The 144,179-nt window shown below is 43.0% G+C and overlaps 6 protein-coding genes across 10 annotated transcripts in view; 1 reads left to right on the top strand and 5 right to left on the bottom strand.

Annotated features, from left to right (window-relative positions):
• Window positions 1-2,897: 2,897 nt before the first annotated feature.
• Window positions 2,898-41,338, bottom strand: st3gal5 (ST3 beta-galactoside alpha-2,3-sialyltransferase 5). The gene is made up of 8 exons (XM_063189453.1): window positions 41,103-41,338; window positions 38,786-38,909; window positions 29,265-29,382; window positions 28,129-28,311; window positions 21,403-21,557; window positions 10,284-10,470; window positions 9,625-9,801; window positions 2,898-4,505 (listed from the first exon to the last, which is right to left on the bottom strand). Exons 2-8 carry the CDS (start codon window positions 38,824-38,826, stop codon window positions 4,248-4,250), a joined length of 1,119 nt encoding a protein of 372 aa, XP_063045523.1. The 5' UTR covers window positions 38,827-38,909; window positions 41,103-41,338; the 3' UTR covers window positions 2,898-4,247.
• A 2,874-nt stretch (window positions 41,339-44,212) lies between these two features.
• LOC134440364 (cysteine-rich and transmembrane domain-containing protein 1-like) lies at window positions 44,213-51,231 on the bottom strand. The gene is made up of 2 exons (XM_063190417.1): window positions 50,928-51,231; window positions 44,213-46,777 (listed from the first exon to the last, which is right to left on the bottom strand). Exons 1-2 carry the CDS (start codon window positions 51,211-51,213, stop codon window positions 46,674-46,676), a joined length of 390 nt encoding a protein of 129 aa, XP_063046487.1. The 5' UTR covers window positions 51,214-51,231; the 3' UTR covers window positions 44,213-46,673.
• A 20,710-nt stretch (window positions 51,232-71,941) lies between these two features.
• On the bottom strand, window positions 71,942-77,538 carry eif4ebp3l (eukaryotic translation initiation factor 4E binding protein 3, like). The gene is made up of 3 exons (XM_063190602.1): window positions 77,056-77,538; window positions 73,117-73,281; window positions 71,942-72,833 (listed from the first exon to the last, which is right to left on the bottom strand). Exons 1-3 carry the CDS (start codon window positions 77,183-77,185, stop codon window positions 72,805-72,807), a joined length of 324 nt encoding a protein of 107 aa, XP_063046672.1. The 5' UTR covers window positions 77,186-77,538; the 3' UTR covers window positions 71,942-72,804.
• Window positions 77,539-79,041: 1,503 nt separating this feature from the next.
• Window positions 79,042-132,095, bottom strand: LOC134440499 (ankyrin repeat and KH domain-containing protein 1-like). Of its 5 annotated transcripts, none has more exons than XM_063190599.1 (36): window positions 131,657-132,095; window positions 121,629-121,782; window positions 116,734-116,857; window positions 115,820-115,967; window positions 114,716-114,863; window positions 113,256-113,489; window positions 112,388-112,482; window positions 111,515-111,752; window positions 108,894-109,085; window positions 107,873-107,982; window positions 107,405-107,492; window positions 106,952-107,079; window positions 106,385-106,528; window positions 105,892-105,994; window positions 105,073-105,392; window positions 102,041-103,118; window positions 101,411-101,547; window positions 100,830-100,941; window positions 100,349-100,494; window positions 99,513-99,655; window positions 98,569-98,782; window positions 97,855-98,030; window positions 97,420-97,582; window positions 93,193-93,288; window positions 92,796-92,912; window positions 92,024-92,183; window positions 91,645-91,781; window positions 90,917-91,380; window positions 90,192-90,350; window positions 89,427-89,603; window positions 86,922-89,095; window positions 85,026-85,205; window positions 84,441-84,698; window positions 83,745-83,932; window positions 79,946-80,110; window positions 79,042-79,363 (listed from the first exon to the last, which is right to left on the bottom strand). In XM_063190599.1, the coding sequence occupies exons 1-36, from the start codon at window positions 131,930-131,932 to the stop codon at window positions 79,304-79,306; spliced, it is 9,006 nt and encodes a 3,001-aa protein (XP_063046669.1). In that variant the 5' UTR covers window positions 131,933-132,095; the 3' UTR covers window positions 79,042-79,303. The 5 variants fall into 5 exon arrangements, with proteins under 5 accessions (XP_063046669.1, XP_063046671.1, XP_063046668.1 ...); XM_063190601.1 differs by having other exon boundaries at window positions 89,427-89,576; window positions 116,734-116,890; XM_063190598.1 differs by having other exon boundaries at window positions 116,734-116,890.
• A 985-nt stretch (window positions 132,096-133,080) lies between these two features.
• LOC134440497 (heterogeneous nuclear ribonucleoprotein H-like) lies at window positions 133,081-140,675 on the top strand. Its single transcript, XM_063190595.1, has 10 exons — window positions 133,081-133,172; window positions 134,306-134,402; window positions 134,658-134,813; window positions 135,363-135,506; window positions 136,302-136,440; window positions 137,569-137,756; window positions 138,147-138,259; window positions 138,991-139,126; window positions 139,384-139,467; window positions 139,813-140,675. The coding sequence occupies exons 2-10, from the start codon at window positions 134,321-134,323 to the stop codon at window positions 139,920-139,922; spliced, it is 1,152 nt and encodes a 383-aa protein (XP_063046665.1). The 5' UTR covers window positions 133,081-133,172; window positions 134,306-134,320; the 3' UTR covers window positions 139,923-140,675.
• Window positions 140,676-142,447: 1,772 nt separating this feature from the next.
• rufy1 (RUN and FYVE domain containing 1) overlaps window positions 142,448-144,179 on the bottom strand; it is an 11,591-nt gene continuing 9,859 nt past the window's right edge. The window contains exons 14-17 of the mRNA XM_063190419.1: window positions 143,695-143,789; window positions 143,225-143,273; window positions 142,865-142,942; window positions 142,448-142,611 (exon numbers count right to left, since the gene is read on the bottom strand). Of these exons, the coding sequence (XP_063046489.1) occupies window positions 142,471-142,611; window positions 142,865-142,942; window positions 143,225-143,273; window positions 143,695-143,789 (363 nt within the window). The 3' untranslated portion in view covers window positions 142,448-142,470. The remainder of the gene's footprint in view (window positions 142,612-142,864; window positions 142,943-143,224; window positions 143,274-143,694; window positions 143,790-144,179) is intronic.

Here is a 144,179-nt window from a genome sequence, read left to right on the forward strand (position 1 = left end):
ATTATACACTCACTGGCCACTATATTAGGAACACCCGTTACAACTGTTCATTGAGGCAAATTTCTGATCAGCCAATCACATGGGGGCAACTCAATGCATTTGTGCATGTCAACATGGTCGAGATGATCTTATGCAGTTAAAACCCAGCATCGTAATGGGGAAGAACATGGCATGGCTGTTGTTGGTGCCGAAAAGGCTTGATTTGAATATTTTAGAAAAGACTGATCTACTGGGATATTCACACGCAACCATCTCTAGGGTTTACAAAGAATGGTACGAAAAAGAAAAAAAAATGCAGTGAGCAGCGATTCTGTGGGCAAAAATGCCTTGTTGATGGCAGAGGTCAGAGGAGAATGGCCAGACTGGTTTGAGCTGATACAAAGGCAACATTAAGTCAAATAACCACTCATTACAACAGGTATGCATAAGAGAATCCCTGATTACACAGCACCTCAAATCTTGAGGCAAATGGGTTACAGCAGCAGAAAACCACATTTGGTGCCACTCCTGTCAGCTAAGAACAGGAAAATGAGGCAACAATTTGGACAGGCTCACCATAAACGACACTAGAAGATCGGAAAAATGTTGGCTGGTCTGATGAGTCTTGATATCTACTGCAACACTCAGGTGTAATAGTCCGAATTTGGTGTCAACAACATTAAAACATGGGTCAACCCTGCTTTACATCAACGTTTCAGGCTGGGGACATAATGGCATAAGGATATTTTCTTAGCACAATTTGGGCCAATTAGTACCAATTTATCTTTGTTGGAATGCCACATCCTACCCAAGTATTGTTGCAGGCTATTCAGGCAGTTCTGAGGGCAAAAGGGGGTCAAACCCAGCACTAGAGAGGTGTTCCTAATGAAGTGGCCGGTGAGTGTATATACCATTGGCTGTGTTGCTTGTCAATGACTGGTCTTAACCTTCACTGTTAAATAATAATACATAATAATAGTAATTGAATATTGAACACATACAGTAACAACAAAGTTCAAAATGTTCTTATAGAAATGTATTTATTTGCATAACAGTGATACAACAATGCATTTGCAACACCTGCACTTCCGTGCCGAAGGCCATATCCAAGGTACCACTATAAATCTTTTAGACATCTTTGTCTCCATGTTTTAACACTAGTGTTCTCTCTTTTTTAAAATAAAATACTAATATATAGTCATGTGTATTACTAGACATGTACAAGATGTACGCCATTGACGTTTTAGTAACAGACATCAGGGTGGCGCAACCACAGCCTAATGCCATTATTGTATGAATGGACACTTTTTTCTTGTTGTTTTTACGGCATTCTCTAAACACCATATTCTTTGCTTTTACATCAATTGCCAATTATTAATTAATTTAAGACAAGAGTGGCATTTGTTACTAAAACAAAAACAAACAAACAAAAAGATAAAACAAACAGGACCATTTTCAGGAAGACAAGGTTCAGTGACAATTCTTCAGCTCATTTCCCTGAATGCAAAAACCACAGAATAAAAAAAGTACAGATTTGTAACATGTCAGACGAACTAAAACGGAATAACAGACTGAAATGTACTTTGGAATGGTTGAACCAATAGTCAAAATCATGTCAAAACAACATTAAAAATATTGATCAAAACCTTTATGTGCTACAGTACCTATCAGAAATGTGTTGAAGTCACATACAAGAATCAATATGCAAAGAAAACGGTCGCTCTCTCTCACATGCATGAACGCACGCACGCACATCCACACTCTCGCTCGCTCGCTCTCTCTCTCTCGCTCTCTCTCTCTCTCGCTCTATCTCGCTCTCTCTCTCTCGCTCTCTCTCTCTCGCACTCACACTCACACTCACACTACAAAGAAGGAATAAAGAAAGAGGAAAAAAGAACAAAAGAGAATGAAACGAACAACAAGAATGAAAGACATGCCAGCCAGTGTTGAAACTAAGACGTTTTGTTGTGCGGATGCGTTTACTGCACATAGTCTGCACACCAATTGGCCTGAGTTGACTTTCTCAAGTACCATACATTTTTGGACAAAATACAAACAGATTACATTAATGTATCGAGAGAGTGAAAGTGCATGTGGTGTATTCCAGATGTAGATATTCATAAATTCATAAAACAGTTTGTTCACCTGACATGAGGAGACGAGCAGAACTTAAAAACAAAACCAGACTTTTTTTTTTTAACAATCGAAATGTTCTTCTCACACAGTTTTTTTTTCCAGTCTAGAGGCATCATGTACACAGACATGTATAAGATTTTATAGGCATGTATCATTTTATAGACATTAATGTGCGCTTGACAATGACCATATCATTATTTACAGATTGTCTCATCTGTTTTTCACCTTGTCCGATCAACACTGTAAGAACTACAGTTTGTGACTAACATACTGTACATGCACACACACGCTCGCACACACACACACACACACACATAAAATTGATAAAGGCTTGGTTGAGAAAGGTGTACACCAAATGGAATCTAAAAGCAGAGTTGCATGAAGTAGAAGTATTGTGGCGAATGTGATTACTACGCTAGTAGTATGATGTTACACAGTTGCAACTACCTGTAATATCACACTATGGGTGTTGCAATAACACCCGTAACAGTACTGCTACTTCTACGTTTTCAATCAACTCTTAAAATAGCAGCAAGAATCTAATGAGTGTGCACTGAACTGTACTTGTCGCACCAAATGAGTCATGGGTCTTCTCAACGTCAATATAGACGTACGCCAACTTTATACCCCCCCCCCAGCATGCACAATGTTACATGCACACTGCCCCAAAGCCTACAGTGCAGCCCCTTATTGTATTTGAAAGTATGGACAAACAAAACGCACCGTCATTGCAGCACCTTCGGCGACTTCAACATTACACAGGGATGTCCATGTATTGTGTTTTCTCTTCACCTCTTCTGCACCGCTGTGGCTCTACCCGTCGGCCATCTTGGCTGTATAGTTGTGTCACATAACAACCCAAATTGACCCGAAGGAATTATTGCATCCAGTGCAGTCAGTCCAGTGATTTTCCACCAACTCAGCTGAAACCGGTATTCAAGTCCTGTGGATTTCCAGACCTCCAGGGCTGCAGTAGGACCTCGTTCTACAATTTTCCACCCCACCAGGACATTATTAATCCATGACCAGGAATGCCGGATGCTGGATGCCCTTTGAGGTGATGGAAAGGTAGAGCGGGGTGCATCAGTATCAGATGGGGCAAAAGCTACAGTGACATGCCCCCCCCCCAACAGAGAGGGGTGGTTTGGAGAGGGGTTGAGGTCATGCCAGCTGGGGCAGAAATGGTAGCAAACGTCCCCCCTGAGGAAGGGGAAGGCCAGGGGGCATCTCAGCCGGGGCAGAGGCTACGGTGGATAGCCTCCAACAGTCTATCACTGAAGGGGAATCATCATACTACATGGGTCGGAGATCTGATGCCCTTTGAGGGGTAAAGGAATGTGTCTGGGGACATCAGCCTCAGATGGGTCAAAAACTGCAGTGCATATCCTCTGTGACAGCTTATGTGGCGGCGAGTGGGCACCATCACATCAGCTGGGCCAGAAACTTGCCCTTTGAGGGGTAGAAAGAGTGCATTTGGGGGCAATAACTACAGGGCATGTACGGTACCAGTCTGAGCCACTTACGTCCTCCCCAGCCATGCACATGCTAAACGACTTCCATGTGATATCCAAGGTCCGTGGAGAGGCGTCTGGACATAAAAACTGCGAGACTGTACGTGAAGAAGGCATACCGTCGTCGTCTTGTCAGCTAGGGTCAAAAACTGCAGTGCATGCCCTCTGTAAGTGTATGCCAAGGCGGTCATCATCATTGATACATTAGTTGGCCCTCGAAAAAAAAAAGCTGGAATGCCCTGCAGTTATTGACAAAATCTGCACTGTGTACATCCTGTGTGAGCACACGTGAAGAAGGCATACCACTGCCAACATATAAACAAGGGTCAAAAACTGCTGTTCACGCCTTCTGGAAAGTGTATACCACATCGTTGGTCATCATCATCGTCGTCATTACATCAGCTGGAGCAGGAAGTGGTCATCATCTTCATTGTCGGTACAATAGTTGGCCCTCGATCAAAGCTGGAATGCCCTGCAGTTATTGACAAAAGTTATTGAGAGTGTGTGTGACGAAGGCATGCCATCGCCGCCATATCAGTAGGGGTCAAAAACTGCAGTGCATGCCCTCTGGAAGTGTATGCCACCTCGGTGTGCATCGTCGTTGTCGTCGTCATAGATACATCAGCTGGAGCAGAAGGTGCAGTGGATACCGCCGGTCAGGTCGGCGACGGTGCCATCCTCCACCAGGGCCTGCAGCAGCGCCCTCTCCTGGTTGACGTTGTGCATGTCCTGGGACAGCATGGCCGCCATGGGCAGCGCGTCGTAGTAGTGGAGGGGCGCCTCCCGCTGGCTCAGGTTGTAGCCGAAGCCCGCCAGACTCACCTCGTCACACAGGTACGTGGCCAGGTTGAGCGCTGACACGCCCAGTGTCGGGACATTCTGTCGAGAGATACAGAGACAGGGAGACATCATCATGCACACACCCCTTGCAAAAAAATTAGAAAGACTGTGGACAAGTTTATTTATTTGTACAATTCCACTGAAAATGTAACATGGCTCTGGCAGATCTCTGCATTAAACCATGTTTAGTCACAAATTATTTGCAAAGCTGTTTTCATTGTTTTTTTGGAACTGGAGGTCCAAAACATGTAGAAATAAACAAATAAGTGTGGACAATAATCTATAATCTATGAACGTTTAACTTTTTAGGTAGAATTATGGAAATAAATACACTTTTCCATAATGTTCTCATTTCTTTGAAAACAGTTTATGTTGCAGGGCGGATGCCAACACCATTGGCATGTTTTGCAGTTAAAGGAAAATGTATATCAATATCAATATCATTAATATCTTTATTAATAAGCGATCATACAGTATACAGTAAGCTAAACACTGCAAAGTTTTCATTAGGTGTCATTCATCAGTATTGCAAAAGGCCGACAGGCCGAAATGTTGTCACATTTAAGACCTATTTGTGCAACTCAGGAGTGTGCGGCACTTCTCTCCTTTTGAAAGTGTTTAACTGGTTGCCAGCACCTCCTTTTCTGGTGTGCGTTTTGCTCCTGGGTCATTTCACGTGAAATCAGACACTTTGGGACCCGACCGACCCGGATTTCGATCATACTTGGTGTGCCTTTTCAGTAGCAAGGTAGCACCCCAGAACTGCATTGGTTTGAATCTGACACTAATATTAAGGGAGAAACAGACTAGGAAAGGTTCACATGTGAGGGTAGGACACTATACATTCAGCCTTGAATATATCAGTCAGTGTTAGTCACAAAAAGATGCCTGTGGTGTTGTTCGAAAGCTCTTTTCTGGCTCTACATAGTACACAATCACCTTGGAATACAACTACTCTCAGAATATGAATTATGATAAATTGAAAAATTAAAAATTGAATATCTAAAAAACTCATATTTTAAAATGGCCAGTTCCTTGTCCAAACGTAGCCGGCAATGTCATGAGCAGCACCTTAAATGCTGGTGTTCGGTTTGTTATTCATTTCAGAGAGAAGTTGACTCACAAATATGGCATCATACAGACCACTTACTAATAATATGGTAATACCATAGTAGCATCACATGACAAAACAAAAACAAAACAAAAATGGTCAGTGTCCATGGTCCCAGGTTTCAGAAACTAAGGCAGATGTCCATTTATACACACCAAATGATGATATGTGAATGTTTGAACATTTCTTCTCTGTGTACCTGTGCCATCTTCCCTTTACCGTACTTTAAAGAGGTAATCAATGGCTACACTCTCATTTTGTACTTTACCAGTGCATTTGAAGCAGCAGCTGTGTTTTTTTTTAGATAATGTATAAGTACGTCTCGTTGCAGTTACAGGTTCCACTACCAGAAGCACATCCTGATGATCCATGACAGTCTATCTGGTCTGAAGGGAAAAGTGAAGGATGGAGATGGCCCATGAGGATGCAGGAAGTTCAGTTTCACCTCTCCAGTGCTCGGCATACATTCCTCAGCACATGCTAGCCACCAGTTGCCATCATATACAGCTACAACATACCCTTTGATGCTTGAAAATGTAACACATTCCTTTACTGAGCTCACTCTTTCAACTCTGCCTTCTCTGAATGCTCAAAATGGCCTAACTTCCACTGTGTCCATTGACAAACTGTGTAGTTTTTGAGTACCTGGAATAGTTCTTGCAGATTCAAACCTTTTCAACAGGTTCTCAGCTTCATGATGGTACATCTCTGTTGTGGCAAACTGGCAATGGATGTTCTTGACATTATCCTTGACAAATTCCAAACAGTTGGTATGCCGTTCTAATTTAATTGTCAATAGGACGTTGCAGACTTGCTCGTGCAGCAAGCCATTTAACTGTCCCTCCAACGCCATCACATGGGACCTTTGCCATGTGATGTGGCAAAAAAGTGCCATTCTGCAGGTATGTGAAAATATGCTGCCTCGTGGTGGCACAAATTTGTTGTAATTTTAAGGTTCTTATATTGTGCAGGAAGTCTGCAACGTCCTATTGACAATTAAATTGTAACGCCATACCAACTGTTTGAATTTGTCAAGGATAATGTCAAGAACATCCATTGCCAGTTTGCCACAACAGATTATGTACCATCATGAAGCTGAGAACTTGTTGAAAAGGTTTTGAATCTGCAAGAACTATTCCAGGTACTCAAAAACTACACAGCTTTCTTGCCCATTGTCAATTGACACAGTGGAAGTTAGGCCATTTTGAGCATTCAGAGAAGGCAGAGTTGAAAGAGTGAGCTCAGTAAAGGAATGTGTTACATTTTCAAGCATCAAAGGGTATGTTGTAGCTGTATATGATGGCAACTGGTGGCTAGCATGTGCTGAGGAATGTATGCCGAGCACTGGAGAGGTGAAACTGAACTTCCTGCATCCTCATGGGCCATCTCCATCCTTCACTTTTCCCTTCAGACCAGATAGACTTGTCATGGATCATCAGGATGTGCTTTTGGTAGTGGAACCTGTAACTGCAACGGGACGTACTTATACATTATCTACAAAAGACACAGCTGTTGCTTCAAATGCACTGGTAGAGTACAAATGATTATCTCTTTAAAGTACGGTAAAGGGAAGATGGCACAGGTACACAGAGAAGGAATGTTCAAACATTCACATATCATCATTTGGTATGTATAAATGGACATCTGCCTTAGTTTCTGAAACCTGGGACCATGGACACTGACCATTTTTGTTTTGTTTTTGTTTTGTCATGTGATGCTACTATGGTATTACCATATTATTAGTAAGTGGTCTGTATGATGCCATATTTGTGAGTCAAATTCTCTCTGAAATGAATAACAAACCGAACACCAGCATTTAAGGTGCTGCTCATGACATTGCCGGCTACGTTTGGACAAGGAACTGGCCATTTTAAAATATGAGTTTTTTAGATGTTCAATTTTTAATTTTTCAATGTATCATAATTCATATTCTGAGAGTAGTTGTATTCCAAGGCTATTGTGTACTATGTAGAGCCAGAAAAGAGCTTTCGAACAACACCACAGGCATCTTTTTGTGACTAACACTGACTGATATATTCAAGGCTGAATGTATAGTGTCCTACCCTCACATGTGAACCTTTCCTAGTCTGTTTCTCCCTTAATATTAGTGTCAGATTCAAACCAATGCAGTTCTGGGGTGCTACCTTGCTACTGAAAAGGCACACCAAGTATGATCGAAATCCGGGTCGGTCGGGTCCCAAAGTGTCTGATTTCACGTGAAATGACCCTCCTCCATTATTCGTCACTATTGCTCCATGTAGATATACAATACAATACAATACAACTTGTATTTATATAGCGCAATATAACTTAAAGGGGTATGCCACTATTTTGGGGCTTAATACAGTTAAAATTGTTGGCCAGGGTTTATAAAGGTGGTAAAGTGTCTTATTTTTCATGTTAAGCGTTGTCTTGCTTTAAGACAAGTTAAAAGAGGGAGTATGTAGCTAAGCTAGTGAAAGATGCATTGACTTTCACTAGCTTAGCGACATGCTCCCTCTTTTAACTTGTCTTAAAGCAAGACAAAGCTTAACATGAAAAATAAGACACTTGCCAACGATTTTTACTGTATTAAGCCCCAAAATAGTGGCATACCCCTTTAATACTCTGCAGAAATGTGAGGGGAGCACTGACCTTTTTATATGCTGTAATGTGTTCTTTCATTTTTGTAAATAGAGGCCCCATTGGGTACTACAGTAAAGCGTCATATCAAACAGGTAGATGGACAGGTTCAGAGCGGACATGCCCAGCGTTAGCATATTCTGGACAGATGTCAAACCACATGGATGTGCTCAGGACTTGACACAGACACCTGCTCATCAGCCAAATGTGGATAAAACTTGGGTGTGGCTGGCTTGTAATAAATTCAGTCTCACCATTGCATGGTAGGCATCTAGACTTGGAAAATAAAGCCAAAATTGAAAAACACAAACCACTTAATTATTTATTGGCCTTGTTATACTGTGCATATAAAGCTTTTTAGATGCCAGCTGGTCTGTGATTTTATTTTCTTCCTCCTTTATTTCTTTTTATGATGACATTTACTTCTTCATTTACTTCTTTTTTTATGGAGACTGCTGTGTCTGTGTAATACATGAAATAAAATGACGAATTATAAAAACGATGCCCAGTGCTTAATTACAGTACCTGATCCCAGCCAAAGAGGCAGAACTTGGGTTTGGGGTGCTGCAACAGACCCGGGCTTGTCTGATGTATTCATATATTCCTTTAATTATTTATTATTATTTTACGATAACATGGGCTTTACTGTGAATCTGTGACATAAAAAGATGCCCAGTAGCATGGAGGCGCTATGATGCACTGCCCCCTGACCTGACACACCCATACCATATGGGTGTGGCTCTGGGGGCCCAGGTTCGAGAACAGCCAACTATGATCTAAACTAGGGATGTACCGAATCCAAGATTCGGTTTCGGATTCGGACAGATTCTGCCTTGTTGGCGCTGTTCGGCTTCGGTTTCGGTGATCAGAGCAGGATTCAGAACTCTGTTTCAGATTCGGATAAATCTCAAGTAGTGGATTCAGTATTCCACGAACCATTAATTATTTATCGATTATTAATTATTATCAAATCAAAGATTCGGATTCGGTTTGGTCTCGGTTTCGGTGATCAGAGTAGGATTCGGTATTCGTTTTCAGAGCAATCTTAAGTAATCTTATTCCTCTCATATGTTTATTTCTACATTTGACACAGCATGTGATTTTTAATTGTCCAAGGCAATTTCCCCTTTGGAGGCATTGGTGTTTATTGAAAAGATGTCTGGTGGTCGCCTGGTCCAAGCCCCAGAGACAGAACTTGGGCTTGGGGTACTAGAGGAGGTCCAATGTCGTCTGATTTATCTATAATCCTTTATTTGTTTCTATTTCTATTATATTTGAAAATGACATGGGCTGTTAGCTAAATAAAATATTTAATAGCGAATAATAACAACACGATGCACGTTGGTGACCTGGTCCTGGACTTTGACTGTTGTGTGACAATAAAGCCATGGTTGTGAATGAGTAAAGTTAATGAGTAATAAAAACATGTCTGGCGGTGGTTACCTGGTCCCAGCCCCACAGGTGGAACTTGGGTTTGGGGTACTGCAGCAGGTCCAGGGCCGTCTCGCGGATGATCTCGGGGTTCAGCACGTAGAACTGAGACAGCTTCAGAGGGATGTCATCAGGCACCTTCTGCCAGAAGAACAGCCAGTCCCATAAGGACTGGAGAGAGAGCGAGACAGAGAGAGAGAGAGAGAGAGAGAGAGAGAGAGAGAGAGAGAGAGAGAGAGAGAGAGAGAGAGAGAGAGAGAGAGAAAAACAGAGAGAGAAAGAGAGTCAGTGACTGGGCAATGCATGTCCAGGCATGATCTGAATCTGCCGTCTCACTATAAAACATGCTTCGCTATTTTGCATCTCCCTGAAGCTGACTAGAGTTACCAAGCTGCTGCAACGCAATAGTGTCCCATACCATTATGTATTCCAAATATGTATGAATTGTATTGGCCATCATGCCTGTTATTACTGATGCAACAGCATTGTTTATACTCATTCTGTTTCAAAATGAAGAAGAAAGTCTCTAGTTGCACATGCAATGAGGTTTTGTCATATCTCAACAGGACCTTCTTGAAATAAATAAAGGTAAAAAAAGAAACCCATTTCCCCATTTAAAAGCTGTGAGAGTGTTGTATTGTGTCCCTGCTCACCACTGTCTGCTTGGTGATCATGGCGTTGAGCCAGTGGAAGTCCACGGACTTGTAGATGACGGCCACAAACTTGAGCTTGGGGTCCTGGTCCTCCCACACCTTGGGGCTGCCCTCTGGGTAGCTCATGCGGATACTGGTGCGGTTGCCCACGTCCTTGTTGAAGTCTTTCACTGGACCACTGTTCAGCCTGCAAACAAACAAACAAACAACAATAAATAAAAATATGTGGATTTATGCAGAGAATTTTAGAAAACCAAGACAGTTACTCCCCTGCCATCCATTTAATTCGAAATGTACAGGGAGACGTTAAAGTATGTAACATTTTTAGTAGTTTATTTCCAGGATTCATGCTGCTCATTCACAAGTGCTACCTTTTTCACAAACAATTAACCACCACCATGAAACTCAAAGAATTCTCTTTCCACCATCCAAGATACTGTACCATTAAGACATTAGAACGACCAGAGGTGGCCATACCAAGTTTGGGAAGGGTTCTCACTCCTACCCACAATTGGAGTGAGAAGTGGTATAGACTGTTGTCAGCTACTATAGGTAGTTTTACTCAGCTGTCGGGGACCCCAGCGATGGGTGAGGCAAGAAGAGTATGCAGGGCAAGGCACTGAAAATATGCTGAAACGTGTTAGGGACACCTGAGTGTGTAATGCCACAATCACACTGGACTCGGATTTCTGCTTAAAATCAGCGTTGCACATCCAGCTGATTTATCAGTAGAGATCAGACCGAGTGCGAATCCACTGCGCCGGTTTGAATGAGGTCAGTATAATCTTAAGCAGTGACCTGACTAGGCACCATTGTAATGGCCGAGCTGTCACTCGCAACATCATCCATGGTGGTGTGCTATTTGAGTGTTGTGAAAACATGTTGTGAAAACATGCAATCCGCCCTGGGGGGACAGGCAGAAAATCCACAATCCGAGAATATGCTTTCATTAACAAACAATAGAACAAATTCACCTCCTACTGTAAAATCCACGTCCAGCGTGATTACGGCTAAGTGTGTAAGTGTGTGTCCCTGGGCGCAGTGTGATGGGAGTTAAAATAAAAAAGCACATCCAGTGAGGAGAATAAAGTCTAAGCAAAGTCCCGGTAGGGAAAAGAGAGAAGTTCTGTAATCAGAGCACTTGAAATCCTTACGTTTAATTTCATCCATGGCACAAAACAATGCTTCCACTGTGTATGGTCTTAAGCGATGGAAACTGCAATTTAATCTGTGGATGTGGTGCGCAGGTGCTACACCTACAATGAATCTGCCTCTTTATCATGGCAGTCAAGAGTGTATTTTTGGCATCATAGAGACATGGGTGAGGTGATTACTCTCTCCAACATCCTCAATTCTACATGTACTGTAGATCAGCAATAAAAAAGCACATTACACTAGGTAAAATTCAAAGTAAATGTTATGTTCAGCAGAAGTCTGCACACCTTTGTCACTGCACTAAGAAGGTCAATAAACAAGGATTAATGATTTAGAAACTAAATCCAAAGCACTTGCCTCCAGGTCAAGGTTTTTTTTTAAACTTTATTTTCACATGAGGTAGACAAACACTGTGTCTCATTCAGCGCACTTGTGTCAGTCCAATGGCGCTTAGTAAATAGTGCAAACAGTGCACTAAGGTCTTTAGTGTGCAGTGTCGTGGGAAAGTTTGTTTGGAACTGGAAGTGACAGATTAGCATAGCATTAACCTGCCAAAATATCGCTTGGTTGCTGTTTATATTACATAGCTTATCGTGCTTGTATTTAGATTTAGATTTAGATTGGTAACTATGTCGCATACAATCCTTGGCTTGACATGAAGAGGTTGGTCATCTCATCAACGTTACGTAGCCTCTTAGTGCATATGGGGTCGCCGTCAGGCATATTCACTAGTTGCTGAAAATACTCCCTTATATCAAAACAACAATGCTATGACATTACCAGATTAAGACATATAATAGCCATTACAATTTTGGTGACAGTAAGGTTCTAACATAGACTCTGCGCTAAGGGGTTAAATAAATAAGAGATTGTTGACAAAACTCTTCTACTGAACCGAATGACGCGAGTAGATGATTTCTTCTGTTACATAAACAACGTACTGGCCATTTATTGCGCCATCATGGTCAGAGTGTACATCACAAGAGCGCCATTTGAGACATCCTGAATCATAAAAACACTAGATTCATCTGTATGGCCTTCATGGGAGCGCAGTTACAATAATACCTTGATTCGGAGACGAGAGCTTCGGAATTAGTTTGTCATTCTGAACAGCGTTTTTTTTTTTTTTTAAAGACTTTAGAGCCCTCTCTATTTTATATAGTAGCTTCAAAGACATGATAAAATGATAAATGGAGATAGAAGGAGAATGGATTTTATTTATTACAAACAGGTCAAATGTTTTACATAAAATGAAAATATTTATCATAGATACATTTCTAAGCCCTGTGTAAGTACTTTATTACTTACACCTAGTTAGTTACAGTTAGGTAAAAACAAAATGCACAAGGTGTAAAATCAATTCAATGTGTGTCCCCAGCTTTTCAAAGAAAAAAATAAACAAAGAATGAAAAAGGAAAAGAACAGTTTAAAGGGGCTCCAGGTAGGATTAAAAGTTTAACTAGATTGCATTCTCACAGAAAATGCTGGAAGCGGGCTCGCCTTTTGGGGCAGAGATGAGCAGTTTTATTTTTGATATCTCTATCCCTAAATTAAAAACAAAGTACTATTGAGAAAACAAAGCTAAAAGAAATGTTGGAAAAAATCCATCCACCCAGTCAGAAGTTATGGGCCAAACAATTCAGCCATCTTGAAAGTGTTGTAGCCCTGCATTTTGGGGATATACTAAATGACATACATGGTATTTTAAGTTGGCTAAGGAACACTGCATATGATATAATTTTGAAAATCAACATGGGTCCGAGTGGGATTCGAACTCACAACCTCCATATCTCTAATCCAGCACCTTTACCATTGATACTAAATGACATACATGGTATTTTAAGTTGGCTAAGGAACACTGCATATGATATAATTTTGAAAATCAACATGGGTCCGGGTGGGATTCGAACTCACAACCTCCATATCTCTAATCCAGCACCTTTGCCATTGATACTAAATGACATACATGGTATTTTAAGTTGGCTAAGGAACACTGCATATGATATAATTTTGAAAATCAACATGGGTCCGAGTGGGATTCGAACTCCCAACCTCCATATCTCTAATCCAGCACCTTCACCATTGAGCCAAGCAGCTGGCTGTCATAAATATTCCAGCAAGACAATATCACATTGCATTGAAGAGCTGAACAATAGACTTCTAGAACTGTAGTTGCAGATGCTCGTTAAGAATAGAATGTTGAGAGAAAGTGACAGTTGAGATGGAACCCTATATTGTAGGGGTACTCAATTAAAAGTCCCCGAGGGCCAGTTTTTCAAAATTCCTCCCAATAAAGGGCCGGGCCGGGCCGACACGCCCCCCCCCCCCAAAAAAAATAAAATAAAAAATAATAATAATAATAATAAATTAAAACATGATAAGTCCTTTGTAAGCACAATACACACGCACTCACACCCACAGCAGATATTTAGTTTCTAGTGACAGGATGGGAGAACATTTCTCTCATAAAGGGCCTGCATTGTGGGGTGAGGTGCCTGCCTTGCTGTCATTGCCACCCACCCTTCAGTATTTTTTTAAATGACATAAGATTATCTGTTAGCCTATATTTGCAGACTACGTTCATAAAGATTTATTTCTTAGTGAGAAAACCAATAAGCCTGAAGATAACACTTTTCAAACACATGTTGCTTATTATGACTTTGTTTATGCAGCTCTCACATGCATAATGAGAATCAGAGGCAATAATGGACCCAACAAAGAGGACACATAGATAGGAGAACACCAGGTTTTGTCAACAAGAAAATGGCACATTTGATGCCATGTTGATTAAACGCAAAAGCCAATAATAAATTGTCAAGTTGCTCATAACTTTGTTTGCAGTCTTATGAGGGTCTTTGCATTCCAAACGAACTATTTGGGGACTGTTTAAAAGTGTGAAAAGTTTATTAAGCAATTCGTTTTTAATAGGCTACCAATAGTTAGCTGCCAGCAGAGCTCAAACACAGTTTGCCTTCATTTGTGTTAGCAACTAGCTACAGCTACTGCTAAACCAATTCGAAGTCCTAACACACTGTTTTCAATCAAATGTGGACCATTACTTTCAAAAACGATGCATAGAGAACTTTGTGAATAATTTATTTACAGGCTCTGATACAGTCCTTCCCTTGTAGTCTACCTCACAACCTCTAATGCCAGCGTCGTAGGTGCTTCTGTCCGGAGCCTGCAGTGACTGACACAAAGAGGGAGAAACTGCCTGAGGGGGCGGGGCACGGCACGCTTCTTCATTGCGTCTGTGGCGCGATTTCAAAATAAGAGCCGACAGCGCGATCGGAAATCGAAAATTTTTTTTTTTTTAATTTTTTAAAAATTATTCGAGAGCCAAAAATAGATGCCCCGCGAGCCACAAATGGCCCGCGGGCCGCTATTTGAGTATGGGGGCTATATTGGCAGCACCTGTTCTGATTGACTGTATGGCAGTTAGTATGGTGCTCTAAATGTCTGTATGAGCACTGTCTATGTCCATACTGTCTTAAGTCCATGTATAAGTACTGTCTATGTCTATACTGTCTATGTCCTTACCTAGATTAGTCTATGTCTGTATGGGAAAGCAAGAAATGTAATTTCAAATTCTTTGTATGACCAGTGCATGTAAAGAAATTGACAATAAAACCTACTTGACTTGACTTGACCTAAGGCAGAGGGCCAAATCAAAACTGTTTCTAGGTCTTTAGATAGCTGTTGTTAAAAAAGTAAAAAGAATTGGCACATGTCCTGGTCACCGATTGGAGTCATACATGTGGTCTTTCTAACAGTCTTTGAATGAAGTTTATAGGTTAAACGGTTCAGTCACAAACGGACCTCTTGTGGAACATGTGCTGACCTCTTCAGAAAGGCACTTCAAGAGTCAATGGGAAAAGCCATTGGGCCAGCCCTGCCGTTTTTACACACCTGCCATTTAAAAACTAATGGGAGTTGGGACCTGATATTTTCACCGTGTGGAGTCATCTTCTAGCGCTCACTAACAAACGTCAACTAAACTTCTAGGTGAAAGTGTTGATGTTCTATGAACGAAACAGCCTCCTACACTCTGATCTGTAGAGTGGCGGAACACTGTCTCCTGAAGGTTCTACCATTGTTTTCAATGGGGACCCAAACTTTCACAAAATCGCCAAAAACGGAAAAACGACAAGGACACAGACACGCTATATCAGTACAAATGATCTAGCCTAGCGAGCCAGACCCGTACAGCAAAAAGCTGTACCAGGGTCTAGGAGGGCTGGGCAGCAGTGTGGGCGGGATAAACGGTTGCTTCAGGACTCAACGCCACGCAATTGGATGGCAAACAACCAATCCCCACACACTTCTGTGTAACGTCACAGCTGTCTTGTGAAGCGCCAACTCCGAGCCGTCGTAGCAGTGAATGCGTGTGATCACCACAGCCACAAACAAGTTTCCTAATAAATCGTGTTTTCACTTACATAGTTCAAAAATGCCTCGTTTTCAACCACACGGCCCTTCTTGATCATCCAGCGAAATGTTGAGCAATTTGGGGCTTGTTAAATGGTTATATTTATGATTGTTGTCAACATGGCATGTTCGGTGTTAGCTAGCTAGCTGTATACCCATAACTAATACACGGCTGGATATTAGCTCTGTGTAATTGACGACAGATTGGCTAGCCGCTAGCTCGGCAGACTCTAGGTGTCATTCCCATCTATTTAGTAAGCGACTTACAGACTTTCAAAGCTCCCAAATGTCTCGTTTTTAATGACATGGATCTTATTAGTATTTGGGGCAGGCATATAATACAAGGCTGGATACCTAGCTCTGTGTTATTGGCGACAGGTTAGCTAGCCAGCGAGGGCCCCTTTGTAGGTGGAGCGGCAAATTCGAGCCGTCGTAGCAGTGAATGCATGTGATGACCACAGCCACAAACAACGAAACAAGTGTCCTAATAAATCGTGTTTTCACTTATACAGTTCAAAAATGCCTCGTTTTCAACCACATGGCCCCCCTTGATCAACCAGCGAAATGTTGAGCCATTTGGGGCTTGTTAAATGGTTATATTAAGACTGGATACCTAGCTCTGTGTTATTGACGACAGGTTAGCTAGCCACTAGCTTGGTAGACTCTATTTAGTAAGCTACTCAAAGACTTTCAAAGCTCCCAAATGTCTCGTTTTTAATGGCATGTGTCTTATTAGAAATTGGGGCAGCAATTTCATTCTACACCTACAGTAGTGGTCTGATAATAGCGTGTGACTATCTGGTCATTGACAGTAAATTCTATTTACTCTCAATGTATCTGGTCCTGTAAAATGCTCAACTTAGCTTACCGAGCTAGTTTAAAACATCGAATGATCAAATGGTATTGTGTTGTGATCTATTTGTGTCCGATAAGTTCATGGTGTATTATTACATCAATCCATGTCAGACACGAAATGTTTTATCATCCAGGCTTTTTAAATTAAGTGCACTTTCGTGCTGTACGTAGCACGGAGGGACACCATGCTTCTTCTTAGAAAGTTTCCTGTTTACTAAGTAGCCCGGCCCCCCTCGCGATTTGATTGGCCCTGTCATCGGATAACTTTCAGCCTCGCAAAACGACCGGGGTCCGCTAGACTGCCCCCGGGAGCAAATTCAATTTGCGGTCGCTAGGGGCGTCTAGATTTCTAGGCTACAAATGATCTCCAAGCCGAGCCGGTCGTTTTAGTGTTTGAACGGTGTCTCTATCTCGAAAGGCCTAGGAGGAGATCCATTTTCTATTTTTACTGCCCTGCACAAGAGAAGCAACAAAGCAAGCATAATAATAAACGTACTTAGAGATTACTAGAATCAGGCCTTGCTCTGCAAGCCCGCTTAATAAACTGTACTTAGGGATTTCTAGAATCGGGCCTTGCTCTGCAAGCCCGCTTAATAAACGTACTTAGAGATTACTAGAATCGGGCTTGCTCTGCAAGCCCGCTTAATTAATCACGGTCCCGAGTCAACCTATGCTCATGCGAGTCATTAGTAAGTGAACGATGGCTGTCACGACCACTTCCACGGTCCGTTGTCAGAAAATCCCACATGCAACATTTGACAGCGTCGGACTGAACAAGTGTTGAGAGAAATACTTTTCATTTGAAAGATCGCTTTACATACCGTATTCAGATTTGTATCAACTGCTGGCATTCCGTGATGAAAAACAGTCTCACAGCGATTTAATTTGAACAGCATTTTTTCATTACGGGGTAGATTTTGAGATGGGCATGCCACGGGCACCGCACAAATGACGTCATCCTACCTTATGCCCCTTTAACATACATGAGTAGCAGGTGTAGAGAAGGTACACGTACCTTCCTAATCACCACATCAACTGATCGATGAGTGTCCCTAGCTGTTTTTTTTAATTAAAAAAGAAAGATAAGCATTAATGAAGGAAATGGGGATAGTGGATGTCTGGAGAGAGCTTTTCCCCACCAGGCGTGACTACTCATACTACTCCACACCACATGCAGTCTACACCAGAATTGATTATTTTCTTACTTTTAGTAGGGACTTGCACATGGTAGAACAATGTAGCATTGGCTCTATGACTCTGTCTGACCATAGCCCTATATATTTGACTTTAAACCTCAACGGAGAACGAAGAGAAACACTGTGGAGACTAAATTCATCCATTTTGAACAATGTGGGCATAAAAGAAAGTCTAAAGACGGAGATTAACACCTATTTAGAAATCAATGATAATGGGGAAGTTACGCCAAATATTCTCTGGGATACGCTGAAGGCAGTCATGAGAGGCAAAATTATCTCTATTACATCACATATGAAAAAACTCAGAACACAAAAGTTACAAGACTTGGAAAGTGAACTAAAACAGCTATTAAGAGTCCATAGTCATTCTTCAGACGCTCAGACTAAACAAGAAATTGATAAACTAAGAAAACAGATACAAGATATAAGTACATTAGACATACAAAACAAGTTGACATTTCTTAAACAGCGATACTATGAGGTAGGGGGGAAGGCCGCAAAACTTTTAGCATATAAACTAAGGAAGCAGCAGGCAGATAATTCTATACACAAGATAAGACATCCAGAGTTAGGAACAATAGATCACGGATTGAAGAACATTCAAAAACATTTTGAAAATTATTATAGGACTCTCTACTCTCAACCGCAAATTGATAATGCTTCAGAAACGGACTCATTTCTTGCTTCATTGCACCTACCCTCAGTATCAGAGGAAGAAAACAAAACTTTAATATCAGAAATAACAATTGAAGAACTGAATTCTGCTATTTCCAGATTGAAGGCTGGTAAAACACCAGGCACAGATGGATTCACTGCTGAATGGTATAAAGCGCTACGCGAGCAACTAGCCCCAATATTATTGAGAACTTATAATTGGATCCTACAAGAAAAGAAAATACCACCCTCCTGGAGAGAAGCGATAATTTCCCTGATTCCTAAGGAGGGAAAAGATAAACTTGAATGTGGCAGTTATCGCCCCATTAGTATCCTTAATGTAGATTATAAATTGTTCACTTCAATATTGACACATAGGATAGACAAGATTTTACCCAGACTTATCCATACAGACCAGACAGGTTTTATCAAACAGAGACAGACACACGACAACTTGAGACGCACATTACATATTGTTAGCCATATTACTCAACAGAATACAGAAGCACTACTCGTAAGTTTGGACGCAGAGAAAGCGTTCGATTCTGTGCATTTATCCTTCCTATATAGGGTGCTAGCAAGATTTGGTTTTCACAAATCCATCATAGCAATATTCCAAGCCCTTAATGATTGTCCCACTGCAAGAATTAAAGTAAATGGCGCTCTATCTAGATCTATTACTCTGGAACGAGGGACAAGACAAGGATGCCCTGCCTCCCCCCTCCTCTTTGCCCTGTTTATTGAACCACTGAGCCAGTGGATTAGGCAAAATGGTAATATTAAAGGGATAAGAATGAATGCTGACGAACATAAGCTTGCGCTATTCGCAGACGACGTCTTAATTTATCTAACGCAACCCACATTAACATTCCCCAAATTGATGGATACATTACACAGATATGGGACATTTTCAGGATATAAACTGAATGTGCAGAAAACTCAAGTCCTCTCATGCAACTACACCCCACCCGACCATATATCAAGGAAGTATAACCTGAGATGGGACGCGGATTACATAAAATATTTGGGAGTTAATATCCCTAAGGACATTAGAAAATTGGTTGATTTAAATTACACTCCTTTAAACATCAATATTAGAGCGGACTTGCAAAGATGGACACTTATCCCTTTCCTAAGTTTACATTCTAAAGTTGAATCTATCAGAATGAACATACTCCCGAGATTATTGTACCTTTTTCAAGCACTTCCAGTAGAGGTGCCTACCCATCAGTTTATTGAATGGGATAAACTTATCTCAAGGTTCCTGTGGCAAGGCAAAAAACCTAGGACTAGATATAAAACATTGCAGTTAAATAAGGGAAAAGGAGGCCTAAACCTTCCCTGCTTGCGTGACTACTACTACGCAGCCCAGTTGAGACCCTTGGTGTGCTGGTCCAGCTCCAATTATGTTGCTAGGTGGAAGGATATTGAAAATGATATATCTGGTGAAATTCCCCTTGCGGCTATTATTGCAGATAGTGAATTACAAAAGAATGTGCTAAATCTAAACAACCCCTGGATAAATGCAGGCCTGAAGGTTTGGCAGAGGATAATAAAATCCTGTGATATTGAAAAGCCACTCAGAAAGCTGAAATGGTGCGCATTTGACACAGACTTTCCTCCAGCAAAATTGGACGCCAGATTCCAAATGTGGAATGAAAAGGGGTTAACAACATATACCACCTTTGCAGTGAGAGGGAATTTTAAAAGCTTTGAGGCAATGCAGAATGACCATGGTCTGCAACGGCAAGACTTTTATAGATACCTCCAAGTCAGACACCACTACAATCAAAATATAGCAATAACTCAAGAGGCGGTAGGAAAGGAGCTGTTAGAAGTGTTTGAGAAAGCGTCTATCTTACAAATTTGTTTCAAAGTTGTTTCTAGGGTGTATAGTGCCCTCCGCAGAGCCAAGTTAGATGATTCACTTTATATTAAAGAAAAATGGGAAAAGGAAAGTGGGATTCAACTTACAGCTGAGAACTGGGAAAGTCTTTGTTTCCTGCAATGGCAGACCACATGTTCTAATTCTTGGCGAGAATTTAGTTGGAAAAATCTGTCAAGATTCTTTATTACTCCCTTGCAACAGCGTAAACAAAGGCCTGGTATTAGATGCTGGAGAGCTTGTGGCCTCATAGAGGCCAACCATTACCATGTCTTTTGGGAATGTCCTGTCTTGGCAACATACTGGCAAGAAATACACACACACCTGGAAGCTGTTTTTCAGGTCAATATCCCGTTCCGGTTCGACACAATATTTTTAGGAAGTATGGATCTGGAGGACTGGAATCACAATGATAAAAGACTACTACTAATGCTTTTAACTGCAAGTAAAAAGGCTATTACTAGGAGATGGTTGAAACCAGATCCTCCTCAATTAAATGATTGGCTAGACGTTATCCACGACATATATGTGATGGAAAAAATGACATACTCATTAAGAATCCAAATTGAAAAATTCTCTGGAATTTGGATCAAGTGGACGGGATATATTTCACACATAAGAGAGGACTTTTGTTAGCTAAATTATTTTACCCTCTGTCTTTTCTTTTTGATTTTTTATTTCAATATACTAAAATTGTATATACAAAGTAACGATTGAAATGCTATGTAAAATGTAAGCTCCCCATGTTCATGTTCTTTTAATTTTCTCTTTTTTATTTTACATTATGTGTGTAAAAACTGTATAAAACTTTAGGCCTTCAGTGGAAGACTGATATGTGTAATGCAACTAACATATTCTTGTGCCTAAATAAAAAAACAATGACAAAAAAAAAAAAAAAAAAGATAAATACCCAACATACTCAGTCCCTGAGGTATACTGTACCTACCGGATCACCACGTCAAACTGGTCGATGAGCGTCCCCAGCTCGAGGCCACGCAGGATTCCCCCGTTGCCGATCACCACGCAGCGCTGACAATCCTTCCCATGATGCTCCTGGGTGGGCGACGGCGGCAGGTGTCTCAGCACGTCCATCAGCTTCTCCTGCACGTTCAGGAAGCAACAGAAGCGCTTTAAAAAGTGTGTTGACTAGTTTGTTTATATTGCCAATAAAGCAAGTGTGGCTATTTCATGGTCAAGACAGGTAGGCCTACAATTTCAACATTATATGTTGAAAAACAATCAAAATAAATAACAAATCCATTAAATGTTATTTTACGATAACTCATTACATCAATCAGTCATCGTTCACTCCCTCCCTTGTCCCTCATACATTCGCTGATTGCTCACGTCTTCAGGCAACATGACTAATCTCATCTCAGGCAACCCAACCCAGATGTAAAGTGGAGGTAAACATGAATTGTGCAGAAAGGTTTGAATGACAATACCAAACTACCGTATACATGGGTTTCCCAATTGTAAACAATACTACTTCAACCACTGAAAAATGCGCTCACGTGGTTGGCTGCTTAGCATCTTACCTCGTCACATCGCAAATATTTGTAAACGGGAAACCTGTCTATATCGTGAAGGCTGGATAGTGCCAAGGGTAGAAGTAGAAACACTCTTAATGATGTAATTACAACACTGGCACATGATGATCTTATATAGTTCATACACCAGTTATTCCATCGTACCTAATGAGGTAGATGGGTCATTTCACGTGAAATCAGACACTTTGGGACCCAACCGACACAGATTTCAATCATACTTGCTGTGCCTGTTTAGTAGCAAGGTAGCACCCCAGAACTGCATTTGTGTGAATCTGACACCAATATTAAGGGAGAAACAGACTAGCAAAGGTTTACATATGAGGGTAGGACACTATGCATTCAGCCTTGATTACATCAGTCAGTGTAAGTCACAGAAAGATGTCTATGGTGTTATTTGAAAGCTCTTTTCTGGCTCTACACATTACACAAACAGCATGGAACCCTCAGAATATGAATTATCATAAATTGAAAAATTTAAAATTGAATATCAAAAAAACGTATGTTTTAAAATGGCCAGTTCCTTGTCTAAACATAGCCTGCAATGTCATGACCAACACCTGAAATGCTGGTGTTCGGTTCTTTAGTCATTTCAGAGATAATGGGACTCAAAAATATGGCATCCTACAAATTACCTAGTAATAATATGGTAATATCACATGACAGCATGTCTATCGGAATATGTGTAGGATGGAGATGGTCCATGAGGATGCAGGAAGTTCAGTTTCACCTTTCCAGTGCTCGGTATACATTCCTCAACACATGCTAGCCACTAGTAGCCACCTACAACATAGCCTTTGATGCTTGAACATTTAGAAAATGCCTTTACTGAAGTTATTCTTTCAACCCTGCCTTCTCTGAATGCTGAAAATGGTCTGGCTTCCACTGTGTCCATTGACAATGGGCAGAAGCTGTGTAGTATTTGAGTACCTGGAATAGGGACCGACGAGGGTGCAGGGCCCACCGGGAAAGTGCCCGTCATGCCAGATGGTCAGTCCAGTCCTGTCCCTGACACTACTCTATTACTACTTCATTACCACTAATTTCAACCTTTATGTCCCATTATCTCTGAAATGAATAAAGAATCAAACATCCCATTTTCAGGTATTGTTAATGACCTTACAGGCTATGTTTAGACAAGAAACCGGTCAAGTTTTTTTGATTCTCAATTTTAAATTTTTGAATGTATCATAATTCATATTCTGAAGGTTGTTGTATTCCATGCTGTGTGTGTAATTTGTAGAGCCAGAAAAGAGCTTTCAAACAGCACCTCAGACATCTTTTTGTGACTTACACTGACTGATATTATCAAGGCTGAATGTATAGTGTCCTACCCTCATATGTAAACCATTGCTAGTATGTTTCTCCCTTAAAGAGGCACTAGGTAGGATGACGTAATTTGCGCGGTGTCCAAGGCATGCCTGTCTCAAAATCTACACCGTAATGAAAAAATGCTGTTCAAATAAACTCCCGGTGAAACTGTTTTTGATCACGGAATGCCAGTAGTTGATACAAATCTGAGCACGGTATGTAAAGCGATGTTTCAATTGAAAAGTGTTTCTCAAGACACTCGTTCGGTCCGACGCTGTCAAAAGTAGCATGTGGGGTTTTCTGACAGCGGACCGTGTAAGTGGTCACGATAAGTCGTCGCTCAATTACTAATGACTCACATAAGCATAGACGGACTCGGGACCGTGATTAATTAAACTTTTAATCCTACCTGGAGCCCCTTTAATATTGGTGTCAGATTCACACAAATGCAGTTCTGGGGAGCTACCTTGCTACTAAACAGGCACAGCAAGTATGATTGAAATCAGTGTTGGTCAGGTCCCAAAGTGTCTGCTTTCACGTGAAATGACGCAGATACACTGCAGGACTACTTCTGGATCCTGCACAATTAAAAGAAATTAAACAAAAAATGGGATTCAATCGTGATAACGAAATCGTGATTTCAATCTGGATTTAATCGTGGTAAAAGTGACCTGACTTTAGGCGTCCTTGAAGCCAGAATATGCTGACAGGCTGGTATTTATGGCCAAAAATCTGGAGGTCTGCCTACATTTCATGTTACTGCCTTCTACAGTATGTCACAGAAGTGAGTACACCCCTCACATGGAAAGACGGGAGTCACCGGAGCATCTTCAGATGAGGAAATTTAATTGCTTTATTGTGCAAGTGCCAAGACTGATGTTTCGACGTTGTCACGTCTTCTTCACAGTCAATATGGCAAACCTGGGCAAGTGGTGTTCTCATCTACCCTGTCTTCACAAAAAAAAAATCATAAAAGGCTTATTGATCCTCCATTACGTCCCATTGATCTCCTCACTGAACCCACTGAACCCTGACTTTTTCTTAAGGAAATCTGTGCATAGCTTATCTTATCTTATCTTGGGGACACTGAAATACTGATATTGTGAAGGTTGTCAATAATTGCCATTCTGAACAGGACAACCTTTTAGTCTCCTTTGATGTGCAAAGCTTGTATACATGTATCCCCCACCATGTCAGCTTAGAGGCCATGACCCACTATCTTAACAACGACCTGCTGAAATTCCTCCTCCCACTGAGTTCTTCATTGATCTGGTTGAGATCATTTCATCTAACAACTTTTTTAAGTATTCAGGTTAATATTTTTACAACCTCAGGGCACGACGATGAGCAGCGCATTTGCACCATCATATGCCTGCCTTGTTATAGGTCTATGGGAAGAAAAAAAATATCAACACTAATCTTAACCCTTTTTATTCAAAGATAGCACTGTGGAAAAGATACATTGATGATGCTGTGATGATATGGAAAGGTGATGTTAATGAAAGTCCTCATTTTCTTAAAGGGGCATTCCACCGGTGGAGACATGAATATGTTACTGAAAGTGGGTCATATGTATAGTAGAATAGTAACATACATTTCTAATTTGGTGCCTTCTTGGCCAAGAAAAGGCAGAAAATGACTTTTTAGTGCTTGTGGATTTGTGACAACAATCCCCATAATGCACTGCAATGCTCAAGTTCCACAGGCCACACCCAGTTATTTGGGACTCTATGCATCATCCCTCCCTCATCTTGCAGGCAGTGTTGCCAGATTGGGCTGCTTCCCGCCCAATTGGGCTGCTTAGGATTTTCGTGTGCGGGTAAAAATGGGATTTAGCAGAAAAACCCATAGAAATCAATAGCATTGTGCGGGATTTTGAGCTTCTAGGCTGGTTTTGAGCATTTTTTGGGCTGGAAATCATCAGCCTCATCTGGCAACCCTGCATCACAGTGGGACAGACATCACTGGAAAGGAGAAGCTGGAGCACACTGCAGCTTAGTTTTCAAGACTTTATTTTGTGCACACACGCGACCAACGTTTCTGTGTTGCTACACCTTCTTCAGAGTCAAATGATAGCAAGAGAGAGACACACATTTCAAGACTTGACATTCACAGGTGATCCTACTTGGTTTGGCTAAATTGGTCTGATCTCATTGCAGGTAATTGACCCCACCCCCAACACCAGGACAAGATTGTAGACAATTAGACAGCTTGCCAACTTCCCAAAACAAAATAAAAAAGTGAAAAAAACAATACACAAAGAACATTGTCAATAAAACCACAGCTACAATTATTAGAAGACCACAGCCGCGATGCTGGAACAATTTGTTACAGAGAGCAAGACATATTGTGTTCCTCATTTATGCTGTGAGGCTCCACTGAATTTAGAGTATGAATCCAAAATGCCTTTCCACAAAGCCTCTCTGTCTAATTGTCTGCAATCTTGTCCTGGTGTTGGGGGGTGGGGTCAATTACCTGCAATGAGATGAGACCAATTTAGCCAAACCAAGTGGGATCACCTGTGCATGTCAAGTCCTGAAATGTGTGTCTCTCTCTTGCTATCATTTGACTCTGAAGAAGGTGTAGCAACACCGAAACGTTGGTCGGGTGTGTGCACAAAATAAAGTTTTGAATACTAAGCTGCAGTGTGCTCCAGCTTCTCCTTTCCAGCTATGCCAGTGACTTACTGGCAGTGTTGCCAGATGAGGCTGATGATTTCCAGCCCAAGAAAAGCTCAAAACCCACCTGGAAGCGCTAAATCCCGCCCAATTCTATTGATGTCGATGGGAAAGATTGGGCGAGTTTTCCTGTAAAATGCCATTTTTACCCGCAGACGGCCATCCCAAGCAGCCCAATTGGGTGGGAAACAGCCCAATCTGGCAACACTGCTTACTGGAGCCTCAATGCCAGTGATTTCAAAAGCACTGGGACACTGATCTGTGATAGGTCTGTTAGAGCATTAGGTCCAACCCCCTATGGGCGGGGTTGAAAAGGTGGGAAAAAGGCTTGTAGTCTCAACAGAAATCCACCTCTCTTACACTTCCTATGTCGATGATGCAAAATGACCATTTTTACATCATTGACATAGGAAGTGTTAAGAGATGAATGTGGATTTCTCCAATCTCAGGGGGAATTGAGAGATTTTTGAAAGACCATTCAAAAGTATGACTGGGTGTCTATCAATGGAAAGCCTAATGCAAAATGGGTGGAGTGTCCCTTTAAATATGTAATTACAGGCACGAATTACCTTTCTTTCGCTATGGAGCATGACGCACAGTCCTTGAACTAAAAGATGTGAACAATATGCTACAGACAACTGTCTACCATAAACCATTGAGTAGAAATACCCTCCTTCAAGCAGCAGTATCCATCCACATCATTTGATTCAAAATATCCCTACTGGCCCATTTCTTAGAGTGAGGAGGAACTGTAGCTCTACTCAGGATTTTATGTCAAAGGCATCCCCATTATCACTGTTCAGAATTCTGGCGTCAGTGTGTCTGTGTCTGTACCAGTGACGTTTTGTGGACATGCACATGAGTGCTGCGCACGCTGTTATTGTCTCCTATGATTGGTGCAGACCTTCGTGCACGAGCTGGACACGAGCTCATTTACATAGACTTCGCGCCAAAAAACACTCTTTATTAGGGGGTCGGACCTATGCCCAGCATTGCCCACCAGCGCAGAAGTGACCAACGGGGACTCCATGCAGGACTGTGGTAGCATTGTTAATGTGGATCCGACTCTCTCGCTCTCTTCTCCCTATTCTCATTTCTCTCTTTGTGTCTCGGGCAATTCAGGATCCTATCGTCCTCATTTCTTTGCCTGTGTGCCGACCGTGCGTCTTTGAGAATGTAAGTTGCTGTTATTGTGTTGTTACTGTGTTGTGTGTGTACTCGCGGTTGTTTGTTACATTGCAACATTGCGTCGGCAGCGAGAGTATGTGTTTACCGTTTCTGTGTTCCATTGTGTCTTCCTTTGTTATGTTTGTATGATAGCACTTACTGTTTCTTAATGTCCGCGGGTCAGTGTGCAGATTTGTGCAGTAATCTGTTACTTTGGCAGAGTAGTGGCTACATAGGTCCGTGCTCAGTTAAAGGGCTGCGTCACCAATTATTCTCTGTGCATGTAGAAACGCAAGAGCGCAAGACCAGCTCTCTTAAAGGAGCCGCGCTCCTTTCCTGCTGCTAAACACACTCGCTGTGTTTTTCATTGGGTTTGATGTGTACTTTGCTGTAGGCATTACACTTTTCTGTGTGGGTAAGGAGATCAGCTTCAGGCAGCTTCCCCTAATTTTTTCCTTTCCTTCACTTGTATATGTTTTGTGTATATTGTTTTTCCATTTATTAATGAATGTTGTGCATTTGTGTTTATTGTGTTTATTATGATTATTATGTATATTCATGTTCATTATGTATATGCTATTTACTTATGTCTTTTTGTATTTCCTATTTTCTTCTGTTTTAGTAAACCACGGTTCACGGTTTCATCAAGGCCTTTAAACTTGTGCGTGTGTGTCCTTTTATTGTGGATTATCCATTTTTGTTCTTACCGGACAACCTGTGCAGTTTGCTTTTCTTCCCTGGACCAGCCCATTATACAGTCCTTTTGTGTGTCATACTTTGCACCATTTTTCACCACAGCGGGATAATTCTTGGTTATGTTTCATTTCGTGATTTAAAATAAAATTCTGCAAAAAAAAAATCAGTCACCATGATTAATAATCGTGACTTCGATTTTGATCCGAATTAATCGTGATTATCATTTCTTCCATCATCGTGCAGGACTACTTCTGCCTCTATGATTAACCCTACCTCCAAGTTGAGGAAGCCAAAGGGTGGAGGGTACTGGAAGACCGTGTCCGTGATGCGGCTCTCCCTCCAGAGAAACGGCTCCATCACTGGGGTGGTGGTGGGGATGCGGGCCTCCATGCCTTTCCGGGCGAACGCGGGCCGGCACTCTCTCTTCAAGACACTCTGCACGTAGCCCTGCACCAGCTGCAGAAACAAGGGGCATCAGGTAGTCCAAATTACTTTTTTTTTTAAATCACAAAAGCATACCGGAGAGATCCTTATCAAGTTACCTCAAAAAACCCAAGGCCTAGATGCCTTTCAGGGGGAAAGCAGGTTGGCACTCTCTTTAGTGCATAAACGTCAGAAACAGTGGAGCATGCACAGATCCCCTTTCAGGGCGAAATTCCAACTTTCTTCCACAAAAGCAATATAAAAATCTGCTTACTGTAGAGATCCAAAGCTAGTTATTAATGTAATTAATAATGTGTAGATCTTTTAAAAGGTAGTGCAAAGGCATTCCCTTAATAAAAAAAAACCCTATAAATGACTTTTGTTGAGTAAAATACCTTTCAGGGCATCAATGTCATGTCATTCTGATCTCTACTGTACATAAACATTGCTATATCTACAACTGGCGTGAGCCGGACAGACAGTCATCAGTGAGACACAAGTCCACTCTGAATTCTGAATTGTCACTACTACTTTGAATAACAAAGCGATCAGTCACCGGTTTCATTGTGATTCCCGAGGTGATGTGAAACATGCGGATGCAGCCGAGGTCAATGTTTTCCATCATCCGTATAGAAACGTTGCATGTCTTTTTAACCACGTTTTGCATAGTAAAATGAGGGATGGCTTACCTGTCAGTACTTGGCATCCATGTGCCCACTTGTTTTAGTAGCCAGGGTGACGCCAGGCCAGTGCCAATGCCCTCTCCCTGTCCCTCATCTTCTGTCTCTTTCATTCTCTCATCTCCGATCTCCACATTTTTCTCTTTCTATGTCTGTCTGGTACTGTTTCACTTCTCATTTCCGCCTTCTGTACTCAACTCCATTCTTCTTCCCTCCCCACTCTTTCAATCACTGCCTGCCTGCCTGCCTGTCTGTCTGTCTGTCTGTCTCTCTCTCATAAGTGAAAAATATAAATGCTGTGTTTACCTTCCTGTGTTCGGGCTCCACGTGCCACTCGTAGGTCTTTGGGGTGGTGTTGAAGGCCACCCCTTTCAGAAGCCATGGCGACGCCAGCGCTAATACTGACAGGGGCACCAGGAATCGCCTGAGTGGGTGAGAAAAACGTAAAAAACAGGGTCACTAGGATTTAAAACATCTTGTTTTGTTTTTTGTAACTCTTTTTGAATATTTTTTTGAATATAGTAGAAAGGTAAACAGAATCAAATAACAAAACATTACATTCCCCACCCAACGCTGGCCGATACATTTTAGTTTAGCAGAGAAAGTAGATGTCTTATAAGAAAAATGCATTGGCCACTGTGTACTACGGGGGCATCACCTCAGGACACCGTGCGCATGGGCAGTGGGTGCGACACTATGATGGACAAAAAAAATGTGACTCCCATGTCACTCCAGACGTCCGGAATTTCAATTGTATTATGGGTGCAAGTGGCTGCTACCACTTCCGACCCCTGTCGAAAGAGGATGTCCTGTTTTCAATGTTCAGTTTGCAGCCAAATTAACAACAGCTGTCGGTCACTGTTTATTTCGGGGGATAGTTAATAATAGCTGTCAAAAATTCACGGTGTCTGTGATCTGTTCCACACTTCAGAACTGACGGTAGGGGGCACTGCACTTTTCCATGCCGCCAGTACTGACAGTAGAAGAAGAAAGGAAGTCCCATGTTGCACTACACTCTTACAACGTCAGTGAGCCGTCTTCTTTCTATCCTCTTTGTTAATTAGGCTATGGAATGTTGAGATTTGTATCAGGTGTATGTCGTGCGCTGCTGATTTCATGGCTAAGCTCTAGGCCCAGAATTCCAAGGCTATGGCCAGCGTGGCAAAGCGATAACAAGCAATGAAAGTTAGTTTAACTAATATCTTCTGTATTTTATGGTCAAACGGCGTGAAACGTTGTGCTGCACACCACCATGTCATTGGAAAGTCACCCTCCAAATTTGAGACCCTTCGGTGAAATGGTGCGGGGTTGTACGTGGTACAGATAGACAGAGATACAGACAGAGGTTTCTTGAATTATTAGATAGATATTTTGGTTTTGAAAAGAATCATTTACAATATAAGAGGAAGTGGAGATACAAGGTTTCTGCCCCTCAGTGATGATATTCGAAACTAATAGGAGAAAGACAACTAAAATTACACACTTACTTCCCTAAGTTAGTGGATGGTTCCTCACCTAATCACTCAAGCCTGGTTCATAGTCACACACTTACATCCCTACATTTGTCGATGGTTCCTCACCTAAACACTCATTCGTGCATGCTTTCATTCCTATCTTTCCGTTCACTGCCCTTATCATAACAACTAAGAGACGCAGCTGTACAACGGTGCAGAGAAGCCAACCTTAGGACATAGGACCCCTGTAATGACCCTCTCCATCACTCGTTCCAACTGCTTCCATGAGGTTGGTGCTACAATGTGCCATTGACGCAAAAAAAAAGATTCTGTATTGATGAAATGTAAAAATGTATTTGGTATTGGTCCAGTCGTGACTTAGTTGGCTGGGCACTGGACTGCTATGCGGGCAACCCGGGTTCGATTCCGGACCCGGGTCATTTCTCAATCCTCCACCGTCTCTCTCTCCCACTCGTTTCCTGTCCCACTCTTCACTGTCCTGTCTAAATAAAAAGTTGAAACCCCCCCAAAATATATATTTAAAAAAAATGTTACCATATTACCATGTTACCATATTACCATATGTATGTAAATATAGCGATCTATGCTAGCAGTTGCCTAGGGAGCTTGTGCAAATTCCTATCTATCCTTTCCGCGCAAATGCACCGGCCGCGACATGAGCGAGGCGAGCGACGGAAGTAATTGACTCTGTATTGAGTCGCGCAACAAAAGCGATTCTGGAGACTAGAGGCAATTCGCGCGAAGAGAGCGACAGTTTGTAGTTAAACTCCTGGGAATGTCATGCAAATGAACTATGACGCGGTTCGGCGACAAGCTGCTACAGCCAATGACAGTATAGTGGTCAGTGACCACAGCCAATGGGAATGTTGTAATGCTTGCACTCTGCTTTTAACGGACATACTCTAGACCAGGGGTGTCAAACTCAAATTGACTGAGAGCCAAAATCAAAATCTGGAACGAAGTCGCGGGCCGAACTCCACAATACATTTTAAAAATGCACTAAAATTGTGCATGTATACACTTCATACTCATAGTTAAATTTCACATACACTGTTTCCCATCATATTTGTTAGTTCAAATGTGTCTACACATCCTGTGACACAGCACATTTCATTTTCAAGTCATATTATGCTATACATTGATGGTGTATGTGGGCCAACTGTAATAGACATTTGAAATTATCTCGCGGGCCGAATAAAATTGCTCCGCGGGCCAAATTTGGCGCCAGGGCCTGAGTTTGACATCCCGGCCCTAATGACTCCTCCACTGGCACTGAGGTGGAACAAGCCTCTTCCAATATTGCAGCATACAGCCTTCATTGCATGTAATACCCTCGTAATAAATAAATCCCACTCACGTTCACATCTACACTGATGGTATTAAGGCTGTAGCATTGCATGATCAGAGTCCTATTATTAAAACACTATTTTGTGTTTTTTTTGTGCTTCTTCCTCAGACGGACCATGGAACTTTGCGTTCAATGTGAAGTTCTACCCTCCAGACCCATCCCAACTGACCGAGGACATTACCAGGTATGCTACACACACACACACACATAGACACACACACAGACACACACACAGACACACACACAGACACACACACACACACACACACACACACACACACACACACACTCTCAGCTGATTGAGGACATCATCAGGTGAGCTTAGCTTCCTGACTCACCTGCTTTGCATTGCAGCTTCGCATTATAGGTTCACTTATGAACACTGGAGACACACACACACACACACACACACACACACACACACACACACACACACACACACACACACACACACACACACACACACACACACACACACACACACACACACAAATACTATTTACTGTAACACAGAGAAGCATATGCGCTGAAGTGCAATTTACACAGATACACAGCGCGCGCGCACACACACACACACACACACACACACGCACATACCAATGCTTACGCACATTATTGTGATTTCCATGAAAATTTGAATGTCTGCGGGGAAGAGCAAGGCCATAAACTAATTGAATGAGTCCAGTTAAGCTGACAAAGACCTCGCTGTCTACAGGCCACACAGGTGCCATTTTAATGGGTATACCATGCAGCCTATTAGTTTGTGATGAGGTCGTTTACACACACATATACATACACGCACACACACATATACATACACGCACACACACACACACACAATCATAGGATTTTGATTATAGTTCTTTAACTAAGAGGAATGGACTTTTGACTTAAAGGGACACTGCAGGAAATGGTCAAAAAAGGTACTGCAACTATGCTGCTAATTGAAACTGGGTTGCCTAAAGCCAAATTTGATCTTTTCATTAACGTTTACTAAGTAATAAAGTAATACTTCTTAGTATTGCCCAAGTACAGTCATTTTTTGCAGCTAAAAATGGCTATTTCTGGAAATTAAAAATGGCAGACCATGGAGAAGATCCCCCTTTTCATGTATGAAAAGTGCAATTACCCAAGTCATAATGAATACTTAGAATTGTATGGTGGTGGTAAGTCTTCATGAAAAAGGTAACATCAGTGAATGGGTAGCATGAATTCTAAAAATAAACAACTAAAAATCTTGTACAGTGTCCCTTTAAGGTCGAAAACGCCATAGTCATTTGCTCATTCTGTGCTCATTTAAAAAAAAATTTTTGCATTTTATTTTACATATAGAATGCTTCCTCACTTTGAAATGCACCAGAAACTGTTTTCGATATCCTGGTACGGTACAAACACTCCTGTGTGCCTTTGAATCACAACTTATAACAGTCAGCTATTGCTGTGGGGCAGGAACGGCTCAATGAATAGAGCGCGGGCCTTTTAGATCAGAGGGTTGCAGGTTCAAATCCTTCCCAGCACCTCCATCCATGGCGGATGTGCCCTCGAGCAAGGCACCTAACCCTACATCGCTCCCCATGACCTGTAACCAATCCCCTATACCTAAATAACTGCAATTTGCTTTGGATAAAAAGCGTTAGCTAAGTGTAATGTAATGTAATGCTATTGGGTCAAAGACGAGACGTGCATTTTTTTTGTTCCGCACTCATTTAACTATCAAAAAAGTAAATTAAAGAATTTTGAATGTTATGCTGATAAACAGCATAGTCTGGCTTCTCATTCCAGTAACATTTAAAGAAAAATAATTGTCAATGTATGTGAGAAATAATCTCATAAAGTGCAAAAATGTCATTCAGTGTAATGGTCCGAACTTAAAAATCATGAATACATCCTTGAATAATTGTGCGGAATGACGAACAAAATTATTTTTTCACTCTCTGGGCATAATTCTAGAAGTGTTCTTGTTATTGTATTAAAAGCACGTTTCATTACCATTTTGTTTTGATATTCAAATCATCTGGGGACTTTTGTCCGGATTTTCAATTCCTTAGATATCATTCAGTGTAATAAGATCAACATGGTGCTTTTAAATCAAAATAAAAAGTGATAGTCACACAACAATTTGTGACATCATCAAAAGGACCCCTAGGGACCCCTTAAGTGATGATGAAAAGGGAGAGTCTTGTTCTTCAATAGTCGAAACTTCTGTATTTTTATCTTGTGGTAGCAGCGTCCACAAAAACAGATGTCATTCAGTGAAATGTCAAAAATACTTTTATACTCAGATATTCATCCAAACAAGCATATTTTCTAAATAGACATAGTAAACATTGTGGGTCAAAGTCATTGTTTCATGTAGGTGACTAACTGTGTGCTTGTAAAAAGGTAAAAATAAGGTGAAAAGTATTTGGTCGTCCTTCAGTGTAAGAGATGTCATTCAGTGACATGCAGTGTAAGGGCCATTTCATTCAGTGTAATCAGTTCATAGTTGTATATTAAGAATCAAAACGGCAATATAAGTTGCAATATTACTATAAGATACAATAATATGATGATACTACTTGAAATTATGACTTTTATTGTTATTTCCATTAAAACCTTGTTATTACCATATAGCAACCATATTACTGGGTAGATTCTGGGATTTTGGAAGCTGTACATGAATTATCAGAACACCCTAATCGAGATCCGCGAAATATGCAGGTTAACAGACAACATTTTCTTTTTTATTGTTTTAGGCCTAAGTTGTAGCCTACCTCTAAGCTTGTGATCTTTGAAGTTCTTCAAAACACGTTTTAATGCCCCAATATTAAGTAAAATACCAATTATTTGACAACATCTATTTCTGTTGTCACTCATTCATGACGTTGAGTACTGTAGTATGATGGTAACAATATGATAGCAATGAAAAGTAGCTGTTTATATAGGCTTTTTTTGCCAAGGCATCATTCAGTGTAATAGTTGTGGTCATTCAGTGAAATGCACATTTTTATGTGAAAATAAAGTCAAATTCTTACGAAACTTTTTTTGTTTAGCACAACACATGCGGGGGCATACAAAAAATGAATAATTGTGTATTTTAAACAGATTTTCTCTTCCGTAGAAAAACTTCTTAAAGCCAAATGGGTGAAATGCACTCGGTGAAAGACTACAAACACTGCAAAAACTATTTGCAAATGCCTTTTACTAGAATTTTTTTGGTTTGATGAAGACCTTAAATATAGCCCTTTACTATGTTATGTAGCTTATTTCAGTTTTTTAACGTCATCTATATGTTTTTTGCATCATCAACTGTTTAACACCGTATTACACTGAATGACATTTTATAGGTAAAAATGGGGTAAAAATGCATGTTCCTTACTATTTTCTGAACAGAAAATAATAAACTTAATCACTCTACACTCCAATGTACCCAAAAAAGTTGAAGAACGGTGTCAGGGAACAGTTTTATTTTTTGGAGTCCTGAAAACCCTGCTTCGTCTTTGACCCTATTGCTATTCTCTCTTAGCCTGGGAACTCCCATTCTGCCTTTAGTTCTACAACAGGGGTGGGGAACCTTTCTCATTCAAAGGGTCACTTCAAATTCATCCGAGGGCCGTAAAAGTCCTCCGAGGGCCGTACTATGAACACAAACCAGGATTTTCCCCTTCACTTTAGGCCTATATTGAAGGCAGCCACATTTAAACAAACACCTTCTTTAAGTTCCCTGAATATAACTTAATTGTATTGCAAATGTATTTTCTAAGATTCCTTTACAAAATGTGTCATATTTCATATGAAGCTGAATAACATTAATATTATATCGGGGGCCGGATAAAAGGTTCCCCACCCCTGTTCTACACAATCATTTCGATCTGAAATCTCACTTGTGATTACGTCCGGTGTTAACCAGGCAAATTCTCTATTGGTCCAGTGGCAAGAAGACCACAAGACCCAGGAGGCGGGGCACAGAGAGTGTCAACATCGCCTGTTCAGCTACATTATTCTAGTCGCTTCAATCGCTCTTGCTGCACAGAAGCGATTCTCTAACGCTTGAATCACGTCGCAGCCGGTGTATTCGGACCGTTAGAACTAACGTGGGTGGGAGTTCCTTAGGGAGTGTCTGCAAATATTGCGTGCTAAATAACATCTAGGTGACGTTAAAACTTACCCCTAGGCAAAAGATTGAAAGGCATTCAACAAACTAACAAAGGATCAGTGTGTGAATGTAATGCACAAAGAATCAGTGGGTAAATGTGGTACAAGGATTCATAGGGGTGAAATTGCCAACAGACAGACAGAGAAGCAAATGGTCCTTTCCCATAAACTGGTCTTACCATACCCTCATACAAGTTTTGTGTAGAGTGAGCTGCCAAATTGAGCACCAATTAACCACTCAGAGAGAGAGAGAGAGAGAGAGAGAGAGAGAGAGAGAGAGAGAGAGAGAGAGAGAGAGAGAGACTTACATTTCCAAAATGTCAGACCGAGCTACAATCACCACCAAATTTTGCAAGGGTTGGGATTAGAGGGATATGGATGTTGTGAAGTGTGGGATTAGTTGCACAATAGTGTCTACCGAAGGACTTTGCGAAACCTCTCAATTAGAAAGAGCATAATCACAAACAAAGGTGCAAACATTCCTAGCATTGACAAGGACCGAAACCATTCTTCTATGTAAATTTAGGGGGGGGCAACATATCTGACAGTAAATTAACTGGACCCTATAACATGATACTGGTGCATGACCACATGATTCCTTACTGCAGTGACGCCCAATCAATGATTGTGTCACAGTGCTTTGACACCAAAATAGTCGAAGGGCTACTGACCCCAAGGGCTCTTCAATTCTAGTCTATGCAAAACAATGTAATCAAATTAATTAATTTTATTAAATTAAATTAAATTAAGAAATAAGCAAGTACACTTCTTTATGGAGTTAGCATCAACTTTGGTCTTTTCTGATATTAGTCATGCAAAGAGTTTTGATGTGAGCACATTCATTGTAATAAGCAACTACACCTCTTTGTGCAGTTCGCTTCAAGCTGGAACGCAAGTCTATGTATAACCGGACCTGGATAAATAGCAATAAGAATCTTCCCTTGCAATACTAGTCATGCATGCCAAATACACACGCAATGGAAGGGGACTGATGCGTGCACACACACACGTACACACGTACACACGTACACACGTACACACACAAACAGAGCTTATTAAAGCCCTACCCTTGTCGTACACCACTCAGGTCTAGTAGGCCCATTACCTTGTTGACATACCATAATAACAGTCTCTGGTTCAACATGAATGGCAATATTTGCACAAACTAATCAGGATGCTCATTGAAAGATGATCTGCCTACTTACTACAATGACCCATAAACATCCATGCAGGTTACCTGAAACTACTTAACAATAACATATATTTTTTTAAACCCTTAATAGTTTTTTTCAACAACAAGAATTACCAATTCACATGATTGAAAGTTACAGGAGTCACATTGCATTTGGTCTTTATAATCTAATAATGCACACTAATACACCTTGACTAATCTACCGCTAAATCTAATAAATCTGCCTTTTTTCACCAACAACATCAACAGAGTTAAAATTGCATGCAAGCGAGCGCTGTAAAAAACAAACCAGCCAGTAACTGACAAGCCAGCTGACATGTGCAAACTACTCTACAGTACTTTTCTTCTCCAAACAAACCCTGCCAATATGGACATGGCTGGGAGCAGTAGGAGTCTGTTCCACTGCATTTGGGTCATTGACCTGGGTTACATGGGGACATTTAATTCCGAATTAATGCCATTATTTCAGGGGAAGACTTAGGCTACTTTCTCTCACTGCGCCATAGTTCGCTAAAGAGGAAAACAATGCGCGCTGTGTGATGTGTTGTAGTTGTGAAACTTTCATGCAGATGTTTGTGAGTTTGCAAAATTGCCCTTCCACGTCGTCCTGCTTGCAGTCTCACAAACAAACCAATCAGAGTCCGCCAAAGAAGCCGACTCCCGACGGGCTTCTCAACCCAACTGAACATGATGAGAGTCTCCCGATGCACACCAATGGGTTCCCCCGACCCCCGGCCAACCTCGACAAACGAACCGAGACACATCAAGCTGATTTGAAACCAACTGTCCTCGATGCAAACTGTCACGTTGGTGTGGAGCCGCTCTACTTTCCCTTTTTAACCCAATACACAAATATAGTCACTGTTTTAGCCCTACAGTAAATCTTAAAGAAGAAAAATCCGCAGTCGCAAGCTACGTCTCATTATTTATTTATAAATTACCACCATCTCCACAAGCAAACGCGTTTCCGCTCTTAAGCCATCATCAGTGTGACATGGTGGCAATTTATAAATAAATAATGAGACGTAGCTTGTGAGTGCTGATTTTTCTTCTTTAAGTTGCTACCTTTTATCGCACACCCAAAGTCATTCATTTTTTCCAAGAAGTTGAGCGTGCCCTCTGACAAATTTGATGACCCCTAAATCTGCCTTTGTTCACCAACAACAGACCCATGTCACCTGCAGACATTGCAAAAAGTAAGCTGCTTTGAGAAAGACGATCCAACATAGTAGCACATACACAAGACTAAAAAGAATAAATAAATCAATACACTCATACAGAGAGGACCCCTCTCACCCCCTCCATCACTCCTTCCAACAAAAGATGAACAATGACCAACTTCAACATGTATGTATTGTCTTGTCTTGTTATGTCCTGTTTTGTCAAGTCTTGTCAAAAGTCTGTGAGAATGACTGGAGCCACGCCAAAGACATTTTTCTGTTTCATGTGTTACAGACAATAAAGCTTTATCTTATCTTATCTTACCACTTTAGAAAAACAACAACCTCACCTGCAGAAGTTCTGAACGACTGAAACGTTCTCGCACTAAAAAGGCAAGTGTAATAGGCGGTGTGCGGCAGTGTATTTTTCTACTACTTTGAACCATAAGCTTGGTTACATCCAACGCACCTGTTCGAACTGAGGTGTGCAAAAGTGCTCTATCTGACAAAGTTCTTACCTCTGACAGCAAAGGCGAAGAGTTCTTGAGATAAACATCATGGCCGGTGGGAGTGGAGGTGCTTCAGCCCGGTTCCTACTCAGACCATTGCAGACGTTCACCAGAGGCAGGCAGGGAGCTCCACCTGATGAAAAGAGAACGCACATCCAATCATCTGTTCGACCTTAAAACTTGTCACAGAGTCAAAGTACTGACACGCACGTCGCAGTCTTAAAAAAAAAAAAAACGTCTAGAAACAGCCCAAAAAAGGAAATAGGTGAAAGCCAGACATATTTGGTGAACAACCACATCCGCATCTTTGAAAAGCGTACAAGAAACAGGGCAGTGTTTCGATCCCTTTGAATCTTTCACGCAGCATTGAGAGACACATTGCTACATATATCTGGTAAGAGAGACTGGGGACAGTATAGCAACACAGGGGATGGGTTGGAACATGTAGGCTTTCTCCCAACCAGAGACAAGCCAGACAAAGTGATGAAACACTGCACACAAAGTGAGGAGACACTGTACACCTTGCTGACAAAAAGCACGCCACACGTGCTGCAACATTTGATACGTTTTTTTTTTAAAAGTCAGAAGTGTTGCTTCGTTACTTCAAACAAATGAGATATACATCAGTGATAGTTTAAACATTGTTATCATAGCCTTGTGTGAGCTTGAATGGCAGTTATATGAGGTTTTATCTTGGCTTAGGAAAATACACAGTTGTAACAATTGTTTGAACGGCACATGGTTGCTTGTAACTAACCCAACCAACTCAATCACACGTTCACTGGATTTGCACCAACCCAACCAACACTGCAATTGTCCCTGGTACCAGGGTCGGTTGTGAAACTTGTGTTTTTACATTCAAGTACAATTTGTGATGAATGTGTTTCTGTAGCCATCATTAAATGGGATTTGGAAATTAGCAGAGTGTTGCAAAGTCTGCCCTAACAGTGTTTCAGGGCTTTTTCTGAACGGGGAAATAGGGGCGCTCCACCCTCATACCTCCACTGGTGCACCCACATATATTTTTTTTTTTAAATATATAAATTACTTTTTTGAGCACCCCTAGTAAATTCCTTTCCCTTCACCACCCGCTACCTGCCATGATGCTCCCTCATGCCAAAAATTCCTAGAAAAAGCCCTGAGTGTTAGTAGTATTTTATTTTATGTTTCTTTTGAATGAACACCTTCCTTTTCAAATAGCCATTAGCTTTGAACAGATCTTATTATAATCATGGAAATCATTTTGCAGTTGTTTTATCTTTTGTGATGATTTCTAAAGAGCACCCATGTGTCTGCTATACCTTGCTTGCACAGATATTTTGCAAAGACACACCACAGCATTGCATAGAAATAACCATTTCAAAGCTGAAGACTTCATTTTATGCATGCTAATATACTACCTAATTAGTTAATTAGGCTACTAACTAGTAATTGCTAACTAACAATTGTAGGCGCTAACAGATAGTAAGAAAAGGGAAAGTGTGTTTTGTTGGCTGCTTACATGGCAAAAACAAACAAATAAACAGACAAATAAAAACTCGTGCATACTTTCCAAAATCCCTTTTTGACCCACCTTCCAGATACTCCTCAGCATGGAGTTTTATTTTACATCACACAGAGACATGCATGTAAAAACTGTATGAAATAGGCTATTAGGCCTATTCTTCTTTAGAATCGTGGTTCCTTTCATTCAAATGAGCTACCACTTAACTACAAGCGCCCATGTTATCTTATAGCTCTAGTAGAGCAATGGTAGGGTATTGATTGAAGTGTGTTTTGTTGGCTGCTTACATGGCAAAAACAAACAAATAAACAGACAAACAAAAACTTGAGCATACTTTCCAAAATCCCTTTTTTAAGTAACTATAAAAAGGGGTTTGCAATGCATTTGACAGGTTGGAAATCTGCCTTTCCGCATCGTTTTTAGGACATGGTCGAGAACATTTTGGCAAATAGGACATTGGAACACATGCGTCCTTTTCACAAAACTACTCTATCTGTGGAATAGCACACCCTGATGAGGTCCTACGTAGTTCCATAACGTCAGTTCATAACTGATAGGGGAGCTTTTTCTCCCCGGGAGAAACACCCCTGTAGAGAACGTTAACGTTAAACAAACCTTATGCAAACAAGCTGTGTTAAATGTCCATTATTTAGGGAATTAATAATGTTGACAATACAATCAAAATGCATCTCGTTTCAAACCGCTTGGTTGCCATCGTTAACATCGCTCGGTCGACTTCGGTTGCCAAAATTCAACGATGATTGACAACCGTAGCATAACTGATTCCCAAAACCATACTAAATGAGAAGGTAGCATACGTACCGTTAAATCCACAAATGCGACCATAATCACTAATAAGGAATTCTACTGTCTCGACGTTGGTTCAGTACACCCATCATCACACTTCTTTCATACGGCTGCATCGTCTGCAAGTCTCATCCATCCAAAACCGAGACGCAGTAAACATCTGTTTTCCACTTCCGGATTAAAAGCTCTTCTTCTAAATAAGAGTCCCATTGTAGTGCAAGTGACAGCGACACACATTGAATTTAGATGAAGGACTGCCACCAGACAGGAGCACAATTGTCAAAGGCATCAACTGACTTGCCCTAGGCTAGCTTCCCTGCTTTTCTGGAAATGCCAGTTGACAACTTGGTGGAAAACATGCACTGAACATTTTTTCTGCTTTGGTGGTGAAAATGAGCCTACAGGGCCTTTGGGTAACACCCAGATCTCCATTCCAGTCAGTGAAAAGTAGCCTGTACACAAAGGCAATTTGCCTACTAATCCATACTAAAACCCTTAGACCTACGGCATGTTCTGCTTTTAAAACAGCACCTACGGCATGTGCAGGTTTTTTTTTTTTTTTACCATTCAAAACATCTTGTGTCAGGCCTGAATATTTCTCTTAGATATGGGGAGAAATGCAGTGTATATATACTGGGAAACATGTTTTCAAACCCGCACGGCACTTATTTTATGCATGTCCAAAATAACCTGTTGTATAATGCCCTAATAGGCCTACTGTACTCTTGTAGTACCCTGTAAAATGCACATTTTATACTGCAGTACAACACAAGTCATCATGAAATGTGTGTTGGTGTAGGCTACTCTAGGGGTTAAATAGGGCCAGGGCTGCCCAGTCTGATCCCCAATACATAAACTCATGATGCTGCATTATGACAAATTAGGGAACCTTTCCCCACACCTCAGCCATCAAAAAAGGGAATTTGCCCCAACCCCAAACCAGAACCAAAAGTAAAAGAAGAAGTAGGCCTAAATTTGCGGCGTTAACACTAGATAGCCTATTACATAAATGTTACACCAGTTATTACACTGTACCTAAAGAGTGTGTTGTTACTGAAAAACACTGAAACCCTAAAAGAACCCACCACAAACTTGATCCAACCAGAGCAGAATCAGATGACCGCAAGACAGGCACACGGGGCTGCTGGCTTCTTGTTGAAATTCACTGTGTTGGAAGGAAACTGTGTACTCCTACTTTTACCTTTAACATCTCTGCCCCAGACCTAGCCCTCTACATAGAAAATCCCAATTTAACCCCTGAGTTTAGGCCCACTGATGTTAAAGTAAAACAGTCAAGGGCTATGATTAAGTAATTAGGCTTACAGAGTTACACGAGGCCACAAGCTCAATTCCCAAGGAATCGTTGTGTATTTTATGACCCAAATGCTAATTAATGATTAGGCCTATCAGCTGGGCTAATTGTCCCAAATAACCCAAAACATTAATGAGACATAATAATGGGCTAATTGTTCACAATGGATATCCGCTATCTGAGTTGTGTATATATTTATATTTATGAACTAATTAATTAATTAGTTCCAAGTACATATATACACGTATATTATTAGGCCTATTATCATTAACTAGTTAACGGCCATACAATCCATCCACTCAAACAGCCATAGGCTACAATCTTTGTGCAGATAAGTAGGCTACAGAATCAGTGGACAGAAGAGAAGCCACGGGGAAGGTGTCCATTGCCAAAATGTAATTAAAAATGTATTTGTCATTGCAAGGAGAGAGTTTACTAAGATATTAGAATAACACTGATGGCATAGGGCCTTCAAATCTCATGTAGTCTATAAGATGCATAGCATGGCGGCAGCACCAGGGCTATACAGCCCAAATGGCAGCAAAATCCCTCTTCTCCCCAGCTGGGCAAACAGTTTTATACCCCAAAGTATGACATAATTTCATCACATTGCATCCCCAAATAGTCAGTAAAAGCTAAGCTACAAACTTGTCAGATCAGGCTCTTACTGGCTCTGAGCCAAACATAGAAATGTTTTCATCGCCGAGGCCTAGTGTCTGTGGCTCAGCTGAAGAAGCACACCGAAACTCAGATACCTCACCAACACGAATAGCTATGTCAGCTAAATTCAGCCTGCAGATACAGACTTTGTCACTACAACTATAATAGTGTGAGAAATAACACCTTGGTTGACTTGATAGAGCAGCTGAAGTGACCACTCCTCACAGAAGGCCCTTATTGCTGGCAGAAAGACACACTAAACAGTATAAAAACACTGATTAATCTATTTGACCTACTTAAGATATTATGTTAATTTAAGATTAATAATTGCAAGAATATTTTAAGAAAATATTCTACAGTGTTACCCTCCGTCCTCCAGAGGCTTTGTTGCCCTGGGAATGGCACTGCTCTCAAGCACTGTTGCCATAGTTGCATATTGTTGTTATGTCACATTTGCCCTCTGTAGGGGCCACATGGTAAATAAGGGATATAACGGCTGACGAGGTGGAAGCTGTAGAAGACTGGCGTCCGCACAGACAGTCAGCCCGGCATGGTTAATACCAGCAAATTTGTTTAAAAAAATTTTTTTTTTTAAATTCAAGACTGCCCATATTTTGCCCAGGGAAGACCGACTTCCACTTTTTTTCCACATAGTTTTGTTTATTTGTGTGTGGTTGGTTGGGTATAACTTATGATGATAATGTTACTTGTTTGGTAACATAATAGTGCCGTTTTGTCCTGCTCATAAGTGTTTGGCCCTGTGTCTGTCTACTGAGAGACAGTGAGAAATGTAATGTCCTTTTGTATAGTACATTTGAAGTGGACTGGCTCTTGCCCAACCTGCATAGTTCCACACAGCTGCATGAGCTCCACTACTAGTGTGTTGTAGCTATGCCGTGTGTGTTGTAGCTCCACCAGGGGGCTCCAGAGCTACACACCACACAGAGGTCTGGTGAAAACCAGGCTACATTTGAAGAAGTTGTCCATGAAGCTGACTTTGATTTTCTCAAGGAGAAAGACATTTCACTCATTGAGCACCGTGTATTGTACATGTCTATGACAAACTAAAGGAAGTGAAAAACATTTGATTAAAAAAAGAGTCTTTTCAGACTACATACTATAATGCAGAATGATGGACTCAGCGGACAAGGTATTCTGTTGAATAATTTATTTTCTCGTAAGCCAAGGCAATATTGAGTGTGTCATCCTTTGCTTTAAAAACATAACAATGCAGCTGGTCATTAAAGAACAAGACAAAAATAAACCATGTACTCTAATTATCAAAATGCAAATAATCTTAAATAGAAATTCAAGATGAAATCAGTCATTTATAACCGTATACAGCATCTCCTAAAGATTGTAAGCGAAAACATTTTTAAGAAACAATGTGTATGTATATGTAACCCCTGAATCATGTGTATTAGGCTATTCCTTACTAATTCTCTCCTCACGAGTGCTGCCTTCATCCAGTATGCATAACGCCTCTCAATATCTAACAGATTGTTATGGCAATCATACAGGTTTTCTACAAGGTTATGAGCTTTGGCCAGGAACATTAAAAAAATAATGTACACAGTGCTCTTCAAAGGACTTTTTCATGCCTGCTTGCCAGATGTGTGAGTCCAGTCAGCAGCACCTATAGGTAATGCACAGGAGAGATCGTAGCATCTAATGGTCATGAAAGAACATATGGTTCCTAATGGGCTTGGCTAATGAAGCGAAAGGTTGTCAAGGCAGGAGAGGAATGCTCTACAGTGGTCTTGCCCTAGTGCGCTATAGGCCTCCATATGCATGTGGTGGGACATAACATAGATGCTTCGAGAAGAGAGGATTGTGCAGGGTCATAGCAGTTTGGGGTGTTAGGGTGATTTTAATAGTCCAGCATTCACAGAAACGTCTATAAGGACACCGTTACTCATAGACACATAATATACGTACATTACAGGTCATTTAGTAGACACTTTTATCCAAAAGTGACTGACAAAGAGGACATTATAATACAATTATCAGATCATTTGACATCATACAATATTATGTATGCCTATGTTACCCATCACTATCAACAGGGGAAGGGGTGGAAGGAGTGTCAATTGGGCGTCCTTCTAGAAAGTTTAAAAATGTTTTCTACAGACAATAGCTGGCGGAGATTGTGCAAGCAGGAATGGAAAGGTGCGAGAACTTTCAACGCCTTCAAATATTACGGCTGACGACAAAAAAATAAGGCAGAGGTTGAGAGCAAACAGAAAGGCAGGGGGCTTGTTTGATAACCGAGTGTGTAGAAAGTGGCTGGATTAAACCAATACATTCTAGACTTGAAAACGGCTACATTTTTGGACAATCCCGTCCCAATACCAACATCGCAAATAAACATGTATTGAGTGGTGTGGCAACATTTGGTGTATAAATGTTACTGCTTTTATTTGTAAAGATTCTCATTCCTGCAAGTCCTCTTCGATAGAAACATGTTTAGTTGTGCACCCACACACTAACGTGTGACTGTCATGTGAAAGGGTTGGCCTACACATCCAGTCTGCAGACATAAATACAGCCTGATTCTCACATGAGAACCAGAACTGATAAAGTCTGGCAGCGGACGACACAAAACTTACTTACGTTTTCCAGTCCAGGATGTATTTTATCTTGAACGCAGCCACTTTCTAGCCAGAGGATTTCATACAAGCCCAAGAAGACACTATGCTGACATAATTGGACAACTACACCATATGGCTTCATGTACTTCACTCACAGGTCAAGCACCAGTCCCAAGTCCCAATGCTTTACCTACTGTCGTCCGGTAATCACCACATCCTATAAGGCTCAGTCAGAGCACATGGAGAAATCGAAAGGTTTAAATCCATGTTTTTCAACATGATTTGCCTGAGATGAAAAAATAGATCTCTTTAAACGACAGAGACACTACATATTGTCTTAAAACGCTACTTTAAATAATAACTTCATTCATATAATACGCACAACATTATTTTTCCTCAGGAATTTCGGTTAACAGACAACATCAGCAAAACAAAAAACAATCCTAGGCAAATGTGTATTTTTTGGACAGAATGCAGGTAGGTAGGTTGATTGTTACTACAACCCACAAGGCGTCAGACACCCGAGGAACGAGAAGCTACCACAGGAGCACAGGAGTAGTGGGCTTGGGGGGTCAAGTGGATAAGGGAATTATGGGTAAAGCCATAGACATGTATGCAAAAATGCCACACAGGGGGGTTGGTCCATCGCTGTGAGCGCGCAGTGCGTCCGCCATATTGAATAAGGACTAATGATTCCTCCAGAAATCAATGCAAGTGAATGAATATGACTCTTATAAGCCACTTTTCTATGTATCTGTGTTATATATACAGGGCTGCTGACAGCTTTGACCGGACATCACCACGTGAAAAGGCACCAATCTCATCATTGCATACAATGTAATGTGGGGTCCAAATTCTAGGCTTCCCCTCTCCCCTGGCCTGGAAAACTGACCCATTTGTCGCCCCCTGTTGGCAGATCTGTGTGTATACATGTCTATGTCTATGGTGTGGGGTGGAGTGGGGTGGGGTGCAGTGCAAGATAAGGTGTGGTACAGTCAAGGGGGGTATCTTGTTTCTGGAGGTCTATGTCAGCATATCCCATAGGCAACAGCAGCACAGAGCCGTCCAGCATGCAGTCAGACACGTGTCGTCTGAGTCATTGCGTCTTCTGTCGTCCACCACATACACTGCAAGAAAACAACCACAATGTTGTTAAAGTCAATGTTTGTAAAACGAAACCAAGCCTAAATTATACACTTTCATGCCTTTGAAATTAGGAATTTGACACTTCATTTTAGGAAAAACTACTTTCTTTAGATTCACTTGGCACCGATTTTGTTATTGCTGAGGATTTCAAGATGTGTCACTTTTGCATGGATGCTTTCAGAGAGATAACATTCATAAAAGATGTGAAGGTGTTCCTGCAGATTGCAGAAACCTTTCTAGAAGGCCCAGGACATTGAAGTACATTGTTCTTCCAGTGGAACAGCAATCCAATCGTAGGCTACCATAGTGCTACACTGCGACTTTTCACAGAATCTTTGGAAATACAGTACCACTTGGCCATTACCATTCTGGTTAACAGAGGCATTATAAGACTTATATTTGTGTCTTAACACAATAAACAACAACCACAGTGTAATAGGTAAATAATAGAACCCATCCATTGAATTACGTCATGTTGGGCAGTCATGGGTGAGCGGTTAGGGCGTCAGACTTGCATCCCAGAGGTTGCCGGTTCGACTCCCAACCCACCAGGTTGGTGGGGGGAGTAATCAACCAGTGCTCTCCCCCATCCATCCTCCTCCATGACTGAGGTACCCTGAGCATGATACCGTCCCACCGCACTGCTCCCCATGGGGCGCCACTGAGGGCTGCCCCCTTGCACGGGTGAGGCATAAATGCAATTTCGTTGTGTGCAGTGTGCAGTGTTCACTTGTGTGCTGTGGAGTGCTGTGTCACAATGACAATGGGAGTTGGAGTTTCCCAATGGGCTTTCACTTTCGCTTTCATGTTACATTGCATTTAGCAACACTTTCATCTAACTAAAGCAACATACAACATGTGGGGAGCCATACAGAGCATGCTGTAGCCCAGGGGTGTCAAACATACGGCCCGCGGGCCGCATCCGGCCCGCCAGAGGGTTCCATCCGGCCCGGATGTAGAAAAAAAAAAAAAAAAATTATTACTATTTTTTTTTTTACTTTTTTTTTTTTAAACTTTTTTTTTTTTTTTTTTTAATGAAATAACCGAAATGCGCAATTACGCCCCTCGGGGCAAAATCGAGACCTGCATGACATTAACCCAATGGTCCCTCTGTTACACTGTATATATGTAGTAAAGTGCACATCACACTTCTATTATAACCTAACAGGCATTTGATAAAGCTCATATATTATAGACCTCATATATAGAGATAAAATGTTAATACTTCTTATTCGTATTGTATTGGTATTGGTTGTAATTAAATAATAAATATAATTGGATTTGTATTGGTTCCTATTAAGGTCAAACTGGAAACGGGATGTTAGAATGCGTGAAAATGCAGGAAATTACATATAAGAAATACAACATTTTCTGTGGGAAAACCCCCAGACCCCCTGCCAAAATGAACTGTACCATATTTAATTAATTGACGGTTGGCAATGAATGAATGAAGTCAAGGAAATTTTGCATAGGATTATCAGTATTGCATTGCTTTCTACATATTCAACACACTTAAAACGTGATAGTACTGAACACTAATCCTCTGCTTTATGTTTTTGTTTTTTTTTGCGATGATGTTACTAATGCGGCCCGCTTGAGGTCCACATGGATTGTATGCGGCCCCCGGACCAAAATGAGTTTGACACCCCTGCTGTAGCCTCATTGTGCAGATGGACCCAACACCTACACCATAACAACAATGCTATGACATTACAGAGAGAGAGCCTTAAGTAACAGATTAAGATTTGCTCATTACAATTGAGGTGGCAATTAGGTTAAAACAGAGGCTCTGCGCAAAGGGGTTTAAGAGACTATGCAACATCTTGCACAAACCTTTTTTTGTGCTAGTTAATCTGTGCTATTTATTTGTTAATGCCAGTTCATGAAATAACAAATTCAGTTCACAAAAGAGTGCGAGCAAAGCAACACAGTTACAAGACCCGTGCGGCTGGATTCATTCCGCTGGGGCTGCTTCACATTTTTACAGTGTGTGACTAATAGCCTAAAAACAGAACTAATTGATTTAACAGAATGACGTTGATTACAAAAACGGCAGCCATAACTTTCCTCGGGTCCTTTAAAAAGGAAAGAATAAAAGATGATGGAAAAAAAGTATTGTGCTGAGGTTTTTCCTGGATTTGTCCAAATGGTTTACTGTCATGGTCGCCCTCTGGCATTGTTGGAATAAGCTCCAAGCTGCTACAAGAGAAGGGTCATACCTCTGATTCTCAACCTTTTCTTGGATTAACTCTCCCAGGACCTCATCATAAGCCTCCCAGTGTCCCCTTGACCTCATCATTAGCTTGCCAATGTCCCCCTTAGTATTAAAAAAGAAAATAGACTACTGCCCCCCAATGGCAACTACGCACTGCCCCCTCTCAGCTGTCTCCAATGACCCCACGGGTTTCCTAACATCCCATTGAGAAACGCTACTCTGGTGAAGACTCATAACAAAACTATCTCTGCATAACAAAACTATCTGTACTTCTCCGTAGCTAGTCATGCCTGGTGACTCTACAGGTTCCCCACAATTTGTATATCTCGGCACTTTGTTCTGCTTTTTCACTATCTGTGTACCACTGTACTCTGTATTTCCACACACTCTGTATTTAGCTAAGTATGTCCTCTTTCCCTCTGTTACCTAATAAATGGAATTGAATTGAATTGAATTGTAAGTCACTTTGAATTGTATTGTAGCCTAATATAATATAGGTGCAAAACATGAAAATAACTGCTCAGCCGTGGCCTAACGGTAGGGCACTGGGACACTACGCTTGTGACCCATGTTTGATTCTGGCCCGGGTCAGTTGCCAAAACCTTTCTCCACTCTCTCCTCCCACTCATTTCCTGTCAGTCTCTCACTGTCCTGTCCTTCAGTAGCCCCTTAATGCACGCCGTACCTCCTGTGGCACGCTGTAACAGACATGGAAAGTTAACTACTATAGTGCTACACTACTATGACAGTGCACAGGGGCTTTAGTAATACATTACAACTTGGTCATTTAGTAATACATTACAACTTGCCATTCTGGTAACAGCTCATTTATAATGCCGTGTCTTAAGGGGTTAAGGGGTTAAGGCAAAAAGCCATAAAAAAGCAATAAAACATGAAAATATAAACAATGCACTGACCTATACAAAGATTATGTTCCCTTTAAAACATGCTTGTGTCAAGTTGGAGGCCTGTCAATGACTTAACTTAGAGTCAACATCCAAAATAGAATGAATGCTTGGAATGAAAAGGGCTGGTTAAAATTTAATCGGAAACCACCGGTTGACTTAAGCCAAAAGATAAGAATGGTCTCAATGGAAACGTACATTGTACCAGGAACGCTGCACATCCTATGCCAAGCTGTCGGCTAAATATCCAAGAACAGACTTCTTGAGGGAGACCAGACAAGGTCAAAACATCACGCTGTCTGGTTGCCAAGCAGAAAGGGAAGTATGCAAACCCTTTTACTTGGCCATGGAATGTACATCTGGGAACACTACGAAACTCAGTTACCTGTAGCCCTATTCATTAAGTTGCACTTCTTGCAGTCTATTACTGCAGGTACTGGAGTATTGGCTAGAGTCTCTGGAGCAATGTGTGGTTAGGTAGGCCGGTGCCTTGTTCAAGGGCACTTCAGCCATGGATTAGAGAGCAGGAGACCACACATCACTCCTTCTAGTAGAGGACCCTTCCTGCTGGTATCTTGAACCCACTGACCCTAAAACCAACTCCATAACCCCTACCGTACAATGTTCCCTTACAAATAATAAAGCCAAGTACAATATTAGAAATTTAGGGTGTATAACACTTTCACCCAAAGCAAATAAAAAAGAGAACATAGACAGCCGTAAACTAAGAGAAGGGAAATAGAGTACACTGGAGTAGAAGAATATATGCTGCAAGCAGAGGCGGAGGTTTGCACTCTCTGAGTGCTTCTAGTTACCAATTATTACAGCACACAGTTGTCTGTGCTATGATTAATGACATCCTTGTTTGAACAATAAATTGAATTGGACAGGTAAAAGCAAGTCATTTGGAATATGTGGTACTGGATTGTAACTAATGAATCCATTTTGCCCATCACTGGCAATGATTAATGATGACATTGTTTGAACAATAAATTGCGGCTATGTATTCACCTGTGTTTTTGGGACCTTCCCCATACATCGGCCCGCCCGGCGGTGCGTTTTGCCACCCCCCAGGGTAGGGCTGCTGTGGATAGCCCTGGAACCCCGGCTGGTTGGGGTCCGGGTAGGGCCCGGGGCCCGGGTAGTTGGGGTACGCCGGGTTGGGAGGCGGGTAGCCACCAGGCGGCATGGGGTACCCTTGGGGAGGAGGGAAGCCCTGGGCCGGGTAGCCCTGGGGAGGGTAGCCCCCGGGCGCCATCGGGCCTGGCCCGGAGTATGGGGGCGGCTGCTCTGTCATCGGAAATCACTGACGCTGCTTCGCCCTGGGAAGATAAAAAGGATTTTGTTTTAGTTATCAAGACAGGGTGACAAAATAAATGCTGTCCATAGCCAAAAAGTAGCTGCACCTTTGGTTTGGTGCCGGTAGTCCAACTCTGATTCTTAATATTTACTGAAAGGTCAGCTACATCATAACAACTTTGCAATGACATTAAGAGTTTTTAATTTTAAGTAGCATATTAAGACTTTGTCATAAACAGTTAATAACAACACAAGTAAAATATAAATAGGTGCTCTGCATTTTATAACTGCAGTATATAATGGAATGTGTAAGATTGTGTAGTAGAATGTACGATGGATAGCTATCAGTCATGCATTTAAGCATCACTCAATGCAGGAGGAAAAAGAGTGACGAAAAGAACTAGTCATCCACAGTAAATATTACCCCACACATCTGCTATATGTGGTGCAGCTACATAAAGGCTGCAATAGGCTGACAGGAGATAAGACTCATGAGATAGAGTCCATCATACACAGCAAGATAATGATCCCCTTACTCATGGCTATGACTGATTAGGCTACATGACATCAGGCTCTTACAAGATTTCAGTGATACATATTTGTGTGTGTGTGTGTGTGTGTCAAAATCTAACTTCCTGGCCCTGCCGTGGCTCAAACAGTAGGGCACTGCACAGTCAATGAGTGCGTATTAATATGCAACCTTGCCTCCTCCACTTGCCTCCTCCATTTGCTTCTCGTCATGATGACATCACTGACAACAGCATTATATTTCAATATCTTGCAAAAGCTCAATTGTAGAGTCTTTTTCTCATTTGCAAATGGGATGGTGAATGAAAAACAGTCCCTCAAAAGTTGTTGTGGCTAGGCTGACAGCTGGGAAACTTTATCGTTTTCTCCACGGAGGAGGGGCCAGGAGGCGGGACGAGGAGACAAGCGCAAGTGGAGGAGGCAAGGTCGCATATTAAGACGCACTCAATGGTTTCCGACCCGAGGTCATTTCCCGATCCTCCTCACCCATCTCCCTCCCACTCATTTCCTGTCCAACTCCTCCCTGCACTATCGTCACACTTCTGACACTAGACTTTATCAATGAGTGCTTGACAGTGCATCTGAATGATTTGTTTGTGAGTGAAAATTGTGTTTATGTATGTTTGCTGTTACACAAACCTAGGTCTCTCATAGAAGACCTTAACAACAACAAAGTATTAATGGACAATGTAATGTATTAATGATGCCTACCAATCACCACTTCATCAAACGTCCACAGTTTAAGAAGACAATAAAAGCAAACCATTTTACTGACTCCCTGACAAATGGGTCAAAACTGGGGTTTCTTTATTGTAGTTCAACCCAGCCGATCTACACTCATTGGCCACTTTATTAGGTACACCTCTCTGCTGGTTTGGACCCCTTTTGCCTTCCGAATTGCCTTAACCAAAGATTCTCTATTCTAATAAAGTGGATTTAAAACGTCTCTGCCTTAACTGCCTGCAACAATACTTGAGTAGGCTGTGACATGCCAACCATGATCAATTGGTACTAAGAGGCCTAAATTGTGGCAAGAAAATCGCTTTTACGCTTTTACGCTACGCTTTTATATCACCACCGGTCTGAACCGTTGATCTAAGGTAGGGTGGATCCATGTTTTCATGTTGTTGACAGCAAATTCTGACCATTCCACCTAAGTGTTGCAACAGAAGTCAAGACTCAGCAGACCAGTCAACATTTTTCCAATCTTCTAGGAAAGTGTTGCCTCATTTTCCTGTTCTTAGCTGATAGGGAGTGGCGCCCAATGTGGTCTGATTCTGCAGCCCATCTGACTCAAGATTTGATGTCCTGTGTGTTCAGAGATTTTCTTATGCATACCTCGGTTGTACCGAGTGGTTATCAGCTCGAACCAGTTTGGCCATTCTCCTCTGACCTCTGGTAACAAGCCATTTTTCCCACAGAACTGCTGTTCACTGTACATTCTTTCTTTTTCAAACCACTCTCTGTAAACCCTAGAGATGGCTGTGAATAATAAAGTGGCAGGTATATAGAGTATATACGTCACAGTCACTTATCCTATACTGTTTGACTTCACATTACATTAGGCCTACATTATTTTTAGTTGACTCATTTATCCTAATCAATTAACAGTTATGACAAGTCATTTGCTACAGTCCCTGGAGCAATGTGTGGTTTATATGTGCCTCACTCAAGAGCCATAGACAAAGGCACACATTTCCCTACTCAAACCTGATTCTACTCTGATGTAAATACCACCTAACCATTTGGCTACACCTGGGCAGGGCCGCTGACAGCTTTGACCAGTCCCAGGGCAAAGCCATCCAAATGGGCCCCCCTCTCAATATATTCATTGCAATGAAGAACTATTTCTGGACCCCATCTCTCCCTGGGCCTGGGACAATTTTCAATTCCCTGGGCCTTGGATCATTTTCATGAATATTTACGTACTTAGTAATAAATTATGACTAAAGTAGAGTATGTTTTGCATCCAAAGATGTCCATTTCTGGTAATTAAAAATGGCGGACATGGAGAAGATCCATCAATTCATGTATGAAAGGTAAACATTGGCAAGTCACAATGAATACTTATAAATTAATGGTAGTGTTAAATACATGAAAAAGCTAACAGTTGTGAATGAGCAGCATGAGTTCTGGAAAAGAACTATAGAAAAATCTACGTAGATAGTGGATGTGTGCTTTTGTGGTTTTAAAAATGACTAATTTGATCCAGAATATTTACTCGAAGGCATCAGCTAATATTCTGTGTAAAACACTACCGGTAATGTGAAAAGCATGCATTAACACTTGAAAGACAGCCACTATTTGGACTCTGGTCTTCATGCCTGATGTGTTTTTACAGCTTAACTGTTCGGCAGAACCTTTCAGACGGGGCGAGATAAGATAAGAAGCTTTTCACCGTGACCTCTTAGTCCATGTGTGTACAACGCCTAGATCAAACAATGGAAATGAACAGTCATGACCAGCCAGCTGAATGTACTTAAACACACTCAATGGACACACACAGAGGGAAGCCGACAGGGGAGGACAAACAGGTAAGATGTCATGGGCCAAGGGAGAACGGCGATTGGGTGCTCATTGCATTTCATGTATTGGGTGAGGGGGGCCTTTCAAGTTACTTTGTCCTGGGTCCGGCCAAAGGTGTCACTGTCCCAACACACACACACGCACGCACACACGCACACACACAGCAGCAGCGGTGGAGGAAAGCCACTTCACATGCCCCAGTCACAGCACTCACACAATCGTATTTCACCAGGACAGTGTTGTGTGTCTCCTCTCCTGTTGCCTGGGACACGATTAACCAGATTAGAATGGCTACAAAACAAGACTATCTTTCTTTTTAACTGTTTGTGGTGGCGGTGACACTATGATTCACCTTTATACTACTGAACCACAACAGTCAGGATGAAGGGAAGGGTTTGAGCATAATGTATATGACAGCACCCTATTGTCAGACTAAACAACCGGCACTGCATTAAGAGGTATCAATTATTTACTCTGTTAAATGAATTCCCAGAAGACAAACACTTCCCCGCATTATGTGGGCGGAACAGCTGCTCACTGAAAGAGCAATGTCAATTAAAAAAAAACTGTGTCCAGGCCAACACATTGTAGGCCAACACATATTTTGTGGAAGCACAAACATTGTCTTGTTTTTCTTGGTTTCCTATCGCATGATATGCAGGTGCAGGTACAGGTGCACTTTACCTGCAGTATTAAATTATAGACCTACTTACACAAGAAATAGGCCAGAAATGAATCAAGAAAGTGTCTACTGTAAATATGACCAAGTATCCAACTCTGAGAAGCCAATAGCAAAGAGGGAACGGATCCGTTCTCCCAGGCCCAGGGAGAGAGGGGGGCCAGAATTTACATTGTAAATGTATTGAGAGGGAGTGCCTTTTACATGACTTTGTCCTGGCTAAGGCCAAACTTGTCAGCGGCTATGATACAACCTACAATACAACCTACAATCAGCGCTACACCTTTGCAACAATAGGCTAATTCAATAGGCACGGCCTATCAGTAAGATGGAAAAAAATGTCCTACGGAATAGTGGACTCATGCCTCCTGTACATAGTGAATCAGACTGTTGCAAGACTTTGTGACATAGAATGTCCTTTAAGGAATTGATTAGGTATATGACACTGCTCCTTTATCACTTCAATAGAAAGATGAGAACATGTAATAGAAACGGGAAGTTGAGGCCCTGCCGTGGCCAACTGGTAGGGCACTCCCCTGCCATGCAGCTGACCCGGGTTCAATTCCCGGCCCAGGTCCTTTNCCGACCCTTCCNCATCTCACAAAACACAAGATAAATCTGAAAAAAAAAGAAACTGGAAGTTGTGCTGCTAACATTGCTGGTTGTGCTGGGTAGTATATACTGTAGCTGTGAAGCGTACCTCAAGGGTAGGTGGGTTTTGACATGAGGTAGAAAAGTATCTATCTGGTATCAAAACTAGGTCCTCATCTTACACATTATTTTCCCCTGAATGCAATGTAGTAAAAGGGGACTGGGCTGAGGATGTTGACCATGCCAGCTGAAACATACATCATACAAACTGGACCTCCGTGTCCCAAAACCACACAAAGACACCTGCCCCTCCCTATTCATGTTTTATTTGTGTTAAGGACATTGATGGAGCTGCTTATATATGAAATACAAATAAACCCGGCTTAGCCTTGCCTTACAACTCACACCAAATATCCTTCATCCTTTCCATCCATCAGCATTAATGATGTTGTTACCATATAACACAATATTGTATATCACAGACATGATATCATATATACAAGTTAGTTTACAGTAGAAGGCTACACTGAATACTTTTACAGCACACCTGTCCCTGTCAGGGCTGGGCTGGCCATTTGGCATGGCGGGCATTTCACGGTGGGCCCAACCTCGTGGGTAGTTGTTCTTTTTACATAGGGCCCCACGAGGGCACGGGCCCCACCAGTGAGTCAGTCCTGCGCCCCCAATTACGAGGGGCCCCTTTAAGCCAAAAGTGCCCGGGTCCTATTTCTCCCCCCCAGTCCAGTCCTGATCCCTGTTATTATGTCTCCTTATAACCCTCCTGTATGTGAAAGTGAAGTAGCCTGTACTACCCTGCTTAGCCTATTTGTACAGATATATTGCACTACTTCACTAATGCATATCTCATGCTTTCCACATGTGATGAGGAGCTAAAACACATTTTGTAACACTCCATTTCCATATGCAAAGGCGGACTTTCCATTAGGCAAACCTAGGCAATTGCCAAGGGCAACAACCAAATCTGTCCACCACCAGTCGCGGTAGACACAGGTAGGATTAAAAGTTTAAAAAAATCACGGTCCCGAGTCAGGCAATGCGTATGCGAGTCTTTAATAATAATAATAATAATAATAATAATAATACATTTATTTTATATAGCGCTTTTCAAGGCACCCAAAGACGCTTTACAGATAGGCCCAGGCCATAAACAAATAACATACAAACACTCAGACATACAGAACTCAATAAATACAAAACAGGGACACAAAAATAGATTGCAGTGGAAAGTGTAAGTCCATGATGAAATGAACAGTTTGGTGGAGATGATAAGCAAACCCACGACAGGAGCAGCGATGAAAGGCCGTGGGGATACGAAAATCCGGAGCCTCTCGTCGTGGGGGGCGAGCTCGGCCAAGGGGAGGCAGGCGAACAAGCAGATAAGTTCTTTAAAATAACCGGCGAAATGCGGTGGACGGGGCCGCCGAGACTTTGGTTAGGGAGGGAGGCATCCGAGCACGCTGTCGGTCAACAGAATCCAGACACGAGGCATGGACGCCGCGAGACAGCAAGGTGTAGTGGTTGTTGCAGCCAGCAACCAGGGATGGCACAAGTTGGTGAAACCAGCAGCCACGCTGGCTCAACAGCAGTCCAAACTCCCTGGGACAGCATTGGAAGTGGCGTCGGACGCAGCGATGGAAACAGCAGGTGTTATTGTGCAGGTCTAGAGCAGCCACAGCAGCGGGCCAACGCTGTGTAGCAGGTAGGCCGTCACGATTCGCCCAGCCAAGCCTCGGTGACCAGTTGTTCGTATGTCCAAAAAATGTGTAAGATAGTCCAAACGTTTTGGTGGGTTTGAGTGGGTAATGGAGCCTAAATGAGTGGAAGAGTCTTTAGAAAGTGAACGATGGATCTCGCGGCCGCTTCCACAGTCCGCTGTCAGAAAACCCCACAAGCAACTTTTGACAGCGTTGGACCAAATGAGTGTCGTGGGAAACACTTTTTATTTTAAACATCGCTTTACATACCGTATTCAGATTTGTATCAACTGCCGGCATTCCGTGATGAAAAACAGTCTCACAGCGAGTTTGTTTGAATAGCATTTTTTCATTACGGTGTAGATTTTGAGACAGGCATGTCACGGGCGCCGCGCAAATGACGTCATCCTATCTAGTGCCCCTTTAATGTGTCACTTATGTAAAGTCAAATATCTATTTGAGAAAAAACACTTGAATAGCACCAAAACACAGAACTTTATGTATATATAATGACTTTTGAAGGCCCCATGTTTATATTTCGCCTAGGGCCCCAAAATGGCTAGATCCGCCCCTGTCCATATGTGTAATTGAGAATAAAATTCATCATTCATTATTCATTATTGTTTGAATCTCTAATCCAATCTAATCTAAATCACATCGAATGTTCCACGTGACTGTCTTTTATTCCTTTATTGTAGGCTTCAAATAGCCTATCGTGGACGTCCTGGTGTCTGTCCTCGTTTTGCCTGGAAAACATTAGCCTGGTTTGTGGACAGGGTACTTATGCGTGCTGTTGACTGTTTCATCACGGACCCATGACGCATAGCTGTTTCCACAACAAACCGCCATCCCTCAACACCAAGCCGCGACCCCTTGGGAATCCATTAGCTAGTTGGAGGCAGGTAGGACACCGAACACTAGAAAATACCCAGTTGAACAATGACGAGGCTGTCCCCTCTCTAAAACGTTTTCCTCGCTCTTCTACTCTCACGCTAGGTTCACGTGTCACACAAGACACCGATATCAGCCTCCTTGTTGTTACGCCTTCTTTGTGGGTAACAGCAAGTGCAGCTACCACCTTTGCTGGACAATATTTTCCACACGAAAGTGTTTATGTTGAAAATGTCTAAAGGACTTGCATGAAAGTGAAAATGATCTTGTTTTCCTGTGGCGCAAAATTGATTCTTATGGAAACAAACATACGTACTTCTGTAGTATGACATTTACGCAGGAAAAATAACCCTATCAGTTAGCTATAGGTTTCATTCAAGCAAAATGGCCCACGTTTAGCCTTGTTTGCCTTTTGACAGATGAAAGGCGTGTCACCTCCTATGCAAAAGGCACCTTCACCTCTGGTAAAGGATGGAGGCGCCAAAGGAACACATTTGGTGACATTACACCTGCTGTCTATAGTTACACCTCGCGTTGTACGTTACCACCCCCAAGCCTTCATGTCTCCTGGGGCATCGCGACCATTTCACATATCTAAAGAGGCCTGTTGGGACTTTAGCCAAGAAACACACTAGCGGTTGACACTTTTAAATGTTGCGTCATCTTAACATACGCTAGTAGGTCACCCATGCACTATACCAGAAAGGAATACTTTATCTAATGTATTTGTTTTACTTTTCATAACGGAAATACACATTCTATGGCGGATTTCTTAGAGCCATCTGAGAGTTGAGCAGCATTAACTAACGTTCAGAAACAACAAAACAGACCAGGTACTGGGCCTATGAGCTTTTGCGCACTTGATGTTGGAGAAGAAAAAACTGGGAACGCGCCGATAAGACACGTGACGCACTGGATCAACTACCATGCCCTCGGGAATAAATAAAATAACACAATTTCATTTCACTTTCCTCCCAAACACTAAACCACAAATTCATAGTCTCTTGCCCTGACTGAGGCAGAGGCTGTATCACCTAGAACAGCAATTTAGATTGTGCGCATCCACCCCCGCACTCCGGCAGATGATAATTAAAACAAAACAATACGCCTGCTAGGCATAAACATCACTTACTTGAAAAATGAATGAAATCCTTGCAACACAAACTCCGTTCACAAACGGCGAGAAGCTCAAGCGGTTAGCTGTTGTTGTGGGTAGCCCCTACGTCGACTGGGAGCAAGAGCTCTCTCAACTGATGTTGCGGCGAAGTGATGTCACGGCAGACGTAGCCTAACTGGCTGTGTGGCTAGGGGAAGCAAGTAGACTGCCCCTTTATATTATATGATGGGCATAGTTCATGAGTCATGATGTGGAGACGGGAGAGTGAGTGTCGGAGTGGCGGATTGAGAGAAATTCATTCTAATGTTGGCTAAACCAGCGTCAACTTTGACCTGATATAGGTCTATTAAGTAGGCTAACAATTCATTCGCGAGAAAAATCTGACGAGGGAATGAGGAATGCAACGACTCAACGTGTTTGACAACACAAAACAAAATGAGTATTACCACAATGTGTTTTTGCATAGATTTTCCCCCAGAGAGCTTTAATAGACCTATAATTACAGCGTAGGCTAGTACTACATAGGCCTACAATTGTGCTGTTGCATCATTGAAACAAACATTGAGAGCAACAATCCATTCTAATGTAAATCAATGTCAATTTTGATAGTTTAAGTAACTACTACTATTCATTAGCAGGAGAAAAAATACAGGAGGATTGATTTATAAACGCCCACAAATGAGAAATGTCTATAAGTGCTGAACAAAGGGGAAACACGTTTTTACATAGATTAGATAGGCCTAGTACCCATAAGGGAATCATCTGATCACTATGACTGTACCACTCCATCTCCATATTGAAACAGATAGCACCTTTAAAAATGTAGATATTTTAAGAATCTTTACAAGAACGAAAGAAAGAAAGAAAGAAAGGAGGGAAGTCCAGGGGTTGTTTTCCCCAAGGATATGAACAAAACATTGTCAAAACCTTTGTATGTGTTCAAATATGAAAAGCTGCTGCAGCATCAATGATGATGCAGTTTTTATTTAATTGGCATTTCAATAATGAGACAGTACTAGTAGTCAGCTATTAAGCTCATTTACATCTATGGTCCCTGCAGGGAGATATGAAACAAACACATTAAAAACATGGGCAATATGTACCTACTGTTGCCACTACAGGGTACATAATAGAAGCAGAAGGCCTAACACATAATGCATACTATAATGTATAATAAGACATACATCATCACAGTCATGCGTATTAAATAGTTAGGGCGTCAGACTTGTAGCCCAAAGGTTGCCGGTTCGACTCCCGACTCGCCAAGTTGATGGGTGGGAGTAATTAACCAGTGCTCTCCCTCCTCCATGACTGAGCAGTGGTGTAGTCTACGTAGAACGCGGGTATACGGAGTATACCCACTTCTGAATTTCAGGGATTTCAGTATACCCACTTAAAATTGATTGGTCCATTGTTTTAATAGCACAAATATACACAGTATACCCACTTCAAAAAATGCTCAAATATACAGTATACCCACCATAAAATAGTAGACTACACCACTGTGAGTGAGGTACTGAGCATGGTACCACCCCGCTGCACTGCTCCCTTTTGGGTGCCTTTGGGGGCTGCCCCCTTACATGGGGTAGGCATACATGCAGTTGCAGTGTGTGCAGTGTGCACTTGTGTGCTGGAGAGTGCTGTGTCACAATGCCAATGGGAGTTGGAGTTTCCCAGTTGGGCTTTCACATAAAATGCAATCGACATACAATGACATATACCACAAGGCACTGTTGATTAGTGATCACATCTTTGATTAGCCTTTGTCTTTAATGATAATTGAAATTGGTTAAAGTTTGTACTGTTTCTGATGTGAACTGGAACTGCATTCCATTTTTCACCTGCACAAGAAAAAGCTGATTGTATTGACCGAAAGAAGTCTTCCTGAAATCCACATAACAATCGCCTCTCACAGAGGATCTTGCACCGTTGAATCTCATCAATATTATCTTCTGTCGTATATTGCAGTCCACCCCAAACTAACCCCCATTGACTCCCATGTAGTAGACCTATTCCTGTATTTCAGAGATTTCATAGGATTTTCTTGTATTCATAATGTCATAGGGACCCAAGGTCAATATGGAACGTTTGGTTCTATGTATTCTGATCATATTCCAAATAACACATGGTGTCGTCGTGTCAACCTCCTTGTGCATGCTGTGTGTGCACATAAAGAAAACTAGGTGAATGATGATGGGTGGTAAGTTGAATTTAGGTTATGGCTGATGGTTGCTGGGGCTGCTTCTCTGATCCACTTAGCAACATTTGAAGAGAGAAAGCTTTGTGGTGAGTGGTGAGTGGTAAATTAAATTTAGGACACATCATGCTACTATTACTATGTCAGAACGCTATAAAGGACTCTTTAGGAAAAGCACAAAAGCACAACAATTACCTCTTAATGTATGTTCTCTACAAGTCTTCTGTTGTCCAGTCTTGCACTTTAAATGTCTGTATGAGCACTGTCTATGTCCATACTGTCTTAAGTCCATGTATAAGTACTGTCTATGTCTATACTGTCTATGTCCTTACCTAGATTAGTCTATGTCTGTATGGGAAAGCAATACATGTAATTTCAAATTCTTTGTATGACCAGTGCATGTAAAGAAATTGACAATAAAACCCACTTGACTTGACTTGACTTGACATCATCATTGAGTTCTTCTGGCTCATGGGGGTGTTTCGGGCCTTTAAACACTACGCACCCCACATCAAAAGAGGCCAGCTATACGGGCTGACCAAACATGCTTGCATCCCATGTCCAATTAGTGAGTTGCGCTGTCTTGTTAGCTTGGGGCCCCTATAGCCTACTGTTCCTCTTCCATCAATGCCCCTGGCTGCTTCCGTCAGCTTCTGATGTGGTGTTGATGGTTGGACCAGCCTGTAGACTGTGGTCAGGGGTTGACTGATTAAAATGGAGCATGTTTAAGAAGCACTTCTGCCAATTTCAGTATGCCGTTGTATTGCTCACGCTACCCTTAACTTGTCCGTATCCGGTGATGCCATATTTTTCAGCTCAGCCCTTTCCGAGATCTGAGCTATTCTTATAGGGGCAGATTTTGTTTACATTTTTTTTTTAAAAAATCATTGGCCTACTCCAAATATTATGCCAAAAGGTATCGCTGTTTGCTAGTTTTCTGCTGATGTTGTATAACCTTTTGGATGTTATTGGGAATAAATCAAGATGGGTTTTTTAAATGTCAACAATACTCTGCCTCCGTTACAATGGGCAGGATATAGGAAAAGAAGGAAAAAAAATCTCAGGTACTGACAATACCACAGTAGTGTGAGCATTACAACTGCATGTCGAAATTGGTAGAAGTTATCCTTTAACTGGGGATGATGTGACAAAACGTGTTCACATCAGCTAGTTGAAACATTTGGTGCATCTTGTTCAATTATACGCTTTGAAATTTAGACATTGCACTACAATTTGAAGAAATGAGCATTCCGTCACACTAAATGAGCCAGGCTCTTTTTGTGGTATGTTATGGGACTAAATTGCCCTATGGGCAGAGTGATCTACACTAGTCTATAGAAATAGAAATAGAAGAAATAGAAATAGAAATAGAAAGCCTTTATTGTCATTATACAAAGTATACTGAGATTTTAGCTTCCCTACAAAGTGCACAGTCCTTTATAGATGAACATTGTCCAGTAAGTGTGAGTTCATTGTTGTAACAGCTTTGGGGAAGAAGCTGTTCTTCATCCTATTGGTTCTGGCTGGTAATGCCTTGTAGTGCCTGCCAGAGGGCAACAGTGTGAAGAGATGGAAGTCTACAGGAGTAGTAGCGCACTAATGCACTATCCTCTGTAATGTGTCAGGCAGTAGTAGCCTACCTCACATAAACCAACGTAAACATCTCTGAGACTCATCATTGTTTGTGACTTTATTCTCACTTCACTTCAGCTTCACTTCACTTGACCTCACTTCAGCACCTCTCACCTGTGCAAGGGGGCAGCCCCCAATAGCGCCCCAAGGGAGCAGTGGAAGGAACCATGCTCAGGGTACCTTAGTCATTGAGGAGGATGGGGGAGAGCACTGTCTCTCTGTGTGTCTTTGTTATGGGTTTCCAAAGGACATCTGGCTAGAACGCTGTGTGCCAGGGCCTCTTGACCTTCCAGACATCAAACTGCATATACTGCCTATCCATAAATGATATGTGTGTCTTTACTGTAGGATACATGCTGGTTGTTAGCGAGACGCTGCCCTTACGCAGATTTTCGTTTCTTCCAACACTGTCATTTTTTGGACACTGTGAGACATAGCCGCACTTTGTCTACTGGTACTGGTTAAGGGCAAATCATTTCATTTTCTTTTCTTCATGTAATATTTTCATCTACAAATGCATAAAATTGAATATACTATCTAGACTTGACATGCCATTGCAAGTTAAAACGGTCAAATCCAAGTCAAGTCTTGAGTCAGTAGCGTACAAGTCCAAGTCACAAGTTCACATCATCTCTGCAACCCACATATTCCAAATGACCTGGTTTTACCTGTCCTATTCAACCAGGTGATCATTCAAGCAAGCAAGCCTGTTTGAATTGATCAGGTAAAACCAGGTCATTTGGAATATATTGCACTGGTTAAAGTACTAGCCTAAATTCAGGTTGCCCAACACTGTTTTTGTTGCCACAAACCATCATATAGGCCAAACCACCCTGTGGAGTGTTGGTCAGTCTGTATATTTTATCTTCTGCTGTTTAGTGTGTTCAAACGGTGGAATACCATCAGCATAATGTGCAACATAGTTTATAATGTGATAATATAATGTGTTTGATTATGTTATGCTCTCAACCAGTGACGTGCACAGACATTTTGGGAGGCAGGTGCTCGAGGTGGGGGCAGAGGACATATGGAACTTCCGCTGCCTTACTAGGTTATAGAGGTTATATAGCATTTGTACCATAGGTCGTTGTAAAAAGAAAATCCAAAAAATGAACTTTCAAAAAGGGCCTTTTTTGTCCAGTAGGGCAAAGGGGCAGGTGCTTTAGCACCATCGCGTCCCTATCTGTGCACGCCCATGCTCTCAACTGATTCTTGCCCTTTTCCTTCACACTTTTGTTCCTTTCCTCGACGGTAGCATCTCTGTGGCCTTGCTGGATAGCTTTAGTGTAGAGACAGCTGAACAAGAGTCTGATGCATTAACACCAGAGAGAGTAGAGAGAGAGAGGTTCCATTGGCCCATTGTTTCCTGGTTCTATTATGGCCCCCCTTAGGCAGACCTAGGCAGACCTAAGGACTGTTCTATTCATTGTAGGAGCATTATGACACGGCCCTTTAGGCAGACCGGAACCTGGTCGCGTTAGGTGCCCATAGAAACCTATTATGTTGGCATATCTCTATACTTAAAGAATCTCTGTTAACACCATAATGCATGCAGCACCAGTGCAATGCTGTAATAGTCATTGAAAACTACCATAGTACTACACTACTATGACATAACTCAGGACTACGACTTACTCATCGCCATTCTGGTAACAGCAAATTTATAACGCTGTATCTTAACGGGTTAACTGGTTTCATTTCAGGTCATGCTGGACTGAACTTGAGCAGATGCACTAGGTGGCAACAGCCTGGCAGACTGAACCATATATCATTGGGCTGAACAATGTCAACATGGAGACATCCATTTCACGTTCAAACTACAACGTGATGTATATGGAAAAGAAATGAAGCCTTGCAACACATGAAAGAATTTGTCAGCGTATCAAAGTTGGTTTGACAACAATTGGCAGATAGATTACACTTGCATTTTAAATGTTAGATGACTCTAAACAAATCAACAACAAGGACAGAGGGATACCGTCCCTTGAAATATGAAATCCTGCCGGATTTAGAAATAAAAGTACACTCCCCCGTGAGAATGAAGTGTCCCGGCCCTGCAGTGGCCAACCGGTGGGGCACTCGCCTGCCATGCGGCTGACCCGTGCTCGATTTCCGACCCGGGGTCCTTTGCCGACCCCTCCCCATCTTTCTCCCAATTTGCATCCTTTCCGCCTCTCACACTGTCCTATCAAATGAAAGTCGAAAAAGACAAAAAAAATTAAAAATTAAAAGAGAAAGAAGTGTGAAGACTTGTGACCCGATTTTTTTTCACAGACAGTTGGCAGCCCGAGGGACACCATAACTGGTAGCAGTTCACAATATACACCAGCAGATGGCAGTGCCAACCCAAAAATCTGAATTTCTTCATACTCTCTTCTCAGCAGGGGGCATGAGCCTGGACCCGCCCATGGCATGATACTGTGAGCCACTGGAATATAAGCCTAGCCTGCTTTTACCATCCCCTCGTGTGGATGTGGAGGGAGATGTGAATTGAGTGGAAGATTATGGATGGCAAGGCTAGGCTATTTAAAGCAATCATATGCGAGATAGTGAAGAAATCATAGAGACTTTATTAAGATACAGTTGTTAAAGAAAGGGAAGTGTGTCTGTTCCTGTGTTTAAATTAATGCTTTATTAATAACAATAGTAACAATAACAATTAACACATTTATTATTATTACAATATTTTTTTCTGTATTTTATGTGTACTTACTGATAAGGGCCTATGATATCACCCCATGTTATGGCGCGGTATGGCATGGCATGACATGGGCCACTGTATGACCTTACATCTGTTGTTGAACAATGGCCCTGTTACCACGTGATCTGAATGCCACACATGACACCACTATACACAGTAAACACCACCATGGACTGAACTGATTGGCCATGATAGGACAATTCAGCACCTGCTGAAGTCCTTTATTGGATATCAATTCCTTGCCCAGTTTGCGTTCTGTATGGTCATTGCAGTATATTTTCACCTATGTTATCACTTCAACTGTTTTCAACTTATTGTTTGTAATATGATTGTAATACAATGTTCCCATAGTCTCCATGGGTAAAATACAACACAACTCACTTAGTACCTTTATGACACTATGTGTACAAAAGTTCCTAATTCTGAAGGGAAAATATCCTGGGCAAATGTTGAGCTCTAAGTAGCCTAATTGTTTAAGGTTTATTATACATATCTTCCGAACCTACATATCTATACAAACATCCTGGTTTCTTACATGACAGACATGTCTGTAGGCATACAACAGGACTTTCTTTCAGCTGTAACGTCTGGTCATCTATCTACTGTATATGTAGTAACAACAACAACATTAACACTTAATTAATAATTATCATTATTATGTACCATTATGTAAGCTATGTGTATGTATGATGTTCCTATGCACTGGGCACATGGGACAAATAAAGTATCTGCTTCCATACTACTACTTACTGTACACAGTGTGCACATTACTGTTCTTTTTAAAGCATATGGTAGTGGGTGGCACGGTGGGGTTGTTCTTGTCTTTTCAAGTCATCAGGCCATCTTGATATGATCATAGAGCTACAGTATGTGTGAGCTCTGCAGCTTCTACCCAGTGGAAATTCCCCCACTGCCACAAAGGAGAGGAGACTGCAGTTATTTTTACACACACACCACATGGCACATGCTCAGAGTTTTACAGTGTTGCAGCTCAACCTCACACCAACCCCCACACCAACCCTGACGCGCGCACGCACACGCACACACGCGCGCGCAGGCACGCACACACACGCGCCCACACACGCATTTGCGCACACACACACACACACACACACACACACACACACACACACACACACACACACACACACACACACACACACACACACACACACACACACACACACACACACTCTCACACACACACAAACACACAAACACACACACACACACACACACACACACACACACACAAACACACACACACACACATACATGTCCATAATACATTTAATACATACATTATGTCCATCCGCCGTACGGTACAGCTGCCAAAGCGAGCTAGAGGACATGTCAGAACTCATCTGTATGAATGAGTAATATGAAGCACTGTTATTGCAGCCAGTCGCCATGCCAACCTGAGCCTGTTCTGTGTGGTACACAGCCGGCCACTAAAATAGTCTTCCATGGGGGGTTCACGGAGGACAGACGTTTGGGAATGTTCTGTTATGGCTGCCTGGGCCAAAAGTCGGAATTCATAAATGCCAGAGGCGTTCCTCTACAAAGCTGTGTGCTTGTAAGCTTGTAAGCACAGCTAGCAAGGTTAGAGTAGAGTGTGTGTGTGTGTGTGTGTGTGTGTGTGTGAGTGTGTGTGTGTGTGTGTGTGTGTGTGTGTGTGAGTGTGTGTGTATTGGAAAGCACTTTGAGTCAGCTGTGTAGTTGTGACATGGTGCTATGGAAATACATTTTGATTGATTGATTTTGATACAGCACAGTTATTTTATTCATCGGAAATGAAGGTGTCTAGTCTAGCAGCTTACACATATTTCAAGATACAGATAATCGTTCATAAAGGTTGGAGCAGGCTTCAACCAAACAGATCTTTCTTCTTTTTAGGGCGCTGACCAAAATATAGCTTAGTAAAATTGAAAAGTAAGAAAAGGTTGCACCATGCATGGATTTTCTTTTTATTACACACATCGTACACACATTATATGCACACATTGTGTAATAAAAAAGAAATGGTGCAACCTTTTCTTACTTTTCAAAGACACACATAATGTAAATGGCAAGAGACATCTACACTGCTGATGAAATGATCATTCACGTCCGCATTATATTGTACTTGTAGGTGCTGTCTGTGACTTCTTTTTAATAAGTCACTTTGGATAAACGTATCTGCTAAATGTAATGTAACATAATTCAATGTAATGTAATAATGTAGCCAATTGTACAGAAAAAAAAGCATTGACCTGCAACCCTCTCCACAAAATCAGGGGTCTTTTTTTTCTGGCTCGATTGTCTTCTTGTGTATCTCTGTTACAATTATGAGGGCTTTTCATTGATGAATCAAGAGGCGCAAACAGATCTTGGTGAGAAAATATGTGAAGAGTTTATTTGCAAAACGGTGTATCCACCATTTTTTACTTTTGCATTTTATTACTGAAAATTACTGCCCTATCACCTATGTGTGAATTCTTGCCATTCAAATATTTTGAATTGCATTTTGCAATGTAATGCAATGACAAAAATGTAAATTTCCCAATATTGTACAAAATAGAGATTTTGCAAAACACCGTTTTGCAAATAAACTCTTCATTTCTTTTACTTCTAAAATGTCTCTGCACAACTCTCTTCACAGATTCATTTCTGTGCGTGGGCCTGGTAAATCCAGCCTTGCAAGATGTCATCTAGTGTTCTTGTTGTGGAGGAACTGTAGCCTATTTTGAAGCTATAAAGAACACTGGAAGATGTTGGGGAAACTGAAAATATCAAGGGTCACGACTCACCACTATTGGTGGAATGTAGGCCGACTGTGCTGTCACAGAGCTAGAACTGAGAGACTGAGATAGAGCTTTTTTCCTCATGCCATTTGTTTACTGAATTCCTCCTAATTACTTTGATTGAACACACACACACACACACACACACACACACACACACACACACACACCTTTTTACTTTTTATTTTTATTTTATTTCTTCTTCACCCTTCTTCTGCACACTTGTTTTGCAACGGCCACGCATTTCATTACAAGTGACACGAAAGTGTCTCTATGTATATGACAAATAAATATCCTTGTATCCTTGTATTGTATCCTTATATAAGTGAAGCAGGTCACACAGGTTTTATATTAGGAAATTCTAGCGCGCTTGTGAATTTACACATGGATGCAAACTCACAGCATGCACGCATAGGCTACTGCTCTAGTGTGTAAACATCAGAGGCGTGCACCCAAACATCCCCCACATACAGAACGTTCTACACTAGTGATTCTCAACAGGGGCAGTACAGCCCCCCAAGGGCTGTTGGGTAGCCCTAGGGGGGCGTTAAGAAGGATACAGTTGAGAGGGGGCAGTGCTTAATTGTCATTGGGGGCATTAGTCCATTTACATGTTTTTAATTGAAAGGGGGGCTTTGGCAGGCTTATGATGAGGTCAAGGGGGCGTTTTGAAGCTTAGGAAGAGGCCCAGGCGACATTTGTTCAAATAAGGTTGAGAACCACACTGTTCTACACAGTATAGTATATCCAGTGAGCATCACAATCCCATTCTCAACAGAGGCAGAATGCGCTCTGAGAGAAGCCCGTTTTTCTTTGGACTCACTCCAAAGCGGTGGTCGGACAGACACACTGTTTTATTTACAGAAACAAAACAGTGTTTGTTTGAGAAGCGGTCACAGATTGTTCTTTTCCGTTCAGTTCCCCCCTTGGAGAAGCAAGCGCTCTCCAAGCAAATCCGAGAGACAGCTGCCTTGACTGACCCACTTTACATGCTATGGTTATGGCTATCGCCCCACCATCACATTATCAGGGCCGCCACGGGAGTGAGCCCATGGCCCGAGTGGCCTTTGACCTTTGACAAAGTTAGTGGCTGATTTCAGCACCCTCTGAAGACAAGCTTCTTCCATACTTATATTGGGACATTCGTTATGAGACACAGGAATAAGTGGGGGCTCGTTTAGTGTTACACGTGTGCTGTAATGGGCCATAATAGTGTCACTAAGTGCTACTACATTACATGTTGTACTTGTACTGATTTACGTGGAATATTGTGTTATCTAAACAACGAATGAAAACAAATCATTTTTTAATTGTGCAAGAAACAAAAATTGTTTAGGTGTGCAAGAAACAAAAATGGGTGAAGTCTGTTAGTGCTTTGTTATGCATGAAGGTTGCCTTGCATTGCATTTAGTACATTGGTACATTTAGTACAGCATCAGATGTTTTTTTTCCAGACGTTTCAAACCTCAGATTGAAAGTCATCTGACTTCCTTCTTTTTTGACCTTGCAGAATAAAAATACAGTTGCTTTCAACCTGAATGTCACATAACATGCATCAATAGCAGACAGACAAACTTTCTGCCTCTGGTTTCATCACTGTGTCCACTTTCATCACATGAAATCCTGTAGTTGTTCAAGTCTGAGTAGTGAGGTAGGCTAATGTCTGCCTGGTGATTTCACATGCTTGTTTAAAAGCCCATAGTACATGACCTCATGTTGTAAGTTTATTGCAACCAGAATGGAAATTACCTATTGTAATGTAAAGAACGCCTGTTATGTCATAGCAATGTTGCAGACAGAGAGGTCTTGCACAGGTGCAAAAAGCATGCAATTAAAATGGGAACACAGCTGCATTTCAGCCTTTAAAAACGCCAGCCAAGCGTAAGGTAATGCAATGTAATATCTGGATAACATACTTGGATTTAGAAACTAAGATCATGTATTTATTTCAGATTTCAATAGTTGACATCCGTGCCTGATTCAAGAGCTATGGCTTATTGAAAATAGCATGCGTCTGTTTAAGTGCATTGCTGCATTGCTGCAATAAGTGCAATTACTGCAAATGACGAGCTGGCCTCTGATTACATACGGCAAATGAACAAGGTGATAACACTCCAAAAAGCATGCATTGTATTTGTATTTATTAGTGTATACTCATTAGTATTCATTTTAGTTTATATGGCGAACGAATGACTGCTTTATCATATCACTACATGTAGAATGTGTCTGACAAATACACCACTAAAAGTGTAGATCTCAGGTTAATTTCTATTCAAAATAATGGAATTCCTGTGATAGTTCTACCACTTCAACAATTATCCATCGTTTTGTTTTTTTCATGAAACAGGGCATCAGAAAATGAAATATATAATGAGGAAAAGTGTGTATTTTCAGTATTTGCAATTGACTGTTGTCGCATGCATACAGCTATTCAACTTCATCCGCGTCCTACATCATGTATGCATACATAGGCCTACACGCACATGCAGTATGGTTTAACTTTTACACTCCCATAGTTCAACAGAGCAGGCCATATGTTGATTGCATCATTCAACTGTAAACTTTTGCCCATATCGTCTTTACATTAGCGATAAGATAAGGAGGTGATAAAGCAGAGATATGGGTATACAACAACAGAGCATATGGCTGTGGCACACTGTATACCAGGTCATCCACAAGCATTATGTGGGTCAGGTCAGTTGTTATGTTGTGGTCCATCATGGAAAGATACATTGTTGTTATTGGCAACACATCATTAGAAAATCGATTCATGAGGGGGATTGGTAACACTTTATTTTAGAGTTGCTTTTTCAGTGCATTGACGTGTATCAGCATCATTAATATTATGTGCTTACACAGTACATACCTAATTCTTCGGTACAATTCAAGCACATAATGTTATATAGTAGTTTAACTCTGTGAGTGTGTGCCCACATAGTGTGTAATACTATTTGACCTTGCCGTTTTTCTCTGGACCATATGCAGGGGACTTTTTGACCAATTTGGTTGCTCTTCACTCTGCACTACTCAGCTAAGTTTACAGTGATGACCCACTCTTAAACTTCTGCATTCAATCACAGCTGTGGGGTGTGTGTGTGTGTGTGTGTGTGGACAAATATTTGTGTAAGGGTGTGTGATATCTGCCTATGGCTTAATGTATGTGACCCAAGTGCATGTTATTTAATATTATGTGCAATAATGTCTGTGATGTCCTGTGCATTGTGTTCCATGTTTTGTGTACCATGTATTCTGCTTGACACCTTAATTTCCTAGGTGGGTTTATACACCTGCATGCATCCTTCAACAAAACAAAAACTCCTGTTTTCAACAGCCAAAAGATGAAAAAAGACTAACAAGCTGAGCAAATACAGTTCATTATTTTATTGAAAGTATTTTTTGTAAGTCTTTTCCTAGATCAACACGATCCAAAAGTCGCAGTGTTACTCCCCTGGAGCGTCCACCATATACCATGCACCACATTACCCCCCTCCCCCACCCCTTGGAGATCGACAACATTGCATAGATACAAAGAGCAATGTGTTCAAGGCACACAAATCCCTGATTCAGCCTTTAATGTCACTCTCACCCACGCCCCCTCCAAAAAACCCTCAACTCTACATTGTATTCCTTAACATTGTTCCTTTGAAAAAAAAATGAAAAAATATACAAAGTACCGTATGTACATTAAAAAAAGAAAAGAAAAGAAAAAAAAGCCCACCCTGCCCGCCACATCCACCCTACCCAGCCCAAACAATTAGTCACTACTGCAGCATGTTAGATCAGCTGCATAGAAACAGAACACTAGGCCTTGCCACAACCTTTATCTATTGGAACAAACTGGTCAATCCTAATGGCAACCATCTTTGTACAGCAGTAATGCTGCTTGAATGAACATCACCAGCCTAACCAAGATGGCGGTGCCCTGTATTAACGCATACCAAGAGGCTGAATGTGGCATGTCGTGTTCTTAATCTATGAATTAGCTGTAGCACTGCCGTCCTGATGCTTCTTGTAAACCCACCCACCCCTGGACCCCCACCTCAACTACCCACTAGAATTGACAATAACAAGAGATGCAGTCACACACACAGGGGTTAACACAACCCTTTTTGGTTTACACAAAAAGAAAGTGATAATAAAAAAGGTAAATCGCCCAACAGATCCACATGGATCCCAAAGAGGCAGCACACAGATATAAGATGCCCACCATAGGAGGCCCAAAGCACAGCTCACATATCCATCTCGAACTGGTCGTCATCTGCTCCACGGAAAACAAAACAAAAAAACAGACAGACAAAGAAAGGAACACAAAGATCAAAAATTGAACTGCAAAAATGTAAAAATTGAACTGCAAAATGAATTGAAATATGACATGTTTCACATGTCCACAGGCATACATTATATGAATTCTCATGCATCCCATTTTTTTTTTTAACATTTCATGTCTTCCGCTGAGATATTCACTCTTTTTCTTTGCATCATCAGCAGGCAGATGAAATACATGAATTATGTAAGTGGTGATTTGGGGTTTGGGTATTTACCTGCCAGTTCCTTCTCCTCTTCTTCCACCTCCTGCAGTTTGGTGAGAGGGTGCAGGGCAGGCACCGTCACGCCCGGGATCTGGGGCAGGCAGCATGGCGGAGTGCGGGCGATGGGGGAGTTCCTGCAGTCCAACAGGAACTTCCTGTCGTAGATGATGCGTGTTCCTGTGAGGGCAAAACAGAGGGGCATGTTTAAGTTTTGCATGTTGTGTATTATTACTTTTTAAATGTTGTGCTTTTGTTATGCAATCAGTAGAGAACAGGCCAGTTCCTGTCGAAGAGAACAAGAATGAGCAAGTTTAGTTCAAACCCATTTTTTAAATTAAGATTAACCGGTTTGTGTTCATTTCTTTATGATGTGCAATGCTGTGGCTCTGTTATGCCATTGGTGGAGAGGTCAGGGGTGCATTTCTCGAAAGCATAGTTGTTAGCCAGTTAGCCACTTGAATAGTTGTCAATGGGAAATGCAACTGCATTGCAAACAACAAAGTAGCAAACGTAGTTAGCAACTATGGCTTCAAGAAATGCACCGCAGCTCAATCCAGAACTCACGTTGAATGATACATGTGTTTGTAGCAGGGAAACACAATGGCCATGCTCAGTTCAAACGAAAGAAATTAAAACAGATTCAGGTTACCCAGTTTGTTTGTTAACTTGTTTGTTCATGTTGGTGAGCTGAACCAGAACGAGCTGTTCAATTCCAACCTGCTGCACTCCATTTTAAAAGCGTATCACTGATTCAGGTTGACTGGTCTTTATTTAAAGGGACACTGTGTGAGATTTTTAGTTGTTTATTTCCAGAATTCATGCTGCCCATTCACTAATGTTACATTTTTCATGAATAATTAACACCAGCATCAAATTCTAAGTATTCATTATGACTGGAAAAATTGCACTTTTCATACATGAAAAGGGGGATCTTCTCCATGGTTCGCCATTTTGAATTTCCAAAAATAGCCATTTTTAGCTGCAAAAATGACTGTACTTGGACCATACTAGAAATTATTTGTTTAATACTTAGTAAACTTTCATGTAAAGATCAAATTTGGCAATAGGCAGCCCAATTTCAATAAGCAGCATAGTTGCAGTACCTTTTTTGACCATTTCCTGCACAGTGTCCCTTTAAGCTACTGCATGTCTTGTGATATTGTTGTTATGCAATGGGCTGCTGAAAACAGCTCAGTGCAGACTAATCAATCATAAAAGGACTTTCCAAAACAACACCTGGAGAGGAATTGACCCAAATAGAATCTTTCCTTGAGAGGCACAACATGTGTGACAAACATGCCAGAAATAAATCATCTTCGACATGTACAAACAGGACCGGAAAACCTACCCAAGAATCTCTGTGTGCGTGCGCGAGTGACAGAGAACGCGTGCGTGTGTATACGTACACATCTGTTGAAAGGGGTTACTGATTTCAAAGTGTATGTGAGAGTGTGTACACATGTGTTGGAAGGGGTTATTGGATACAGCGTGTGTGTCCGCGTGGAAAAGGTGTGTGTGTGTGTGTGTGTGTGTGTACGTCCATGTGTGAGACGTGTACGTGTATTTGCACATGTGTGTGTGACGTGTGCATATCTGTGTATATTAATTCGTCAGCGTACGAAACGTGTGTCTGTATATACTATACATGTGCTGGAGGGGGTTACTGGTTACAAAATAACCATATTTCAATGTCAGGGAGGGTCATGCCAGCTCGGCCCGAACGCCACTCAACTTTCACAGGGCAGATAGATAGTGTAACAGGAGGACCTGTACAGAGCCTTAGCGTGAAGTTTGATCTAAACATGGGAGTGGTTTGAACTTTGAAAGGCATTCGTGCACCATACAGTGAGTGCAGCACGTAAGTTCTGACTGTGACTGTGAGCTGAAAAACATGTTATGCAACTCAGCCCATTTTGTGCACTGTGTCCTGAACAAAGGGGAGTGGAGAGAGAGAGAGAGAGAGAGAGAGAGAGAGAGAGAGAGAGAGAGAGAGAGAGAGAGAGAGAGAAGCATGGAACACACAGGCTGAATAGTGGCAAGGGCCTCTTCGGTGACGCGTCATTTGGGTGGTGTGAGTGGACTCTCACCAAATGGACAATGCCCAATGTTTACTTTGTGTCAACTCTTAACTGGCCACAAAGTGTCACCAAACAAACATGAACTCAGTGTTCTTTTCTGTGTAGAAGTGAAAACCTATCATGGCGTTTTCGTAACACGCTTGAATACTTACTAAAACTTCCTCTTTTTGGATTTTCTTGCATAACTTAACTCTGTACTTTCCTCCACTACTGGTTGTCTTGTGATTTTTTTGTTCCCTCATTTTATTTTAACACAACTTTGAAACATATAAGTGCGTGTGAACATCTGTGTTATTTTTGCTCAATTCTCTTCTCATGAAACAACTGGAAATGTTTCCAAAGGGGAGACACAAGTCCATGTCATGACACAGGTAAACAACACGTGCGATCATCTCAGGCTCAGACATGCTTGACATTTCTTTTCAGCTTTAGCAGTTAAAACGCTCACAAAATGTGAATCTTGGGGCACGTTTCTCATTGCTCTCTTACAGGTTCCTCTGTAATACACTGTAAACTCTATTCCTCCCCTCCTCCTCCTCCACCTATCCCTTTTTCTCTGAAGAACTTTCTGGAGTTCTTGGAAGGGAGGAGTTCGGACATCTTCCTCAAGCGCACAGCCATTGGTTGGGACAGAACGTTCCGATTCCTAAACTGCAGGGCAATGGCAACAGCAACTGCAGCAGCAGCTGGCTGGGTTGGCTAGAGGGGGCGGGTCTTCCCTCAGTCACCCAAGACACCCTCCCTTCCCTTTCCCAGAGCCTCAACTCAACTTCCAGTAAGTTTCTGGAGTGGGGGTGCACTGTGCAGCTCAGAGTTGGTGAGTTAGACCTATATTATAGGGCATGACAACATAATAATAATAATAATAATAACAACACATGCATAAATAAATTAAAAAAACATTAATTTGACGCAAGTGACAGTGTTAACCTACGTGTAATCAAAAGCAATTACAGATATTATACACCCCCATCATATATGCTGCATTAACGTGTAGCAGGAAAGAACATGGTGTCACAGCTGTGGCCCCTTTGACAAGATCATTCTTTGTAGTCTGTCAACAGAGCGTGGCGTCCTCACAGACCTGACTGCACAGTACTGAACTCCCACAATTCCTTTCTCTGCATGTGCAGATTAAAGAGAGATATGATAGCTAAGTAGGACTAGGTACACCTGCTTGTGCCCGACCTTATCTATGGCAATAACATGTCATATAGCACATCATGTCACCTACAAGACAAACATACTTAGGTGATGCAAAAAGTCTGCTTCCTTTCACCATGTGATAGGACTGTTCCTGGCACTGTAAATAAACTGCAGTTCCACAACTATCCACAGGGGATTTAAACCTCAGGCAGTGCAGTGAACAACTTCTTTGTGCAAACACGCGGCCTGTGTCACGTCCACCAATTGCATCATGTTTTTACGGTTTCAAAACAAAGGAGTTGACAACAAACCTGATTTTGGCACTAGAATGGCCGATACTGACTTTTCAGTTTGACCAAGGCATCAACAGGAGAAGAGGGAAAAGCGGGTCTGACTAGAGTGACTATATATTAGGCCTCTCTTGTAATATTTAGCCGCCTCCAATTATTGAGTTTGAGTGGGGGTGTTGAAACATTAAACACACCTCTTTTTGACCGAACATAAACAAAGGGATAGCAAGGGTCTTATGCAAGAGATCATGGAACCTGTAGAATTAACTCTTTCAAAGGATTCAGTTGTAGCCTGCTCGTGGTGTAGTAGACTACGTGTGTGCACAAAGTTTTGACATGATGGTATTCCTTTGTCTCTGGGCAACATTTTTACAGACACAATGTGGACACAGTTGCGGCCGATTTTTTCTAATGTCCCCAAGGATCTCAAATCTTACCTCCAGGGGTGGTAGAAAAGAGCGTTCCTCCAGGCGTCTGGCTGTAACAGTCTGGCAGCTGCGACCAGTCCTTCAGTTGCATAATTCGGGTAGGAATGGGACAGCTTTTGCTCTGTGTGGTCGACGACATCGTGCAGACTAGGCTATTTTGTTTTTAGTCGGTACAGCAGTGTAGCCCACACAGAGTTGGACAAATGATCCACCGAGGTAGTTGTTACACTGAAACAACTGAACGCGCAAAAGTTACAGACTTGCAGTCAGCGCGCAAAAAGTTACAAAGTTGCACAAAGAATCAGGAACCTCACAAAGCGCGTGCTTGTTTGCGAGCGACCCCGCAGTTGTTGATGACTTCACGTCAACACGGGGCAGGTCTTCTCTCAGACTTTCTCTTCTCTTTGTCTTCTGAACTTCTTCTCTCGGGTTGAAAACTCTGCAGCCATGTGCTAAACGCAGGCTATTTAAAATCTCCAGGCATCACTACGTGACGCGAAACATCATGTGATAATTTGTGCTGTTGCAATCTCCTCGCCACCCCTCTGGCCACGTGAGCAAAAGTATGTGCCTGTCAGTCACAAATCAGCGCGAATGGACATTTAAATAACCGGACGGACACTGGCTGTCATTTGTTATTGTAGATTAGGTAGTGGTAACTAATTAACCCAAAAGTCACTTTTCAGTTCAGCCGTGCGTGTCGTCAATAGTGGAAGCCAGCCAGACCAAAATATTTACATTCGAGACCCGGGAGTTATGATAGGCAATGGTATGGTATGTACAGTACGTGCACTGAGCGTTATGTACCTTTGGGTTGGCTGACCACAGACAGACACATAGGCCTAATATTTTGATGTAGACACACTTTTGTTAGGATATGAACATTGTTCGATGGTTAGCAAAAGTTATGGAACACCATTTCAGGATCGCTGTGCAATTGTTTTCAGATGCAGTTACTACTTTGCGCCTCCACAAGACGCTGTTCTTCCCCACCTAAAATATTCAGCATGAACTGCAGGACACCATAGTGCACATTTCATAACAGATGCAGGCAGGTCTTGTCAACAGGATTCTTGAAGAGGTCATAAATGCATACTTTCCTCCCAGATCAAAACACATTATTTGTAATCATCCATACGAATTTATATTGGCTTACCATGCCTTGTTTAGACAATTATGCACCTAAACGAGATGTAATAAAATAAATCTTGAATTACCACTCACAAAAAGTGAAATATCAGGATGATGAGAATCAAATCCAGAATTCCTCAGCCTCATCTTCAAGCATAGAGGGCCACAGCACAGTAGTTGATTCTTTGCATAAAATCACCTTCTCATATATCTTACTGAAGGCCACATATTCCTGACTTTCCATGAACTCCATTTCCCTGCTCTGAATAGAAAGCACTATTCCAATCCAAATACAACTTTGACTGTCTGGAAAGGTCCAATCAATCCAGGGCCTCCCTTTCCATCTCTGGATATTTGTACTACAGCCATTGTACTGGCTGAAGTTTTAGGTCCTCTATTTAATTTATACTGCTATGTGGATGAATAATTAAGGTACAGGGGCCCTTTCTGTGGGGTTATACAACTTTTTACACTTGCTGAAATTCAACAGCATTAAACTACTTCATGAGGCTAAAGTCTACGAATAGGACAAACCAATGAACAGTTTCATATTTTTATTGAATATTAAGGTAAATATTTCACATTAATACAGGCTACATAAAGTTGAGCCACTATACGACATGAAATTTTCTGTCATTTTTAACCCTTTTTTTTAGTATGTAAACAATTGTACATGTATTTACCACTCTAAAAGGTTTGATTTCTTCTGATATCTTTAGGTAATCATCTAGTTAGTGACTGCATGTTGAAGTAACCTTACAGTCCGATATCGGCTTTTCGTGGGTTTAGGTCAAAACGGCTAAAGCTACGCAGAGAGAGAAAAGGATCCTGTTGAGATTTGTTCAGAGACAAGTGGTAAACCAGTAACGTCCCACACTGGATTCCTTTTTATTTTATTTTTTGAGTTAGGCACGTCAAAAATAAAACAAAAAAACAAAACAAAAACAAAAAAAACAGAGTATGTTTTTCTTCTCTTCTTTTCTTTAACAATTCTTAACTCTGTTACTTGCCCACATTACTAAGGTTTTGTCTTGTGATTTTTATTTTCCTCTTGTTCGCTTTAAAGTGAGTATTTTTCTGTTAATTTTGGACATATGCTTTTGAAGGTGGTTGCCAGTATTGTGGTCTAGTTGACGTGGTTCAAATGCACATTCCCAATGTGGGGGGCCCAAGTACCTGGCCAGACCTATAGAGAGAGAGAGGGAGAGGGAGAGAGAGAGGGAAGACGTGAGACACGGAAATTCCATTTTCACAGTAAAAGATTCATAACTGGATGACAGATGACTATTGCAGCTCGTTTCTGCCACTGAAATGATAAACTGGTTCAATTTCGGCAGCAAAAGGAAAGTAACCAGGTCCTAGTGCTGAGGAAACTTACAGTTCTAACTCGGAGAAAACTCCATCTAGTGGTATGATGGAAATGACAATCTGCCTAAATATTAATACACACACACATACCGACAGACGCACATGCATACGGACATCATACGCACACAAACTGACCTACTGAGACCTGTATAGGTTCTCTTCTCTGGACCAGAGGTATAACATCAACAATAGTTCTGCACGTGTGCATCAGACTAGTAAGGAAATGTATGTGAGTGGGGCTATTTAGTCCTCATTCCATTGCAAAGAAAATTCTAAAAAGACAAGTCTTTAATTCTTGTAAGAGAGGGCAGAGAAAAGACAAGAGAGAAAAAGTAGATGGAAAAAGAATTCGGGATGGCCGGAAAGAGATAACGACAGAGAGAGAGCGTGCGAGCGTTACCTGCTGAGGATCGGAGCTCTCTGCGGAGTTGGGGACCAGCTTGATGACGGGGCTCCAGGCGGGGTCTGAGGTGTGCAGGCCGTTATAGATGGGACCCCCGGGGCCCTCCACCATGGGGCCATGAGGGCCCATCATGGTCCCACCGTACATCGACATGGGCATTCCCTGCAGACACAGGGAGGAGAGAGAGGGAAATATTAATATGTGCATTGACAATACAACTTCATATCTTAATTCACTGAGTTATACGCACTCCCCGGCTACCAAACAAGGGAGGACAGAAACACCTCAACGTGTGCATTGACTCAACACACACTTTTCCATTTTGTATTATTTACACAAAATGGAAAACATGTGCATTAACAATATGACGTGACAACATTTTTTCCTGAGTTACACATGGACTCCTCGACTGCAGGACAAGGGAGGGCGAAGCGCCTCAGCAAACACAATGACCATTTAATTTGACACAAAATCTATTATTATTATTATTGTTATTACACCAGCATTTTGTTAGATCACCAAGATCTGCCATTTCCATGGCATTATCCCATTGACCAAAACCTTTGGGTTGTTGAGAGGGGCTGGTGTTTAGTCAGACTACAAGAAACTTAGCCTGATTATCATAGACGTTCAAATCTCTTCCGAGACTTGGTCTGACCAAGAGCTTAACAATTAACGTTTCCCAAACGGCATGGTTGACCTGCTTATGATTGTTTGCTTATTGACACAGTGGGAGGAGTTCCCGTATTTGTGGGAACTCAGTAAGTACTTGCATTGCTCTTGACCTGACTAGTTGCAACGCTGAAAGTGTTGCGTCACTAGGAGGGCACAGCCTGGCTACAAGAAACCCTCCAAGGCAGACATTTTTGCCACACTTGATGCAACAACCACCATAAATCATTTTATTGCATGTTGATAGAATCCTCAGTTACTTGAGGAATTTGTTTGCAGAGTCGTATGGGTGGCCTGCCTGTTGTCTTGCACTTCAGTGACCGACCTAGTGCTTATGTAAACATGTTGTGGTATTTTCTCACTTGGAGATGCCAGTGATGGCCTCCACAGTGTAATTATCTTTGGGAAGTTTAGCTGTTATCTTCGGACAGCCTTTGGAGGACAAGGGTCAAGCTCACCGTCTATCCAGCCCAGAACACGTTGATAGCCGTATGTTGTTGTTTTGAAGCCTGGCTATCAACAGATAACATCCAGCTCACTTTTAGTTCACCAGCCACAGCAGCTAGTAGTTTTCCAGGGTCACTAGCCATTCAGCCTTTCTACTAGCCACTCATTCTAGGCATATTTTTCTTTACCATGACACATCTAAGCTCAGAAAATGAATGATCTTTCTTGAATCTAAAAGGTCCAAAAACAGGATATATGCTACTGAGATACGTCATACCCAAGAATAAGTAAGAGACTACAATTGTTACTGACTGCATTTTCGGTCGTAGTAAAGAGAGATATCCTCCGCGCTCCTGCACTTCACAATCTGGTGCATCCCTGCATTTTTGGCCGGTTGGCAGGTGCCAATGTCAAGCCCTGATTAGATCACAAGTAAGCGCAAGTCTGGGAACCATGTATTCATTTTATCATAGGATAGGTTAATGTAAACAAATGCCATCTCAAGCTTGACGGAAAGCTTGTTTCACATCTGGTGTTGATGTAGTTAACCTGAAAACATGCATTGCCCTCCCTGGGTTCCCAAAACTCATGTGAAGATTTCAGCTTGGGTTTCCATGCTGTTCTTCAGCTTGGAATGAGCGCACAAGGCAGCATGGAAATTTCCAGGCTAGTTGTTTTGTGTCAATTAACAATAGGTAAATAACAAATGTCAATCATGAAACAAAGATTTTCAACAACACGCCATACCCTAAAAAATTAAACCGTGTAATGAAAATACTGTAACTATTGTAAATACACGTTATGTGAAGTGAATAAAGGACTAATTAATAAGCAATGTGTATATTCATTACAATCTCAGGTCTTGAGTGGTCTAACAAACAATTGTGTTAAGTAACCAATTAGTCTTTGGAATCCATGTTTACAAGACAACAGAGTAATGGGAAACATGTCTCAAGCCAGGGAGAGAAGGGTTTTTTGTGGGGTTTTTTTTTGAGAGTACTTGTTGTGCAGTGGGGCGCTTCGGTTCTCCCTACATCTGTAATAGTGCTTTGTTTTGCTCAACACGCTAGTCTTTGGCAGTAACATTATTTGCCCAAATCATCATCTTGTTTGTATTCAGTAACAGTAAGTGCCTTGCAGTAGGATTTATGTTATCTGAAATGGCCAGTGCCTCTGTGCTTAATTTGACAATACTGCCACATGGGATATTTCTTGGTTACAAGTAGTTTAGAGTCAACCTGCTAAGTGGCACCCATTCTCCAACCTCCTCAGGGTTATTTAAAGTGCATGGCTTACTGACAATCCAGGTCAAGTAAATTATAACATGACTTCAACAAGGTCACCAGACCTACGCTGTATACAAACTTGTCTATGAACGACTGTTTTCTGTACAGGGTTGCTGCACAGAACTAGAAAAGCCTCCCCATGGGATACTGTAGCAAGAAACTGCTAGGTCTACACTGTTTATCTTATGCCGTGATATGTACTGTGATGTTTATCTATTGCTTATTACTGCCAGCCAATACACTGTATGCAATTACTGATATATTGTCAAGGTCTAAAATGCACTGGCCCAGTTTACTTTATGGGAGCACAGTGTATCAGCTTGTTCGGCAGGCAAGCTGAATGCTCCATAGGCAGGAAGCTGGACTGTAAATGCTGTTCGCACATTTCTCAAAATGTTGCACAGAAATGCGCTGGCCCACTTGCTTTAGGAAAGTCAACAAGGTTGTTGGGCTTAATCGTGTTATTTTGACATGCAGGGTAAAGCACCCCAGAATGCTCTTCAGAAGGAAATGTATTGTGAATCTCTTTTTACATACCACATTTTGTCAAAATCTTCTACAAAAACGCAATGACCTGACCTAACCTCTTCTCATCAAGATGAGGTAGGGTCTAGAAAAATGTTAAGGACAAGCCAAGAGGCGGTCTTAAAAATCCCTCTCTATGCAATTACATACTAATACAACCAATCAGAGTGAATGTAATGACCTATAAAGGATATGTTTCATGGTTATCCCCGGTCTAGTCAAGGGGTGATGGTGAAAAAGAATCCTGAGCCTGAACTTTTTCCCCTGCTCTAACGATGACGACAAGATACTGCATAGTGACGTAACATAGGCCTATTTAGACACATTATTCAAACATTTAATAGCATGTGTATGACCATTATTCAAGCCTGATAGTAGAAGAAAACCCTGAACCTGTAATACTATCTGAGATAAGAATAACCTAATGGCTAATTATTATAAATGTTTTTATTTTTGCAAACTCCGTCAAGTCTGAAATCAGGCATGGAGCCTGAATACTATCAGCCCTGCTAGTCTCTTGGTAGTTTTGCAAAAGCATCACCTCAAGACGTCACCATCAGTGGATGGCAGCAAAGGGCAACCTAGATTTCTAGGCCCTTGGGCACCTTGAGGAAATCCATGAGGTTATTAGGCAGCTGTTGGTGGAAGCTGACAACTATGGTACTGTGCTATGTAGCAAGAATCTATACTGTAAACCCCTCAGCATATTTTTTCAAAATTATATACACAATTGCAATGACCCACTTTGGAGATGTCTAGGAGGTTCTTAGGCAACTGAGAGCAGCCAGATACAGGCTCTGCAGCTGCGATACACAGACAGACACACACAGACACACAGACAGACACACACAGACACACACACACACCTTGGGGAAGTCCATGAGGTTGTTGGGCAGCTGTTGGTGGAAGCTGTTGGAGGGGGCCACGATGCCTGTGTCATCCTGCTCCATGGGCTGGTGCTGGGAGAAGGCGGCGGCCGCCGCAGCCTCCTGCGCCTGCTGCTGCAACAGGTGGCTACTCATCAGCGGCTGGGACCAGCCAGACACCGGCTCTGCTGCGGAAACACAAACGGAGAGAGCAGGGGAGACGACACGTTATTTCGTTGTACAAGACTGCCTCAAAACACAAAAACAACTACCACACTACCAAGCGACGGCATCTCATCCGAACTGATTTCATAGCTCGATTTTGACCAATTCTCACTTCATCCTATTAGGAGAGTACATAAAAAGCTCAGTTATTGTACCTATAACATGCTAGAGAAGCATTGGCATCTGTGCCCTTTTTGTTTTTAAGTTTAGGGCTACTTAAACTAACAAAGCAGCCACACCAGAAGTATTGCCAAAGCTGAAGGACCAAATGCCCCATTAGCTGACACGTGCTGTGTAGCTGATGGTGAGCAGCCATCATGAGCTAGACTATGGCATTGTATCCTATACATCTTTCTGCCCATCCATATATACATCTGTCCATCCATCCATGTCTCCATCTATCCATCCATATATTGATTCATCCAGCCATCCATGCAGTCATTGGCTTGGAACATTTCCCAGGGCACCTACCAGAGGGATTGCCAACGCTGAAAGACCAGATGCCTCCCTGGCCGACGGGTGCCGTGTAGCTGGTGGTGAGCAGCGGCGGGTTGACTGTGCCCGTCTGGCGGATCCGGGCGAGCCGCTCCGTGCCGATGGGCGGCGGAACCTTGCGGTCCAGGTGACCCGACACGGAGCCCGGCGGCTTGGCCTGGTGGGGCGGGGCCGAGGAGGCAGCGGTAAGCGGGGAGGAGACGCCCGATGACACCGTGGGGACCGCAGACTCACCTAGAGGAGGAGAAAGAGGAAGGGGAGGAGGAGGAGGAGGAGGAAGAGGAGGACAGGTGCAGTGGTCACAAAGAGTCACTTTATTGAAGGCAAATTACTAAGGAAATCAGCCTAAGTATTTATGAACAATGAAGCATCTATGAGCCGCTTCAGATGCTGCATTGGTTCATGAAATGACCTTAAAAAAGGATTCTTGAAATTCATTTTTTTCTGCACAGAAGCAGCCACTGACATCACATACATCACTCGTAAATACATTACGGGCTTTGCAGCAAAATGTAGGGGGATTTAGTTGGACCCCAGATCATCCAACCAACCAGTGCTTACATGAGCCGGAGGCACCCCAGAGGTGCGGTGAGAAATGCTGTCGGTTGAAGGAGGGTGCGGTGGCGGCGCTGGGCCCGTGCAGATAGACTGCGCTGCCGGAGATGGAGGTGGAGTTGGCCAGGCTGGTCAGCGCAGCCGAGGACGAGATGGAGCTGGCCACCGGGTCCAGGGGGTGCAGAGCTGCGGACGACACACACAGGTTTTATTATTATTATTATTATTATTATTACTTTAAATATTGCTTAGGGCTTTTTAGCCTTTATTAATTGACAGGACAGTGGAAAGCAGACAGGAAATGGTTGGGAGAGTTGGGTAAGGATCAGGGGAAAAAAACAAGCCGGAATCGAAGCCGGGGTCCCCTGCGTAATGGTACGGCGCAGAGGTACCGGTATTTATTACATAAATGTGGTGTGTGTGTGTGTGTGTGTACATTTGTTGAGTGTGGATGACAGTTGGTTGGTGGGTGGCTGGGTGTATGTGTGTTTGTTCAGCAAGGATGGTGGTGTGTGTATTACGGACTACTGAATAACTTGACTGGGTTAATGAGAAATGAATTCTTTTCCCCCTTTTCTTTAAGCCGTCCTAGAATGTTTTAAGAACAGGTAGTCTACTTCACATGAGGCTTATGCTTAATTCCACGGTGACCCCCTTTTCCCAGTGTATCGACAACATGGGTACACATTGCCTTGTACCAGGTACCTCACATTTGTCACTTTATATACTACATTTGTTTATGTAGTATGTTTATGTCCACGTCACTGTTTAACACCTCAGCCTTTGATTATACAACACTGCTAAAGCATGGGGTTGTTATGCTGCCGGTACGCTGGGACAGTGAAGGACATTGAGCTGCCTTGTGGATGAATGAAATGCGCTATATATAAACTTGGCCTTGCCCCCATTGTATAAGTTGTTTTGAATGAGATTGCCACCACAGTGTAAAGCAATGTAATGCAGATTAACTTAGTGTAATGTATGGCATCAAGTTCTGCCTTGCCTCCATTGGAAGTCTTCCTGAATGAAGTGACCCCCAGTAAATTATATAAAATAGTATAAAAAAGGGGTTAAATGCAGGGGATGCAGTGGCGCTTAGTGGTGTGGATCGGCACTGCCCTCACGATCCGATTCGATCACGATTCGGGAGGTAGCGATTCGATTCGATTTTATGCTATTCGATTCAATTCTACAATGCATTGCAATGCATTACATTTCTACTGAAAGCAAAGCAAATGTTTAATCAGTCATGATGAGGCAATACAAGTAGTCATATACTGAGCAACAATTTATTGGCTGTTTTCTGTATCAGTCTTGCAATATTTTGAAGTGCTTTTATTTAATTTAACATTCATTTGCTCCCGAAATATCCATGGAAGTAATTGAAACTTAAAAAAATTGCCAGATTGATTCTGGAACTTGCCGGATCGATTCTTGATCGTCCATGCCCCGCATTGGATTGCATCGCCAAATCGATCATTGTTGACACCACTAGCGCTTATGCCCCATACCATACACAGGCTACTTGTCTAAAGGGGCCAAGGTTCGGGTTCCTTTTCCCAAGCCTACCCCATCTTTTTTGTTTTGAAAGGGTTGAATCCAAAGGACGCCTTTCATTTTGCAATCTTGCATAGAGTAATGCAATGTGATGTAAAAAAATGTAATGCAACTACAGCCTCATCTACTAAGCCTAATGTAATGTGATGTAAAACATAACAAATCTACATTACTCATGCTCATCACATTACATTAGTTTAATTAGTTTACCAGGAAAAAAACAATCACATTGAGATAGATACATCACAAGTGAGCCCCGGCCAAGGCCAACACATTACATTAGTAGATGTCTTTGTTACATTCCATTTTTTACGTCACACCAACTGCCTAGTCCATTTCTCTTACCGATTGAGCTGGGCACCATCCTCTGCGAAGCGGACCGGTATCCGGGCGCCTTGGAGCTGTCCGGCGGCGGCGGTGGCATTGGCCCGCCCATCCCGACCCCGCTGGCGTCCATCTGTCCCATGCCCATGCCCAGGTAGGCGGCGGCGCTGGGCGGGTGGCCGGCAGCCGAGTAGTGGGGCTGCTGCGGGGGCTGCTGCTGTTGCTGTTGCTGCTCGGGAGGCGAGCGCGTGGGCAGGTGGCACGCGCCCCACACCTGGTTGGAGCCCACCTGGCTATTCTCGAACATGCTGCTGAAATGGTTGAAGAGCGCCGTTGGGCCGTAGTTAGGCGGTAGCTGCTGCTGCTGCTGCTGCTGCTGTTGAGATTTCGGACCACCGTGAGACATGTGCAATTGATGCTGCTGCTGCTGATGTTGACCGTTTATTAGGCCGAGGCTTGCAGCTGAGGCAGCAGCAGAAGAGGAGGATGAAGAGGACATCTGGAGTTGAGGTGGGGGTGGAGGTGGGGGATGTTGGTGTTGGTGTTGGGGGGCCAGGCTTGGGGGAGGTGCGTGTTGGGCCTGGGGGGGTAGTGTGGACTGCTGCTGCTGCTGCGTGGGTTGTTGGGGTTTCTGTGGCTCTTGCTGTGCACCGAGTGACATCAGGAGCGACTGCTGCTGCTGCTCGGAGAGCGCCGGGCCGTAGTGTGAGGAGGCCGCCAGCTGCTGCATGCGGTGAGACATGCGCGGGGCCGGTGGGCAGAACTGAGACGCGCCCACAGCTGCAGCGGCTGCGTGATTCGTGCTGTTGTTACCCAGCGGACCACCGCGAGCCTGACTGGCCGAGGGGGAGGTGGAGGAGGAGGAGGAGGAGGATGGGGGAGCAGGAGGCAGGCTGGAGGCCTGCATGGGCGTAGGCAGAGAGGCGTCGGAGGTGGAGGTGAAGGGCATCCCAGACGGCTGTGGTGGCGTTGGGAGTTCAGGCTTGCCGGCGGCAGCCAGTGGCGTGGGGAAATCCCCTGCGCCTCCTCCTGATGTCACCGCTGTGGGCTCGGACGCCAAGGGTACAGCCAGGGGCTCGGATGGAGGTGCGGCCTTCTCTTTGCCGATGGGAGCCACGGACGCGCTACTCTCGGCCATCTTGGGAGCCGCCTTGGACGTCTGTATGGGGGGAGCGATGGGGGCCGGCAGGGAGGAGGAAGGTGCATTCGAGGGAGCCGAGGTCACGGCCGCGTGATGAGGATGATGAGGGTGATGGAGCAGCGAAGAAGAAGAGGAAGAGGAGGATGATGAAGAGAAGGCAGCGCTATTAGCGCCACCACTGGGGCCGCTAGTCATGGCGGCCGCCGCGTGGGAAGTGACTGACGTGCTGGGGGTCTTGGGGTGGGCCGTGCTGGCGAAGAGCTGCTTCCTAACGGACGAGGGCGTGGGCTGGCTGTGCGAGGCACCAGCGCCACTGTTACTCGGAGACGCAGCGACCACGCCGGCGGCGGAGACGCTGGGGCTTGAGTTAGTGTTGGAGGCCACTTGGTCGGCCAGGGAGGCAGAGGAGGTGGGCGTAGCAGCAGAGGACACAGAAGGACGAGAGTTGGAGTTGGAGGATGACGACGACGGGGTTGTGGGACCACCGGCGCCGGTGCCGTGTTTCGGGGAGCTGTTGCTGCTGCCGGGACTGACTGGTCGGACCGGGAAAGGCCCCCAGGTGCCGGCGGCCGCGGGCGAGAACGTGCCCCCGAACTGGGCCATGGGGAGGCGCGGGTGCCGGATCTGCTGCATGGTCTGGGCGGCCAGCAGCGCCAGCTGAGGATGGGCGTACGCCAGCGGGAGCGACACGGGGAACGGCTGCCTCATGCCTGACGCGGCAGACGACCCGGTCGACGTCAAACCCTTGCCAGCTTTGCCCCCGGCCTGTGCGGCGGCAGCAGCGGCGGCAGCAGCAGCAGCGGACGCCGCTGAGGCTTGGAAGCTTGCAGAAGCGCCCGAGGGGACACCTTGGCCTTTAGGACCACCAATGGATGAGGAGGAGGAGACGGTGTTGGGACCTCCACCGCCGGTGCTGGCGTAGGCAGCAGTGCCTGGCTTGGAGCCCGGAGGCCGGATGTGGTTTCGGGGGATGAGGTCCTCCAGCTCCTTGGCTGGGTCCTGGATGAGGGCGTTGATGAGCTGGATGGCGTGGCGGGTGGACTCCGTGCCTCCTCTGTAGGAAGGAAATGAGGACAGGAAGAAGGAGGAGTCAAGGAGGCATGTCAAAGGGTTAGACAAGAACAACAATTGTAATGGACAGTTGAGTAAACACAGTAGCTCTGTGTAAAATTTGTAGCAATGTTTTGGGTTGGTTGCATTTCAGTTTTCCCTCGCCCTTCTCAAAGCACTTGAATGACTAAAGCAACATTTTTCTTTCGCACAAACAACTACAAAAAGACAGAATTCTGTTATTGTTAAAAGTCACGCTAAAGTCTCATTTTTAAAAAATTACACACATTTCTGATTAACAAATGTAATCTACCTCTCCTGCAGCCGTTAATTACCTGATGGTGATCATCCTCTCTCCGTTCTTGTCCTTTTGCTTGTCCACGTCGATGTGCGCTCCGGTGACGTCCTGGATGGCCGTGATGTTGCAGCCGCCACGCCCCATGATGCGAGACACCACCGACGCCGGCACCGAGAGCCGTTTGGACCTACAGGATAGAAACCTCATCGGTCGACTGCAGAGAAAAATATACCGGTAACACCGTGATGCAACTTTGTCTTTGATTCGTGGCAAAAGCAAAAAAAAAAGGACATTAAAAAAAAAAAAAAAAAAAAAAAAACAATCACCACCACAACCTCACAATCACCGCAATGAATAATATTGTGCAATGTGTTATGTCAAAATGTTAACATTTAATGTTTTTAGATTGTAAATGAGTATGTGCCATCACCACTAAAATCACAATGCAAATTTAAACACCACATTAGACATTCTAAAGTAGTTGTAGTAGTAGTAGTAGTAATGTATAAATCAACAGAACACCAAATGGCATGCATATTTACAGCTGTATGTGTACCGTGTTATGCCATGCAAGCAAGACCAATCAAAAAAGAAGGTGCATATGAAGAGTTCTTTTCCAAAAACGCTATACATCCAATTTTCAAACGTACTGCAACGTGTTTTTAACTGATATTATGAGCAGCAGTGACATCCATTTTGTTTGAATTTGGATAACATCAATTAAACAAAATTGCACAATTATAGAGCTTTTGTAGCATTTTGTAGAAGAGCTCTTCATATATGAAATGACCGATGTTCTTACCTTCTGACGACTTCCTTCCAGCCGTCCTCCCTCTTCTGGCCCCTCTTGGGGCTGGTCATGCTGAGCTTGCTGTTGGGGGAGGTGACCGGCAGCGTGATGCTCTTGTAGGACGCCGGCATGGAGCTGGACACCAGATCAGCAGCCGTCTGCTCGTGAGACCTGAGATACAGACAGCAGAGTCTGAGTTAGTCATTTGTGTACCGGTATGTTAACCTGTGAATTTCAGTGGCAGAACATGTACGCATCAGATACTACAAACATGGTTTAGTCTAAAGAAGATGGAGGACCCACAAAACCAGTTTTAAACTGAAACATACATTTGTATGGTTTCATGCTTTGGCGTAAAATTTTCATATGGCGACATCACAAAACCACCCACTTCAGTTTAACATTCCAATGGCCTCTGCTCATCTATGTTTAAAACTTAGTAGAAATTAGCCCCGACCTCTACTCTCTAAACAGGGCAATTGAAGTAATCAGCAAACATGGGAGTGGAACCATGATGCAGAAGGGCCAGAGGTCACATGATGTGAAGGCATCGGGGCTTCCACGGGAGTCCAGAACCCCCCAAAACTTGCTTCCAGACATTTACTAAATCAAGTCCATTTAATCAAGCCCCATTTCACTTTACCATCCTTACCATCATTTTATTTTGCTGAATGTTAACCACACTTCTTGAAATACCCATCCCACCTCTGGTACGAAACCATACTACATCGCCTTACCTCTGCTGATTCTTGGCTCCGATGACCTTGTCGTCGCGTGAAGAGCCGTGCTGGGCGCTCTGCCTCTTCTCCGCGGCCATGATGACGTGCGTAGGGGCCGAGGACATGATGGCGGGGCCTCCACCTGACGAGGAGGATGAGGATGACGAGGAGGAGGATGAGCAGGAGGTGGAGAGTGCGGGGTGCGTGTCTGGTGGGTGGCGGAGATGGTTGTTGGTGGTGGGGGTGTTGTGGTGGGTGTGGTTCTTATCTCCTCCCCCACCACCTCCTCCTCCACTGCTGCTGCTGCTGCTGCCACTGCTCTCGCTAGTGCAGTCCGTGTTGTCCAGGTGGTCGGAGTCTCCATTGGCCCCGATCAGCTGCTTGCTGCTGCCCCCTGCTGGGCCGCCATGGTGGCTCACTGGCACCTCCTGCAGGCCCACGACAGTATCACCGCCAGGATCCTTGCTCTTGTTCTTACGACCCTTCAGTGAAGAATTAATTTAGTGGTTAGTCGGGGGGGATGGGGGAGGGGGGCAGAGATTATGGAGTACTGAAAGGGTGGAAGTCCTTGTCTAGATGCCAAGAGGGAGATCCAAACTACTCTAGATTTAGTCTTTGGAAAGATCAAGAGAGATGCTTTGGAGAGTTAAATAATCTCATTTTTACTGGAGCAGTACACAGTAGTGTTGTATTTAGTCAAAGAGGGCTGCATTGCACCAGATATAAAGCAGGAAGCCAATTCTCACCTTGCGTCCTGTGCTGGCTACGGTGGTGGTACCGGCACGCTTCTTGCCAAAGGCTGAGGTGAAGGTGGGAGAGGTGGCCGAGATGCCGATGGTCGTGGTGGTGGTGGCACTTGGCGGCTCGATGGGCACCTCCGGTTCTGCAGGGGAAGAAGAAGAGTGCAGAAATGTTATCAATCTTATTCTGCATGGGGAGAGGAGGGACAAGTTACAACTTCCCACAAGTTACTTCAACTTTGCTCATGTATCGTCTCCTCTCATCAGAATTGATTTCAGAGATTTTTTAGCAGCTTTGTTGAATTCTGCTCATATTCTGGCGTATGATCAAAATTGCTCAAAATTGCAATCACATCAGTGTTCAGAATTGTAGTGTTTTACATACCATCACAAATGTCCTTCTCCTGCTCCTGGGCCTCCTCCTTGGTCTGAGTCTCCTCCTCCTCCTCCTGCTTCCTCTTCTGCTCCTCCTTCTTTTTCTTGCGCTTCTCCTTGCGTTTCTCCCGCTTGGCAGCCAGAGCTTGCTTCTTGCTCTCCTCTCTGGACTGTGGGGACACAAAGAAATAGCACAGCGTAAGATTATCTGAATCCACAGCTCACAATTTATTTTAATTCATTCTCATTTATTCCCGAATTTCATGTACTTCAACCACTGCCAATAAGGTTTTGTTATGGCCCCACAAACTTACTACAAAAGCCAATTACTTCTGGTACTCTTGTCCCCTTTCGGCTTAAAGTTGACCGTGCACCCTCAAACTGATGTGTGACCCAAAGGTCCTTTTGCATCAATGCGGTCACAATTTAGTCAGCCCCACTTCAGTGACTAAGCTCTTCCTGCCAGGTTATGTGAGTCATAGCAGCAGTGCTTGCCATCTCCTCCAGGTCACCTATGTGTACAGCATTGGCCAGGCCAAACTCTTTGAGCAGGCCTTCACCTCAGATACGCTCTACTGCAGATGACACCTTGAAAAATGGCATTATATTATATACACGGATCATATTAACTACAAGCACATGCACTGACACGTGCACGAAAAGTACATACAGACGCCCACACGTGAAGTTAAGTAACTTTGGGTGAAGTGACCTTGAAAGGCGCTATAGAAAACAAAGCCGTTATTATTAGTAGAGTTACTCATTACTCTTGTTGTGATTACCTTCTCCAGGTCGAGCTCTTTGAGCAGGATGCTGGCGTTCTTGTTGGCCTCAGCCGCCTGCTGGTCTTTGGCTTTGACGATGGTCTCCATGCACTGGTGGCACTTCTTCAGCAGCTCCTGGGAGGACGGGCGCGCGCGCACACACACACACACACAATAGGTATTATAAATAGGTGGTTACCATCAATTATAAATGCATAATGAATGGTTACCACCATGTATATTGTAAATGTACAACTTGATTTCATCAGAGTGTAAAGCTGAGATACATTAATTAACTTCCAATTCTGTATTAATTCACTTCCTATTCTGATTATCTAATGTGAAATTATATAGATAGTACTACATAGTTTTATTGCATGTTGGCTTTTATTCTGATGCCAGTAGCTTGCTTTACCTTGTCTGCAATGGTGGCGATGTATCTCATGCACTCGATGTCAGAGGGGAACTGGTTCACTTCCTTCACCAGGTACTGCACCACCTTCACATGGCCCTGGACATTGCAAAAAGAAACAACAATGCATGTTTACTGCAAAAAGAAACAACAATGCATGTTTACTCCAAAAAGAAACAACAATGCATGTTTACTGCAAAAAGAAACAATGCATGTTCACTGCAAAAAGAAACAACAATGCATGTTTACTGCAAAAAGAAACAACAATGCATGTTTACTGCAAAAAGAAACAACAATGCATGTTTACTCCAAAATATATAGTTTCGTTACTCTTTCAAAAATGTTACTTGTGCAACACAAGTGTCTAAAAGAATGTAATGCAATGTAATGTCATTGCCTTCAAAAGGTTTTACATAAGGCATTAGCTAGATGCTAGTTTACATCTGTGGTCCTTACATCTGTGGTAAAAACAAACACACATTAAAACATAGACAATATATATACTATTGTTGCCACTACAAGTCACAAATTGGAGTAGCAACAGAATCCTACTAAAACATACAAAAACATGTACTTTCACATTATAACAACAAGGCAATACACACATGATGATGCACATGCCATATGGCAGTGCTTACTGTAACAAAGCACAATGATCAGTGGTCACATTTTTGATTAGCCTTAAGACATCTTTTTAGTGATCATTTAAACTGGTTAAAGCTAACACTGTCCCTGATAAAAATTGGAATTGCATTCCATTTTTCAATTGCACAAACAGAAAAGGCTGAGTGTCCAAAGGAAGGTCTTCCTGTATCCCACATAACAATCACCTCTGACAGAGGACCTTGACACTCTTAATTTGTCTCTGCAGCGTGATCTGCATTGCTTGACAGGTGGTGGTGCAAGATCATGAGTAATTTTATACATTAAACACATATCAGCAAAATAGATAAAACTATCAAAGGACAGTAAGTTGTACTTTGAAATAATGCTACAGTGATGATACTTTCTTGGCTTTTTGTCCAGAACCTTCAAAGCCATTTTGTAGAGAGAAACTAATGGTTGTATGGTGGTCACACCTGCCTGTGACCAACTCGTAGAACAGTATGACGTGTGAAAAGATCATTGAATGTAAAAACAGTTTTGCTGCAGGAAGTGGCAATTGATGTCTGATATGCCTAAAGTAGCCTAGACTAGCCTTGACACATTAGGATATTTTCTTAATGTGCTTTTTAAATGACAAATTAGTAGGGCTGTCCACGACCAAGGATTTTGTTGGTCGACCAAAGGTCGTCATTTACTCCGACTAATCGATTAATCCCCCCCCCCCCCCCCCCAAAAAAAAATATCGGTAAAAAAAATATATATATATTATTTTTTTTTACACATCCCATTTTGACCCAGATAGCCCTACTAGGCCTAATGAATATTCGAAGTTCGAATTCACATAGTTTTAGCCTGTAAAACACAAATAAAAAACGAATTAAAATTAATATTCGGTAGAGATGACGCTCGCTGCCTGAAAGCAGTAGCCCAACTGGAGGGCAGAATCAATATCCCCGCGTTGACTGTCATACATTTTCATCTATTTCGACATTTGTTGCAGCATTACTGTATAGTTGTTCACTGGAATGTCCATCAAGCGCTTAGTGTCTGTTTATGGTCTGTTTATGATGCGCAGCGTTTCCCCCTTTAAATTACCCACGCTGGTTTTGTTTATCGCTGGACCAGTGTTAATTTTGTCGACTAGACTAAGACTAAATATATTAGTCGACTAACCTTTTGAGAGTTTAATCGACTAAATTCTGACTAACAAAAATGATCTGTGAAAGACTAAAACAAGACTAAAATGTTGAGGACTTTTAGTCGACTAAATAATGACTAAACAAAAATGATTTGTGAAAGACTAAAAGTGACTAAGACTAAGAACTAACTTTTAGTCGACTAAATTCTGACTAACAAAAATGATTTGTGAAAGACTAAAAACGACTAAGACGTAGACTTTTTGGGGGGGGGGGGGCTCAGACATAAATTGGTACAACCAATTTACAGCAATTTACAACAATTGGTACAACTAAAACCTATAAATTTATTGTTAAGTTGTAATCAACCTTTAAAGGGACACTATGGGATTTAAAAAATGATTAATTACAGCTGAATCCATCCACAGATTTTACTTTTAGCAGACTGACCCTAACGAATATTGGGGGAGAAGCTTCTCAAACAAAACAAAAATCCCTTTACGAATACGTAGCACCAGCGACATATTCACATTTGTATGCACTATTGACTGCTTTAATTTTTAACACAGTGTTATAAATTTGCTATTACCAGAATGGCAATAACCAAGTCTTAGTGCATTACTAAAGGCCTTGTGATTTATTGTATTGTGACTTAAACTAAAGACTAAAATGTTTAGACTAAAACTAGAATAAAATGTTGAGGACTTTTAGTCAACAAAATAATGACTAAACAAAAATTATTTGTGAAAGACTAAAACTAGACAAAAATGTTGAGGACTTTTAGTCGACTAAATAATAACTAAACATAAATGATTGTTGAAAGACTAAAAGCGACTAAGACTTTGTGGACTTTGACATAAGACTAAGACTAAATTGAAAAATGGATGACAAAATTAACACTGCGCTGGACTGGAGTCTTGACAAGAGTTCTTGCCGTTCAGGGCAGCAAACAGAATTCTGATAAGTTTGTCGGTGAATGACTTAACGTACACACACACCCCAAAATATGTTCATATCTGGTGGTGGTTATTTGGATGTTGGCCAGCACGGAGTAGCCTACAATTGTACAGCAAAGTGGTATGGAAGCTAACAACGTGCGACTTAGCACCATGACGTTGCAACATAGCATTTTGGAGCTTCAGAGCTTCACACTTTTTACACCGTCTGCAATAAACGGATAATTATGCGAGACGAGACCGATGCAGGCGGCTCCCTGGAGTTCTGTCAACCAATGGATTCAACGAGTTGAGTGAGGTATTGTAGCAAACGGTGCCGGGTAATGTACGGGTGCGTGTGTATGAGGGAGGGAGAAGAGAGCAGGATCTGCCGTGGTGGTGAAGTTACATAGCCTAATTAAACGCACCTGTTGTTCGAATTCGCGTGGTTCTTCTCGCCCGACGTTAGTGACCATTGGCTGACGAGCAGTAATCTGTATCCTTTTAAAAAATAATCCCATGTTTTAGAGCTCCTTCCAGACATGGTCAAAAAAACTTCTATCCTTCTCAAACAAATCAACAACACGTCTTCCTTTGTCACGCCCTTCAGCAGTGTTGCCAGATTTTCTACGACAAATAAGCGACTGACGCCCTAAAAACAAGCCCAAAAGAAGCGACAGATGGGCGTCATGAAAACAAGCCCAAAAGAAGCGACCAAAGGGGTGGGTCGTCAGTCGTGTGCCTGGTCAGGGAAGACCTTGCTCTTTGCGGGGGTCTGCGTGGCTGCTAAAATCCCCACAAGTGACCACAGAAAGTGGGAGCTAACAATTTTGTAGTAGGGTCACTTGTAAGGATGAGTGAGAAAAACAAGTTGCCATTGAGAAACACATTCAAATCACCGGCAGAGCAGGAGAAAACGGCAAGCCCAACCCTGAAAAGAACAAGCCCAAAAAACCGCAACCCGCGACTTTACAAAATTAAAAGCAACTGCTCCAAAAAAGCCCAAGGTCGCTTATAATAAGTGGACTTGGCAACACTGCCTTCAAGTTAAGAGTCCTGAAAGCACTTTGACGAGACGCTGTTTATTTATTTTTTTTCCGCTGCGACCAATCGACCAATGGGATTCGGTCGACTAGAATTTTTTTTGGTTGACCAACGATTAGTCGATTATTTGCGGACAGCCCTACAAATTAGAGTCTATGATAACACCCAGATACTTAAAATTATCAACAGTTGTTATGCTCTGCCCCTTGACAAAGATGTCAGGTTAGCATCACACTTCTTGATGGAAAAATACATGGCCACTGTCTTGCTAACATTCAGAGTAAGACAGTTGTAAGTCAGCCAGTCTGACACTTTGTTCAGGGCTGATGTGAGTTTTAAAGCAGCTTGTTGTCTGGTTTTGGCATGGGCATAAAGATGTACTGAACAACTTAACCTTGCAAGCATCACTGAACCACTTTGAAGAAGGGATCTTGCTGTTAGAGAGTGAGTTAGTTAGTTCAAAGACCTTTTGTGTGAAGATGAAACAAGGTGTGTGTGGCCTTGCTCACCTTGCGGAAGGCAGCCATGAGGGGCGTGATCTTGCGGTTGTCGGCGGCGTCCACATCGGCTCCGGCCTGCACCAACAGCTGCACCACGTCAAAATGGCCGCCGTTGGCAGCCAGCCACAGCGGGGTATTGCCCTTCTTGTTACGTACGTCGATGTGAGCTCCCCTAAACACAATGAGGACACACATAAGTAAAAAAGTAATTTTCATTTATAAAACGTGTATATAAAAGTGAAGTGTAGTGCAGCAGCTGAATCGATACCCGTCATGTTAAAACATTTCGGTCACACATACAACAGAGATTTATCAAACCTAATACAACAGTGACTACCCTGAAACTGTACTTTGTAATTAAGTGGCAATATCTTCAGTAACTCTAGGTCTGCCCTTTTCTGACTCAGCCTTCGGCTGATTTAGACAACGTTCATATCAACGCACCTGTTGATGAGCAGCTCGCAGAACTTGTAGTGACCCTTGTCGGCGGCGATGGTGAGGGCGGTGTCGCGGGAGGAGGGGACGGGAGGGGCGTTGACGTCTGCACCCTTGTCCAGCAGCACGCGGCCCACCTCAGCGTAGCCTCCCGAGGCAGCCTCCATCAGGGGCGTCAGGCCCGTCTGGAGAGGCAGAGGATGAAGAGAGAGCGAGAAATGCAATTATGAAGACATGTTAAAAAGTACCTTCCATGTATGTTGGGTTCATAATTTGGTCAGATTTAATCCCCATCGACAGACAACTAAAATGAGAAGGTGGTCTTGTTTTCCAAATGTATGAGCTTATAAATTATCAGTCAGCATTTTAATGATTGTGTAGTGTTTGGTTCCCCAATGCTGACATTTATAATCAGTATTACTAAAGTATCATAATGATTAATGCTGATGCAGAACTGTCAGGTGCATGATTACTAGTGCGCTATGTTGGATTTACAAGTTAGTTATACGTGTATAACATAGGCAAGGCAAGGCCATTTTATTTGTATACCGCATTTCATACACAAGTGCTCTTGTGTTCCTTTTGTTTTTACTTTTATTGAAATGCATAAGAGCATGGTAAGTGAAATAAAAAATGTCAAAGAAGGGGGAAAATATAGTAAGAAAAGTTGGAAAAAAAAATTAGTAATAGTGTGCAATAGTAATAATATAAGCTAGCGCTGACCTTTGCACGGTGCTCTACGTTGGCCCTGCGGTCGAGTAGCAGGCTGACGACCTCTGCACGTCCCTGGAAGCAGGCGAGGGTCAGCGCCGTGTTGCGGTTGGTCTCGATCTGCGCGTTGATGTCGGAACCCATGTCCAGCAGTAGCTTCACCGCCGGCACGTGGCCGTTCATCGCCGCCAACATCAAGGGAGAGATGCCCAGCTTACTGCCCGTCCTGGAGGAGAGGAGAAAGATTCCAGTACTGATTGTGGGTTGAATCAAGGTTTGCATGCACGTTTTGCATGCACTCTGTGCATACATGTGCATGAATGACTGGCAAAATAAAATGTGACCGGACAAAATGTCCGACAAAAAATGACTACAATTAATAAGTAAATAATATTAGCTCATTTTAAATACTGAATGTTAAAAAACACCAGTAATATGAAACTGAACAAAGCTGAAAACAATTGTGAATAGCCTAAATGAACGTGTCATAAACAGCATGCAATAGTGCTGCTTGCGCTCTCATCCCCACGTCGTTGTCCCCAGTCAGGTTACGCTTCCCAATCACTTGACTCACGCTGGCTGCTGTCGAGGAACAGTTCTGCATTTTGTAGCCTATTTTACCAATATATCAGTGAACACAACAAAGGGCATTGCATTTGCAAAACCGTTTCATGCCCAGATGCGAAGTCAACTGTTTGGGACTCAATGCGATGGCATGCGCACATTGCGCAGCATCGCAGCATCGAATCACTTTCACTTTGCTGACAAATGGTGGTGGATCGCCAAGTAGGCAACAGTAGAGGGTCAAATTAAACATTTCAGAGAAAGATGTGCTCACGAGATGTCCCAGCGAAAGAGTATGCAGGGCTTTATAACTTTTTTCCACCACCAGCCAAAATGGATGTAACACGTGGGGGAACAAAACATTATTTTCCGTAATCTCTCTCTCTCCTGACCTGGAGTTGATCTCGGCACCAGCGTTGAGCAGGATCTTGATGATGTTGACGTAGCCCCCGGAGGCGGCCAGGCTGAGAGGGGTGTAGTCCGACACGTTGCGGTGCTCCTTATTGGCCCCACGCAGCAGCAGCAGCTCCACCACCTGCACACACACGACACACCAGACAACATGCGCTTCAATAATGACAGTAGGGCTGCACGATATACGAAAAATATGCGATACACGATAACATGACTGTATACTGCGATATATTTTCCCCTCTCTGCTTGCCATTCTACACTTTATCATGTATAAAATAGCTGAGAGCAGGAAAAAACATGGCTAATATACAGCATCAACTTAAAATGACAACATTTTTGATGCCTTTTTTAACCTTCTCACCAAATTTGCTATTATTACACACATGACCCAGACATGCGCTTTAATAAGCACAGTATGACCAACTGCACTTCACCACTGAGAACAGCACGACATGAGCTTTAATAACTCAAGAGTATCTATGACCAATTGTATGTATACATATACCAAATGGAGAAAAAAAAAAAACGCAGTCACAAGCTGAGTCTCATTATTTACTATACCACCATGTCCACAAGCATGTGTGTGTTGGCCTTTAAGCCATCATCAGTGTGTGCGAGCTTGTTTCTGCATTTTAAGTTTAAGGGGAGACGAGAATTTGTACTTATCCTAAGTCAACCATTTTTGCTTGTATTTTATTTTTATTTTACTGCCTCACATCCCACAAAGACTCAAATGACAATGAATGTGTGTCAGTGTGTGTACTTTTGCAAACATGCACTGAGTGTTATGTGAGAAACTGAGGGAGTTTTGTACCTCTTGGCGTCCGCCGGAGCAGGCGAGGGAGAGAGGCGTGTCTTTGGTTCTCTCCGACTGTGCCTCGATGTCCGCCCCCTTTACCAGTAGCACCTCCACCACCCCCACGTGCCCTGCGGTGGCCGCCAGGATCAGCGGGGTGAAACCTACGGCAGCACGAAGGGGACAAACATGGTATTGTTTACATTAGAAATACAGGTATTGCAGGTAAAATATCCTTTGTTTACAGAATCTTCTCTGAAACACAAGGACGGCAGAGCACAAGTCTGAAGGTAGTGGAAAGACAAATTACAAACTGTATGTCTGAGGTGATGGAAGTAAATCACTCCAAACACTCCTTCGTAGAAGACAGCCATTTCAAACAAAACACCAGCCATCGATTTCAAAACTTGTACAAGAACTTTTATTTTGGAGATGGTTGAGGTCTCCAGATCTGTGATTGTGCTAAAGTACAGAGTGAGGTGTCGTCTCTGCGACTCACCCTTCTTGTCACGGTGTTCGATGTTGGCTCCGCGTGCGATCAGCACAGACACCAGCTCCTCGTGGCCCCCAGCGCAGGCCAGCGTCAGCGCCGTGTCATGGTTACTCTCCGTCTGCACGGGTCGAAGATAGACAAGACGTAGGGGGTTAAATACAAACTTGCCAACACTAGACACACGACCATTAGAACATTTAAACAAATGTTGCCAACTCTCTATGCCAGAGAAACATTAGATCGCATAAACGAATGTAGCTATGCATTTTAAACATATTAAATGATTAACATTAAAATCAAAATTGGGAATTCCTTTATGACACTTATTTCTGGAGCTGCTTAAAAATGTTAAGCAACAAAAAGTATTTTCTTCTTTCTTCTGTATAGAGTGACTAAAGGCTTTATTGTCATGCAAACATGAAATGTGTCTTTTCTACTCTATTCTATTCTGTTCCTTTGATGTCAAGTAAAATCTATGCCAAAAAATATCTGGTTGAAAAGTACAAGTCTAAAAGTATGAGCCATATAGTCCTATAAGTATAAGCACAATCATGGATGGTGTGTGTGTGTGTGTGTGGGCTTCTTACATGTGCGTCGATGTCCACAGAGGGGTAGAGGGGCAGAGCGGAGGGGGGAGAGAGGCCGTTGGCGGTCTGCGTCAGGGGCTGGGAGAGGGGCGTGGGCGAGGTGGTAGTGTTCAGCATAGGCACTCTGCTGCTCACGGCTGCAACACACAGACCAGACACAGAAAACAAGTTCAATTCAAGCACTTTTACTGCGCTTGCAAAAGAGAGACAGGGAGCAGAAAACAAGTTGGTTGAAGTACTTTTACATGCCATTTTTAATTCAGAGAGCCCAGGTTAATAACTTTAATCATATTCAGAGACACTAAGCTCTCAAACCAATCAGTGGGTGGGCTGTCTATTTGGCAGTGCATTCTGGACTTGAAAATACTCACACACAAAAAATCCATGATTGAGTCCCAACCACAACATATGCCACCCATGTGACAAATTTCAGAAGAAATAGTCTAAAAGCATTCTTATTTTGTTTTTAATTTTAAGAGTGCAATACTTTTTTCCAGCCACCCATCCAACTTGTTATTTCTAACAAACCCACTGAACATGTGTGCATCATTTTTGCACTAAACATTCTGCTTTTCACAGCGAAGTTGTACGAGCTGGCAGTGGAGTGGAGTGAATCATAGGCCCTCTTACCCGCCATGATGTCGTCCAGTGTGTCGGTGAGCGTCTGGGCGGGCGTGGCCACCATGAGGCCGTCGGGAGGCGGGGGCGCCTGCGTCAGGAGTCCTTGGCCCACAACCATCTGCTGCTGCTGCTCTGTGTGAGCGGCCGCCGCCAGGGCCCTCTGGAGCTCCGGACTGGCCCCACCGGGGTAGATGTCCGAGGCCTGGGGAGGCAGAGACGGAGGGGGGTAGGCTGGCTGAAGCGCCGGGGGAGGAGGCGGCGGAGGTGGAGGTTGGTGCTGGGCCTGCTGGAGTTGCTGCAGCTGGGGCTGCTGAGGCTGGGGGGTGGGGGTGGGAGGCGGAGGTAGGGGCTGCTGCTGGAGCTGCTGGAGCTGCTGGAGCTGTGCACAGGTGCTGTCATCTGGGGGTGGCTGTTGGAGCTGAGGCTGCTGGGGGTGGTGGTGGTGGTAGATGATTGAGGCCTCTTGCTGCGATGGGAGCTGGCTGTAGACCGAGTCCACCACCTCGTCCTCCTCGTCCTCCTCATCTTCTTCCTCCTCTTCCTCCTCCTCCTCCTCTTCTTCTTCTTCTTCATCCTCCTCCTCCTCATCCTCTTCTTCTTCCTCCTCCTCCTCCTCCTCGTCCTCCTCCCCAGGTGATTGTTGCTCATCCTCGTCCTCCGGGAGCAGCTGCTGGCTGCCCAGCTCCTTCTCCAGGCTCTCGAGGAGCGCGGTGGGCACCGGTGGGTCCCTCGGCTGTTGTACGTGGTGGTGGTGGTGGTGGTGGTGATGGTGGTGGTGCGGAGGGGGTGGCGGAGGAGGAGGAGGGGAAGGCAGCAGGTGGCCTCCAGGGTGGTGAGGAGGAGGAGGTGGGTGGGCGTTGACCACGGTGGCAGCACAGGAGTTGCCGATGCCGGCGGGACAGACGCCAACAACCGGGCCACCGCCGCCATGCCCGGGGCCGGGGCACTGCCCCTGGCAGCCGCCCGCCTCGGGCCCCTTCAGGCCCTTGGCCTCCATGTACTCTTTGGTGAACTGCTGCTGCGTCTTCAGCTGCAGCTGCCGCTCCACCTTCTGCAGCTCCTTCAGGATCTTCTTCTTCTTCTGCACCTGTTCAAATGTCAGTCTAGTTACTTTAACATCTATTACATGAACTCAATGGTTATTTAGTTATTATTATTAAGTCTCATCATGGACCACACTGCTGTTTCAAACATACAATGTTGGCCATTTTATACACTGTACCAGAGTTATACTGTGACTGTGCGACATTACATTGTGCTGATCAGTTCCTGCCCACCTTGAATTCATGGATTCTACCATTTATATTATGTATGCTAATCCCAAAGCAAATCAACTGTCCATGTCAACGTGATGTGCCGTCAGCTTCGATTAATAAACCATCACAATTAAAGAACTTTTAAAAAGTTGCATATGCAATGGCATATGCAATACATGTTTTGCTGCTCTGCTTTCAGTCATGTTCAGCATGAAATATAAGGTACATGCATAAACATACACATGGACAGGGCTCTAAATTAACACACGCCAACACGCCAAACACGGGTGAGAATTCATTTTGGCTAGTAGAAAAAAATTACCTACCCGCCAATTTGGCTAGTAGCGCCCGAGTACAGTAAATTATGAACGGTAAACCGCTGCTTGAATGGCAACGATACGGCGAGATTTCCTACATTACCCATAAACACTACCGTCATGACGTAGCATCCCACCGTGGGCTTTCAGACGCAGTTCTGGCAGCGGCTACTCCATGCTGCTGTTGCGCGCGACACGACAGAAAACATTTCAGACGAACAGCCTACTGTCGGCTACGCTCGCATTATTTTGACAGGCAACTCTCCTCCTCTGCTTCTGTCGCTTTCGCTCCACCACTTTTAACATCACTATTAGGCCTACTGTTACTATTAGCACTCACCGACACAGAACCTTTCTCTAACAGGCTGCCTTTTTAAGCTGTGAGGACCTGACCGAAGAGTTTTAATAACATGACGCGGATTATGCCTACTTCTGTTTTGTATGTTTTGTGGTGGTGGTTAGAGCAAGATTCTGTGTTGGCGAATAGGCCTACTAGTAATAATAACAGTAATAGTAGTGACGTTTTTAAAAAGGAGTGGTTGTGGAAAGAAATTGCGACAAGGGCAGAGGATGATAACTATCTGTCAGAGTAGTGTGCGCGTAGCTGTCAGTTGTCTTCTGAAATGCTTTAAGTCCTGGCGCAACTTAAGTTGGAAAGCCCACTCCATCTGAAAGAAGAGCAGACCTTGCATAACCGTGCAAGTAGGCTACGTGAAAAAAAAAATCAATAACCAAAAAACTGCCAACGGCGACATTTCCGTGATAGTTAAACATAGCGTGCTTCTTGTCATTTTATTGCGCATGGTAGAGAAGAGCTCCTGGAGTAAATGAAGGTGTCTATAGCAGCATTTAGGCTACATAAACACACAGACATACCCATTATTGCATGCGTGTGTGTGTGTGTGTGTGTGTGTGTGTGTGTGTGTGTGTGTGTGTTGATCTCTCCTTTCCTCCTCTCTCCTCTTCTTTTCCTCTCATTTCTTCTCCTTCCTTGGAGTGTACAGATGTGAGGTTTTGTAGTGTTTGGCTGTGTGTTTGGTTGTAGGCTATGTTAAAGGTCTGTTGTGTGGCTTGAGTGATGTGATTCACTGTTTTCAGAGGTAAATATAAAGCAGAAGTTAAAAAAATAATTAAAAAGTGTATATAATATGCTTATTATGTTAATTAGGCCTATGTAGGCCTATAGTGTTTATGTGTTTTGGAAATAGTTGAATAAAATAACCATGATTTTTTTTTTTTTTTAAATAGCCTAACACATAGCCTAGTTTATTTTGGCGAGATAAAAAAAAAAAGGCTAGTTGACCTTCTGTTTGGCTGGTAAGAAAAAATGTCTACTAGCCAAATTGGCTGGTGGTGGAAAAAGTTAATTTAGAGCCCTGCACATGGTTTGTAGAGCGGGGTAACGGGTTGAATATCCAATTTTCACTCCCACCCCTGCACCTCCAGCGGCACCTGCACCCCCACGCACCTGCTCCTCGCGGCTCTTCTTGAGCTCCTCGATCTTGTCTTTGGTGAGCGGCTCGCCCTGGATGAGCTCCAGCGACTGCAGCTGGGCACGCTCGATGGCACTGATGCGCTGGCCCAGCTCGTTCAGCTTGCCCTCCGTCTCCTCCACGATGCAGTCCAGCGGCTGGTAGGGGTGGAAGGCCGGGGGCAGGGCGTCCGACGAGGAGGAAGAGGAGGAGGAGGAAGGCAAGGGGGCAGGAGGGGAGGAGGACGACACGGAGGAGGAGGAGGAAGGTGGCATTGGGGCGGGCTGGAGGGCGGCCTGTCTCTGCTTGGACGAGACTGAAGAGACAAGAGAGAGAGAGAGAGAGAGAGAGAGAGAGAGAAGAGAGAGAGAGAGAGAGAGAGAGAGACATTTAGTGAGAGTTGATTATTGCCACCATCGTTACCATCTACTGGCAGTTCATTATTAAAACCATGTGTTAAGTCCTACTGGTAAGTTGATTTTATTAAATGCCGTGACTGAGTTGGAGAGACTAGAGCGAGTAGAACCAGTTCAAGTTTCCTTGTCTCTGCAGTCACATAAATTATGAAGTAATTCTATGCCAGAAATTTCCAAACGTCTAACTTCTACATCTAGTCTACATATTTTGCCTAATTTCAGTCACCACTATTCAGCTATTTATAACAAAATGTCTACAGAGCTGAAAGAATGGTGTATCAGTAAATGTTGTGGCAAGTTGTTAAGAATTCCCTGACAGAAGAGTTGGGGGAAAAAACAACTTAACATGGAATTAGCTAACCAGTTGGGCATAACGTGTGTTAGATCTTCCCTGCTCACCTTTGCTTGAGGCGGGTGGGGGGCTAGCGACGGTGGAGGGCACACGGTCTGGCTCCTGGGGAGGCACCACCATGGCCAAGGCCTGGAATGGGACACGAGGGACCTGCAGGGGGAAAGGGGCCACACGCACGCACACACAGACACACACACACACATTTATTACAAGAGGAACGTTATCCAAAAGTATCTGCAATACTAATGCTAGATTTTTTTTAAGTCCTGATTAATTTATAACTGCATAAGTAATAGTGTCATCAGCTGACAAGCAGTTATGTTTAAGTCAGTGGGCTTTGTAAAATAAAAGGCATTCTACTCTAAGATAAGCTTTTCAGTTGTTTACAACCCGATAAAAGGCATAAATCAATATATCAAATCAAAATGTATTTTTATAGATAGCACAATTTAATCATTCATCACTTGATTGAATTTCCTGACCTAAAACACTTTAAATCCAAGAATAGAGCCATGCCCCTGTGGATGCGCCTGTGCTCACCTGAGAGGGGTCTTGCGAGGGGGGCGTGAGCTGGGAGAGGTCGGGGGCGGGCACTGACAGGATGTTGTTTGGGTAGTCTAGCAGGTAGGACACCACGTTAGTGTGGCCCCCCTTAGCAGCTTCGATCAACATGCTGGAGCCGTCCTGTTGGGAGAGAGGAGCGATAGGGTAAGGTTCACAGTACAACATATACGTACATTACCAACACTTATAACCCATTTAAGCAGAGCTCCAAACCAACAGTTCTCATCAGAATAAGGAAACAATAATTTTATGATTTGTTTCTTTAATGCGCAAAATATTCTATACCCTTAAAACTAGGATGAGCAACTAATCAATATATCAAATCCACATTACTAAATGTTCCTTAGAATATTCACATGTGTATTTTAACACCAATTTATATTATGCATTTACAGAGACGAATGTATTTTATTTTGGGTGGCAGTTAGCCTGCTTCCACATGATCTCAGTGGCATCTTTCTCCACAACATTGTGTTAATTTATTCATGACACAGCAGCAGCTCAGTACAGTTCATGGCTGCGGCCAGCAGGGGGCCTCCTCACCTTCAGCCGGTGGGTGGGGTCAGCCCCATGAGCCAACAGCAGTTCCACAACAGCAAGATGGCCACCGGCGCAGGCCAGAGACACCACCGTGTGGTCGTTATTGGCTGTCGAGCGGTTCACGTTCGCCCCTGGGGAGACCAGAGACAGAGGGAAGGACAGAGGGAGAGGAGGAGAGAGACGAGGGGTAAAGAGACTAGTTACTACTATTGCTTCATTATTAGTGTGAATAGGTCAGCAAGCATAATGGATCAAGTGGAAAAAATGTTTTATGTGAGCGAGCAGAATGGATCAGGTGGTGAAAAGGTAAATAAATGTTCTGTAGTTTTCCTGGGTGTACATGCATTTATGTGAATTACGCATTATGCACATGATTTGGCTGTGTGCTGTTGTGTGTGTGTGTCTGTGCAATGCGTGCGAGCATGCGTGCTGTAGGTTAGGTACCTGTACACATACCCTTGCTGATGAGGAACTGCACGGTACACAGGTGTCCTGCCCTCGCAGCCTTCATCAGAGGAGTCCTTCCACCCTCCGACTCATGCTCCTGAAACAAACACATCTTTAAGTCCCCTGAAACTAACTATACACCACAGGGGATATGAAAATATAGAAAAGTGCAAAATTGCTTTTGCAATTTGTTTGTTGTTTTTAAACCACCGTCAATCAATCACAGACAATCTTCAGTTCGATCTTAGGACATGAAAGACACCCATGTACTATGTATAAGGTTAACTTTGTGAAAATACCTACATGAAGAGGTTTCTACAACACATACACGCAATATAAAGAATCATGAATCGGACCTTTTCAAGTTCCAATGTGTGAGACGATTAGCGTGGAACAGGTGCATGGGTATTTTTTTTAAACTTTAATTTGACATTTTTTACATTATTGACTGGACATTAAAGAAGTCCAAGTCCTCACCAGGTCTGCTCCAGCTTGCAGCAGCACGTCCGCCACATCAGTGTGGCCGTTCTCACAGGCGTATGTAAGCGCGGTGTCCCCCGTCGCCGTGGTGGCATGCACATTGGCTCCTAGGACACAGGAGAGACAAATGGATGGATCAACTTTGAAAATTTGAAAGGGAGGTCATTTCATAGTATGAATGGGTGGTTACGGTCCCCTTTTTCTCAATTGTAGTGTGACTTTCAATGGTAAAGCATGATGTGTAAAGAGTGGAGTCTATGACAAACGATTTATGACCAATAATCATTGTCTACAAAGTGTAGCGATGCTCTGATCGATCAGACACTAATCATTATTTGCCCAAATTGCTTGATCGGCGCACCCAATGAAGAACCGATCAAAAAGCTGATCACATAACAAATTACTTGGGGTCGATCGATACAGGTTTTTTAATGGCCGATGCGATACCGTTTTTTTTTTCATCACCATTGGCCGATACCCGATTTCCGATACCCGATATTTGGGGCAGATATGGGTTAAAAAAAAAAAGGTTAAAAAAATGACAAATATTCCAGGTCTCAAGTTAAAAATAAACATTCCTTTAACATTATCAAATTGAGGTAGAACTTGTAACATTTAAACACCCACTCTAACAATCAAGTAATAAAAAAATAAAGTGTCTTAGTGCTTTTAAAAAAAAATCCCGAATGACATAAAATAATAAATATTGCTTATCGGCCAAAACCACACGCGTATTGGCCGATACAGATGCACTTTAAAAAAATGCAAATATCGGCCCAATTTCGGATCGATATATATATATATCGGTCTATCCTTACAAATTACTCACACATTTTTCTGACTGACCTACAAAGCTACGGTGAGTATTGCAAGTACGGTATGTAATGCCTTTATTTACTGCCAATTCTTCAACATTTACTTTGGATTGAAATGTCCCATCTCTAAACTGCTGGATATGACGAACACCTGCTGAACACTAAGCAACACTACAACACTTAAAAGGTGTGCCTCCCCTCACCTGCGGCGAGCAGGTACTTGACCAGCTCCAGGTGTCCCTCCTGCGCTGCCTCCATGAGCGGCGTGGAGCAGCCCAGCTCGATGTCGGCGCCGGCCTTGATCAGGAAGTCTGCCACCTCCAGGAAGCCCCCGCAGCAGGCCAGCGTCAGCGCCGTCTCCTGCGTCTCCTCCGTCTGGGCGTTGATGTTCGCACCTGATGCACAGCAAGGACAACAAGGGGTTAACTTCAGTGAATACTACATGCGGATAATACAAATGTTTCGGTCACAATCAGACCATCATCTGTGCAAATATGATGCACTGATGGTCTGACTATCATTGAAAAGTTTGCACTTCACTTGGGTGGCACTTATTTTCTAATATACAATAAAAGTACACTATTGCACCAGCATTAAGGTGTGCAAGTTCCCTTACTTCTCCTCTTTCTGTGGCGTTTAGGTTAGGAGACTTGAGGTTGAGAATAAAATAAAGTCTCCTAAACAGACATTCACCTGATGTCACATGGACCCAGGAAAAGTACGGGCTTGATTCCCCTCTACCTTTTTCCATTTCTATGCTAATACACAATTAGGGTTTTCACTTCTGCGCTATAGCTTTCTGCTGGATATAGATATAACAAAAATGTTGGCACAGACATCAAATGAGGACAGTGAGGTGTTTAACCGGAGTGATAAAAGGTCTACTTTACCGCCTCATTACTTTCCTTTAGTGACCTTATGTTTTACAGATACTGTACATAAACAAAGGGTAAACTTGTGGGGCAAAAAGGACAACTAATATCTAAATGGTGGTCAAAAGATTACGCTCCTTGCAGCGGCACCGTAGTGGGCTGAAATTGGCACCGATATGCCAGGGCCCCAAATATCCACTTTCTTACACCACCCATTAAGTCTGCCCATTTCAACATTTATCGCACTCCCACAGCATTTCTGGTCTGCCAGTTCCAGTTAGGCTGCCCATAGCCCTCCAGAAGGATTTAGTTACAACAGGGCAGTTATACCAGGGCCCCATTATAAGGATGGGCTCACGAGGAGTCTGCAATAGTATATTATTTGAGGGGGTGCCATACAATTGAGAGGATCTGCTCATACAAAAAACCCTGAAACTTGGTGCTATGCCCTTGGCCTCTGCATGACCATTGGTTACTAGGCTGTAACAAAGAGGCATTTTGAACAAGAGCGAGCAAAACTGTCAAGGTAAAAAAAAAAAGACATCAAGAAGCTTGCACCTTTAATTCCACCATCTTTCTCTAAAAATGATGTTTTCTCTGAGAGTTCAGAAAGCCTGGAAATGAACTTCAGAGATGACCAATCCCACAATTAACAGTGAGACGCCCAAATATCACTTCTTGCCACTACTCATGAATTCCATCTCATTCGTTTACTGATTTTGGCACGTCGTGACTATGCTCACACATCTGGGTGTAGCATCTGCAAAATGCTCGGCGTACGTGTTAAGAAAACATATACACACACATTTGCGGACTGCAACACAGCCAGGGTCCCGTTTTGACGATACAGAAATGAATAGCATGAAATGTATTTCATCGAAAAAATAAAACAGCAGCACATATTTAGCATCCATTTTCCTGCCAATACCAGCCAATCTTGCAAGTGGAAAATTGATTTCCTTTCGAGAGAAATGTTATAAGTCTAGATGACGTGCTCGCTGCTGTGCCTTTCTGCCAAGTCATGGTTAATGGGTGAGTCATCGGCAGAAGGGCATGTCATGTCCAATTTACATCCGCCCTAGATTACTCCGCCCTGGCTCGCATTCCTTCCTTGTTTGTGTCACATCTTTATGTGAAGGAGGAGAAAGGAGGTAAGGATGCAACAGAGGGAAGCAAGGAATAAATAAATAAAGGACAGCCGACATTCTCCAAGACTGTGTAGAACTAAACTCAACCCTAATTTACGGACTTGTTTGTTAGATTGATGTAGTCCACCTGGTGAGAAGTACTCTGGTGTAGCTGAAAAGGAGGAGCACACTGCAGCCAGAAACGGGTGACTTCAGAGTCCTGAAAACCACATCTTCTATGTAGTTTTTGTTTCGCGTTTATATGAAAAAGAAGCGGTAAGAGGAATGATTAAAAGGGCAACTGGCATTCCATCAAGAATGGACAGACTCCCATCAACGTAAACTCACCACATCAGGCTTAATGTCTTCCTGGGTGTGGGTGCACTCTGTGGTGTCCCAGAGTAAGACAGGTTGCCTGTTTGACAGGATGTAGCTTAATGCAGCAGGATGTAAGCTTAGCACCCACTCACCTCTTCAAAGTTGGAAAACATTGAACTGCTACACAAGAACCCCAGAGTAACACAAACAGCTTTTGACATGGCTTTCTCCTTGTATCAAGTGTGGTGCCATTACCTCGTTCCTCTCTCATGCACATCGAGGTTTACACACTCTCAACTCCTAAACCAGAGCCCTGAGACTAGAACCCAATTCCACTATCAAAGTGGGCTAGAAACCCATTTCCTTCTGTTATTCTCACCGTGTGCAAGCAGCAGTGACGCCATCTCCTCGTGCCTTTTTGTGGTGGCCTCCACGCTTACACACACTTACTCCCTCCAACAACCAACCCCCTCCAGACTAGATCATAATCCTCCAGTTCCCCCTCACCTTGTGCCAGCAGCAGTGCCACCATCTCCTCGTGGCCCTCCCTGGCGGCCTCCATGAGGGGGGTGTAGCCCTCGTCGTTCACCTCCTCCAGGTTGGCTCCCCTCTCGATGAGCAGCGCGGCCAGCTCCACGTGGCCGCCGCACGCCGCCAGCGTCAGGGGCGACTCGAAGGAGTCGGCCGGCATGTTGACCTGCGCGCCGCTGTCCAACAGCAGCCGGGCCACCTCCACGTGCCCATCCTGGGACAGCATAGGGGGAGCGGGGGAGGGCACAGAATAAACATCGCGGCATGGCATGGAATGGCATGGCATTGAATAGAATAACCTGACAAAGTTACTGTAGTAAGACAAGATTAGTGTAGTAAGAGTGCCTGTCCTGGGACAGCATAGGGGGAGCGGGGGAGGGCACAGAATAAACATGGTGGCATGGCATGGAGTAGAATAGAACAGAATATAGCCTGACAAAGGTTACTGTAGTAAGTGTCCCCGTCGTGGGACAGCATAGGGGGAATGGGGGAAGGGTATGGAATAAGTATCGTGGCATAACATGGCACAAGGTCAAATAATGAACATGGACTGACACATTTCTATGTGGTAAGTGTGCCCGTCCTGGGACAGCATAGTGGAGGGCACAAGAGAACAAGCATCGGCCCATGGTATGGCATGACATGATACTATTTATGGTAACAGCTGGCAAGGCATAGACAATAACTTTTTTCCCTTATTGAGGGCAACTCAGATCACACTTATCAAAAGTCCCTGAAAAAGAAGAGTGACAAGTGGCACGGTTATCACAGCATTGGATCTCATGATAATTTGTTCATATCTTTATTAGCCATGTTCCTTTTCCCCAGTCTTCTCCAGCAGAAGCTCACCATGCAAGCCTCCATAAGCGCTGTGTGCATCTCGTCAGTCTTGTGCTCCTGGTCTGCTCCCGCCTCCAGCAGAAAGCGCACCATGTCCAGATGTCCTGATCAACACAAGACAAGACACACGCACACAAATGGGTACATCAGTGAATGTCATACACATACTCGAGTAGCACGGACTCATGGCCTGTAATTATGGGATCTACCAAGTCCGCGCCACGTGTTGTTAGCGTGTCAGAGTGCATGTTGATGCTGGTGCCTTACTACAACCACATAAAGCTTCTAATGACTATTATGTATCTTCCTAGATGCCAACTATACACTGCCCAACTACCAACTTAAAAGGGGTACCCACGCCTCACCCTTGTGGCAGACCAGCGTGAGGATGCGTTCTTTGAACTAGTTGCAGTACGTGTTGATGCCAGTGTCCTAGTCCAGCAGCAGACTCTTTCAATGACTATTATCGGTCCAATAACCACACCCTGCCTAGCTACCAACTATCCCCTGCCCAACTAGCATGCACCCAACTACCAACTACCCTAATCTCACTTTTGTAGCAGCCCAGCGAGAGTGAATGGTCCTTGAACTCGGACTGTGTTCAAACTCATAAAACCTCTTATAATTTTATTATGCGTATACGTACTACACCACTTCTCCACCCATTCATGTGTGTCAAGGTGTAATGACATTAAAAGGGTTTTATTACATGAAAGACTCGTAGCAGGGCAGCGCGAGGGCGCTTTCCTTGGAACTAGTTCTGGGCTGCGTTTTGATGCCGGCACCGTACTCCATCAGCTGACTCTTCCAATGATGATCATCAATCTACCAACCACACCCTGCCCAACTACCACACACGCAACTACCCGAGTCTCACCTTTATAGCAGGCCAGCGTGAGTGCGCTCTCCTTGAACTCGTTGGAGTGCGTGTTGATGCCGGCGCCGTACTCCAGCAGGACGCGGGCCACCTCCACGTGGCCGGCGCTGGCCGCCTCCATGAGGGGCGTGTGGCCGTTCTCGTTGTGGTCCTCGATGTTGGCGCCCTCCTTCAGCAGCACCTTCACCACGTCCACGAAGCCGCCCGCGCTGGCGTACGTCAGGGCCGTGTTGCCTAGGCGATGACGGGGGAAATAGAAGTGGTGAGCGTCAAGTCAGATCAGGCCCGATCGATGTAGCATTTACATGATGTCATGACTTCGTTGGAACACCAAAGAGCGGCATGTTGGAGTAATGTTCGATGTAGAAGCATGAGTTCACCATGAGTATTATAGCTCTAACTTAACACCAGCCAACCGGCAAATGCTGGTGAAATTTCAGTTTGGCTGGTAGAAAATACCAACTCACTAGCCAGGTTGACCAATTAGTGTGTGTTAGCCTGAGTATCATCCTCCGTAGTGACCGCGCTGGCTCAATACTTTCGCTTGCTGACCACGGAGTCTGACCCTGCAGCCACCCCCGGCAGTTGGAAATTATCTCACTTAATGAGGGAATTAGCCTTTCGCAAAACCCCTCCCACAAACGGCCGCCAACCAATCCGAGCTCAGCAACGGTAACTAAGGAGTGTAGACAGCAAAAAAAGTAACACTGAAATGGGGCTGCGCTTGTTCCAACCTTGTTATGAAGATATTAACTGTCAACTAAAACCATTAAAGTGAACAGAAGAGAAACGCCCAGTGTGACTGCCCAAGAGCTGCGCAGTGTCAGTGCCGAAAGCCCGTCAAAGGTCTTGGCGGACGGCAATGTCCCAGTTTACACCAAGCACTATCAAATGTCCTGGTTACAGACATCACATCGCCATCATCAAGTTGTTGTATTTCAGTTGAATATGTAAGAGGGCTTGGGGAGGGGCTTAGACTATCAGCGAGCCTATTGGCTATTCAGATACTGAACGAATATCTGAATTCCAACTGCCGGGGGTGGCTGCAGGGTCAGACTCCATGGTCAGCAAGCGAAAGTATTGAGCCAGCGCGGTCACTACGGAGGATGATACTCAGGCTAAGTGTGTGTGTGTTTGGCTAGTAAAATGCACATCTTCTAGCCATTTACTTTAGAGCCCTGATTATAGCCCATTATTAGGTGCTCAAATGTGTGCCGTCGTCTCTGGTTTACAGCATATATAAGACCAGGTATACCATGTACGATTTACAAATATAATCTATAGTGTATTTATTGTAAGGTAGTGTATAATGAACTAATGTAATGTAATAATGTACTTTTGTATTCATGTATGCATGTATGCTACTTGACACCTTAATTTCACCCTGTGATCAGTAAATTATACTCTACTCTACGTGTAGGACAGTGCATGTTTATGAATGCTGCAGGTCAGGCGCTCACCTGTAGATGACTGTGCGTTGACGTCGGCCCCGTGGACCAGTAGCAGTTTGACGATGTCCACGTACCCGCCGCTGGCTGCCGCCATCAGGGGGGTGATGTCGCCCTTGATACCCCGGTCCTCCACGTTGGCATGCATGGCCAAGAGCACCTGGGCGACAAACACGGAGGAAAGGTAAGCACCTTCTGACAAGACAAACATAGGTGTGTGTGTGTGTGTGTGTGTGTGTTTCAGACAGTCAAAAGGGAAGAAAAAATTTAAAACACATGAGAGAAGCCAGGTGGAATAGAAGGAACTGCTTCACAAATCATAATAAAATCAATACATGTACATCTGTTAAAACAGTCAGGCAGCTAAAACTATGAATTAAGGTTGATAAATTATGTGTCGCCAATGCCAAATGATTGACTGCAGTCATATTTGAAGACAGTAGAGGACCAAAAGCACAAGCTCATTTCCACCCGGTCTCTGCAGCATCTGCACGGTCACCACATTGAAATGAAATGATACAGCCCTGCAAGAACAATCAGATGATGTCATCCAACCCACACAAGCCACAGCCCCCTTTTTTGTTTCATACTGTACCTCTAATTGGCAACGACAAAAGAATATACACAGAGCGCACTGTGTTTTTGTCACATAACGGCAGTCGAGTTGTTCATATGTATGCTGACAGCTGATTTGTACATCTATTTCAATGATGGAAAAAAGTAATGAATTCCTAATTCAGCAGTATGAGGGTACCTATATCTGAAAATGGTGACTGTGCTATTGTGAACTTCTGCAAAGGCCATGTAACGATGTAAAGCCACCCACCCAACTCAACTCAACCCATAGACCCTTAATTCGCTCCCTATTGTGCCTGTGCTGGTTCCATAGTAGCACAGCTACCATTTTGAAATGATATCATCTTTGCAAGATCAATGAAATGACATCAACTCAAGCCAGAGACACTTAAGTCACTCCCTTCCTACGAGCACAAAAAATAAAAAAAAACAGGAAAATGTACAGCACATAATGGTTTTCTGTGCTAACCGTGGTTTTATACATTTGAATAGGTTAGGGTGGGGGATATGGAATTCCTGAATACGTCCCACAGTGCATACCTGTGCAAGTTCATAGTATCCGGCGGAGCAGGCGAGACAGAGCAGACTCTCCCCCTCCTCGGTGTGTTCGTTGACGCTGCGTCCCTCGTCCAGCAGCTTCCGCACGGCGTTGACGTCCCCGTCGGAACAGGCCTCGGCCAAACTCCGGCTGAAAACAACCAGACTGCTACAATTACTGCCTCAGTGATGTGACAGGAATATACACAGTAGATGGTACTCTCCAGTAGTACATGACTGTGCTGACAATCTTATGCAATGTAACGCATTTGTCTGATAAGAAAAACAAAAGGTAATGCTGCATAGGTTATCTATACCTATTCATTTAGTATAATTTGATATAATATAAAACAAGACTAATTGTGTGCTGAGTGTAACGCAATGTAATCCTTTGTAATGTAATAAGTAATACTGCATTGTGTAGACATGTAATCTAATGTATTTTAAGGAAATCTAATGCATTTTAATGTAACAAAGGGTATCAATACCTGTTAAGTGAAGTGTTATCTTATGTAATGTGTGGTAACACAATGTGTGGTAGTACACATGGGATCCATACTTGTATTCTAGCTATATTGTAATGTATAGATGCTCTAGTCTAGATCCATACTTGTTTGGTGAGTGTGATGTAATGTTATGTAGTCTACTGTAATGTAATGCGTGGAGTAATACAACACATGGATCAATATTTATCTGATAAGAGTAATGTTATGTAGTATACCGTAAGATGTGTAATGTAATGTAACACAAGGGAGCCATACTTGTGTAATTAATATAATGTGTAGAGCAGTGCAACCCAAGGGATCCATACTTGTGTAAGTAATATACTGTAATGTGTAGTGTAATGCAACCCAGGGGATCCATACTTGTGTAACTAATATAATGGTGTAATGCAATGCAACCCAGGGGATCCATACTTGTCGGGCTGGCCGGCGTTGAGCGTGTTGTCGGCCCGCATGCGTGTGAGGGCGGCCGCCGCCTCGTCCAGCGCGCAGCTCACTGAAGACGTCAGCCGCCGCAGCACCTCGGGATCTGCAAAGGCTTTACCATCCGCAGTCGACAGTTTACCAATGCCTGTACCAGGCCAAGGCAGGGGGAGGCGGGTAGTTCCACATCCAATCCAAATCCAAACGCACACACGCATGCAGAGACACAGGCGCACGCACGGGTAGGTGGGGGCGTGGGGAGGGGCAGGGGAGAGGGGCGAGGAAGCCAGGTCAGTCAAAGCATTCAAAAAACCCAAACCAGGAGTTAGTGGCAGCCTAACACACAAGAGTGAAAGCACACAATACACACACGCACACACTCTGTCTCCCATATATGTACACACACACACGCGCGCACGCACACAAAACACTCCAAACAAGACCTGTATGTTAATGATATTTAAGTCCAAGCAACTCCAAAACCTGCGTCACACTTAATGAGCTTTAAGCATGCAAATCCACAAAAAACGTCTGGAAAACTATGACATGACATTGAATAAGGGCATTTCCCATACACACTTTCTTTTTCTTTTTGAAGTTGGCCAATTTGTAGAACACTGAACAAAGAACACACAACAAAGTGATAATGCGTTATGCAAAAACATGTCGGCCAAGATAGTCTGAAGGAATGTTTCCAAAGGCATGCGTGCATTTCAAATCGATCAACAGAGCTGTTGCTCACGTGGGGGACATTGGGGGGGGATAAACATTTGGGAATCTATTTCAACTCCCAATGTGTAATGTTCACATATTTGAACTGAAATAGAGGCACATAAAGAACCATTGAGTAGCATAAAAGCCCCAAGAAAGAAAACTCCCTTTTGGACTAAACTCAACACAAGGTCTTTTTTTGCTGTGCAGAAGCTGATTGACCATACATGCATACGTTAGCACAGGCTATGGGAAGAACTTGTCTCCCCATCAGCTATGCTAGATAAAGAGCTTAAACACGTCTGGGCTCCCTCGCTTGACTGTCCCGTGCCTGCGCTGGGTTATGTGCGACAACTGTGTAGCTGCCAAACAAAGTCTTTGATTGTCTTGGGAGTAAAAAACCCTGCGTCGAATGAGGTTACCATGCGAGAGAGAGGCCCAGCCAGTCAGCTAACGGCAACACCCTTGGAAGTATGTAATCACATCACATCACTTCAGACATCACATAGGCTCGCTAGCTAGCAGAAGGACATACATTATTACTGGCCTACTTGTTTTCAGTATGGCAAGCAGCTGTTGGTTAAAAAAAGAATTATATACTGTATCTAATTTATTTGCATATTTTTTCTCATTTGTGTGCCAGGCAGTGGTGTAGAAATTCATCAGAAGCCGAAGAATATAAATCTTTATCATTTAGTCTGGCAAGGAGCCACAGAAAGAAATGTCTTTATATATTATTTACATATCTTTTTGTTGTGCCAAGAAACGGTTTACAAAATTGACCCTTGTAAATTGTGATCACAAAAACAAACTTGACACTTGGAAGTTATGCTTACATCACAAATCACAACAGCTTCCATTTCATGCCACTGATTTGAACTATGCCAGAGAGGGCAAGTCTATGGTACACATGGTACTGGACGGTCCCAAAATATTACTGAAGTTTACAATATGCCCTCTAAATTATAAATGACCTCTTTCAAAAGCAAATTTTGACCCAGATGTTACATAAATATTTAGCAAACATTCATGCAATATTTGGGCCAAACATTTATTCAAACTTTTGGGTAAACATTTATCTTGGCTCCTAACTCGCAAGCAAAGCGCCCAACACTTTGGATCTGTAAAAACTAGAGAGCTAACATATTAGACCGGAGATGATTGAAAGAAACAGAGTGCACAGTCTTGGTGAACTCACTGAAGGTAGTATTATTGCAGTGGAACCCAAACCCCCCCCTAACATTTAGAATAGGTCTTATAAAACGACTGCCAAAGCTTGGCACAAATGTAGTGCAGCACTTTGTGTGTGTTTGACAGCGAGCGAGCGAGCGTGCGCAAGAGAGAGAAAAAGAGAAAAAGACAGAGCGAGAGAGAGAGAGAGACAGACAGACAGAGAGACAGAGAGACAGACAGAGAGAGAGAGAGAGAGAAATGTGTGTGTGTTTAACTCCTACAGGCAGACTGCTCCCCTGACCTATATAGGGCTCTTTTCCGCAAGACAGGGCAATGACGGCCTCCATAACATTCTCAGGATGGGAACAAACAACAAAAGCTTGAGCGCAGACAGGGCAGGCGTGGTAGTTAAACTTCGACAGCAGGCATATGCCTGAATATTTTGCTGTAATCCAATCCTGCCAGAATTGGGCTTATATTTCACCGTAATCTAAGACAGGCTCCCAAACTCGGGAGAAAAAGTTCAGGATTGAGTTGACATAGGAAGCAGACGTGTTTGAGCACTTCAACCCTGTTGAGGGCGCACGTAGGCTATCTGTGCGAGTAGGTGGGCAGTGCACAGCACTGTGTTCAAACTTCAACAGGTGACCTTGATGGTAGAAAAACAAACGCCCCTCACAGCCCATAACAAGAAGATAGAGCACAAGCATAGAGTACAATACGCTTTGTCTTCCGGCACGTTCCCGTAAATCCTTGAGAAAACGTACAAAGAACCTTTCACCCTAAAACCAACACCAAAAGTTCTTCAGACGCTATAAAAAGACACTAATACCGTGTGGCGAAGAATAACAAAAATGACCAAGGAGAATGCATTCATATTGTGATTGTATTAAGCACTCTTTCTACCTTTTTTAATGCCAATCTTACTAAAAATGTTCTGAGACTAGGATTAGGACCAAGAGAGAGGGGCACCAACCACTGAAACCTGACAGCCATGACTGTATGGAGGGCTGAGCCTAACTAAAAAAGTTAGGAAAAAAAGGTATAAATAAAAAATATCAACAATCAAATATCATAATGATCATAAAAATATTCTTTAATCAAGAATGTGGGAGAATTGATCACTGTAATCTAATATACATGTCTAATGTAAAAAGGGCTGTGTTACAGTGGCTATGCTCCCTCAGCTTTAGCATAACCTGAACTCATGTGGTGTGTGACGTCAGTGTTTTATGAATAAACACAGGGCCTGAATGACCTTGCGACAGTCTGTTGCCACATAGGGCATTAACAGAATTGAAAGGGTTATGATTCAGTTATGTTCTGGCTGGCTTTACGTTACTATTCTCGTCAAATCCATATATACTGAAAATCATTCATAAACATTCCTAGTACACCTTTAACCATTATTTGATGCTTCAAAAATACATGCAGCAGTGAGACCAAAAATAATATTTTTGTGCTTCAGAAAGGTACAATGTGTTTATTCACTGAAGTTCATGGCAGGTCTCATAGCAAGTCCTTGAGTCTGCTAACAAAAAAGTCCCCTCACAAATAGAGAAAATCTGGGAATTTCAAGTCAGTCCAAGTTGATCATATGTACAGCTACACCATTGTGTCATGTCCACAGAGCATAGGTACACGATGCCATGCCGTAGGTGTCGAGTGTGGTTTTGTCACCTCTAAAATAATTGCATGAGTCATATTTTGGTGAGATAAAACTTTTTTTAGCCTAAATCCTCTCCCCATGCTACTGGAAACAGGCAGTATGGTAGTCACCTCCAGTTCTATAAATCATGTGGTGATTGTCCTGTATAGTGCAACTGTGTGCATGGTGATAATGATGATGATGATACCCCTTTAGGATAATTGCCAAGAGTGGCATCATGAGGAGAGGATTTGGACAACAACAAACAAAAACACTCAATTTTGGCACAAAAAAACCATAAGCGATTATTTTAGCAAGGCGACACTATCCTTATTCATCAAGGGCAGGCAGATTGACATGAGACCGCAACACTCATAGCTACTTCACTCCACTGCTGCACTTTAACAAACCATGCCATGTGCATCTCTGTCCAGCGTCAACTGTTACTAATGTTTATTAATGAAAGGTTGGCGAGCAAGCCAGCTATTATGCGATAAGGCTTTGAACGTTAACATTAATTAAGGCAGTACCACTGACAGGTGGGCCCCATCTCATGTGCAAATTCGGTGCGGCCCTCTCGTCTTTTACCTGCAACCTCCCATAACATAGAAAATAAGTCTACCATGAAAAATATTTCATTACATTATTTTAGCAAGGTCAGACTATGTTAACACTATGTTTGAAAAGCAGATAGAGCCCAGGCTGAACCTCACTGCGATTTAAAGGGGTGATTGGGGACACCGTAAACTTTCCCCTAAACCGAGTTAAATCCACGAGCATGCAACTTCGCATCATGCTGCCCAATATATTTTTGATGAGGAGCGATCTCCCGCACAGAATTGTGGGTACGCGATGCAACACAATCAGCCCTTGTGGCACATCCAGGGTAGAATTACAACGCATCCAAAAGTTTGGAAATCGCCAAGTTTATGGAGATTTACCACATCGCGCAGCAAGTGTCCAATAGCTGAGCATGATACAGGAGTAGGCTGTACAGTAGCCCAGTCCCACCACAGAGCAGATTAACACAGTACAGCCTAAAGTTATCAAAGCATCTTCTAGGAGGGCAGAGAAGCATTTTGGTGTTGCGATGCAAAATTTGCATTGTGTGCTAGCGGATTATTACCCTTATAATAGGATGAATCGGAACCGCATGCCATGCTCTTGTAGAGCATGCGTGCTGCTCTCATCTCTTCTCTCATACCTACGGCCTCCAGTATTGGCAACCCTTTTTAGCAACTCAGCTTGGGCTAAAAGTTAGGTCAGACCAAGCTAGGCAAAACCACGTCTCATGATGAGATGAAGTGCGGCGGTGCGCTGCGCTCATCATCATCATCTCTCTCGCGTCTCGTACCTGCGGCCTCCAGCAGGGCCTCCAGTCGGGCCTGCGTCTCCGGGTCGACGGTGCGAAGGTCGACCCCGTCCGTGGCGCTGGACAGCAGCAGCTCGGACGCCGTCTTCATGATGGGGTTATCCAGGTCCTCCTGGTCCAGGATGAACGACTCCACCTGCGGGAGAACGATGGAACAAAAGGACCGTTAAAGATTGTTTGCCAACATTTTTTTATATTGCGGAAATGGCGGAATATAACGGAAATGGATGGGACTTAGTCATGGAACAATTGGTTGTTGGCAAACATTTTTCGTCTCGTCCCTTCTGACGAAATGAACACTGCTCTACATGTCTTTGGACAATGCATGACTACTTCAGGATTTTATTTCCAGATAGCAGGTGGAAGGGTGGGATTTGAACCTGCAACCCTCTGATCTAAAGCCCATCTCCTTAACCATTAAGCCACCACAGCCACCCCCCTCCCACCCCCAAACAAACCCACAAACAAACAAAACCCACCAAAAACAAACATTATTAGGACAGCCATACAGTAGACACACAGGTGGGGGGGGCCAAGCTTCAATCAAAACAATGTACTTTGGTTTCAGGCCAAACGTCAGGACAAGTGGGACAACAGGAAGGGAAGGAGACACTGCATATACAAACGTATGAATACATTTCAGGTATAGAGCAGTCCCTCCTTCCTGTTTTTCCCATCACACAATAGTTATGATGCGATTATGTATACAGCGACGTCAACACTGCTGCCAAAATCGGCTCTTTGAAGACACAGTAACATCTGTTTAATGCAAATGAGCAATTGTAGCCATACCCCGTTTCATGGCAATAATTAAATGGTCCTCATACTCTTCTCGTGTCCTGAACTTGTACGTACTTAATTACCTGCCACCTGCTTGTAGTTTCAGTATGATGTACTGTGCTGTGATGTTCTGTTGTGCAGTGGAATACATATAATAATATCTATTCAATTAATTAAAGTATATGAGCATAAATGGAAAAATATAAAGCAATTTAAAAGGAGCCAAGATACAAGATACAAGATACAAGATACAAGATACAAGATATTTTATTGTCATGTGTATATATTTGAAACATATATATACAATGAAAAGCTTCCCTGCTCTGGTAGTCCCAAAAAAGATAAAAAAGAATGTTAAAAAGGCAAAAAAAGTAGGAAAAAAAATATATATTTAAAAAGTTGAAAAAGTTGAAAGCTGCAAAAAAAAAAAAAAAAAAAAAAGCAAACATGCAAGATAAGTTACAATGTAACTCAAAAAGTTGCAGCTAAGAATGGGTATCATGGTGTGTTAGTGAACTCCAGTGTTGAAAGCTTTAATGGGGTCAGAGCTTTCCTTTCCGTTATTGTCAACAACACAGAGACACAAATAATTTACTGTAGACACTGTAAAAGCTGTGTATTCCAACAAACAAGTCGGTGAGTGTTAGCTAATATGTAACTGTGGTTTAGCCATTTGTCCATTGCCATTTTGGGCTGAAAATGGGTCATCTAGAGTAGACTGCACAATCTCATGTCACACCAAGTCAAATGAGAAGTGCACTGCATAGACGCTACAACAAATAAGCCTACTGCCTTAGAAAGCCATAATACAGTAACAAATTTGAGGCGCCGTTTACACAAAGCCAGGTATTTTGATAATCATTTAACTTCCGTGCGTTACGCAAAATATCTTCTTTCACACTAATGGCGAATCCGCATTTAAATATGCTGCCGAGAGCTTGTCATACATAATGTTCACCCTGTGTGCAGCAAGGAGAATGCAATTCAAGTCTTTTCTCCGTTTCTACGCAAACATCGAACAAGAGTTTTCAAAAATCTCCACTTTGGCCGGACTTTGTGGAAAGATTCGTTTTCAGAGGAAAAAATCTCTGCTTGCGTGTAAATGAAAGGCACAGACGAAGAGAAAGGTCTTCATTTTAGAAAATACTCTGGTATGTCACAGCATGCAATATTGGTCAAAAAAACGATAGTCTTAAGCCTTGTGACTAAATTACTGACTCCTTCCTATTAGGAAAATTCACAAGTGTCGCTCCAACTATAACTTATTGACCTTTATTGGGTAGTATCGCAACTGAAATATTTTTCTGCTTCTGATCCACCACTCGCATGTAATACTAGGGACATGCCGAGAAGACATTAAAACTGCAAAACCGTTTTTTGAACAGTGGGGTACCAACAGGGGGGCAGCCAAAAATCGAAACTGATCCTTGGGTAAGACAGGATCTCTTTTGGGTGTTGTGTGTGTGTGTGTGCTGAGATTTTGAATTAGTAAGGAGGAGGTCTCCAAGGGGGACTTTGCCATCAGTCTCTTTGTCACAGAGACTATTGTTGAGGTCCAGTTACAGTACAAGTGACAAGGCTGGGCTGGGCAATTTACATTTGGACTGGTACGCCCTTGAACTCACCATTTCATCTCGTGGGAACTCACTGACCCTCACTGACATCATCTGAAATCAAAAATAACTGCCGTCGCCATTGACAGTAAATTAAAATGGTAATGATATACCGAGTATCACCCACTCTGTCCATCGCTATTATTGGGCCTCATTTACTCATACACATAATATTGCGATGAGGATGGATGGGGGTGGGGTTGAGTGTTAATTCCCAAGGACGATTATTCATGTTAACGTATATTTTAATGATAGATGTCCGTCTGTCCGTCCATCTGTCTGTCTGGTCCTAAATCAGTAAAATGGTAAACATGATGAGGTATGGTTATGAATATAGCACTTTGTACACAGCGGCAGGATGTCGTCTCGTGATACAGGATATGCTGTGTAGGGTGCTGCCCAGGGGGTCGCTTCTGATCTCGGAAGCTACAGGCCTCTGCAAGACGTGCAAGTTTGGAAAAATAACATCTGAATGACTATGATTTGTGGAAATATGTTGTGAAATCAAGTTACATTTATATTGCGCCTACTGACATCCACCAAAACACTTTGTAACTTCTGACACATTTTAGGCTGTGAAGGAGAGTGTCCATGAGAAGAAGCTGTGCTTTTTTTTGACGCTTGGACGTCAATTTCACATTAGCTTTGAATTAGATGTTGCTGATGTATTTAGGCCACTTCTGTGTGAGCATTGTGCACATCTTCTCACACACAAGATACTGCTTCACAGCACTTAGACCGGGGGTGGTGGGGGGGGGGGGGGGGGGGGGGCTAGTACCGGTAGTGTGTGTGTGTGTGTGTGTGTGTGTGTGTTGGAGGGGGTTTATGCTAGGCCATGGTTTTGAGCTGTCTTGGTTAAGGGATGTGCAGTGAACACTAGGGCTGGGTTCAAAAGATCGGATCGCGATCCGATATCCATTCACATTCGAGAAGTGCGACATCGATTCACAACTTTCAAATCAAATCGATCCAGGAAATTTGGATCGAACCAGCCCTAGTGAACACGCCCCATAAAATTGCGCTCACTCACTGGTCAGTCACCACGATATGCATTATAACGAGCGTTTTGCCACCACTTGGCTTTACTAGACTTCTAATTTACACCGCTGGCTGTAAGCTGCCAACTTACACCAAGGCCATATTACAACTTAGCCAAACCCTGGTCACCAGTTTCTAACTCGCCTCATATGGCCAAGTGCTAGCTATTATTAGCTTTACTTTTCATGCCCGTGGTAATAAGTTAGAGGCTAAAATAAGGTCTAGCTAGTGGTTACACCTGCCCAACACACTGTAGATCAACATTCACAACCATATGCTTCAAGAGGAGGACCATTCCATGAAAACTCAATCAATATTAAAGAACGCTTCCATTTGCAATTGCATCATCAGAAACTTTGCCTATATTGTATCAGATGTGCTCTACATGATGTTAAGTGTTGCATGATCTGTTCATTTAAGTGTGTTTAGACTGTACAGCTGTGTCGTCACCGAAAAATAAGGTCCATAGACCTACAGTATGTGTGCGAAGTTAAATACTCCAAAAAGCAAACCAGTTTCAGATTGATTGACAGACTGACAAACGAAGTGGAGTGTATGAAGTCTCTGCAGTCAAGTGACTTTAACACTTGAAATGTAAAGCTAAAAGGTCACTGAAGTGTCCCCATTACATAGGAATGAGGGATAACTTGGGCCAAAACGGTTGCCACTGAAGTGCTGTAACATACTTGCTGTGTTATCCAACAAACACTTGTCCAACATACTGTATCTGTGTACGACAATTGATGTGGCCCAAGGAGGGCCTGCATGCAGGATGCTGGTGAGCTCTCCCAGACAGATGATGGCACGTATAAACTGTACGCATGACCTTGGCCTGATGATGGTCAGCATTCTCATTCATATGAGCACCTCTACCGTTCATGTCACTATAGCGGCTCAACATGCATCGCTTTCCCTTGTGTCAATGCCCATGGCTATGCAACAAAAGCAGGGAGAATATGCATATCAGTGATGACCCCCTTGCCAATTGGCAACTCTAATGTCAACAGGGTAAAATGAAAGGGTGCTATGGATGCAGGATTTCGCTACAAGCGAAAAGGGCCCGATGCACTACATGGGAATGAGGGATCAGAGAGTGTGAATGCAGGAACGCACACTGATGGAGTATTTGTAGGGAGACACACACAGATTTTTCAGTTGTGTGCATGGAACTCCATGAGACACTTTGCCAGTCAGTCCAAATTGCTGTTAGGAGTTAGCATGAGAGCATTTTTGCATGGATACCATGAATGATCAGCAAAAAAAGGGGAGGGTTGTTTTATTTTGCAAGGCATGACATAAAAGGCCATGTACTTTTTATTAATCTTAGGAAATTACATTCTCAGTAATTTTAAGATTTTTCCCCCTCTATAAATCATATTTCAGCCAATATTTCTGCTGCAAATTCATAGTGTGTCTGGGATGACTCACCGGAATTGAAATCATAAAATGTCAACATTTTCCCCTCCACAAACTCAGCAGCATCTCAACAACCGGATCTTCCTCATATTAAATGTTACAGAAAATGACCGGCCCAACTCAAAATGTCTGAATGATTATTTTGTTTTAAATAATCATTGGCCAACACAAGATTAGGACTGGAGATGCATTTATATGGTTTTCAGTCGGCCAACACTGACTGCTTGCAAATAATCAGTGCATCCTTGCACCAGATTTCAGAAGGATTACGTAGTCTACCTACCTTTAAAAAAACCTGTAAACAGACACACAAACTGAGGTTCACAAAATCATTTGTGGTGTGGGAGACCTTTAAGAACAGACTACAGTAAACACGCTGGACAAAAAACCCAACAACTGTAGGCTTAGTAGTTAATTCAATAAGGAACCATTTCCTCCCTGTTCTGCCTAAGTTGTGTCTGCCATGTGTCCGGACGGAGGCCCAAAAGAGACTGGGCGTGGTGAGCTGCTTGGTGGGAGGCAGAGGCCGGAGTCAGCCCTTCCCGTACGGAAGAGGAAAAACACACTGAATGCACTGCCACTCCAAAGAGTACACAAGCGTGCACGCACACGCACACAAACACAGACGTCACTGGCTCTTTTGCCCATCTGACAGCTGTGTCAAACAACCGGAGGTGTGCCAAGGTCGAAACCAATGTAAAACAAGAGTGCATGCTGACACAGACGCATACACACAAAGACACATTTCACAAACTGGGTTATAGATTAGTTAACCCATATCAGACTTCAGAGGATTTTTTTTCTCCTTCCCTTAATGTAACTGTCAATGTATATGTCTATGAAGTACATTGAAAGCGTTCCCATTTCAGCCCTCGTGACTGTAACTAGCTGGATAATGAGCCACTTTGCGTTGTGTTGCTGGTGTGTCCACTTCACAGTATCTGAGACTTCCAGGCCACTCGCACGGCTGGGTCTTTTCCACCCCTCTGTTTCCGGACAGCCCTGTTGTTGTTGTAACACTGTCATGCCAATATCAATTACCTGCTTGTTTTACATGAATAGGTCTGGCCGAAAGCTCCATTTGTCTGTGGCTGGAGCGAGTGAGCGGCGAGCGCGAGAGAGAGGGGGGCAACTGCTTAATGGAGGGCAGAAATGTGGAAGGACATGAATGTAAAGAATGCAGCGCAACACAATGACCTCTGGGAACTGTAGTCCAGTCCAGCGAGGGGCGCTTCTGGAGCGGAGCAACAATGGAGTGGCAGGAATGGATCCTCTCTCTCCCTCCCTCCCTCTCTCTCTCTCTCTCTGACTGTCTGTCTGTCTGTCTCTGCCCAGTTAATGAACTACAGTTCCCAGCTACCGGATCTATCTTGAGAGCAGGAAAGGCCTGGAAAAGCACTCGCCTAATCCTGCACCTCAAATTTTAGCTGTGGCCGGGAGCAGAGAACACCTAGAGGGGATAAGGCTAAACAAAAAGCCACTGCAAGTGCAAACAGGCTATTCCTGGCCTACTAGACAAACCGTATGGGCCCAAGAAAGATATCTCCAACCAGCCAGGATGTGAAGAAATGGCAAGCAGTGGGGAATGGATAGTCTGAGAAAGCTGACATTTGTGAGGCAGTGTCAAAGACGGCAGCTGTCAGCAGTGGCGGAGAGCAAGCAAGTGATGGTAACAAGACAACTGCAGTGGTCGGCACAACCACATGCTATTCTGTGCGTCATTGATCGGTCTAGTATTACGGATGAAATTGGAAGAAAAAGAAATGGACAAAATCAAATACATCCATGGGTCAAATTCTTCATCCTCACCCTTGTCGTTCACACAAATTCAAAACATGCTGGCAAAACAACTGTCTTTGATGTCATTTACTCAGTCAGTGGTCAGCAACCATGACTGCTTTGGATGTATGGCGAAGCAATTTTTAAGAGATCTAGTTTGAACCAGTTCAATGTTTCAAAACATTACCATGTCTGCCTCAGTAACCACACCATGCTCATCTGACTTGAGGCCAAAGAATGCGATGGAGGGACGTTTGCAGCACATACTCAGAGGCCCTACACTTCTTCGTGTAAATAAGCAAATCGGTCCTCCTAAGTCACATTTCTCACCATTTCATGTAGCAATGGTTAGATACAACACATGTTGTGTGGTGGCCACTACGAAATTTTACAATTGCACCCTAACATATACATCCCTTTCCAATACACACCAACACCAGGAAAACACCATGTCATAGTCATTTCATGGGATGGAATGTCATACATAATTGCAAAATGTTGCTTGCTGCTCCAGGCTGTTAACAGGAACTACGCCTGATGGGTAAAAATCAGGGGAATAGCCTGTGAAAAAGCAACTCAAGAAGCGACCATTGCTGACCAATGTCAGAAGAAATGATCCACCTCTGCATCGCAAAAGTCCAACATGCCTCAATGACTACCGTCCAGTGGCTCTGACATCAATGGTGATGAAGTGTTTTGAGAAGCTAGTGAAGTCCTTCATATGTACATCCCTGCCTAGCTCATTTGATCCTCTCCAGTTTGCCTATAGAGAGAACAGGTCAAGGGACGATGCCATCTCAAATTTGTTGCATACCACACTATCACATCTAGACAGAGGAAAGGGTAATTATGTGAGAATGCTGTTCATTGATTATAGTTCAGCATTCAACACCATAATTCCCCTCACTCTTGTCAGGAAGATGAAGTCACTGGGGCTAGACTTACCTCTATGCAACTGGGTGTTAAACTTTCTCACAAGCCGCACGCAGGTTGTTAGAGTGGGTGGCACAACATCTAACACCCTCACCATCAGCACTGGATCACCTCAAGGTTGTGTGTTAAGCTCCCTACTCTACAACATTTACACCCATGACTGCAGAGCCAGCAGCAGTCAGAATTCCATCATCAAGTTTGCTGATGACACTGTAGTGGTGGGACTGATCAATAACAACAATGAACAGGCATACATAAATGAAGTTTTTAACATCTCACAATGGTGCCAGCACAACAACCTGGCACTAAACGTAAGCAAGACTAAGGAAATGGTGGTGGACTTTCGGAAAAAGAAGGGAAACTACACTCCACTTTCCATCTGCAAACAACCAGTTGAGAGGGTAGAGTGCTTTAAATACCTTGGTGTTCACATCACAAATGACTTAACATGGACAAACAACACACACAACATCATTAAGAAATCCAGGCAGAGACTGTACTTTCTGCGCCTATTGAAAAAGTTCAAAGTTTCCACACCCATCCTAAAAGCCTTCTACTCCTCAGCAGTGGAGAGCATCTTAACAGGGTCCATCATCACCTGGTACGGAAACGCCACAGTGCGTGAACAGAAAGAACTACAAAGGATAGTGCGCTCTGCTGAGCGCTGTATTCGTCAACCTCTTCCTGCCGTGAAAGACTTATACACAAAGAGAGTGCTATCTAGGGCCCGTAACATTCTCAAAGACCAGTCACACCCAGGATATGGACTATTTAAAAAACTGAGATCTGGAAGGCGACTGTGCTGTCACAGAGCTAGAACTGAGAGACTGAGAAAGAGCTTTTTTCCTCATGCCATTTGCTTACTGAATTCCTCCTAATTACTTTGATTGAACACACACACACACACACACACACACACACACACACACACACACACACACACACACACACACACACACACACACACACACACACACACACACACACACACACACACACCTTTTTACTTTTTATTTTTATTTTATTTCTTCTTCACCCTTCTTCTGCACACTTGTTTTGCAACGGCCACGCATTTCATTACAAGTGACACGAAAGTGTCTCTATGTACATGACAAATAAATATCCTTGTATCCTTGTATCCTTGTATCAATCACAGTGTCAGTAGAGCTTCTGCTTGCAGTCAGTGGTACATATTGGATTTTTATCTCCCTTAATTTGCTTTGCCCCTTCTGATCCGTTTGGTCAGTGACAGCCTTTGGATTTCCTACACGTCTTGTGTGCTGCCTGGGTCAATGTATCGTCCAAATGCGGAATGCAAAGACAGGCACTCCATGTGGACTACGAACATGGACCGGATGACACACTGGTCTCCACCTCAACAGCGATGGTACGTGACTCAGTCGATGGAAGCATACCATACCATCCGCGCTAAGCGCTGAGCTCACACAGTCACAGATCCATGTCCACGAGCTTCTCTTGACGATAATCAGAATGTTTGGTTAATTGTACAGCATAGTGTATGGCGTACAGCCAGGCGGTCTCTGTTGTGACTCACAAGGAGATGAGACCGAGAGGAACCATGGTTAGCCCTACTGACCCAAGAGAAGGCGCTTTTAAAGGACGTGACTTGGGGATGACGTACTACACCAAGTGTAGGCTGTAGTTTCGGCGTCTCTGGACGCTAGCATTATTCCCTTGAGGTGAAAAATTCCGGAAGGCAGTGCACCTTTAACCTCTATGTTATGCCAGATGACAGACATCAAGAATGTATCTCTTTATAGCATAAGTAACTCAAGAGGGTGATGGATAAAATGCTATGTAAACAGCCCATCGCCTGCCCGTTGTAGTTTTTTTTTTCTTTTTGAAATTACACCATCATTGAGAATTGCATGACTCACATTTACAGACTGTAGGGTTAGGATTAATTGTACTGAACATCTTTACATTTTTTACACACAGCTAATAAACAGCTAAAGGTGTTGATACAAACATTTCACTTGTAACTACAACTAAATAGACTGTCAGTAAAACGTTTTGTAAAAGCTGACAAGGAAATTATGTGGAGATATGTCGTCCCCAGAACCGCATATGCTGCCGCCCGCCTGAAAAAGCTGCAAAGTTGAAAATGAGTCCGCGACTTGGGCATTGGCGCTGCCATTGCTAGCCACCCAGTACTAGGCCCAGCTCTCAGCCTACGCCGCATAAATAAAACATAACATCGATTAATTTAGTGAAAATCAAATAATCTGGTATGATTTTCTTCAATACATGACAATAATAGACCATTTACGTGCGTGTTGTGCCATTTGAGGGGATTCAGATAGCTACTTTAGAGTAATTTTATCGGCCAGTGAGTACAGGCTTCTTAGCTAACTGGGATAGCAAGCTGTCGAGCTAGTAAAGCCGATGCTCGTTTTCCAGCGCTCTGGCTAACGAAGGCTCTTAGCTTACCTCAGAAACCTCGTCCTCGTCGCTGCCAGACCCAGGTCCAGAGGAAAGCACTGCAGCCGCTGCTAGTTTAAAATCCAGTCTGTCTGCACTAGGCCCACCAGGCTCGTTAAACAAGCGTACTTTCTTTCCTCCAACGCCAATGCCTATTCCCCCAAGTCCGACTCCTGGTGTTGCTCCTACCCCCATCCCTACCGCTGGGGACCGTGGAGTCACCGAGTCAATCTCGTCCTCAAAGCCGTCCGTCAGCATAGCCGTCCCGGCTAATGCATCCTGCATTCTTGTCAGAACAATACGTTGATGGGTAAAAATATTAAGTGGGTTATCTACCGTCTTGTATATTGTCTGAATTGATGTGTTTTCACTTCAGGAAATCGAAAAACTCCCCTGAAGCGAGAGTACAGGCATATCTTTCTCCCCCAGCCATTAACTTTCTAACAACCTATCCTGTCTCTGACAAGCCCCACCTATGAAGAATTCTGAACAACACAATTGGCTGAACGGCTGTGACCCTACATGTTGATTGGTTGTTACAATTGACAATCAAGTAAAACCTCGAAGAGAAAGTTAGGTTTACCAGTATCACGAGGCTTTGCGACTTAACGTCATGCTATCCAGCAGCTAGTGATGGCTAGCACGAATTGCGAAATACTCCCCATGCGGTTGCACCCCTGTACAGTTAAATAAACTGTGGTGGCCTCTCCTACAACGGTGCATGTAGATGATGGATAGTAATAACAGAGACATTAATGACAATCTATTGTGCAGAGTATGATGGGTCTGCAACATTCAATATGATCGCTTGCTAACAATTAGCAAATCGAACATGTAATTCTAAAGGGCTGTTAAAACGTCAGCCACACTAGTGTAATGTTACTGCCATGGTGTACTTCCCAACTGTACAGTGTAACTGAAGTCAAGTGACATCATTCAAACACCACAACAGCTATTAGCGAACTGTCAATGTAATATAATAATGACAAAGTCCTAACTTTGTACATTACAGTGTCCGGTGGCTATGACATGCCACATTATTAGTCTGGGCGGTGTCTGCACGACAACAAGGCTGCTGGCAAGGGATGTAACCTTGTGGGCTGTCGAACACATTATGGAACATAAAAATATGTTCCGTGTAGTTCTAGTAATACGTGTTGTTTACCCCGGAGATTTGACATTGCAGCCCATGTCCTGTCCACTGTCAATAACGGAACATTGATTATCTGGCCGGTGTTCACATTGTTGTTTTAATTCTGTCCCTTATGAAAACAACATATAGCACCAGCCTACCAGTAAAGCCACTTGAGCTTGAAAAGTGCTGGTGTTGTTGGTATTAAGACAGTACAGTAATATTAATCTAGCAGCGTGAGAAACTGCAAAACTTCACTGCGGGTGGGGGCGGAGCACCAGGTGGAGCTACACTTCTCGCGAGCTAGTTAGCGGCGCAGTGTTACCACGGTACTTGGACTCACTGAGACACGCCGGCGCCGCAGCGAGAGCTTTTTCCACTAGAAATCTCCAGGTAATGTGAATAATTTATGATTTATATGAATGGGAAATAAACGTTTTGGCGTGAAGCAATGTTGGCTAAATGTAACACGCGACTTCACGCGCACGTTAGAATATATCAAAGCACAGAATAGGAAGGCTAGGCCTGTCTTTGTTAACTAGCCTAGATAGCTAACACAGCAAGATTCTCACTTCTGCAAGTTACATACACGCCAGGAAGTAAATATTGTGTTAACGAATGTCTTTTGTCGTTTATATTTGTCAGATTCGGGTTACCATGTGGTACAGTTGCACAGTACAGTAGTACACCCCATGGGCAAACGCCAACAACCACGATAACGTTCATTTAGCCTATGGCTAGCATTGGGCTACCTCTACATTATCTGTTCCACCCACAATTGATTTGATAAAATCGAATTAGTTGATGCCCATTAGTAGCCATTTGGTATCGGCAATAATTATTTGCATGGTCTGTCTATGAGGGGGGAAAAATAGAAATTCGAACGGCTGATAGTATCGATACTGGTGCAACGACGAGGGTCTAGGAGCATGGTACACGCCTCCTTTCTCGCTTTTCTGTTGAATGATTGATTGGTTCAACCCGATCATCATTTTCCAGTTTTGTATGATCACCTAATATCTATTTCACAACCAGATTATCTAATGTGAAAATGCAATCCGAGGAAGACTTATTCTCACCCTGTTCATTTACAGCTTTATGCTGCGCGCTCCAGTCAACTTAACATTGACATGAACAGCTGGCATCGAATTTTCTACCATATTGCAGCCAGCTTCAACTGAGATTCCAGTACAAAAAGCCCGAATGCATGCAGTGCAGATGGCATAGACTATGCAAACTTCCAGTTAAATGGTCTAATCATTGCACAGTAGGCTATAGAGTTTGATTGAGTCTTTGTTAGGAGTGTGGGAAATTGTGCTCATCACAGCATGGTTCGGTTGACTTTCATGAAGTTCTGACATTTCTATAAATCAATACACAGTAGATTTTTTGGTTTGATTTAACAGAGGGTCTTGGTGCTGCACCTACATGCAAACAAGCGTAACAATAACAATCACTCTGGTCCAGTTTGTTATCCCACCCATTAGGTCGGTCCTACTAAAGTTTGTGTACATTTTCTTTTCCAGAAGCTCACTGAAATCATGGCAGATGAAGGATACGTGGTCCGTGTGCGAGGTCTACCCTGGTCTTGCTCGGTAGATGAAGTGCAGCGATTTTTCTCTGGTACAACGACACAATTTTTAAAAGCATACACAGAAATGGTGCATGCATATAATGGCCTATTCTTTTCTGATATAATTTGTTTTATTTTTTGCATGAGGTTGTATTGTATTCACATTGTGCTTTAATGCATTAAGAACAAAATAAGCATAAACCATGGGGAAAATATTAGTGCATTCATAGTCCATACCACTATAAAACACTTACTTATTAGTGTGTGACCTTGTGTTTACTTTTCTATTTTCTTCCCCTGAAAAGAATGCAAGATTGCAAGCAATGGTGGGAGTATCCACTTCACGTACACCAGAGAGGGCCGACCCAGCGGAGAGGCGTTTGTGGAGTTTGAGTCGGAGGACGATTTGAAAGTGGCTGTTAAGAAGGACAGAGAGACGATGGGCCACAGATATGTGGAAGGTGTGTATGACGAAGTTTCAGCATGATTTTTTTTGTCCCTTCTCCAGAAACATCGCCTGAGAATATTAACAAGCCCGTAGCAATTATTTTAATATCTGTTTGATGGGCTTTGCGATATTGGGCAAACGTGTGGCTTCTCAAAATACGTTTGAGCGGTATGGCTAATATTTGGTTTTGGTGTGTTGTAAGGGTGTGCCCGTTTGTTTTCTCTGTCTGTAGTAATGCATTCTCTCGCTCTCTCTCGCTGTCTCGCTCGCTGTCTCTCTCGCTCTCTCTCGCTGTCTCTTAGACAAATGAGAAATTGTTGGCAACTGGACTTAGAGTATTTTTGGAGCTTCACAAGATGCATAGCTGCCTACAACTAAAATATTTTGACTAAGATGACCTGGATAAATGAGCATCGGTGCAAACATCTGTCTGTGTGTTTTCCAGTGTTCAAATCAAGCAATGTTGAAATTCTCTCTCTCTCTCTCTCTCTCTCTCTCTCTCTCTCTCTCTCTCTCTCTCTCTCTCTCTCTCTCTCTCTCTCTCTCTCCATTATGCTTCCAGTGTTCAAGTCAAACAATGTAGAAATGGACTGGGTCCTGAAGCACACAGGTCCTAACTGTCCAGAGACGGCAGGCGACGGCCTTGTGCGACTGCGAGGTCTGCCCTTTGGCTGCAGCAAGGAAGAAATTGTTCAGTTTTTCGCAGGTACGTGCTCACTCGTATCCGATCCGCCCATCCCCCAGTTCACCCATAAGTCATTACCGCACAGTCTGTCTGTTGTCATTTTATCAGGAAAAGTGCTTGAGATTGTCCTTGGTTTGTGTTTGTGTGTGTGTGTGAGAGAGAGAGAGAATGGAAAGAGATGTGCTCAATCATGTCCATGATTTCTCTTCACCCCCCACCACCAAAAAAAAAAAACTTCCAGTATGGATGTCCTGATTTTTTATTATTATTTTTATTTTTTTATTAACACCAGGAAACTACTCCCATGCCCACAATTACATTCTTTTTCCAGCACATACTGTAATAGATAATGTATAATATCACATCTTAATGTCCTCCAAAGATATGGTGCATATAAAGTATTATTGCATGGTAAAGGGCTCAGGACCCTTTTGTGGTGGGAAATACCATGAACCACGTCTTCATAAACTTACACACCATTACCATCATTAGTATTGAAACATTGGTAGATTAACCATTCCCAGTGGGCAGAATTTTAAAATTAGTTAATTACGGTAATTAGTTTTTTAAGTATTCCTCACCAGAAGATTTTTTTCCTGCTTTCCCAGCTCATACATGGTCCATTTTAATGCACTCTTAGTATTTCCACTCTCATCTGGTATGTATGTGATCTGCTGCATAAAATATATATAATTCCTTCTTGTTGAAATGGCAAAAAAAAACATCCATAGAAACACTAACGTCATTTTTTTTTGTTTTGTGAATGGGCATGTGATTTAATGTCCCCAACTGGGGTTATTTGTCCTTGGGTTGAAGGGTTGGAAATCGTGCCAAATGGGATAACATTGCCGGTGGACTTCCAGGGGAGGAGTACGGGGGAGGCCTTCGTGCAGTTTGCTTCACAGGATATAGCTGAAAAGGCTCTAAAGAAACACAAGGAAAGAATAGGGCACAGGTGGGGATGGTTGGTCTGGTCTGGTCTGGTTGGTTTTTGGTTGGTTGGCTGGATAAGTTGCTTTTCTTATGGTGTACACCTCTTTTATTTATTAACCTTTTTAAACGATCTTCAATCCAAATGCCAAGAGCATACACATCTCTCTCTCTCTCTTTTTTAAAAAAAAATCCACAATGTGCATGCTGACAAACACTCATACACACACCGACTCTTTTTTTTTTTTGGGTGAAAGGGCCAATTTACTGGCCCTTAGCTTTTTAGGAGTGCTGAGCCGTAATGTGTCTCCTGTTAAATATTCTTTGAAAAACAAAACAAAATCGAAAACAAGATCATATAGGTTTGCCATGTTGCATCGTTTTGTTTAAAACCAAAACAAACGGCATACTTGACAATAGCATGCCAGTGAATATTGGCTTAACAAATAGCTTTACCGCTACAGTACATGCAAGGCGCTTTTGCATGTTGTATGAAATGCAATACACAATGTGTATGCGATTAACTATTAATGAAGAAGTAAAAAAGTGGGCCCTCTTCAACCAAACATTCAATTTTCTGCACACACACTTGCCCAGCACTAAGTCGGACACAAATAGGGCACTACGTTGCTGATGACAACAAGATGGAGCATGCACCTCACAGGTAATACTCTGGTAGCCTTGTCCGACTACTTTTGTTTTTTGTGAATTTTTTTTTTATTTCTTAATTTATTTACAATTTTAGTTTGCAGTCTTTTTTATTTCCCCTCAATGAGGATGCCGCAGAAACACATTGCACGACCATGTTTTTCCAAGAACAAGCTTCCTGATCGGTGACCATAAGAAAAGTCATGTTATTTATCATTTGGCTTCCCTCTTACAAAGGTTTTCTTTCTTTGGTTTTTTGTTTTCCCTTTTCATCTGCTTCATAACTTCTAAAATCAAGTTGCCCGACTGGTCTTGGTACAGTAGTAACATCAGACGTCTAGCCTTCTTATTACTCTGGCGAATACAAGGGAATGCATTATTTGTATATTATCTTATATATGTCTGTCTGTTAGTTTGTATGTCTGCAATGCTTGATGATGGGGTATTTCCCATATCCGAGTGCACCCCTGGGTTTCCATCGTTGTCCTCGTATGCCCTTGCTCAGGTACATTGAGATCTTCAAGAGCAGCCGCGCAGAGGTGCGGACCCACTACGAGCCCCAGCGCAAGCCCGTGGGCATGCAGAGGCCGGGCCCATACGACCGACCCGGCGGGGGGCGCGGCGGTGGCGGCTACAACAGCATGAGCCGAGGGGGCTCCTTTGACCGCATGCGCCGCGGAGGATACGGTGGAGGTGTGTATGTGGGCACCAGATGTTTGTTTGTTTGGTGAAGGGTCATTGACGTTTTTGTTAATTGTTCAACATGTTTTGTTAACATTCGTTAACTGTTTTGTATATGAAAATGAATAATAGTGTAATCCATACTACAATAGCAGCATTAGCTGTGGTTGCACCACCGTGACTGCTACTAGAAATGCCTTAAACCAAGTTTGATTCAATAAGTAAGGGGGTGGGGGGGACTGTCGCATCATGAAAATGTGCATTTTGCAGTGAAATGTTGGCGCTCTGGAGCAATTTTAAACTTTTTGCATGACCTACTGTAAAATGACAATGTAATCCCTGTAATGTAGTTAATTAATAACATATCAAGCCATCTCTGTCAAATCTCTCCCTCTCTCGAAGGTTTATCAGATGGTCGCTATGGTGATGGTGGCTCATCCTTCCAGAGCACAACCGGCCACTGTGTGCACATGAGAGGCCTCCCCTACAGATCCACCGAGACCGACATCTACAATGTAAGTTACATTACATTTTGGACATTCTTTTAATCCTAAGCGACCAACCATTATTTAGGTACAGGACATTGTTTATAGTCTTTGAAGTAACTTGGGTTAGGTGGCTTGCTCAAGCGCTCTTGGATGCAAGCTCAAGAACACTTAAATTTGTGAAAGCCCACACCCACATTATTTGAGAAAATAGACAAGAAATTTAAAATGCAGTCTAATGAAATATCAAATCCCATTTCTTAAAGGGACACTGAGAGTTTTAGTTGTTTATTTCGAGAATTCATGCTGCCCATTCACTAATGTTGCCTTTTTCATGAATACTTACCACCACCATAAAATTCGAAGTATTCATTATGCCAGGAAAAATTGCATTTTTCATACATGAAAAGGGGGATCTCCATGGTCTGCAATTTTGAATTTCCAACAATAGCCATTTTTAGCTGCAAAAATGACTACTTGGACCATACTAGAAAATATTTGTTTACTACTTCGAAAACTTTCATGTAAAGATCAAATTTGGCAATTGGCAGCCCGGTTTCAATGAGCAGCATAGTTGCAGTACCCTTTTTGACCATTTCCTGCACAGTGTCCCTTTAATGTCTTGTGAAAAAGTGAACATATCAGCTTTGCTCTTGGTGGCGTTTGTCACCGGACCACAAAGGATGGTGTTTTGTTGTTTGCATTGAAAAGTCAATGTCAAAGTCTGATGTCTAACCCAAATGTCTTCTTCAAACGTGTAGTTCTTCTCGCCGCTGAATCCGGTGAGAGTGCACATAGAGATCGGGCCAGACGGCCGGGTGACTGGGGAAGCAGATGTGGAGTTCGCCACACATGAGGACGCAGTAGCCGCCATGTCCAAAGACAAGGCCAATATGCGTAAGTAGATTTTTTTTTTCTCCCTCTTCAAATACTTGTTGGAGAGTAGTTGTCATAACCTATATAACCATAGAGTAGCTCACACGTCTGCAGATATTAGGGAAATGTTAAAAATTCAATGCCCTGATTTTTGCCAGAATATGTTTCTCAAATCTTTGGGAAAAATCTATGGCATGGCATACGTGCACTTTATTTTTTGAGTATTATTACATTTCTGTTATGATCTTCACTCACTTATGATCTTCACATGCCATCAGAGCACCGCTATGTGGAGCTGTTCCTGAATTCAACAGCAGGAGGCAGCAATGGTGGCTACGGGAGCCAGATGATGGGAGCAATGGGTAAGTGGCACTAGGTGAAGTCAGTGGGGAATCTAATTTACTCACACTAAACTGCGCCAATGCAGGCCCCTGTAAGGGGTATTTTGGAGGATCATAAAGACATTCTGCCTCAAAGCTAAAATGTCACCGTTGAAAAATATGGGCTGAAAGCTCTTTAGGCACGAGGCAGGCTACATATAAAGCTCATACCAATAACTTTGGAAGGATGTGTAGTGATGTAATGTCCACATAGTGTATGTAAGAGTGTGTGACAATTATTTAGACATGAGTCAAGATGGTTAACTTGGAGCTTCATGGTGGTGCTGGTGTTCACTCATGTCCTCTCTCTCTCTCTCCCTCTGACAGGAAACCAAGGTGGAATGAACAGCAGTTACTATGGCGGCGGTAGCCGGGGATCCATGGGAATGAACGGCTTGAACAGTGGAATGAGCATGGGGGCCGGCTGGGGAATGTAGACCTCTTCCACCACCACCACCATTTCCAACGTTCCCTTCCACCCCTCTTTATCTACAAGTGCTGGTTAGCACCAAGGGATTTACTGAACAACAGGACTTTTGTCATCTAAAATTCAAGCTTTTGTTTCGTTTTTCCTTGAAATGGCAAATTTGGCCTAGGGAGTTAAGATGTGAAATGTTTTTTGTTTACTAATGTGAATGGTGGAGGAAGGATTTCTTACAGTACATTGTGAATGACCTGAGGAATGCTGAACTTATGTACAGTCTTGTGTAAATTGAACCCATCTATTTAAATGTTCCTACTTTCCTCTAACCCTAGTTGCTCTTGTAGTCGCCTTTGACAGTATTACAGAAAGTCTTATGGGACAAACACTATGCCTCTGCTGGCACACAAGACAATGAACCTTTCCTCGTTTTCTAGTCATACGCTGACATCTGTTAAGGTTTACAAGTTTTGAGTTATGCGAGAGGTTTTACAGTATGAAAGAATTCAATTTTAAGTTTCCTTTATATTACCGGTAGTACCACATAGGTTAAGGTTTAAAAAAAAAAGTTTTCAGCTGTATCATTGCTCTCCATTGTTTTCCTGTAAAATGTTTTTTCCTATGATCTTTCATAGCAGCATCATCATCATTCATTACAGTGCTCTGCACAGAATAGCAAAAAATCTTCCATTGTACTCTTCAAAAATGTCATGTACAACTGGCATAGTTGGGGAATGTTTATTAAACTCTGCAGTCATTTCTTATCAAACGTGTTTATAAAACAGTTCTTGAAGTTTGGAATATGTCAGACTTTTGCAAAAAAAAATCTTCAGAAACATTGCTGACATTTCCACACATTTCAAACAAATGAATATGTAACAATTCTAAAATAGTTTTAAGGTTTTTGAAGTTTGTACAACATTCCTTGCAAGTCCACAAATATTTCAGTAAGTAATTATTATGCTCCATGATGCTGTTAGGATCCATCCCTTCTGTTTTGGTTAGTATTAAGTGCACAAAGTAGAGTTAGTCGATCTTTACTGATTTACAAGAAGGTCATGATTTTACTATCTTATCAGAGAAATCTTCGAAGAATTAAAAACAAAAAAAGAAACTCATAAGCCTCTATAATAATGTACATACAACTTTTTCTCTGCTAGCAATGCCCAAATACATATCTAAAACTGGTCCCGCATTCCACCTTTTAAAAGTGTCTTTCAAATACTGCTATTAACATAGCTGTTAAACTGTCTCTCAGCAACAAACAAATACGCCATGATCCATATCAGTACTAAAACAAAACCATATTAAAGCTAGAAATGTGATCGACTTGAATGTTACATGACGAATGTCCAAAATGGAACAAAAACGGCAGTGCAAAGGAGTCAGCTGCTCGTGGTTCCGAAAGTATTTTCCCACTAAGAATAGCCTTGTAAAAACTACTTGTAGACCAAACCCTATTGGCAGAATGGTTTTTACCTGGTGAGTTGGTTTAACTTGACACCGTAGGGGATATTCAAAGCTTGGCCATGAATCTGGCTGTGCTCTGTCCTCTAATTACAACGCCTGGACTAGTTTTGATTCCGAGTTACAAGTCAGTGAGATGGGCTTAGCACGGCGACCTGGCCCATGGTGCTCTCCCACTTCCGATCCCACTACCTGCAGGTGGATCTGAAAAGACCTGCATCAGCAAGTAGTCAAAGAATATGGAAGAATATTCTGGTATTCAATTTAAAAAGTAAAATTGTCATCAGTATGCCCCACACCCTGCTAAAAGGGGCCGATGACAGCAGCTGAATCACACCATGCACACAGAGCTGTTGATTAGAAAATGTGTATATAAAATAAATATAATACAGCTCAGACTTAATCAAAGGTGTAATTAGTTACCCTGGGCAGAGCTAAAAAAAAAAACTAAACTAAATAAAACAAAAGCAAAAATGGAGGAACACCTGTACCAGTAAAGATGTAGCCAGATTAACTAGTCCCTCCACATATTGCACTCATAGATGGGACCTGACTGCACTACCACTCATGTGGCAGACTGGTACAACGTACATCAGACCAATTAGTGACTAGTGACTGGGGATTGTGACAGACGGATGGTGTGTACCCACCCAGTTAAAGCACCTATTCTCTAATCACCGATAGACCTGGTAAAAATTATACCAGCCAAACGCATCCAGTCAGACCCTGTGCAAAGCGTAATCAGAGGCTGGGTTTCCCAGGCTATGAGACGCTGACCTGTTATAGATTGAATCATTCAGAAAACAACAGACACTACAGTACACCTGGCTATTCCTCCCTACATTATTCCTGAATTTCAGGAAAGTGCATGATGAATGCACAGGGACAGAGACACTTGACGGATTAAAGGGTACAAGAAACTCCCAGCTTGCTAGCGTTTACCGTAAAACAGTCTAGAGAACGTGTTTTACAATGAAGATAGTAGTATCTGTTGTGTGTGTCTGTATGTCTGTGCGCGTGTGTGTGTGTGTGTGTGTGTGTGTGTGTGTGTGTGTGTGTGTGTCTGTATGTCTGTGCGCGTGTGTGTGTGTGTTCTGTCAGGAGTCTGTGGAGCTTCTCTGGAGGAGCAGGGAGTGGCAGATGTCACAGACTCGTACAGGTTTGGGGTAGGAGGGCAGTGCCAGCTCGTTGCTGGAACAGCTGTTGCAGTAGATGTCCCCGCAGTTACGACAGTGGTGCTGCGGAGGGATTAAGAGGGAGAGAGACAGGTCAGGTCATGGCTGTATGAAAAAAATGTGTCAGTTTAAGGTCACAGTTACTAGACTAAACAAGACTAGACTGGCATGTCATCCTGATAGGAATATGTAACAGAGTATGTCACGGAGGAGGGAGGGAAATTCTTTGTGTTTATGGTTTGTTGAACTGGTCAGACAAATCTAACATTACTTAATGGGCTGTGTAAATGAGAAGATGAGTTGAAGATGTTCTTACCTTCCTGCGTGCGATGGAGAATTCCTTATTGCACTGCTTGCACTGAGTGGCTTCATCATCCTTCAACCACGCATGACCCTGTTGGGGACAATACAAAATCACCTGCAGTCATCCTCAACACTACACAGGATTTCTAAGTAATAGTATATGGTATCAGCTTCAGCTTTAGCGTATTACTCATTACATGTTTTGTCATTAAATCCAAACAGGTTTACTCTCAGAGGCGATGTTAGAAAATTGCGGTGAAAAAAAATACATACAGTATATACAGTATTTTGGGCCTCTCCTTTGAAGCTGTGGGGGCCTTGAATTTTACTGATCCATCAGCCTATTTTAAGAACACCAAAAATACCTCCTCACCTTCAAAGCTTTGTTGACTTCTTTGAAATCCTCCATTTTCAGCTTGGACCTACAAGACAACAGTGACTATTCAGTCTTTACCCCACTTACCAGGGCGAAAGACAGAGATACTTTGAAAAAGGAGTGGACATAAATAAGTGAAAATAAACATTAAGATGGGAAGTGAGAGAGTGAGGGAAAGAGGTGGAGAGACAAAGGCGAAATAGTATGAGGAGAAAAGACTAGAAAGTGAGAGGTAGACAGAGGAAGAAGTAGGCCAGAAATTAAGATGTAAAGCATATTCAGCATATATTTTTTAAATAAACGCACCCTGGACCTCATCGCAAGCCTCCCAACACCCCCTTAACCTCATCATAAGCCTGTCAAAACACCCCCCTCTACTATGCACACTCAGTAGTAGAAAGGGAGAGGGATAGAGAGAAAGAGAGAGGGGTAGAGAGAAAGAGGTAGAGGTATAGTGAAGTACTGACTGGCTGAGGTGGAGTCCCATCTCCTGCAGGGCCTGCTCCTGCTCCTCACACGTCTGCTGAAGCTGCTTCTTCTCCTGCTGCAGATCCCCCAGCTCCTACAACACACACACACACACATTTGTGAGTGGCACCATGAAGGCTTCCTGGGACTCAGTTGCCAGCAGGGACTTTGGGCTGGTTGGTTTATTGATTAGACTTAAATTATGAGCAGAGTCTCATGAAAATGTCTACAAATGCCCACATGTCTAGAAACATCTTATACAGGACCCAGGACGTCAATTGACCTAATGCTATACAGGGGCACAGTAGGGCACCAAGAGATAATGCGAGCGCGCAAGCAAAAATATGTTTTGCAGTTATTCATTTTCAAAGCTTGCAAATGAATTATATTATTCTAAGTAGTGCATGTTCACTATTTTGTGCGCATTCTGTAGATTACTCTGTATGCTAAATTCCAAGGAAGCAAGGTTGTTGGTTTTTTTTTT

Source organism: Engraulis encrasicolus, chromosome 23 (assembly GCF_034702125.1).
Source record: "Engraulis encrasicolus isolate BLACKSEA-1 chromosome 23, IST_EnEncr_1.0, whole genome shotgun sequence".
Classification (NCBI taxonomy): Eukaryota; Metazoa; Chordata; class Actinopteri; order Clupeiformes; family Engraulidae; genus Engraulis; species Engraulis encrasicolus.

Coding starts and splice junctions, on each gene's coding strand:
- st3gal5 (XM_063189453.1), bottom strand. CDS start 38,826: ATGATGTTTATCTCAAGAACTCTTCGCCTTTGCTGTCAGAG. Junction 21,558..28,128: donor TTGGCTTCCTCAACTTGGAG/GTAGGGTTAATC, acceptor CTGAACGTGCAG/GAGAAGCTGATGGACGTGCT. Junction 10,471..21,402: donor CAGTTTGACGTGGTGATCCG/GTAGGTACAGTA, acceptor GTTTGTTTGCAG/GCTGAACAGTGGTCCAGTGA.
- LOC134440364 (XM_063190417.1), bottom strand. CDS start 51,213: ATGACAGAGCAGCCGCCCCCATACTCCGGGCCAGGCCCGATGGCGCCC. Junction 46,778..50,927: donor GGAAGGTCCCAAAAACACAG/GTGAATACATAG, acceptor GTTTTCTTGCAG/TGTATGTGGTGGACGACAGA.
- eif4ebp3l (XM_063190602.1), bottom strand. CDS start 77,185: ATGTCGTCGACCACACAGAGCAAAAGCTGTCCCATTCCTACCCGAATT. Junction 73,282..77,055: donor CTTTTCTACCACCCCTGGAG/GTAAGATTTGAG, acceptor TTGCCCTCACAG/GAACACGCATCATCTACGAC. Junction 72,834..73,116: donor AGAGGAGAAGGAACTGGCAG/GTAAATACCCAA, acceptor TCCGTGGAGCAG/ATGACGACCAGTTCGAGATG.
- LOC134440499 (XM_063190597.1), bottom strand. CDS start 131,932: ATGCAGGATGCATTAGCCGGGACGGCTATGCTGACGGACGGCTTTGAG. Junction 90,351..90,916: donor GGAGCCAAGAATCAGCAGAG/GTAAGGCGATGT, acceptor TCTGTATCTCAG/GTCTCACGAGCAGACGGCTG. Junction 89,604..90,191: donor TGGAAGGAAGTCGTCAGAAG/GTAAGAACATCG, acceptor TTTTCTCTGCAG/TCGACCGATGAGGTTTCTAT.
- LOC134440497 (XM_063190595.1), top strand. CDS start 134,321: ATGGCAGATGAAGGATACGTGGTCCGTGTGCGAGGTCTACCCTGGTCT. Junction 135,507..136,301: donor AATTGTTCAGTTTTTCGCAG/GTACGTGCTCAC, acceptor CTTGGGTTGAAG/GGTTGGAAATCGTGCCAAAT. Junction 139,127..139,383: donor CAAAGACAAGGCCAATATGC/GTAAGTAGATTT, acceptor ACATGCCATCAG/AGCACCGCTATGTGGAGCTG.